Raw genomic sequence first — 144179 nt, 5'->3', positions numbered from 1 at the left:
CATTCAGCATTCTCTTGTTCTGTTCTATGGAAACCCTTTGTCTATGACCCAATACCTCTCCCCTAACTTCACCGGGCACTCTGTGGTATACCCTTCTATTAACTACATCTTCCTCTTGAACAACAATCTTTTTTGAAAAATTTAAAATCATTTTATTGGGGGCTTGTACAGTTCTTATCACAATTCATACATACATCCCTGTGTCAAGCACATTTGTTGCCATTATCATTCTCAAAACATTTTCTTTCTACTTGAGACCTTGGTATCAGCTCATTTTCCCCCCTATCTCTCTCGCCCTCTGTCCCTCATGAACCCTTGATAATTTATACATTTTTTGCATGTCTTACACTGACCAATGATTCTCTTTAGCCACTTTTCTGTTGTCTGTGCCCCTGGGAAGAGGGTTATATGTAGACTATTGTGATAGGTACCCCCTTTCTTCTCCTGCCCCTCCTGGTATCGCTAATCTCATTATTGGTCCTGAGGGGTTTTCTGTCCAGGATTCCCTGTTTCCAGTTCCCATCTGTATCAGTGTACATCCTGTGGTCTAGCCTGATTTGTGAGTGAGAATTGGGTCATGATAGTGGGGGTGAGGGAGAGCATTAAAAAACTAGAGGAAAATTGTATGTTTCATTGGTGTTACGCTGCACCCTGACTGGCTCGTCTCTTCCTTGTGACCCTTCTGCAAGGGGATGTCCAGCTATCTGCAAATGGGCTTTGGGTCTCCACTTCATTGAGCAACATTCTATCCAAGACCCTTTTGCACCCAAAGTCTTCTCAGATTGGACTGGTGCTTAAAACATGCTCAGGGAATACATCTCTTAAAATTCAATGACTGTCATCAAGTTGATTCTGAGTTATAGTGTCCCTATAGAACAAGGAGGAACTTCCCTTGGGGTTTCCAGGACTGTCACTCTTTACATGAATATGAAGTCTCATCTTTATCTCAAGGAGTGACTAGTGATTTTGAACTGCTCACTGTGAGATACAGAAGGATTTCTCCCCAGGTTGTCCTCCCATAATATATGCTGGACCTAAGAACACATGGTCATTGACTATAAACTCGGAGGTCACCTGCTTAGAGGTTATCTTCCTGAGGGTATCAGCCATCTAGAGCAATCAGATCCTATTGTCTATCCCACCCTAGGTGGGGCCCACTCCCTGCTAATAAGGATGGTGGAGTGTTCCCCAAAGGAGAGCCCAAAGACAAAGTCAAGCCAACTCAAGGAGGACCACGATTAGGCTGCCATCTTGAATCTAGAGAAGCCTGTAGTGGAGACAAATCCATCTTGTCACATGTGTACCCCTAGCGCTTCCCCCTCCTGTTGCATGTATGCCTATGGTACACCCCCTTCCTGTTATGATGAGGGGGCTTGCATGTCCCCCCAAAATGTATATAAACTGTGATTGGAAATATAATCTCTTTCACAGACCTGGCTGCTGAGATCATGGTCATCCCAGATGTGAGCATTTGAATTTCTTCTCTTGTCTTATATCTCTTTAATTTTACCCCTCAATTACACAAACACCCCTTGGACTCATTCAATTGTGGGGGCTGGTACCCCACAGCTCACCTTGAGGTTAGCAACCCAACTCATAATATTCAAGTCACCCCAAAGCTGGGAGTCACTGGAAGGAACCATTGGCACATTGGTTCACATTTTCTGACCTAATGTTCTACCTGAGTTTATTTCTCAACCGAGATGTCTGTCTAGAGAACCTTTGGAGAACAAGACTCACCAATCAGACCTCTGTCTATGAACAAAGGCAGTTTAGAGAGGAGAGGGATGGGAAAGAGTCAGAATGCTGGAATTCAAAAGGAATAAAGGACCAGGTGCCTTAATTCAGGGAGCATGTGGCAACTCGGTGTGCAGACCCCACACTGTTTCTTATCTGCACAGACATAAAAACCCTTTTCTTTCTTTTGCATGCAGTGTCCACTTGATTTCAATTGGTGAATAAAGTGGGACAAAGACTGTGTTCAGCTGGGTTGATTAGACAAACAAATCCAGAAACACTCATATGTATAAGACAGCTTTATATAAAAAGTAATTATTTATCGAAAAAACATCTCAGCCCAGTCCAAGTTCAAAAGTCCTATACTAGCCCATAAGTCCCTCTTCAGACTCAAGAAGCCATGTGAAATGATGCACAATGCAGGGAGATCACAGGCTGATAGGTGCAGCCAGCAGGAAGGTGAAGGTAGAGGGGTGGGTGGGTGGGAGGTTCCCAGGACCCTCCTTATGAGAAGGCCAAACCCACAAGGAGGCACCATCAGCCATGACAGGTTGAACATCATTACACTTTTTTGTATCTTCAAGTTGACATGAAATAATATAACTACCACAAGGACCCAAAGATTTGGGTGAAAACATTAACAACTATCTCTTGATCCATACAAGTTTCCACATGAACACGAGGAAGTGTTCTGAAATTCCCATTCTTCTCAATGTTGGCATAGCTTATAGGATCCAGAGGAGGGACACCACATCTCCTTCATCCAGATCCAAATGGATTGACCAAACACCCAAGGGCCTGTAAATATAGACAATGGGCATTTGCTGGTAGAGGCCTTGTACATATTTGAGACTCACTTTGAGTTCTGGCTGCTCAGAACCGTTTTCTTACCCTTGTCCTCGAAGTCCTAAACACTGGTTCCTTTGGGAAAACTAAGCTCAACAAGCAAATGACATCAGATGTGATTTTGTTTTGTAATTCAAGGAAGAACTATTTTACTTCAGTTGAATGGTGCTGGGGGAGGGGGAAATGATGACTGGGATAAGAACCAGACAAATAAATGGCAAACATGTCCGCTTGTCCTGGAGACTCACTTTGACTGAAGGACTTAGATATTTCTATGAAAGAAAAGACACCCACTCTCCACTCCAACAACACAGACCACATCTTCAACTTACTGAGCATGAGAGGTGGAGGTGGTTGTTAAGGAAGGGTCTTGAAATCCAGAGCGGAGCCTGGCTTCTGATTGCACATTGTAGGAGCTGGTGAGTGTAATCCCACACTTGGCCCTGTGTCCATATTTGTTAATTTTTTAAACATATGTTTAAAGCCTGTTTTTCCCACCATGGCCCCTTAATTCTAGTAAACCCCTGTCCAAAAACAAAGCCTCGGATGAGGAATGGGGGGAAGTTGGAAGACCCGGTAAGAGGTGGGAATCCCAAAGTTGACACAGTAGGTATCCACCTGTGAATCAAATCGTGGCCCCCAAACTATGAGCTGTCAATCATAACTTCTATACCTGCAGTCACAATGTCATTTGGGACTGAGTTTTGGGTATGTAATAAAGCAGTTGCAGTGTGTGTCTTAAGTCAATCTCCTTTGAGGCACATGAAAGCAGCCCCAGACTTAGGGCAAGGTACCATTAGGACAACTCACAAGTCTGTTCGGATCTAAGTTGAATACCTTTTTAAAAAAATTATTATTGCCCTTCATTATCAATAATTTTGTAAATGGAATCTTTGAACATCTGCATGTAAACATCTAAGAATAAGATTAAATTAGCTAAGGCAACATAAAATGTAGTACATATTACTAATGATAAAATACACAAAACTAGCAAACTGACAGTTCTAAATGTGGTTCCATCATAATTTGGGTATGTTCTAAATCAGGGACTGCCTATATATAAAGACTAAACAAGCCAAGGAGTAAACAGAGAGAGGTCAGGTCTCAGGAGGATCACCCAGGAGCTAAACTCAAAGGATATAAATACCTTCCTTCAGAACCACCGAAAGGTCTTCCTCTGAAGTGACACCCTGAATTCAGAATCTAGACTCCTAAATTATGAGAAACTAGACCATTTTTGACATTTCTGTGAAAGCAGCCTAGAAGACTAGTTAAGATAGGTGGGAATCAAACACCTCTTTGAAATGGAGCTGTTGTCTGCTTTCCTTGGGAAAATATCAGAATATGGAACAGTTAACATGCTTGACTCCTGGTCAAAAGACTGGTGATTCAAGTCCACCCAGAAGTACCTCAGAACCAAGAACAAAGGTGGCAATCTACCTCCCGCGGACCTGCCACAGAAAGCCCTGCAGAGCTGAGTTCTACTCTGACACATATGGGCACCAGCAGTTGGGACTGATTATAGGCCAATTAATTTTTGGTTTTAGCAGAATGATTCTGGTTTTAAAACTCAACATCGCATAAAAACAATGTCATTTTTTGCTACTTCATTTCTCTGGATCTCATTACACCACATATAAAAGAGGTTAAACTAACTCGAGATTTTCAACGTGTGCCCCAAGGTCCCTAGGATCTTTTCGTTCTTGAATGTTTGAAATGAACTTGGATGTCATGAAAGACTCCAAGTCCACTTCGGTTTTACTTTTCCTCCCTTCTTTTAGTCACTGAGACCAATATTTAGATCCGAGGAGTGAGAAATCTGGAGGGGCCAAGATAAGATGGTGATGAAGGTATGTTTCCTAGCCCGATGGGGGTGCCACCCTGCTCCCCGGTAACAAATTAGCAAGGCAATTTTTTTTAAGTGCTAACTTTAACGAAGGTATACAGCAGGGCTCGTGATTCCTACCCAATCGGCGGCGGGTAGGGCAAGAGTTAACACTAACAGGAGTCGCCAGATTTCAATTCCGTGTCGTCCCAAGATACCCGGATGGTCTCAGTGCGGGAGACAGCCGGCGGAGGCCCCGCCCCGGGGCGGCGCCCATGACGTCACCAGACCGCGCCAGCTAGTCGCGGGCAGCCCCGGTCGAGACAGCGCGGCGTCCCGCGGCCTGCTGGGGGCGCTGTGTCCCGCCGGGCGGCCCCGCGGAGCCGCCATCGCCGCCCTCCTCCCCAGGCCTACGTCTCCGCTCCCGGCGCCGCGCCGCCGCCATGGCCGACGTGGAAGACAGCGAGGAGCCCGGCGTCTTCTCCGCTCACTCCGGGGGCGCAGGCCCCAAGGCGGGGGCCGACAAGATGTTCTCCCTCAAGAAGTGGAACGCGGTGGCCATGTGGAGCTGGGACGTCGAGTGCGATACGTGCGCCATCTGCAGGGTCCAGGTGATGGGTAAGCGTTACCCCGAGGCTCGGGCCGCGCTGCGGCCTCCGCGGCCGCGCTCGGGGCGCCTGCGGGCCCGCAACCGCGGCACGAACCGTGCAGCCCGGTACCGCGCGGGGGTCGCGCTGCAGGGGCGCCGCCTTGGAGCCTGGGTTCCCCCCCCCCACTCCCGGGCGCCCCTGACAGTTTGGCCGGCCTCCCCGCGGCCGCGGGGTCGTTCAACTGGCGCCCCTCGGTCGGGCTCGTCTGTGGAGGGAGGTGGATGATTGACAAGTCCTTTCTGGCGGCGGCGTTGGCGTTTCGTGGCAGTGGAATTGTTTCCGACTCTGGGGGATCCTTGTGTACGGAAAGCAGACTTCTCCAGACGGCGTGACCTTTCGGAAACGGACCGCCCACCTTTAGGCTTGCATTAGACGACCAGGAAACCAGAAGTGGGTGACTTGCCGTGGGTGCCGCCGCGGCGCTCGGTGTCCCCAGCCCCGTCTGGAAAAGCAGAACCATAAAAGGGTCGGAGTAAAGGCCCCCCTTCAGCAGTGCCCACACCAAAGTGACTGTCCCTTCCCTGGAACTAGAGTTTGCGTCAGAAGGCACTCGTTTGGTTCGAAGGGAAGAAATGTAGCTCGAGGGTTTTTTAATTGAAGAGTGAAGTCCTGTTCAGGAGCTATGCTTTCACCGCACAGGAAGGAACTTTGGCCCCCTGCCCCCATCTTACGGTGCCAGGTCCTAGAGAAGACTACCCTGCGCAGCCAGGCCTTTGTGGAGATATGCTCTTACTTCTCTCTATGACGTTGAACCAAGTAGAACATTTCAGAACAGCTTAGTCCAGTAATGTGTCACAAGGTTTAAGAATCTAAAGCCACCTTGAAACAGGTATAACCACAAGGTGTCTTTTTAAATAGAGCATTCAAACTTACTGCGCTAGCATCTTAAATACCTCTGCAGGGTAAGTGAACAAGTCTGAGGTTTCTGTGGTTTGCAAACTCTGTGACTTGTCCTAAAAATGAGAGAATTGGTGAAAATAACGAAGAAAATTTCTTTCCCTTAAAAAATCTATATATTAATACATGGTATATTTAATACTGTACATAAAAAAAACGCTACAGCAAAATAAAAGGGAAATAACATAGTACTTCGTTTGCAGCACATGGAAATGTAAAGGTAGAAATAATTGTAAATGATTTCTTAGAAGCCCAGTGCTACCTGTGAGGTCAGTAGTTCAAAACCACCACAGGAGAAAGACAGGCTTTCTTAGACACCCACAGGAGCATTTCTACCCTGTCCTATAGAGTCCATACGAGTTGGAATCGACTCCACCCCAGTGGGTTTTTGGCTTGGTAGAAGCAAATCATGAAAATCAGCCAGCATCAGAATACTCACTGTATGCACTCTTGTTATTTATAAAGCTTGTTTCAGAGAATTTGCAGTGAGATTCAAAATGTTAGGTTTTACTTTTGAAGAACTTACTTTTGAGACATGAAGTCTTATTTCCCATGTTAGATTTCTATGTTACGCATTTGGTTTATTTGCTTGCAGCGCCTCTTCCCGATCCCGCTAGCCCCACCCCCCACCTTTCTTAAAACTAGAATCATAATTTCCAGTTTGAGTTACATTTTTAACTAATCCATTCAACTTAATGATCTCTTCTTTTGCAGGATAAGCTTGCTAACACTTTTACTCGACACGTTTCTTCATTAGTGTAAAAAGAATTTATCCCAAAACTATTTTCTCCAGAGGAAAAGAAATAATAAATAATAATAAAATGAAAATGGGGAAAACTAAAATAATCAAATTCTACATCATATACATTTTATGGGTCGATTTCCAGTTATTGAGATTATAAGTATGTTATAATTATAAGTATGTCGGTCAAAGGGGTTACAAATGGTTGAAGATCATTAACTTTGTCATATCAAATATTCTGAAGAATTAATGCTGCAGGTTTATAGGACTTATACTTTGGGTTAAGTAATGTGGACTAGCCCTTTGTATTTTATTTATGAGGAGTTAATGTCCACTTAGTGGACTGACCCAAAAGAAGAGTTTTATTAAAGATTTCCCAGTCCTTACCCTAGAGTCAGACTAAAAGATATTGTGGTTATTTTTTGTACACATTAGAAGTAGGCTACTGTAGATACTAGAAATATTAAAATTTTAAAAATAACCTGAAGCTTTGGACATTTTTATAGATTTGAGGGTTTGTTTGTTTTTTTATAACCTATGTAAACCAAAGCTATAAGTATAATTGGAGATTTTAGATTCTTCAACAAGAGTTTACTTAATCCTATTTCTGTACTATTTTGATTTTATATCAAATAACTAAATGATACATTGTTGACTTCTTGCTCCACAATTTGCTTGCCAGTCCTTTGTGCCTGGTCGCCCTCTCTGGTTCCCCTCCTCGGTTCTCCCAGGAGGAGAGGCTCTGCTCAGGGAGCAGATGCTGATGGGGAACAGGAGAAAGTTTGCTGGTGGCTATGTTCTAAAAAGGTGGAGTAACTTTCAAGGCTGTCCTTTGACGTAACTCCCTAACTTGTAAAAGAGGCAGTTTAATCCTGAAGTGTTCGCTTTATAGTTCTTCCATTTTTCAACCCCCGTGATAACATAGAACCCATCCAGCCAGAGCCGGATAGCATTTCTCCACTGTATCATAATCCTCCCGTGCTAGTTTGTTCTCTCCATTTGCTGGTGAGCTGACTGAGATCAGGGTCCAGAGCATGGTCATTTTGTTGCCCCAAAGCAGACTTCCCTTCTCTCACAGGGTCCATGGTTGGGATTTAGGGAGTGAGAGCACCCTAAGGAGGCAGAGATGGTTGGTTGGTAATGTGGTGCTTTCTTAGGGTTAGATCCTGTGGAGAGGAGCAAACAAATACCAGAGCATAGTCCATTGTAATAAGACAAGCCGGCTTTAACCCCACTCTGTCTGTTTTTACATAATTCTTTTTCTCCTGTCTATGTCAAAAAGTATCTTTTCTCTGTAGGTTTCAGCTTCCCTTTGATTCCTCTTCCAGATGATCTGAAATATACAACAGCACCCCTTTTTCAGTAAATTGCACCCCAGATTAAATTTCTTTTGGTGTTGCTTTTGAGAAAATACACAGCAAAACATAACAGCAATTCAGCAATTTCTGTATACAACTCAGCACATTGGTTATATTCTTTCCTGAACTGCCCCTCCCCCATCAACATAAGCTTACTGTCCCTGAAATTTCTTGTTTGTTTTTATTTTAATAAATCATTTTATTGGGGAGCTCTTATAACAATCCATACATCGATTTTTTTTTAATAATGCAAGATCTTTTACTACTTCTTTTTTGTTTGTTTTAACGTTTTATTAGGGGCTCATTCAACTCTTAATCACAGTCCATACATATGCATACATCAATTGTATAAAGCACATCTGTACATTCTTTGCCCTAATCATTTTCTTTTCTTTCTTTTTTTTTTCCTTTTCTTTTTTTACATTTTATTAGGGACTCATACAACTCTTATCACAATCCATACATATACATACATCAATTGTATAAAGCACATCCATACATTCCCCGCCCCAATCATTCTCAAAGCATTTGCTCTCCACTTAAGCCCTTTGCATCAGGTCCTCTCCCCCCCCCCCCCCCCCCCCCGTCCCTCCCCGCTCCCCCCTCCCTCATGTGCCCTTTATAATTTATACATCGTTATTTTGTCATGTCTTGCTCTATCTGAAATCTCCCTTCCCCCCCTTCTCTGCCGTCCCTCTCCCAGGGAGGAGGTCACATGTAGATCCCTGTAATCAGTTCCCCCTTTCCAACCCACTCACCCTACACTCTCCCAGCATCGTCCCTCACACCCTTGGTCCTGAAGGTATCATCCACCCTGGATTCCCTGTGCCTCCAGCCCTCATATGTACCAGTGTACAACCTCTGCCCTATCCAGCCCTGCAAGGTAGAATTCGGATCATGGTAGTTGGGGGGGAGGAAGCATCCAGGATCTGGGGGAAAGCTGTGTTCTTCATCGGTACTACCTCGCACCCTGACTGACCCATCTCCTCTCCTAAACCCCTCTATGAGGGGATCTCCAGTGGCCAACACTTGGGCCTTGGGTCTCCACTCTGCACTTCCCCCTTCATTCAATATGGTATATATATATATACACATATATATATACATATACACACACATATATATATATACATACACACACATATATCTTTTTTTTTTGCATGATGCCTTATACCTGGTCCCTTGGGCACCTCGTGATCGCACTGGCCAGTGTGCTTCTTCCATGTGGGCATTTTTGCTTCTGAGCTAGATGGCCGCTTGTTTATCTTCAAGCCTTTAAGACCCCAGACACTATCTCTTTTGATAGCCGGGCACCATCAGCTTTCTTCACCACATTTGCTTATGCACCCATTTGTCTTCAGCGTTCCTATCTTGCAGCCAATGATATGATGATTTTTTGTTCTTTGAATGCCTGATAACTGATCCCTTTGGGATCACTCGCTCACACAGGCTGGTGTGTTCTTCCATGTGGGCTTTGTTGCTTCTGAGCTAGATGGCCACTTGTTTATCTTCAAGCCTTTAAGACCCCAGTCACTATCTCTTTTGATAGCCGGGCACCATCAGCTTTCTTCACCACATTTACTTGTTCACCCACTTTGGCTTCAGCAGTTGTGTCGGGAGAGTGAGCATCATAGAGTACCAAATTAATAAACGAAAGTATTCATACCAATTTAATAAATGAAATTTAATAAACGAAAGTATTCATGCATTCATAAACGAAAGGGAGTGCTTGAGTAGAGGCCCAAGGTCCTTCCGCCACCTTAATACATCGATTTTTATCAAGCATATTTGTACATATGTTGCCATCATGTCCAAAACATTTTCTTTCTACTTGAGTCCTTGATATCATTTCCGCTTTTGTCCCCTCCCTCTTCCACTCTCATGAGCTCTTGGTAATTTATAAATTATTTTTATTTTCATATTTACACCATTGGCAGCCTCCCTTTACCATGTTTCTGTTTTTTTATCCCCCTGGGGTGGGGGAGGGGAGTTGTATGTAGATCATTGCCATGTGTTTCCCCTTTCTCACCTTCCCTCTATCTTCCTGGTATGGCTACTGTCAATATTGGTCCTGAGGAGTTTATCTGTCCCGGATTCCAGGTGTTTCCAGCTCTTATCTGTACCTGTGTACATGCTCTGATCTAGCCAGATTTGTAAGATAGAACTGGGGTCATGATAGTGAGGGAGGAAGCATTGAAGAACTAGAGGAATGTTGAGTGTTTGTTTCATTGGTGCTATACTGCACCCTGGCTGGCTCATCCCTTCCTTGTGACCATTCTGTCAGGGGATGTCCAATTTGTCTACTGATGGGGTTTGGATTTCCATTCTGACCCCCTTGTTCACTTTGAAATTGTTGGTTGTTTGGGATCTTCTGATGCCTGATCCTGGTTGACACCTCGTGATCACATGGGTCTGTGTGCTTCTTCCAGGTGGACTTTGTTGCTTCTCAGCTAGATGACTGCTTGTCTACCTTCAAGCCTTTAAGACCCCAGATGCTATATCTTTTGATAGCCGGCCACCATCAGTTTTCTTCACCATATTTGCTTATGTACCGTTTGTCTTCAGCGATCCTGTCGTGTCCCTAAAATTTCTATCAGATCTTATGAGTTGCTGTTGTTACTTTGATCCTCTGTCTGTCTACTAAATGCTATGGAATCACTCCCAGCTCATAGTGACCTTAGGATTTCTGAGACTACATTTTAACAGGAGCCAACAGCCTCATCTTTCTTCCAAGCAGCAGCTGGTGGGTTGTAGCTGCTGGCCCTGCAGTGCGCAGCCCTTCACTTACTGCATTGTACCACCAATCCTCCTTGCTGTTGCCCAACTAGTTCTTAAGAGAGCGTAGTGCTCAAGTCAGTTTTTAACTGTTTCAGCTTGGTGATTATTTGGTTTTAAGATTTCAGCGGATAAATTTGGTTTAAATTTTAAAGATGATCTCAGGGTAATAGTTTCAAGGGTTTATCCAGCGAACACCTCTCCCCTCCCCCCCTTGGCACCAGAAAGTCTGGAGTGTATGAAAATGTGAAATTCTGCCCATTTCTCTCCTTTTCATCTTCTATAGAATCTTTCGCTTGGGCACTATCTAGTTCCTTTAGGCTCATGGCAAAAGAGGCAGTTCATGGAGGCACATCCCAGATAGAATTTTGAAAAGGTCTAGTTTACTCCTTAGCTTCCCTTTCCTAGGAAATACTAGGAAACACTTGTCATTTTTAAGTAGATAACTTTGGGCTCAGGCTTATCTGTAAAGAAACCTTTTTCTTTAAAAGAAAACAAAGAGAGCTTTTATTAGATACTTAGGTATCTCTTACTCCATCTTCTCCAATTCTCACTGGTTTTGTCACCAAGGTGATATAGAAACACCTCCTGATGTGACCCCATGTCACAGGGCCTTGAGACTCCTTGAGCTTTCTAAGCAGCCCAGGACCACACAATGCTCTCTTCAGATCTGCATGTTCCTAAACCCATCCTCCCCTCTACACCACACAGCCTTTTCAGCAGTCTTGTTTATGCGACCCCCAGTGGTGACCAGCTGGAAGCATATAAAATAATTTACCTGTAGGAAACGTGTAAATGTTCTTGGGGGCGGGGAGTAGGGGGGGAAAGCAGGTTATTTTTTATGAATGGCTGAAGGAAGGAAACTTCTATTACCTCTGTCTGAGTGACTCGCTATGGGAGAGAGTGGGAAAAGTTTTCAATTTAACTGAAAAATTTTTAATTAAATTTGTATATAGGTTAATATAATCACATAGTTCACAAATAGTGAAAACTTAATTTCATTCTTTCCCAGATAAACTTTATTGGTTATTTCTTCATTATCCCCCATTTGGTTTTTTGTGTATGTGTTAGGAAATACACATGCACTCATATATGGCTTGTTTTAAAAGGATAGCTCGAAAACGAACTGTCCCAGTGGTTGATCAATGTGGAGATGCCCAGCAAGCTCCTCATAGGGGAGAGCACAGCATGTTTGTCTCTAGTGGTTGCATCCGGTGTCCAGGCATCTTTTCATCTGAGCTTGTCAAAATAGAGGGTCAGGCACGCTTGTGAAGCTGCTCCTGGTCATAAGTACTTAGTAAAGTGCCTGTACTCTGGTCCTCTTTAAATAGTTACACTCCGATGAGAAAGTGATAGCAAGAGCCTTTTATCTTCATCTCTAACCCTCCAGGCTTTTATTTGACTTTGAAGCATCTGGGTTTTTAAAATCTGGAGCATCACAATGAGAATTGCTGTTTGTTTACTTTTAGATGCCTGCCTTAGATGTCAAGCTGAAAACAAACAAGAGGACTGTGTTGGTATGTTGTAATTTCTTTCTCTTGCTTTTTTCAACTGAAGATTTCCTCTCAGTGGGGATGTTTGAATTTGCAATTCTAAGATTGACTTTATCAATACACAAAAGTAAACTGTAAAGCAATGATGCATTATGAATAGAAAATGTGTTGATTCTCAGCAAGCCTTAATGGACTAACACTGTAAGTCATATCATTGTCTGTAATGCAGATTTGAGTCTGTGGTCAAGCAAGGCTGCTGTAAGCATTTTGTTAATCGAAATAGAAGTAACTCTATTATGAAAAGTATAAGGGATTGGCCTCCATATCATTTGACTTGTGACTGTGCTACAGGTTCATATTCTTAGGCTTTTACTCTCCTGACACAATTCAGTTTCAGCATCCTCTTGTGGATATACTGTTTAATTTTTCAACCACGGTAGAGAAAATCTGAATCTCAAATATTTTATTTGGAACATGGTTTGTGGATAGAAATCTGTTTGATTTTCCTTGTAATCTGAGACTATAAAAGTTATCATAGCCTAATTAAATTATTCCAAGGTTCTTATGTCCTAGCCCTTGAGGTGATCTATTCTAAAGGTTTCCTTGGAATGAAAGGTCAGTTTTGTGTTCTCCTGGTTGACACTCTTGCTTCCTTAAACACTTAGAATGTTTTCCCCATTCTTCTTACCCCCTGCAGTCAACTTCATTAAGAAATATGTTGTTGTTGCTTCTCTTTTTTTCCCTATTTTATTTAATCTTGGTCCTTTCCATGTCGTTCAGTTGGTCGAGGAAGGGACAAAACCTAAGTTTGTGATTGAATTCCAGCTTGTGAGTGATTTCCCTGGGTTTTAAGGTTTGCTTTGATGCTGTTTGTTTGAGAAATATGAATTGGGGGATTTTAAGACACTGAGATCACGGTGAAGCCACTCTCTCTAGCCGCGTGGAAAATTCCGTGAAGGTTTGTGCCGCTGTGGATCACTTGGTTTACTGTCCTTAGAGCACATCCCAGGAGGTGCACTCCACCGGTCTAGCTACAGTGCCCTCCAGTGAGAGGGCAACATTCCAAACTCGCCCTATCTTGGTAAATAAAAGTCGGAAGGATATTTTCTACTAAGTTAAAATACAAAAGGTTTCCAGGGTCAGTGTATGACCAAGAAGGTCCCTAACTTGAGGAAGAGACAGCATGTGGCACTCTGTAGGAGTAAGGGTTGGTGGGGTGGGGGTGGTAGACTTCCACATTCACTGATTGTTGACCATGAACAGAAAGTCCCCAAGCCCAGTAACTTGTCATATGTCATGAATATAACTTGCACACAGGAGTTTCTATTTGTTGCTTTGTAAATAGAAGGAACTATTTTTACCAGCTAACCATTTAGTAGTTAAGTCTTTAGGAAGCTGATTGTTTATTCATAATAATAGAAAGTTACAGAGCTATTTTGGAGCTTAAGGCTGAATTCTAGTTGGAATATTTAACATTCAGAATTCTTTTTCTTTCAGTGGTCTGGGGAGAATGCAATCACTCCTTCCACAACTGTTGCATGTCCCTGTGGGTGAAACAGAACAACCGCTGTCCCCTCTGCCAGCAAGACTGGGTGGTCCAAAGAATCGGCAAATGAGAGTGGAGGAATGTGGTCTCAGTGCCCTGGTCTGAAGGCGTGGTGGACCTTGATATCAAGGCGCTGCTTAGCTGGAACTGGTTCCTGAAATAGGCTGGGACTCCTATGGCTCTCATTAAAGGCATGGTTTCACATTTTGTCAAGTTTCATTTTACAGAAAGTCTCTGCAGTTAAGAAGATAATTTATTAACTATGGTCTTTCCTACCTCGTGTTGTGCATCACACACACACTGCTTAGAAGTGTTTTGGAAAAGGAGAGAACTACCAATTGAGTGCCCTTTTCAATTTACCTGCTGCTACCCAAGAGACTGTGGAAGCAGTGTCGTTCAGAGGACAGTTGTTTGCATGCTTATAGGTGATCAGTTAAAAACGAATAATAGTAACAAAACGTGGTTTGAAATTCAACTCTTATCTTTCATTTTTGTTCCTGATATTTATTTTTTGTTTGCGGAGAGAAGGTAATAGTGAAATCTTTACTATAAAGGTAACTTTAAGTTGGACGTATACCAATGAACCCAGGGTAGATAAAATTTAACTTGCAGTTACATGGGATTTTGATCACCTTTTAGATGGTGATATTCGGTAACTCAGCAACGAATCTAGGAAAACCTAGACCCGAATTCACTTTCCTTTTAAACCTTTCAGTGGTTATAGGCATACATGTTTTCCAATTCTGGCCAGATTATGTTACAAGTTAACTGGGTTTTATGTGGAATGTCAATGAGGTGAAATGTTTACCACTGTACTATTGTTTCAGAAAGTGTATTCTATCATACGATGTTTTAATAAATGATCTAGTCTCACTTTATATGGATTTTCATTATGGCCATTTTATGTACAACCCTCAACTGAAGTTAATAAACTAATTTGTCAAATGAGTGTCTTCATTCAATAGAATTAAAAGTGTATTACCTAGAAACAAAAGCATAGGAAAATGCTTCAGTTGTTTTACTCTTTCACATTTAAAGACACTATTCATGCGTATAAGAGCTTTATGTACAAGAACAATTGAATAATGGGAAACCACTCCGGATCAAGTCCATAAGTCCAATGTTAGCCCATACCAGTCTATAATTTCCTCCTCAGACTCATGCAACACATGCTGAGTACAGGAGGATCACAGGACAGTGAGTGGAAAGTCTTGTGGATCCTGTGGTGGTGGAAGCATGTTAGCACTGGCGTGTGTCTGCACATGGGTGGCTTCTCTAGCTCCAAGATTTTGGCTGTCATCAGTATGGTTCCATGTGGCTTGTTTACAGGAATATCTCCCAGGGAATGAGTGTGTGTCTCACCTCCAGCGAGCTGTTTATCTCCTTAGTGCCTCCAAATGAAGTCATCAAGCTGCGACCTGATTGACAGGCTAAACACCCCCTCATTCTCACATTGACAACAGATTACGTAACCACCACACAGTTCATTCTTAAATCTCCAAAGAAAGCCCACTGTGGAGGTTCCTGTTAAATACTGTTAAATGTAAACCTTAAAATTTCACCATGCATCTCTGCAGAGTTCGAATTTGCCATTCTGAATACTTTTTCACTAAGGCAGCAGTTCTCAACCAGTGGGTTGTGACCCCTTTGGGGGTCAAATGACCTTTTCACAGGGGTCACCTGATTCATAATAGCAAAATTACAGGAAGTAGCAGCGAAAATAGTTTTATGCTTGAGGGGGTCACTACAACATGATGAACTGTCTTAAAGGGTTGAGGCATTAGGAAGGTTGAGAACCACTGATCTAAGGGATGTGAGCACATTAAAAGTTGAAAAGAATTAGAATTACATATGGTTTCATAGTGACAATTCTCTGAAATTTTAAAAATTGTATTTTGCAATTGTCTTTACTGGAAAAATGTATTGCAATATGCTTAACCATTTGGGTGTATTGTGCAGTGAACTGATTAGCAGCTTTTCATCTGGCCCTTATTAAAGGTTGTGTCCGTCAACTGAAGCAAGTACTTAACTGCAGTCAGGAGGAAGATAGGAAGTGCTGAGTTACTTGAATCAGATGACAGTATGGACATGAAATATGGCGGAGCCATTACAAGTTGACTTTCTTCACAGCCCCACTACCTCACAAAGCTCTTGATGTTACACATCAGTGAGGGTGGAAGAGGGGGTACAGGTGAAAGCAACACTGCTCCTGCCCCCCAGAGTGATACCAGCTCCTCTTGGTCATCTGAAAATTCAGTACATACCATTTTATCAGAAATCGCATGGCATGATATTTACTTGTGGCTTCCAAATCGAAAGTTGGGGCGTGGACAGTTTTTTATTCCATTTGGTCAAAGAGATGTAATTTACTGGTGTTTTGGGCAAAGAGCCCCTGTGGTGCTCTCTGGTAAGCTTTGGGCTGCTCCAGGCTGATGCTGCCACAAAAAATTGACAGCCCTGGAAGCCCAAGATTTGATAGCATTGAGTTGGCTTTGGAATGTATTGCAAGTAATTAGTTATATTTAGCAAATTTCCATCTTCTAAGTTACAGTTGTGTTATAGCCAACATAAAAAAATTAATCTAAACCTATCAGGTCCACTGCCTCTTTTTAATAGAAAAAATATGCACCTTTACTAGAGTTCAGAGATCGCTCTCCCATATAAATAACGTACATTGTAATGTATGTACAAGGGGGTAATTCCCCCCATCCCCAAATTGGAAAAGGGTCTGCCCAGAAGTAGCGCTCAAACCTCATTTTCGGTAATGGCTGATTTCAGAGAATAGTGTGCAGCTGTGAAATTTTGTTCGAACAGATGAAAATGACAGAATTCCTGCACTTGTGCTTGAGACCGACAGCGGGCCATTGGAGAGATGGAGGAGTTATCTGGACTATCTTGGAGCTCGGCTCAGCGAATTTTAAGAGTTGGGAATGAGAAGGGTGAACGTGAAATGACTTGAGTTCTGACTGACCTCATGGTGCTATTCCTATGACCCCAAAATCAAACATCAAGTCAGTGGAAGACGCCATCACCTCACCCCAAAAGCTCGTCATTTGGAATCGGAGATCAAGATGATGCTCATGTTTTTTTGATGTGAGGGAGAAAGTGCATTTGGAGTTTGCTCTACCAGGTCACACTGTCAATCAAGCTTTATATTTAGAGGCTCTGAAAAGATTGCTTAACAGTATGTGATACAAAAAGACCTGATTTGTGGCACACTACTGATTTTGCCGCCACGACAATGCTCTTGCTCACACAGCCATCTCAGTGTGCAAATTTTTGGCAAGAAACAGCATGCCTTTTTTGCTCAATGCACCTGACTCACTTGACCTCGCTTGTTTTTGTTTTCATGAATGAAGAGGGACATAAATGAACTGATTTGAAGACACAGAAGAGGTCAGAAACAAAAACGAGGGAGATGCTGTCAGCCATCCAAACAGATGAGTTTGGAAAATGTTTCCAAGAATGGAATCTCAGATATGACAAATGTATTAAGTGTAAGGGAGAGTACTTTGGAGGTGGTAAGGCTGTTTTGTAAAAACAAATACATAGCTTTGGGGGAGAAAGTCCAGGGTTTTTGGGTACCCCTCGTATATTTCAGTGTGATGTGCGTGCTTGGACTTCATTACATGATACAACAGTGAAGTAGGTTGATGCAATGACTCATGTATGGACAGCAGCAACTAGACAACTCGCAAATGAGCATTCCTACTGACAAAACCTCACTCCTGTCTCCAAATCGTGAACCACAGTAACGTCCCGAAGTCAATATTTGGTCTCTGACTGTTAGTTTCATATTTGAAAAAAAAAAGGTGAATGTAAAACCAAATGCATAGTATAGAACAAACTTTATTATGGTTAAAGAATACATGAATAAGCAGTTAGGTTATAGGCACAGATAAACATTTTCAACTACGGGAATTTGAAAGCCATGCAGGATGCCACACAAAGTTGCATCATGAAAAAAAAAAACAAAGTTGCATCATGTTGGGCTTTCTTGTATTGCAAGACTAACTTCCCTGAGCCAGGCTACTAAGCCAGCCCCGCTGTCTACACTTACACATTCCCAAGATAGCCCCTCAGGAGCAGGATTGGCTTCTCTGACTGCCTCTCTCTCCAAGAAACATCCTAAGACACTGAAGTGATTTCAGTATTTTAAGTGCTTCAGGTTCTTAACGATTGTGAGCCTGCACAGAAGAGCCCGTAGGCAAAACTCTTGCTGACCGCTAGGCTGTTCTTGGAGGTCTAGGCTGAATACCTTTAGCATGAGCCAAGTTGCACATACACTTGGCAAAGATGTCTAAGCCTAGTATAAGATCAGTCTTGCTTCTTTTTTTAAGTGTTTCTAGAAGTTGAACATACTTCTAAAGGCAAAAATGGAAGTAATTTGTTGCTTTTTCATTTATTTCCAAAGGCTCATTTTAGATATTGAACATTACATGCTCTGAACTGAAAATTAGGTTTTTCTTTTTGTAAAAGCAAAATCAAACTTGCTGTCAAGTTGATTGTCCTAGCAGCCCTATAGGACAGAGGACAGTTTCCCTGAAATGTGAAATCAAGGATGCTGTGGTTTAGGGGAAAGTTTACAAAGTTAATTGGTTTCTCACGGGGGGTCGAGACACAACTTGTTCCTGATGTTGGGTGCCATCCCCACAAAGTTTCAGCACTCCTGAGTCCTTGGGTTCCCCCTTTCCCTCCTCCCTGGTGTCTGGCCTGCCCCTGACTTGACACTGCTTTTGGGCAAATGTTGCCCTTTAGGACCCATGTAGTCGATTGTTGTGAGGACTATGTTCCTCGTGGATGTTATTGGTGGCTTTATAGGGCTAGCCTGTATGCCCAGGCTGGAAAGCTTTATGGAAGCATGTTGCCACCTCTCAGTGGACAGGGTCGGACGGCTGAACTTTTGATGGCCAGCTGAGCATATTTAATCTGCATGCTGCCAGGGCATCTTAGGGAAACACTTGTTTAAAAGAATAAAGAAAAATATTACTGGTTGGGGATAAAGGAAATTGGAATGAAAGTACAAACCAATGTACGGTATTTGAAATTATAAACTCTTATTCTGAGCATGAAATGTGTTAACACAGAAGTTCCTCTTGTGCCGTTTTACATCTTCATTCAATTCCTGCCATGATTAGGTTTTGTTCAGCAAGATGTGTCTTACAGGAAAAGTGTTCTAGTGAATAAGAGCCAAGACTGGAGACAGGGTCCTACCTAGGTTTGAGTCCCAGACCCACAATTTCACTTTAGGCAAGTTACTTACCCGTCCTGCCCTTCAGTTTCCTTGTATGGAGAATGTAGACAATACCTACCTCACTGCTACGTTTTCAACATTGAGGACTAAATAGACTAATCAAAAACGATTCTGACTCACAGTGACCCTACACGACGGAGTAGAACTGCCTCTGGATTTCTGAGACCGTGAGTCTTCGTGGGAGCAGAAGCCCGATCTCCTGTGGAGCGCTGATGGTTTACTGCCTGCCCACCACACCACGAGGGCTCCTGGCAGACTGCATGTTAAATTCCGGGAACGATGCGGCTGATGGTTTACTGCCTACCCACCACACCACGAGGGCTCCTGGCAGACTACATGTTAAATTCCGGGAACGATGCCAAATGTATGGAAAGTGCTACTGTCACTGTTTCATTTTAGGCAGTTTTGGCAGCTCCATTCATAGAAGGATTGTTTTCAAAATAATGTGTTTTCAGTTATGGGACAGCGTGCTCCTATATGTTTTCAATAAAAATTTTATAGGAAAAGTAATTGTTGTTGAAGTGTTTTGATGTCTTGTAGCACTGTGAGCTTTTGTGAAGAATGGGAACGAGGCTTTATTGGTGTGCCTGTTAACTTTTTTTCCTAATAAAGTCAGTCAACGTAATTCCTAAATTTTATATTAAAGGCAAACTGTGTAACCTGGGAGAAAGTGGAAGGAGTTATGATGAGGGGATGGCAATTATGCCATAAAATACAAACAAAAATATATAAACTGTTGAAAGAAAAAAGTAACTTGTCTGTAAACTTTTCACCCAAACATTCCCCCTATTCACACACAAAACAAAAGAAAAAAAGGTTTTTGAATATTGAGCACTTTTTTTTTGCATATTGCTGTTTTTAATACCCAAAGAAGAAGTCTTACAACCAATTGGTTCAGAACAATCTCCAAGTCCCCAAATGCCAGAGTAGAGAAGTGGACTAGCATATTAGCGACATCATCTGGTTGTTTGTTTGTTTTTTAACATTTTATTAGGGGCTCATACAACTCTTATCATAATCCATACATATACATACATCAATTGTACAAAGCACATCTGTACATTCCTTGCCCTAATCATTTTCGAAGCATTTGCTCTCCACTTGAGCCCTTTGCATCAGGTCCTCTTTTTCCCCCTCCCTCCCCACTCCCCAGAGCACTCTTTTTAATGTTAGTTTTTCCATTTGATAGAAATGTCCCAGGGGAATCTTGCACTTGCAAGCACAGGGGTGGATATTCTTGACCATTGAATTTGGAGAACTTAGAAACTCATCCTTTGGAACAAGACTCATGTTCCTTTTTCATCGACTTTTAGGGTAGGGTGAGTTTCATCATCACCCTGAATCTTTCTCTTGTCTATATGAGCTCATGGCAAAACTCGGCCTCCTTGTTCTAGGGCCGTGAGGGGCAGCTAACACTGGGCAAGCGGAGCACAATAGTAAGGTTGAGAGTTGGGAGTTAGAAGCTTGGCTTCCTCATGTACTAGCTCAAAATCCGTCATTTCCCGCTGTCCATTTCTTCAACTAATAGAGCAACAATACTCTCTACCCACCGAGCTGTTGGGAAGGTTAGTACTTGTATATATGTGCTCACTGCCAAAAACAGTACCTGAATGAAGCAGTCAGCATTACTACCCGTCACTATCACCACTGCTGCTCCCACAGCCTTGGTTATACACACGCTCCCTAGATAAGGGACATCTATTGTGGGCAGTGACACTTTCTATACGAATCTTGATGCTTATGGGCAGCTACAACCTGTAAAGAATTTCCAGCGTGTTTAGGACAGTAGCTTTTGACTGGCTTTGTTTGTTTACTTTGTTTTATTGTGAATTAGGTGAAAATGTACAGAGTGGATCTTAGCTTTATGTTCAACAATTCACACCCAATCTGATTCATTTCATTATTGCATCCCCCCAGTGTACCGTTGCTTAGCCCACTGGAGAAAATCTTCCTACGAAAAATGACTTGTACTTTATTTTATTTAACAATATGTGAGATGATGGTGCTCCACAGCATTTCTGGGAAGTGGGGGCATCTCTTGGATATTAATTGTCCACATTGCCTCCACTGTCCTTACTCTTCTCCTCCCACTGACAAATGAGTTAGCCAAAAAGTTTCTCATAAGGGAGACAACCCAAAGTACAATAATTTCTCCGCTGAGGGGTTCAAGAGTGGAGTCACTGGCCACACATGCTTATTTAAACTGAAACCTTTGTTTATTACAATAAAATGAATAATCCAGTCCCTTGGTCACTAACCCAAAAAAACTCAAACTCACTGCCATTGAGGTTATGCCAACTCATTGCCAGCCTATAAGACAAGGTAAAATTGCCACTGAATTTCTGAGACTGTAACTCATTATGGGAGTAGAAAGCCTCATCGTTTCCCTAGAAGGCAGCTGGTGGTTTTACACTGCTGACCTTGCAGCTAGCAGCCCAACATGTAACCACCAAGTCACCAGGGCTGCGTTTCAATTGCTCAGTAGTCACATGTGTACATGATTTCCATATTGCATATGGCAGAAAAGAACACTCCCATTACTGAAGAACAGTTCTGGGGGACAAGTGGTGTAACCCTCTCGCCGTGAGAATCTCAGGTATAATTTCAAGTGGTCTTCCATTGCCTTAACAAAATTATCTCAGAAACGATAATGTTACTAATTAAATCTCATTCTTGACAAGGAGAAAGAATGACACACTTTAAAGCCTTTAACTAGCTAGATGGACAAAAAGAAATGCAGGGATCCAAGTTATATGAAATACCTCAGTATAAAGAAGTATGAACACGGTTTCCCATTCTTTAAACTTTATGGAATCTCATATTTTAAAAATCACTTTGCCTGATGCCAAGGGCTTAAGTGGAGAGCAAATGCTTTGAAAATGATTAGGGCAGGGAATGTGCAGATGTGCTTTATGCAATTGATGTATGTATATGTATGGATTGTGATAAGAGTTGTATGAGCCCCTAATAAAATGCTTTTAAAAATCACTTTGGTATTTTAAACTATAAGTCTATTTATCTGCTTTTGTATCTCTAATGCATTTAAAACAGTGGTTCTCAACTAAGGGTGACCTTGCCCCAGAAAACGTTGACAGTTATTTGGAGATGTTTGAGGTTGTCCTAACTGGGGAGGTGGGTGCTGCTTGGATCTAGTGGGTGTGCTGTGAAACATCCTACAATGTCCAGGCCAACACCCCACCGAAGAGAAATGTTGGGCCCAAACTATTAAACAGTACTGAGGCTGGAAAACCCTGATGTATGGGAAATTTGTATACATTTTCGCAGTACTTTTGAGGAGTTAGAGTTCCCTATTCGAAACTTGCTATATGCCAAATTCTCTTCATGCAAATGATATTGTGATTATATATTAATGATGATGCTATTGTCATTATCCCTTTCTTAGAGCTAAATAAACGTAAGCACTGCACGACTGAACAATCTGCCTCAGGAGACATAGCTGAGGAGTGGAAGGCAGGGCATAAACCCAGGTAATCTGGGTCTAGAACTCTGTTCTTCACCACTAACTTCTCACTCCCTCAATAGAATCCCTTATCTGAATATATTTTAATGCCAAATTTCTTTCCTAAAGCTTATTCCTTATTCAAGCTTTTGATAGTGTAAATTGACATGCAGATTTCTTCTTTTATAGATCTATTCTAAAGCTATATATGTTGTATTTTCACCTCTTGGACCAACCATTTCATTGTGTTCTAAATAGTTTTATTGTTGTGTTCTAGTACACAGGGAAGGAGCCCTGGGGGTGTTATGGGCTAGGCACTGGTTCAAGCCCCCATCAGCTCTTCTGGAGAAAGATGAGACTGTCCCTGTGAAGATCTCGGACACTCTATATTAGGTCACTATAATCTGGACTAGCCTCGATGACATGGGTTTGGTTTTGGTTTAGGTTAGCAACCAAAGGGTCTTCAATGAGGTCACAGAAAAATGGAATGAAAATGTTATATTAACTTAAAAAAAAGAAGTATAGAAATACCTTAAGATATTTTCGGTCAGGTATTAATATTTTTAAACTTTCTTAGAATAATCTAGTTTTGTATACCTCTTTTATTATTCTTATTTAAGTATTAACTGCATAAATAAAACTTTATTTCTCAACATAAACTCCATTGAAGTCAAGATACTTTAATAAATAAATATAACAGCCATTTAGTCCATTTTTTTAAAGCAATTTATTGGGGCTCATACAATTCTTATCACAATTCATACATATACATACATCAATTGTATAAAGCACATCTGTACAGTCTTTGCCCTAATCATTTTTTTTCTCTTTTCTTTTTTTATATTTTATTAGGGACTCATACAACTCTTATCACCATCCATACATATACATACATCAATTGTATAAAGCACATCCATACATTCCCCGCCCCAATCATTCTCAAGGCATTTGCTCTCCACTTAAGCCCCTTGCATCAGGTCCTCTTTTTTTTTCCCCTCCTTCCCCTTTCCCCCCTCCCCCACGTGCCCCTGGTAATTTATACATCGTTATTTTGTTATATCTTGCCCTATCCGGAGTCTCCCATCCCCCCTTCTCTGCTGTCCCTCTCCCAGGGAAGAGGTCACATGTGGATCCTTGTAATCAGTTCCCCCTTTCCAACCCACTCACCCTCCACTCTCCCAGCATCGTCCCTCACACCCTTGGTCCTGAAGGTATCATCCACCCTGGATTCCCTGTACCTCCAGCCCTCATATGTACCAGTGTACAGCCTCTGTCCTATCCAGCCCTGCAAGGTAGAATTCGGATCATGGTAGTTGGGGGGAGGAAGTATCCAGGATCTGGGGGAAAGCTGTGTTCTTCATTGGTACTACCTCGCACCCTAATTAACCCATCTCCTCTCCTAAACCCCTCTATGAGGGGATCTCCAGTGGCCGACACTTGCGCCTTGGGTCTCCACTCTGCACTTCCCCCTTCATTTCATTTAGTCCATTCTTAAAGAAACAAGAGTCTTGAACTTTTAAACATTTCAAGGCAGTCTTTTTATGTTATTAACTAAAGAAAAATGGGTACCCTTCTAAGACTTTAAAATTGGGATACAAAAGGAAGTCAGAATGAATCACATCAGGACTGTAAAATGAGTGAGCGCCTCAGGATTTTCTGTAGAAACTCTCACAAAATGTCTCTGCTTTGATGAGACAAATGAGCAGGCTCATCGTCCAGGTGAAGCACTTTCTGATGAAGCTCTCCTGGACCTTTTTCTGCTGAAGCTTTGTCAAACTTTTTCAGAGCGCTCCCACAATAAGCAGATGCTATTGTTCTTTGGTCTTACAGAAGGTCAACAACAAAATGATCTGTTGCTGTTAGGGGCCATCGAGCTGGTACACCATAGCTGTGCTATGAACACAGCACTGCCTGGTCCCGCGCCAGCCTCACCATTGTTCCCAGGCTTGAGCCATCGCGGCAGCCACCGTGTCAGTCCATCTCAGTGAGGGCCTTCCTCTCTTTCACTGACCTCCCCCCTGCCAAACATGATGTCCCTCTGCAGGCACTGGTCTCTCCTGAAAACTGCACATCACAGGTTGTTCATAATCCGACCTCCAGTCCCGATACCACATTCTTCATGTAATTCTGCTTCTCTGATGATGTACTCAGCATACAGATGGAATAAGTATGGTGAGAGGATACAACCCTGATGCACACCTTGCCTGATTTTAAATCATTCAGTATACCCTTGCACTGTTTGCACAACTGCCTCTTGATTCATGTACAAGTTCCTCATGTGCACCATGAAATGTTCTGGAATGCACATTCTTCTCAAGGTTATCCATAGTTTATTGTGGTCCATGTAGTCAGATCTTTTTGCGATTCTCTGCCTTCAGTCCAGATCCATCTGACATCAGTAGTTCCATGCTCTTTTCTGAATCCAGCCTGAACCTCTGACAGCTCCCTGTCAATGTACTGCTGAAATTGTTGGGCTATCTTCAGCACAAAGTTACTTGCATGTGATATCAATAATATTGCTCTATAATTTGTGCATTCTGTTGAGTCATCTTTGGAATGGGAACAGCTATGGCTCTCTTCCAGTCAGTTGACCAAGTAGCTATCTATGATAGATAAGACTCTACCATCAATTAACAAGCAGGTTTTAAAAGGGATCCAAAGGCAGATAAAAAATAAACATAAATGGATTTGGGGGTTACACTAAATCCTAGCTCCAACTTAAAAACAATGCATTCTTACATCATGGTCCTGCTCAATACTGACCCTCAGGAAGGGAAGACAGAAGATAGGGGTGCTATAGCAAAATGTGGTGAAGAAATTAGATGGTAGCCAGCTATGAAATTAAGTAGGGTCTAGGGTCTTAAGGCTTGTTTCCAAACAAGCAGCCATCTAAGTGAGATGTCAACTAAGTCCACGTGAAAGAAGTGCACCAACGTCAGTCACCTAAGGATTGTAAATCATATCATCCGAAGTTGAAGGAGGGAATAGTATCCGAGCCTTAATTGTGAGAATTTGCAGAAGGCTATCGATGACAGTGGGAACCCAAGATACATTTGTGGGATCTACATAGGTAATATGAAGGGGTACCCAAACCCCCGGAATTCCCCATCTCCCCAAAGCTATGTATTTACAAAACAACCCTATTACCTTCAAAGTACTCTCCATTACACTTAGTACATGTGTCAAATCTGCTATTCTATTCTTTTTTTTTTTAATTTATTTTTTCTGCTATTCTATTCTTGAAAACATTTTTCAAATTCATCTGTTTGGAGGGCTGACAACACCTCCCTAGTTTTTTTCTTCACCTCCTCAACATCATCAAATCACTGCTATTTCAAGTCCCTCTTCATTCATGGAAACAAAAAGAAGGCACATGGAGCAAGGTCAGGTGAGTCAGGTGCATGGGGCAAGAGAGGTATGCTGTTTTTTGTCAAAAGTGGCGCACTGAGATGGCTGCATGAGCAAGTGCATTGTTGTGGTGGCAAACTAGCCCCCCATCTGCCACAAATCAGGTCTTTTTTTGTTTGTTGCACTGTTATGTCATCTTTTCAGAATCTCTAAATATAAACCTTGATTAACAGTCTGACCTGGTAGAATGAACTCCAAATGCACTATCCCCCTTCACATCAAAAAACATATGAGCATCATCTTGATCTTTGATTCCACTTGATGACCTTTTTTTGAGGGAGGTGATGATGGCGTCTTCCACTGGCTTGATTAATGTTTGGTTTCAGAATTGTAAGAATAACATCAAGTCTCCTCACAAGTAATGACCTTGGGGGAATTTCTGGGTCACTGTGGAGCTGTTCTTTCAAAGCAAGTCATGTTTCCACTCAATGCTCTTTTTCCTGATGAGTCAGAACCCGAGGCACACATTTCACAGTGACCCTTCTCATTCCCAAATCTACTGTTAAAATTTGCTGAACTGAGCCCCAAGGTAGTCCAGATAACTTCCCCAATCTTCAATGGCCCATAATCGGTCTTCAAGCACTAGTGCATCAATTTTGTCCACTTTTCGTCTGTTGGGTAAGTTGATGGACATCCAGCATGAGGCTTGTCATCAATCAACATTTCACCCTTTTAAAGTGAGAGAGACATTTGTATGCTTGAGTTTTCTCATAGCGCTGTCCTTGTAAGCTGTGTTCAGCATCACAACAGTTTCTCCAGCATTTTTCCCAAGCAGGAAAGAAAATTTCACAGTCACACCTGTTCTTTTAAATCAGTCATCACACACACAAAGAAAACAACCATTTGAGCAGAACTGCTTTTATGAAAATATTCACTGCCACCAGAGAACCTTTCCAAGCAAAGCCATTAGGTACACTGACCCAGAGCAAGTTGCTCGCCACTCACCTAGTGGGAAAAATGCATACTATGAGAGATCTGCTGAGCGGAACATTTTTCCACTGGGGGGAGGGGTACCCTTTGTAAGCCTCCAGTGATTTCCCTCTATTCATAACGGAGGGGTGAGAAGAAACCAGTTACTACACAGAGGGCACTGGAGAGATGACTATAGGAGATCAAAATGATAGACTTGACTTGAATGGTTAAAACCTTGTCGGTTGATCCCCCCTTTGTTGCACATTGAGTCTGATATGGTTTTTAACATTTTCTTGACTTTTTTGTATATATTGAGTGAGGTAGTTAGTTTATTGTGCCATCCTGGCCGATAAACACATGTGAGATTAATTGAAGGGCAGAGAGATAAATGGCTCAGCGAGCCTCGCCTTTCTTGTCTCTCCCTCTTTGATCATCAGATCAGTGTACAGGTGCCTTGCTTATTCTGTGGTTCAATTTGCAAGCTACAGTACCTGTGGGACACCTAACCTTTGGACTGTTGCTGTAATTTGAGGTTCCTTCAAGACCTGCTTCGCCACACAATTGGAATTTATGTCTCTTGATCTGGGGACTGACTGACTGTTGGTGACCTGACTGACTGTTGATGACCTGGTTGGCTGTTGGTGACCTGCCTTGCTGTTTGCTGCCTGTGCCGGGATTGCCTGATTCTCTGTACAGAGGACAACCTGGCGGCCCTCAAGACTCGAAGGACTGCCAGTGTCTCACAACTCTCTCACAGGAGTGTGTTGCACTGAGCCATTTGTACTGCTTTACAATTTAACTGTTCATTTCTTGTGTTATATATCTATCTATCTGTGTGTATGTGTGTATATATATTTATTAACAATGTGGTTTTGTCTCTTTAGAGAACCCTGTCTAACACATTGGGGTTTATCTCAGATGGGTTATGTCTTGGGGTCATGCTTGTGGATTTTCTTTTTCTGTTTTTCAGTATATGAAACTCAGAATTTGATGAACCTATTGGGACATCAAATAGAACAAGGGTATCTGTGGGGGTACAGTGGTGGTGGTGGGTGGATAAAAGGGAACTAATGTTGGGGCCTGCCCTGTTACCTACTAAGTGGTAATAGGGCACCACCCTACCCCCCAGAAGAATTCCCTTCAGAGGACAGCCCTGAAACTACAGCTCAAGAAGTGGGACTTGTCTGATCAGAGCACACAGGAGCTAATGAGGAGGGAAGGGATTAAAAAAATAGAGTGAAGCACATCCTGGCTCACCAAGCCCTGAGGACAATGTTTCTGCTCAGAGAAGCAATGAACAGAGAGGACCAGGGGCTGGCCTCACCACAGGACGCAGCGTTCCTCATTGACCCATAGCACCATGGGGACAACACTAGAGACACACAGCAGGAATTGTGCCCTCCCTGAGCCTACTATGCTGAAACCAACCACTGGGGGTGTGCAGCAGAGCAGCGGGGGGTGGGGGGGCGGGGAGCAGAGCAAGGAAGTCCCCAGGGATAGATGTGGGGCCAGGGCATGGCACTGCATAAGACTCAACTGGAAAGCAGTCGTAAAGGACAACAAATAGACCCTGAACTATTTATAGGGGTTTTGTTGTTGTAACTATTGTTTTAATTTCTGTTGTTGCTTCATTGTACTCGGTCTCCTGATGGTGCACATTAATCTCACTGCATGTCTACCTGGAAGGGATAGGCAGGATAAACAAGCTGGAAGAAAGAACAATGGAATGGCAGTTCCGGGGGCAGCAGGGGGTGGGAGTGGGGGATAGGAGAAGGGGAGCAGGGGGAAAGGAAGTGGGTGTTAACAAATCCAGGGACAACAAGTGGTCCAAAATCAGTGGCAACGAGGGTGTAGGAGTTCTGGCAGGGCTAGATCAAGGGCAATGTAACCGTGAGTAATTTCTGAAACCCAAATGAAAGCTGAACATGGTAGTGGGACAAGAGGAAAGAACTAGGAGGCAAAGGGCAGTTATAGAAATCTAAATACAGGCATATACAGATGTAAATATATTTATATACAATGAGGGAGAAATAGATCTATGTACATATATTTATAGATTTAGTATCAAGGAAACAGATGGACAGTGGGCCCCTACTCAAGTACTCCCTCAACACAAGAACACTTCGTTCTAACAATTCGGCAGTCTGAGATGCTTACCTTCCTGGCATGATCACTGAAGACAACTGGTGCACAAGCAAATGTGGTGAAGAAAGCTGATGGTGCCCTGCTATCAAAAGATATAGCATCTGAAGTCTTAAAAGCCGGAAGACAAACAAGCAGCCATCTAGCTGAGAAACAACAAAACCCACATGGAAGAAGCACACCAGCCTGTGAGATCACAAGGCATTGAAGGGATCAGGTATCAGGCATCAAAGACCAAAAAAAAAAATTTTTTAAATCATAGCATTGTGAATGAGGGGGAGTGCGGAGTGGGGAACCCAGGGCCCATCTGTGGGAAATTGGACATCCTCTTGCAGAAGGGCTGTGGGGAGGAATCCAGCAAATCAGGGTGCAGTGTAGCAATGATGAAAAATGTACAATTTTCCTCTGATTCTTTTTTTTTTCTTTTTTTAAATATGGAACGCTTCAAGAATTTGCATGTCATCCTTGCGCAGGGGCCATGCTAATCTTCTCTGTATCGTTCCAATTTTAGTATATGTGCTGCCGAAGCGAGCACTCCTCTGATTCTTTTCAAAAAATATTTTAATCATTTTATTAGGGGCTCATACAACTCTTATCAAAATCTATTCATACATCAATTGTGTAAAGCACATTTGTACATTCATTGCCCTCATCATTCTCAAAACATTTGCTCTCCACTTAAGCCCCTAACATCAGCTCCTCAATTTTTATCCTGCCTCCCTGCTACCCTCTCCCTCATGAACCCCAGATAATTTATAAATTATTATTTTGTCATATTTTGCACTGTCCAACATCTCCCTTCACTCCTTTCTGTTGTCCATCCCCCAGGGAGGAGGTTATATGCAGATCCTCGTAATTGGTTCCCCCTTTCCACCCCACCCTCCCTTCACCCTCCTGGCATCACCACTCTCACCACTGGTCCTAAAGGGATCATCCACCCTGGATCCCTATGTTTCCAGTTCCTATCTGTACCAGTGTGCATCCTCTGGTCTAGCCAAATTTGTAAGGTAGAATTAGGATCATGATAGTGGGTGGAGGGGGGAAGCATTTAGGAGCTAGAGGAAAGTTGTATGTTTCGTCTTTGCTACACTGCACACTGACTGGTTCATCTCATCCCTTCCATAAGGGAATGTACAGTTGCCTGCAGATGGGCTTTGGGTCTCCACTTCGCACTCCCCCTCATTCACAATGATATGATTTTTTGTTCTGATGATGCCTGATACCTGATCCCTTCGACACTTCGTGATCATACAGGCTGGTGTGCTTCTTCCATGTGGGTTTTGTTGCTTCTGAGCTAGATGACCGCTTGTTTACCTTCAAGCCTTCATAACAGCTGTTACAGAAGTGGGAAAATGGAGGGAAATAGCTAGCAAGTGATATGTTATAAAGCAACATTAAAAATAATAATAAGGTCTTTAGCACATGCCACACTGACACAAATATGGACAACCCTTCAACAAAATAATATGTCTCAAAATAATTTTTTATTAGAAAAGATACAGTGTTACATAGTTTATAAGACCAGTAAAATTTTTTTTAAATAATAAATAAAAAAAATTTTAAAAGACAAGTTCTAGATGTTTTCCCAAACTCTAGCTGTATGTAGAGGCTCCAGAGTAACTGTTCTTCACATTTTATGACTTTGAACTGATATAGCACACATAATACGAAAAGAATACTTTTACTATTGTCTTGAGAAATGAAACTGGTTTAAAAATATTTAAATCTAATACTCTAAATTTAATGACTTATTTTAGCCATTGGTATCTCAATATTTGTGTAACATGTTAGCTGCTTTATTGGAGAGCATAGTCAGTCAACAGAAAACAGCCTGTGGAGACCATACCCTAGCAAAAGTTGGAGAGTTTTTGCAGTCACATCCTGTTCGGTGTGGGGAAAAAAAAAAGAGTTGAAGAGTTAGATGTTAGTCAAAAGAATTGGGAAAAAATGCCATTACCAGCCCAACATGTAACCACCAGGACTCCCAGTTTCATGCTAGATGGTGGGAAATTAACACCCCTCCACACAAGAAAAATTAGGCTCCTTCCACTTCAGTGAACTTACTAGATGTTCACTGGTATGAGGCATGTTGAGATACACCTAGTAACAAGAAGAATGCATTATTGTATCTGCCCCACCCCCCAATGAAAAAGGAGGCATAATAAAGCACAATATATCTTTATACTGTTTATAAGAGACAGAGCTTAGGCCCAAAGACAGCAACAGAATGAAAGTAAAATGATAGAGAAGAGTATTCCTTGCTCTCCACACCTTTTGTTTTGTTTTCAATTCCCTCTGCCACTCTCTGACCTTTGAAAGGAGAATTTAGAGCGTTTTCATATAGAGTGCTGAAAGTGAAGGGTTTACTTCATTCCTTTTTCTTATTGGTGTCTGTGTGGGTGCGTCGTGTTTCTTCTTTTCCCCAATTTCCCATACTTTGCTTATTTTTTGTATTGAGTCTTTCTAATTTCCCCATTCTTCCTTTCTGGGTATATTTATCAGCGGTTTCCACAAATAAAGCATTTAGTGATGTACAATTCCACTAACCTAAAAAAGAAGAAAGAAAGAAAGAAAAGAAAAGAAAAAGGAGGCACAATGCCTGGTGGGTCTTTATGGATTTGGGAGACAATACATTGCTCATTTGGGTTTGCTACTGTGACCCATTAAGTGGTTTAAGAGCTGATACTTTTGAACGGGATCTAGAACAAGGCTCTTCAACAGGTTCCGACTGTTGTGCAAACTTCTCTGCCACTGTGGCCATGTGATCCAGCAGAGCCAATGCTGCGTGACGTATCAGTGGCAGACAGAGATGCTGATTGTAGTATTTGACAGTCCCCTGTTAGTGAATCACCATGAAGACTCTTAGAATTCTGGAGCAAAGTCCTCACATCCTATACACATGATTATTCTTCTTTGGACAAACAGCATTAGGCTTGTTTCTAGGCCTACATGTTCAGTAGGCCTAGGACCATTGGCCACCAAGTCACAATGCCACCTACATGAATTCAGTGTTGCCTAACTCGCAGAATCATACAGTTGGACTTAGCAGCACTCCATCGTTAAATGAAAATGACAGATAGAAGATTTGGCTCAAGGAGGACTTGAAGGCATGAGTAAATTGCATGAGGAAGTGGTCCACTCCTGTCACATTGCTTTCCCTCACCCACTTTGCACATATGGCCTATGATCAGTTCACCTAGAAAGGGTAGGAGATGGTTCTGCACACTATGTAGTCAACACTCCGAAGAAGACAGCAACCAAACTACAGCTCCTCTCTGGGATCGCCCTGAAAGACAAGGTGTTAGGTAGCCTAGCTTAGGGGCTGGGGTGTCCATTACGCATGCCCACAGGTCTGAGCTACCGGCACATGAAGGAGTGGCACATTGCGCATGCTCAGAGGTTCAGGTTTCCGGCGAGGAAGGGAAGGTACACTTGGATGGGTGCTGCACCTGGATTGGTCCACCTAGGCCAGGTGAATTCAATTCAGCCAATGGGGTCGACCAGGATCCTCCACCATGCCTCCCCACGGAATAATTGAAAAGGCAGGAGCCCGGAGCTGACCTCGTGACTTTCCAAGCAGCTTCTAGGAAGGCTGCACATTCATGAGGAGCCCTGCAGGTGCCTGTGTAAACCTGAGACTTCTTCTCACTCTCATAAAACTCACTTGGATCACAAACCAGGCTTTGGCGTGAATTCTTTCTCACATGGAGCCAAGGACCGAGGTATATCTCTACCTTGAGAGATCTAACAAATGTATGTGGGACCAGCCTTCCCATAACCGAATGGGTCTAAGGGGTAGTTGTGTAATTGAGGGGTAAATTAAAGAGACATCAGACAAGATAAAACATGCAAGGGCTCACCTCTCAGTCATGACTTCAGGATTCAGGACCAAGCAGAGAGAGCAAATAATGTAATCTCACACGTTTATATAATCTTGAGCAGTAAGCACAGTAAGCACATACATAACAGGAATGGGTTGTATACGAGGCACACGTAACATGGGGGGAACAAGCTAGTGGTGTACACGCAATAGGAATGGGTTATACTAGAGACATACATGTGACAGGAAGACACAAACATAGCAAGATGGAAGGGCTCTAGAGTCAGGATGGCAGCCTAACCTTGGTCGTCTGAGTTGGCTTGACTTTAGGTGTCTTTGAGTTCTTCTTATCAGAAGAGAGTGGGTCCTACTTAGGGTAGGACAGATAATAGGGTCTGATTGCCTTAGATGGCTGACAACCTTCAGGCAGATAACCTTCAAGCAGCTGACCTTCAAGTGTATATAGTAGCAACCATGTGCTTGCAAGTAGCACTTTAAATTTGGCATTATTATGGGAGGGGTGGGGGACATTGCGGAGAATAACTTTACTTAGGAGAATGTGAGTGGGACATATCTCCAACCCATGAACATGAAGGTTTCCTCCACAGAAGCCTTGGCCTCCCAGACTCCTTTACATATGAATGTTGAGTTTCCCTACATACACTCTCTTCCCAGTTGTGTTTCCCACCTATAGCAACCCTAGGCACAACCGAACAAAACATTGTCCAGTCCTGCATCATCCCCACAGTCACTCCCATTGTTGCAGCTACTGTGTCAATCCATCATGCCGAAGGCCTTTCTCTCTTTCGCTGCTCCACTACTTTTCCAAGCATGATGTCTTTCTCCAGGGACTGGTCTCTCCTGACAACTTGACCAAAATACATGAGTCCAAGTCGCACCACCTTTGCCTCTAATGAGCGCCCGAGCTATATGTGTTAGAGAAACAAGCTCATAGACATTCATATGTGCATAAGAAAGAGCTTTATATAAAGAGCATTTGAATATTGAGAAAGCATCCCAGTTCAGTCCAGATCAAGTCCATAAGTCTGATATTAGCCCACATGTCCGATACAATCCATAAATTCCTCTTCAGACTCATGAAACACATGCAATGATGCCGAATGCAGGAAGATCACAGGCCAGTACGTGGGAAGTCTTGCGGACCCAGTGGCGCTGTAGGCATCTCAGCACTGGCAAGGTCTCCAGGTGGTTCCTCCAGCTCAATGTCTCCCAGAGAATCAGCAGAGAGAGTGTCTCCGCCTCCAAGGAGGAATCCTCAGGAGAAGACCATGCCCACAGAGGCCTCATTGGCTACGACCTGATTGACATGCTAGACTCTACCCCATTCACTCTTAATCCTCTCAAATTGACACACAATTATATAACTGCCACACTGTATTTTGCCCAAGACAGGCTTATTTGTCCTTTTGGCAGTCCATGGTGCTTTAAGTCATCTTCAGCACCGCAATTCAAATGCATTAATTCTTTGGTCTTTCTTCTTCTTTGTCTAACTTTCACAAGCATATGATGCAATTGAAAATACCATGGATTGAGTCAGGCACACCTTAGTCCTTAAATTAACATTCTTGCTTTCCAACCCTCTAATGAGGTCTTGTGCAGTCAATTTACCCAGTGCTGTATAGTTTTTGATCTCTTGACTGGTGCTTCCATGAACATTGCTTGTGGATCCAAGCAAGGCAAAATTCTCCTACAATCTTTTCTCAATTTATTATGATTACTTATTGGTCCAGTTGTGAATATTTTGGTCTTTTTAATATTGAGTTGTAATCCATACTGAAGACTGCGATCCTTGATCTTCATCAGCAAGTGCTTCAGGTCTTCCTCACGTTCAGCAAGCAAGACTGTGCCATCTGCATATCTCATGTTGTTAATAAGCCTTCTTTCAGTCCCGATGCCACATTCTTCTTCGTCTAGGCTAACTTCTCTGATTATTTTCTCAGTATCCTGATTGGATACGTGTAGTGGGAAGATACACCCCTGATGTACACACCTTTCCTGATTTTAAACCATGCAGTATTCCCTTTCTTATTGTCTTCACATAACTGCTTGCCCATGCTACTTTCTAAGTAACTCAGGATTTACCTTGCTGTGCCCCACAGTGACTACAGTCACCAGCTTTGCTTATCTGGGTCAATGAAATTGCCTCCTAACTGTAGTTCTTGCTCCCAACCCATTCATCACACAACACCTAGTGGGATCTTTTTGAAATCCAAATATAAAGGTAGTATACAGTTGAGCACTCTTTGGCCTCCCAATGTTCTGAGGACAGAGACCTAGAATGGTGTCACGCAGGCTCGTTTTGTGCTAACTCAGTATCCCTCCTTCACTGTCACTCCAGTTTCACTGGCTCCTGCTTCCTTGGAGGCCGTCTGGCTCCAGGCTTTTCATTGGGCTGCTTCCCCTTCTGGGGAATCACAAAGCTAACTCCTTACTGGACCACGTTACACAAAAGTAACACCATCTTATTCATTTTATCCTCTTCACTAGACAGTAAATTCCATAAGAACAGAGACCATGTCTTCCTTAGCTCCTACTTTGACCACAGCCACAACAAATGCCAATCCCGTGGCCCCTGCTCTTCTTCAGTGTCAGGCCCTTTCACAGTGCCCTCGTGCTGAGCAAAGCAGAACATTCCCACCCTCACACTTGTGCTGTGCTTGAGCCCCAGCTGCAGCCTGTGTCACTCCATCTCACGGAAGGTATTTCTCTTGTTTAATGACATTCTGTTTACCAAGCATGGTGTCTTTCTCCAGGAACTCATCTTTCCTGATAATGAATACAAAGCAGGTTGAGGTGAAGTTTCACTCTCCTTGATTCTTCCTGCTGCGACCCTTTCATACAGTTCCTCATGTTGTGGTGACCGCCAACCATAACATTATTTTCCTTGCTACTTCATCACTGTAATTTTGCTACTGCTATGAATTGGGCGACCCCTGTGAAAGGGTCTTTCAACTCCCAAAGGGGTCGTGACTCACAGGTTGAGAACCACTGTTCTAAGGAGTATTCTGAGTGTACTTCTTCCAGGACAGATTTGTTTGTTCATTTGGCAGTTCGTGGTACCATCAATGTCTGTCTTCTCTTGCCAACACCATATTTCAAATGCACCCATTCTTCTGCACTTTTCCTTATTCATTGCTCAGGTTCCACAAGCCAATGAGTTGACTGAAAATCCGCATTGATGAAAATAAGGCTTCATGAACTGACAGGTTACCTACTGAAATGTATTAGCAAATGATGCAAGTTTGGAAGTACTCACTCATCTATTACAGGGAATTTGGGAAACAACTACCTGGCCAGCAGACTGGAAGAGATTCATACTCTAGCCCATTTTAAAGAAAGATGATCTAAGACAATGCAGAAATTATTGAATAATCTCATTAATACACACACAAATGTAAAATTTAGCTAAAGATAATTGAAAAATGATCACGCCAGGACACAGATTATGCAAGTGACAGAAATGCAAGTCAGATTCAAAACAGGAAATGCAACAAGGGAAATCCTTGCTGATATCAGTTGAACCTTGACTGAAAGCAGAGAGTAACAGAAAGACGTTTACCTCTGCTTTATTGGCTATGCAAAGGCATTCGACTGTGAGAATCATAACAAATTATCAATAACATTGTCATAAGAACTAATTTTTCTTAGGTCAGGGCTATAATTAAGTGTTAGCCTCAAACCCATTCGTGTATCTATAATTTATATATGTCTTTGGTTCATTTTAGGGACACCGTTATCATTTTACTATAGAGAAACATCCCCTAGGGCATAAGGTAGTGCCATTAATTGAGTCAGTGGTATAGAATTTAAAACATTGGTGAGCAAGGAAAATTGTAAAAGTGTAGGTTGACTTCAGACCACAATACATGAACCATTGACTTGAGCAGATTAGACTTTTAAGGAACTAGACACTATTTACACAAATAATGGGGGTTGTTGTCAGGGCAAAGCTTTCAATAACACTCATTAACAAAGGCCGAATCATGCCTACAAGATTAATACATGTCATGAGAAAGAAAGGAGGGCATTAAAATAGCAAATACCTGGAAGTTTCAGGCCACCGATCACTGGGCACCCTCAAAGCATGACATCTGAGACAAAGTCCAACAAGCACCCTTCCACAGCCTTGAGACAGCTGCTTCTACACTAGGGCATTTCAGCCTTCCGTCCAAGAGACTATGTCAGCTCCATAAACCTGCTTTACATGAGTTTGAGCTATTGAGGCCTTCTTGTGTGGCCTATGAAAGATGTTTGGCTCAAAAGGACAGTCTGCAGTCCCAGTAGTCGATAGTACATGGCCTATCCAAGACCTAGATAGATACTAGGTAAAAATGCTCAGTTAGGAACATAGAAGAGTCTATATTCTCCCCTGGGGTTCTATAGAAGTACTGTTAAGCATTTGTCCTCGATGGGAGGTTGCTTCTTCCAGTTTACCTGCCAACAGTAATGTAATCGCTTTTCTCTGAAACATACGTAAATGTCCCTCTGTCTGCATGTTGACTTGAGTTTCCAGTAAGGGTGGCTTACCACTCCTGAAGGTGTCTGTTGATTTGGGCTCAACTTAGCATAATATTATATGGCAGCAACTGAATGGTCTTCTCCCTCTTTCCCCATCCTGAAAAACTGACTCCAGCTGAGGTGAGCTCTCCTTTGTGGGAGTGCTTTTGAAGCCTGCCTTCTTTGGAGACTCGCAGAATATGTGTCCCTTTGTGACTGACGTACTTCACTCTGAGCAATGGTGTCCAGCTCCATCCAGGTCAGGAGGTGTTTCATGGTCTAATCACTGTTGTTGTTGTTAGGGATGCATAGGATTCCATTGTGTGTGTATACCAGAAGTTCTTTATCTATTGTTCCAATGATGGGCGTTTGAGCTATTGTCCTGCTTCTTGCTATTGCGAACAGTGCTGCCGTGAACATGGGAGAACATGTCTATTCATGTTCTGTCTTATTTCTTCGGGGTATATGTCCAGCTAATAACTGGGTTGTATGGTATTGCGATTCCCAGTTGTTTTAGGTAGGACCACATAGCTTTCCACAATGGTTGTACATATTTACAAGCTCACCAGTAGTGTACAAGAGTTCCCATCTCTGCACAACTAACTTCTCCAGCATTGGTTGCTTGCTGGTTTCTGTTGTTGTTGTTGTTGTTGTTTTAATTGGACTCTCATTGGGGGTGTAATATGCACTCACAGTTGTTTTGATTTGTATCTTCTGATCCATAGTGACAGTGAGCATTTCCTCAGGTGTTTGTTAGCCGTTTGAATGATGTCCTTTGTGAATTGTCTACTCAAGTCCTTTGACTATCTTTTAATTGGATTATTTGTTGTTCTAATTGAGATGTTGCAGAATTCTGCAGATTTTAGCAATGAGTCCCTTGTCCGTTATGTCATTGCTAAATATTTTTCTCAACCCATGGGTTCTTGTTTTATTGTTTTATGAAGTCTTTTAATGTGCATAATTATTTTATTTTTAATAGGTCCTACCCGTTTACTGTCTCCCGCTGTGTGTGCTTCCTTTATTGTGTTTGGTAGTCCACGTATGTTTGCAATAGGGGCCTTAGCACCCGGTTTATAGACATTTCTGATACACCTATCTCTACTGACACATGTCAAGTTCATGTGTTAAGGAAACCACATGTTTTCTTTTTAAAAACAACTTATTTTATTTGAAAACAACATAATCATACACTATTAACTTATATATGAAATGATATTTATGTTAAATTTATAATATTTAACATTCTATAAATAACATTTGAGATATTGGATTCAGTGTATCATAAATAAGGGTCAACTGGGTCAGTGAGTGTGGCAATCTCCACTGCGTTGCTTTTCTTTACATTTGATGCTTATTTTCTAAGAACTTTTTGATTACGTTTATGTTTATGACTGAGTAATCTTTTCATGAATGAAACCAATTTACTGGGACTAATACTCAATTTGAGTGTGCAGCAAATTGATGCATATCCATAGGGATAGGTGTATCACAAAGAATTTTGAGATAATAAGGCTTAGAATAAATAAATATGGATATATATTTGCCTCATTAAATAAATAAAAAGTCAGTATAAATGGTAGGAGGCAAATGATTTCTTTAATTTTTGTTGAGGAAATTGAATGCATCAAAATGACACATCTCATAACTTAGTGTTAAGTCCGTCTCAGCTTTCTCATTAATTATTTTTCTAGCTCTGGGGTTTTCATTTAGATCTCTAAATTATCTAGAGTTCCTTTTTGTGCATGGGGCAAGGTATGGGTCCAGTTTCATTTTTCCAATTTTTCCAGCACCATTTGTAGAAGAGGGTGTCTTTTTCCTATTTAATGTTTTTGGATCTTTGTCAAAGATCAGTTGCCTTTAGGTGGATGCTTTTATTTCTGGGTTTTCAAGGATCCTTTGTCTACTGTGGCTGTATAGTAGGTCTTGAGGCCAGGTAGTGTAAGGCCTCCTACTTTCTTCTTCTTTTTGAGAAGTTCTTTGTTTATCCTGGGCCTCTGCCCTCTCCATATGAAGTTGGTAACTAGGTTTTCCATTTCATTAATGAATGAAGTTGGGATTTGGATCAGAATTGCATTGTCTTTGTAGACTGTTTTAGGTTGCATCGACATTTGCACAGTATTAGTTCTTCCTATCTTTGAGCACAGACATACTACCTCTTGTGTAGGCATCTTTGGGTTTCTTGTAATCTTCTGTAGTTTTCTTGGTGCACATCTTTTGTTTCTTTGGTTAGACTTATTCCTAGGTATTTCCTCTTTTGTGTGGCTCTTGTAAATAGCACCGTTTTCTTGATGTATTTTTCTGAGCTCCCGTCACTGGTATATAAGAATCAGATTGATTTCTGCTTGTTAATCTTGTATCTTGGCACTTTACCAAATCACTCAATTGTTGCCAGCAGTCTTCAATGGGCTCCTTCTTGTATAGAATTATATTGTCTGCAAATAGCAAGAGCTGCATGCCCTTCTTTACCCAATTATATTCCCTTGATTTCTTTTTCTTTTCTAACAGTCTGGCTGAGACTTCCAGAATGATATCCAATAAGAGTGCTGACAAGGGGCACCCTCATCTCATTCCTGTTTTCAGGAAAACTGTTTTCAGTGTTTCCCTATTGAGTGTGATATTTGCCACTAGATTTTTGTATTTGGTCTTTATTATACTGGGGAATTTATCTTTATTCCTGTTTTATTGATTGTTTTGTTAGAAATGGGTGTTGGGAAATGTCAAATGCTTTTTCTGCATTTATTGATATGATCATGTGGCTTTTACTGATTATCTTATTATATAGATTATTTTTGGAATGTTGAAACATCCTTGCATCCCTGGTATGAATCCCACTTGGTCATGATGAATTACTTTTTTCATAGGTTGTTGGATTCTATTGCCCAGAATTTTGTTTTTGTACCTATGTTCACAAGAAATATTGATCTGTAGTTTTCTGTCTTTGTAGAGTCTGTCTGGGTTTGGTGACAGGATTATGCTGGCTTTATAGAATGAGTTTGGGAGTTTGCTGTTCCCTTCTATGTTCTGGCATAGTCTTTGTAGAACTGGTGAACAATTCCCTGAATACTTGGTAGAATTCCCCTGTGAAGTCATCTGGGCCTGGGCTTGTCTTGGTTGGAAGTTTCCTGATGACCTTCTCTAATTCTTCTTTGTTACATGTCTGTTTAGGTTTTCTCCATCCGTCTGTGTTAATCAAGGTAAGTGGTGTATTTCTAGGTATTTGTCCATTTCTTCTACATTATCAAGCCTGTTAGAGTATACTTTTTCATAGGATTATGCTATTATTCATTTTATTTTATTTGAATCTGTTGTGATCTCTCCCTTTTTGCCTCGAACTTTAGACATTTACATCTTCTCTCTCATTTTCTCTCTCTCTCTCTCTCATTTTCTTTAAGTGTGCCAACAATTTGTCAATTTTGTTAATCTTTAAAAAACCCTTTTCTTGTTGATATTTTCATTGTTTTTGTGTTTGTCAATTTGTTTATTTCCGCTCCAATCTTTATCATGCCTTTTCTTTTGTTGTTGGAGAGCTTATGTTGTTGCCCTTGTTCTGGTTGTTGAAGGTGTTGATATTGGATTTCTCTTTTTTTCATGTATAGTTGATTGCTCTACATTGTCCTCTGATAGCTGCTTCTTTTGCGGTTTCCCCAAGGTTTCGTGTGATGTTATCATTAGAATTTTTTTCAAGAATTACTTAATTTCATCTCTCATTTACTCTATTTCCTAGTCATTTTTAAGTAGTGTGTTTTTCAGTCTCCATGTTTTGTCATTGTGTTCCTGTTGTTTCTTGTTGATTTCCAGTTTTACAGCATTGTGATCTGAGCAAACGGATTGTAGGATCTCAGTGTTTCTGAATTTGTTCAGGCTTGCTTGCCTTGTGACCCATCATGTGATCTATCCTAGAATTAGAACTGTGTGTGCTGGACAAGAATGTATACTGCATGCTCTGTCTATGCCTAGGAGGTTGATCTGGTTGATTGTGTTGTTTAGCTCTTCTTTTTCTTTATTGAGTCTCTTTCCTGATAATGTCTTTCATTGATAATGGTGTATCGAAATTTCCTACGATTATTATCAAGCTGCTTATTTGTGTTTCCAACTCTGTGAGCATTTTATTGATATATTTTGAGGGTCTTTTATTGGGTATGTCTATGTTTATTAAGGGCATGTGTTCCAGTGTATTGTTTTTTTAATCGTTGTGTAGTGCCCTTTCTTATTTCTCATTAAGTTTTTCGCCTTGAAGTCTATTTTAAAGAGAGAGAACAGAAAGAGATTGGAGGTTAATGGCAGGAAAACAGGAGGGCCAGAAAAGACAAATGACCGAGGTGTGGATTGTGTACTGAAGTTCTCTTGCTATGGTAGCAGGAATAAGGGTGTATTGGAGAACTCAGAGGACAAAAAGAGCCCTGTTTGTGGGGAGGGGGTGAGGGGTGAGGTAATGTCCCAATCTACAGACCTTCTAGGTTTGTATGGGGAACAATGCATGTTTTCAGGAGCGTAAGGCTGAACCAAAGATGACACCAGAAGAGGTAACGGGAGAGAACTAGAAATAAATAAATGTATTATAACACAAATACAAAAACAACATTGAGACCACAAGAAGGGCTAAATGGTGCCCTGCTGACATTATCAACTACCCTGTAATAAAAATACAAAATTGAAGATAAATAAGAAAGAAAATCACCGTGGGGCTGGGAATTCCTGCCTCTTTGGTAGTGTTATTGTGGAAGGAGAGGCACATAGGTGGGGAGGGCACCAAAGAACAACAGAGGAAAGGAAGGGGGAAGAAATAGTGAAAAATTAAGCATGGGTACTGATTATATCTGCACAAAGCTCCCACCGGAGCCCTCAGAGGCCAGCAAAGGAAGAGGTTTGGTTGGCTAGGCTGTCTCAGGGACTGGGAAAATTGGCCGTGTGGGGGAGGAACGGAACTCACAGAAGCAGCTTGTGCCCACTGGTTAGTGGTTAAGAGTGGTGTCAGCAGGTGTTGCTGCTTTCCCATTTTAATAAATTTGGGTCTACTTAGCTTTGAAGTTGATTTTCTTGCCTAGTGGAATCTCTCCCTAGTTGCGGAGATCTTCCTGTGCTTGTGATCTGGTGGCCATATTCCTTGAGACTCCTAATTTTCAATACATTTTAAACAAACAAAATATCCTTAGTTACATGCAATTCTTTATTTATTTTGTTATGGTTTGGGGGAAGGCTTCCAGAGCAAAGTGGTTTCCGCTCAACAATGCATAGACTTTTTGTTTGGGGACACTGATTGCAATCCCACAATGCAACAGCACTCTTCCCCTTCCTCCCTGTGTTTCCTGTTTCCGTCGGTCCTTCTTTCCTATTGCTTCCTGTCTTCTGAGCTTGGTCCCTGGGCAAACACTGCTCTTTGGTTCTCACATGGTTGATTGTTCTAAGGAGGACATGCCTCCCTGGTATTATTGTTCACTTTATAAATCTATCTACTGCTTGATTGAACGTTGAGTCACAGTGGCCAGGCTACTTTCTAACCTGGGGGGTGTCTGAAGGACGTAGTCTTGAGGATTACACCAGTCTGTTTCAGACCAGTATGCCTGGTCTTTTTAATGATTTTTATTTCGGTTCCACATTTTTCTCCCACTCAATCCAGGACCTCCTAATTTGGTCCTTCCCAGGGCAGTTGATAATGGGAGCAGGGCACCATTTAGCCCATCTTCTGGTCTCCAGGCTGTGGACTCATGTTTATGTGACCCATTAGTCTATTAACCTGATTTCTCCCATCACTCTTCTTTATTTGGGCACAAAGAGACTAATCTTTGCATCTTAGATGGCTGGTCACAACTTTTAAGACCTCAGTCACTACTTACCAAAGTAGGATGTAGAACATTGTCTTTGGGAACTCTTATGCCAGTCGACCTTGGTGTTGTAGATTGTATTTTCTAAATCGAACATCCCTACCAAGAGAAGTGAATCAATAATATGCTATTTAATAATTGTTTCCCAACATTTTTCAATGCTCTTTGTTTTGTTTCAAATGTTGCATGGTATCAGACACTTTATAATTAGGGATACATATGCCATAAGTAGTATTTTAAACACGTGATGCTGACCTAATACAGAGCTTGGGCAAAGAACCTGCTTTTTCTTCTCCCTGGCCTACAAAATTAATCATAGAAAACTACTGTAGCATTTTCACTGTGTTCTACCGTCAGTGAATGCATTATTGAGGAATGAAGGGGACCTGCCTTGTATACTGAGCTTTCAGTTATAAATCCTGAGACTCTGAAATCTTATTTATGTGGTTTGTGCTGACTCTCGCCTGTTGCTATGGAGGCAATTTCCTTTCGCTTCAGCTGTCTACATCCGGAGAGCTTCATATTACCCACTCAAAATGCCTTTCAGTTCTACAGGAGCCTTGGTGGCTTAGTGTTTACACATTGGGCTGCTATCTGCAAGGCCAGCAGTTCAAAACCACAAGCTGCTCCTTGGGAGAAAGTTTGTTACAGTTTCAGCAACTCCCAGAGGTAGTTGCTCTGAACAGGAATTGACTCAATGACCATGAGTTTTGAGATTTTGCCTTTCTACATGATCTAGGTCTTTGGTTTTGTTGTCTATTTGTTTTGGGTGTTTTTAAAAAATTTTTTTATTCTACTCAGCAATGTGAGTGTGGATCTAGCTTCTCCTCCAAACCTTCCCAAAACTGCAGATTCTAGAGACTCCACCAACAACTACGATTTTGAAGACGGAAGAATATGACATATCCTTACAAGTGTCCTCTGCTGGGCCGCTCTACTCAGAGACTACCATCTCTCCTTTTCCTTCCTCCATGGACCTGCTTCTTCAGGAGCGCTCCAATGCTTCTGGCAGTCCCAAAGTGCAATTTCCTGATTCTTCAGAAAAGAGTGCGGTGAAGAAGGAAAGTAAGGGGCGGGGATAAACGCAAGATCAGAACTGTGTTCTCTCAGAGCTAGCTATACATACTCAAAGACAGACTTCAGAAACAGAAAGAGCTCAGCCTCCAGCAGATGCAAGAACTTTCTGAAGTTCGGAATCTTATCTATAAACAGCTTCTGACCAGAACCAAAGAATAAAATGTAAGAGGTGGCAGGAAACCTGCAACTGGTCAAAGACTAGTCATAATGTGACTCAGAAGGGCTCAGCAGAATACCTGACCCGCTGTGTTTAACCATACCCGGGATACCATCCCACAGGAGAGAGTCTCATGACCTGGAGCAGCCAGGCCTGGAACAACAGAGTTGGAATAGTCAGGCCTGGAGCATTCAGAACTGCAACAGCTTGGTGTGGAATAGCTGGACGTGCCTGGCGCACTGAAGCTTGGAATGACGAATCCTGGACAATCAGGCCTGGGACAACCTGTTAACGAATTGTGGAGGGGAACAACTGCTACACCAGCTCTAGCCAAGTTCTGCCAGTGAGTGACCTGAAGGCCATACAAACCACAGGTTTCTTTTTCAATGATTCTATGCGCACACAAGCTGAGAATGTGTGGATGTAGACATATAGCTCCACGTCCCTCTGGGCAGTGACTACATAACTGTCTTTTTGGTGGGACTTCTTATTTCAGAACTCTCTGCCCTGATGGCCTGGTGTCCCTTGTTCCTGTTGTATGTATTCGGGGGCGGGGGTGTGGAGGCTGTAGGGATGGTTGGCATTCAACCAAAAGTTCAATAATAATCTTCTGACAATTTACCTTGCTTGCTCCGGACAGGTGATAAAAGAGGTTCCTGACAATTAGTAAATATGGATACTACTACCTGGGATATCTTTAGGATCTAATCTCAAGAGTAGGAGCTAAAAATACAAGATATGTAATAAAGGATTATTTGTATTTTAGAGGATTGGAGTCTTCTTACTAAACAACCGAGGGTGGGAGGGATAAAGGGATAAAGAGGTCCACTGTTTCTTCTGCTCGGTTTTTACTATAAACCCGAGCTTGCTCTTTATTGGAATATTTGTATTTCATTGCCTTCTGGTAATAACAGTACCAGTATGACTGACTGACTTCCAGATATTGGTACAAACAAAAAGAAGGATATTCATTTTACCTTTGAATAATAAGTAAAAGTATTATTTTTCTTTCAAAATAAAGTGACATATCCTCCTTTCTCATGGCAGAGTATAGTCTTCATTTTATGATATCACATCAAATCATATCATTTCGTTGCAATGGTTTGGCTGCTGACTTCTCTTAGAGTCCAGCCTGATCTTCAATGGATCTGACCCTACTGTCTTCCAGCTTCCTTGAAGCCACAGAGAGCTCCAGGATTACATGGCACCCTGGGATAGCTGCTTCCATACTAGGTGGCACCACACAGAGGTGCCTTCTTTCACCTTGAGAAGGCCTTTCCAAACTCCAGTTCACATCACCAAATCCATCTGTGTTAGACAGGGTTCTCTAGAGAAACAAAACCAGGACACTAATAATTTTATATATAGTTAGATGGATAACATAAGAAATAGACAGTTAATTAATCTATAAAGCAGTACAAATGGCTCAGTGCTGCTCACTTCCGTGAGACAGCTAGTACATGGGCAGTCCTTCAAGCCTTGAGGGTCGCCGGGTAGTCCTCCTTGGAGCAATTCAGGCTATCCGGCCACAGACAGCAAACAGCAAGGCAGGTCACCAACAGTCAGCCAGATGCCAGGGTCCGACAGTCCCAGCTCAAGAGATGTACCTTCCAGCAGCATGGCAAAGCAGGTGTTGAAACAACCTCAAGTTGCAGCGACGCAGTCTACGGGTTAGGTGTCCCACATGCAGTATCACTTGTAAATGGAGGCACAGAACAAGCAAGGCAGTCGCACACTGGTCTGATAATCAAAGATCAAGAGAAAAGGCAAGGCTCACTGAGCTACTTATCTCTCCATCCTTCAACTAATCTCACATGTGTTCATTGGCCGTGTTGGCACAACAAACCTATCTGTCACAATGCACCACTTGCCAACTTGGTACCTGTATGCAATTCTTTAGCCATATATAATTTCCAGACATTAATGAAATCACCCTTACACTTAACATCAAACATCTATCATACATATAAATGAAAACACACTGAGTCCATTTGTGTCTGAACAAAGAAATGATATGCATTAAGTACATATAAAGAAAATATACTAACAATCACAAGCCTCACTTTTGCAACTGATAACATGGTTGTAACTGATTAGAACTACCTTCTTCTACTACCCATTCTGTATGACCTTTGCCCTCAGCAAGCACCTCAGCTGGCTGTGGTTTTTTGCCTGGTGGGGTGACCCAGACCTTCATTCCTGAGAGGTCTGGGTTATTATTCATCCTGTCAGGATTGGGTTGCTGTACTTTACCATTTACTTTAATCCCAGGGCATGGGAGCACTAAGGGTCGGCCTAGGGGATCTCCTGGATTCCAGACATATTCTTCTTTACCTCCATTATGTGACACCAGTCCAATTTCTCCTTGATAATCAGGATCAATCACACCACTTAGTACAGTGACACCCTTCCTGACCTGTTGATCCAAAGGCATGAGAAGCCCAAAGTGGCCAGGGGGCATTCTCAGCTGCCAGTTCAGTGGAATCCGTGCTGTGTTTCTAGGTGGGAGAGTTCCTTCCTTCGGGACCAGGACCTTCAGGCCTGAAGCACATGGGGTTGCTGGGACAGGAAGCAAAAATGCTGCAAGGGGATCACTAGGAGTAATAGTGAGTGGTGCCACTCCAGCTTCCACCCCTTGGTTCTTGGACTAATGAATTCTGGCTATTGGAGACAAAGCACCATATATTGGCCGCTGGTTTAGAGCGTACACAGCTTCCTGGAGAACATTGCCCCAGCCCTGCAAGTTGTTGCTACCTAATTGGCTCCATAATTGTGTCTTTAGGAGCCCAATTCCATCATTCTAGCAAGCCAACAGCTTCAGGGTGATGAGGAACATGATACGACCAGTGGATTCCATGGGAATGGGCCCATTGCCGTATTTGCTGTGAAGTGAGTTCCTTGATCTGAAGCAGTGCTATGTGGGATGCCGTGCCGGAGGATGAGGCATTCTGTAAGTCCACGAATGGTAGTTTTGGCAGAAGCATCGCGTGCAGGGAAGGCATATCCATATCCAGAGTAGGTGTCTATTCCAGTAAGAACAAAACGCTGTCCCCTCCATGATGGAAGTGGTCCTATGTAATTAACTTGCCTCCAAGTTGCTGGTTGATCTCCCTAAGGAATTGTCCCATATCTTGGACTTAATGTTGGTTTCTGCTGCTGGCAAATGGGGCACTCAGCAGTGGCAGTGGCGAAGTCAGCCTTGGTGAGCGGAAATCCATGTTGCTGTGCCCATGCATAACCTCCATCCCTGCCACCATGTCCACTTTGTTCATGTGCCCATTGGGCGATAACAGGGATGGCAGAGGAAAGAGGAGGACCAGTCTCCACAGAGCGTGTCATCTTATCCACCTGATTATTAAAGTCCTCCTCTTCAGAGGTAATCCTTTGGTGAGCATTCACGTGAGATACAATTACCTTTACTTTCTTGGCCCATTCAGAGAGGTTCATCCACATACCTCTTCCCACACCTCCTTGTCACCAATTTTCTCACCCTGTTCCTTCCAATTCCCTGACTATCCAGCCAAGTCATTAGGCACAGCCCATGAATCAGTATACAGTCTCACATCTGGCCATTTTCCCTTGCAGGTAAACTGAACAACCAGGTGCACTGCTCGAAGTTCTGCCCATTGGGAAGATTTCCCTTCACGACTGTCTTTAGGGAGATCCCAGAAAGGGGCTGTAGTGCTGCTGCTGTCCACTTACGAGTGGCACCTGCATATCGTGCAGAGCCAGCTATAAACCAAGCATGACTTTTCTGTTTTTCAGTTACATTATCACAAGGAACTCCCCAGGAGGCCATAGGTGTAGACTAGGAGAAAGAAGGTAATGTGACAGAACTGGAGACTGTGGGCATTTGGGCCACTTCTTCATGTGGCTTACTTGCACCTTCAGGTCCTGCTCTGGCCCCATCTCATATATACCACTTGTGTTTTACAATGGAGAGTTGCTGCGCACATCCAAGTTTATGACTCTGTGGTTCATACAATACCTAGTTCATGATGGGTAGTTCAGGCCTCATGGTGACTTGGTGGCCCATGGTGAGGCATTCAGTCTCCACCAAGGTCCAATAACAGGCCTACAGATGTTTTTCAAAGGAGGACTAATTGTCTGCAGAGGATGGCAGGACTTTATTCCAAAATCTCAACCGTCTACGTTGTGATTCACCAATGGGGTCTGTCAAAGACTCCACACTGCATTTCTGTCTACAACTGACACCACCATTGGCTCAGCTGGATCATATGGTCCCAGTGGCAAAGCAGCTTGCACAGCAGCCTGAACTTGTTGAAGAGCCTTTTTTGGTTCTTGACCCCACTCAAAACTGGAGGCTTTTCATGTCACTTGATAAATAGGCGGAAGTAGAACACCCTAGTGAGGGATATGTTGCCTCCAAAATCTGAAGAGGCCCACTCGGTGTTGTGCCTCCCGTTTAGTTGTCGATGCAGTAGCTTATCCTTCACTTTAGTAGGACTCCCTCGACATGCCCCACACCACTGAACCCCTAGAAATTTTATTGAGGTTGAGGGTGCTTGAATCTTTTCCAACTCATGGAAATTCTTATAGGACAGGGTAAAAGTGCCCGTGTGGGTTCCTGGGACAGCAATTCTGTATGGGAGTAGAAAACCTCATCTTGACCTCATAGAGCCACTTTTGGATCATTTCTTTGGGTCAGGCAAAAATTGGCGGTTAATTCTGTTAACAGTCCACTCAAGAATTGCACGTATTCTCTGTACAGGTAAAGAGATAGAGACGCAGGGCAGTTAGTTAAAGAGCTTGTGCAAGGGCACCCCAGCTGGCATGTGGGCGATCTGAGCCTCTGATCTCACCAGCAGTGCTGGAGGAAGTGCTAATAACAGTTGGCACACACCTCCAACCCAAACCTTCTGGTAATTTCCCCCAATTGACTCGGAGTAACTAACTGCATCCAGGAGCTGGCTATACTTCTCAGCCAAGGACTCAAGTTGTTCTTTACTTGCACTTATTCAACTGGAGAAACCCAAGACTATAATGTTAACAATCTCATAAAGCAGTCTATTTTAAGTAGACCGCTCCATCTTTCCAGGTGCATAGAACTTAAAAAACAATGATCATTTGTTTAAAATTGCCAGAAGGGAACATACTGTCACTTTATAACTTCTAAAGTATTATTTAAGGAGAAAACTGAGGCTATCTACTCCCATAAAAAGTTACAGTCTCAGAAACCTACAGGGGCAGTTCTACCCTGCCCCGTGAGGTCCCTATGAGTCAGTATCCACTAGATGGCTGTGAGTAAGTGAAAGTATTATTTAAATTCTATTCTCATCACCAGGTCAATTTCGAATTAATGGGAGACTGAGTTCTTGTACCCATATTGTCTGTATTATCATCGAATGAACAAAATAAACAAAGAAACAAGTATCCTTTGCTTTGTTTTGTGACAGAGTTGCATAAAGAAAGATTAAATTAAATCTGTACTGTGTAATAAGGTGGCCATGGCTGCTGAAACTACTGAGCACTTGAAATGGGAGGAGTCTGATAGGTATAGATTGTAAGCATGTGTCAGTCTGGGTGCACTAGAGAAACAAAGTCATAGACACTCATGTGTATAAGAAAGAGCTTTATAGAAAGAGTAATTGCATATTAAAAAAAATCCCAGTCCAGTGCAGATCAAGCCCATAAGTCTGATACCCACCCATATGTCCAACACCAGTCTGTAAAGGCCAGTGGATCCAGTGGTGGTGGCAGCATCTCAACAGTAGTGTGGGTCTCTATGTGGCTTCTCCAACTCTTGGGCTCTGGTTCCATCAGCGTAGCTCCATGTATCTTGCCAGCAGGAAGACAAAGTCAAGAGTGCAGATCTGGCCTCCAGCGAGTTATTTATCTCCATAGCACCTCCAAATAGGGCATTAAGCTGAGACCTGATTGACAGGCTAACCTCCACTCCTTCACTCTTAATAGTCTCAAGTTGACGCTAGATTATATAACTACCACAGTATAATATACAAACAAGATAGTTTACATATGGGGTAGTTACAGAATCTTATGTCATCTTGATAAATAAGTGCAGGGGTGGAGTCTAGCCTCTCGATCAGGTCACAACCTGGTGCTGCCTCCTTGTGGACAGGACCTTCTCATGAGGATTCTGGATAGTTCCTCTCTATCTCTGGAGGTGGGCCACAACTCTGTTTCATGTTCCTTCTGTAGAGACACTTGCAGATCCTCACCAGCGCTGAGATGCTTCCGCCACCTCTGGGTCCACAAGACGTGTCACCCACCAGCCTGAGATCTTTCTGCATTTGACATCATTGCATGTGCTGCGTGAGTCTGAAGAAGAATCTATGGACTAGTGTCAGACATATGGGCTAATATCAGACTTATGGACTTGATCTGCACTGGGCTGGGAGGTTTTCTCAGTATGCAATTGCTCCATGACAATTGCTCTTTATTATACACATATAAGTCTCTAGAAATTTGTTTCTCTAGTCAACCGGGCCGAACACAGCATATAAACTGTTATTGTTAGGTGCTACGGAGCCAGTTCCAAGACATAGCATCACTACTTAGACAGAACAAAACACCTCCTGGGCCCACACCACCCTCATAATTGTTCTTAGTTGGAGACCATTTGTCAGCCCCTGCGGCAACCCATCTTGTCAAGGATCTTCCTCCTTTTTGATGTCCTTCTACTTTCCCAAGCCTGATGCGCTGCTCCAGAGACGAGTCTCTCCTGATAACATGTCCAGAGGATGTGAAACCAAGTCTTGCCACCCTCGCCTGTAAGGAGTTTTCTGGCTACATTTCCTCCGAGAGAGCTTTGTTTGTCCCTGTGACCGTCGGTAAGTTTTGTCCTGTACCGGTGCCATTGTTTGTACGGACCGATTCTTCTTCTGCTTTCCTTATTCAATGCCCAACTTTCAAATGCATACCTGTATGAAGCAATTGAAAATGCCGTGACTTGGCCCAAGCACACCTTCATCCTCAAAATAACAGCCTTGCTTTTCAACACTTTAAAGCAGATTTGAGCAGATTTACCCAATGCAATGTGTCGTGTGATCTCTTGATCGCTGCTCCTATGAGCATTGGTTGTGGATCCAAGCCAAGATGACATTTCTGACCACTTCAATCTTTTCTTTATCTTGTTGCCCAGAGTATTTTAAAAAGTATAAAAATATCCCATCAGTACTTTTCACATTGATTACATATTGAAATAAAAACAGTTAAATGAAATATACTGCTAAAATTAATGCCACTTGTTTTTTTTAGACCTCTTTAATGTGGCTGTTCCCAAACCAAAGTCAAACTTAACTGCCATTGTATGAGCCCCTAATAAAATGTTTTTTTAAAAAAACTTAACTGCCATCAGTCAATTCCAACACGTGGCAACCGTAGGCAAGGGAGAACTGCTCCTATGAGTTTTCTGGGCTCTGACTCTTTAAAGGAGGAAAAACCCCACCTTTCTCCCAGGGAGCAGCTGGTGGCTTTGAACAGCCTTGCTTGAGAATGGAAGCCCAATGTGGAACCGCTGAACCACCATGGCTCCTACTGTGGCCATTAGAAATTTATAAATGACATGTGTGGCTTCCATATTTTTAGTGGACAGTGTTGAGCTAATGAATTACCAAGGGGTAAATAGAAGGAAGTCTTAGTGGGAGTGGAATTAAATCAACCCTAACCCCTATATACAAGGAGCTCTGGTGGCAGAGTTTTAGGACCCCCTAGTTGTGCAGTGGGTACATGTTGGACTGCTAACGGCAAGGTCAGCTGTTTGAAATCACCAGTAGCTCAAGAGAAATCGGGGTCGTCTCTACTCCTGAAAAGAGTTCCAGTCTCACAGGAGTGGCTCTCTGGGCAATTTCGCCCTGTCCTTTAAGGTCACCGTGAGTCAACAGCAACTGGATGGCAGTGAGTTTGGTTTGGTGGCACAGCTGGCTGGGCATTGGGTCACCAGTTGCACAGGTTGGCAGCTAAGCCAGGCAGTCTGCTCCAGTAAAGCGCTCCAGGCCCTGAAACCAGGAGTGCTCCTCTGCCCTGCAAGGTTGCCCAGTTGGAATCCACTCAATGGCAGCGGTTGTTGTTTTTATTTCGGGGGTGAGAGTGAGGGCGTGGTGGTGTTAGCAACTGTACTTCATCAGTAAAAAAGCATTCCTTTTTATTTGTTCAGCGATAAGACTATAGAGGCATGTGATGTCAATTCCGTTGTTTCTCAAAGCTTTCCCTGTTTAGATGGTCACTGCATTCTCAAGAGGCAAAGGCATTTCCCTCTCAGGAAAGACCCTCTGACTGGTGTGTCCCTGCACAGAAATGGGGACCTGGAGGTGCCTCCCGTGCAGATCGCTGTCTCTGCAACCGGCTGGTCATTTGCAGCACAGCGTGCAGAGCCAAAGGGCGCCCACGAGTTCCTTACATAATTCTTGGTAGGCCAAGTGTGGGTCCGCTCTGGGGACTGGCCGGTGCTCTGACAGGCCGGGCAAGGCGCTCATCACGATGTCTTCCCAGCGTGCGCTCCTCGTTGTTTGCAAAAAGACCGACCCGTTTCTTCCGTTCGCTTTTTCCTTCCCCTCCCCCTACTTCTTTTCTTCTTCTTCCTCATCACACATTCTGGCATAGTACTGAATGACTTTGTTTTAAGCTGCTTTAGTCTTTGTGGAAAAAAAAAAAAGCCTGAGTATTCTTTCCCGGCGGGACACAAGTTGTTATTTTTGGAACAGAGTGCTTAGCTTGATCTCTGTCTAAACCGATTTCTGCTTTCTGCGAAGCTGTGGTCTGAGACGGTTCCGTGTCCCCCCACCCCACCCCCCACCACCACCCGGACAGAGCTGTGCCGCTTGAGAGGCAGGGGGCAGAGATATTGGGGGGAGGGGGACAGGCCTTACGCTTCACTACTCTCCTGACCATTCCCATAGATTCCCGTGTCCCACCTGCCAGTGTGCCCTGGCGCAGTAGCAGCCTGCCTTCCCTCACTGTCATGGAAAATTCTTGCCCTGTTTGGATCCCAGACTCTCCAGGACAATTCCCTTCTATTTCAGGAATATGGCTTTTTCTGCTTACGCCACTTCATGGTATGACCCCAAGGTGGCCCCATTTTCTATTGAATCCAAGGCCTTTAGATCACACACTTTGTTTCAAGTTGCAAGCAGCTTGGTGGGAGAGCCACAGGACACCCTGAGGGTCCCAGCTTGAGCCCCTGGATCCTCTGGCAGTGTGTCCCCAGACTGGAGGTTCGGAGCACCCCTCTGTAAGCGCTGTGGTCTGGCTGCTAGCCACAAGGAAGAAACCCTCCCCAACTTCTCGCAGCTCGCCTTCCAGACCTGTTGTTAGTCCCAAGGACGTGCACAGCTTTCTCGCTTCTTGATGCAGGGAATAAAAGTGGCAATAGTCACACCCTGCTGCCAGCACCCAAACAATAACAACACTTTGCTATTTCATTCCTTGGGAAACTGGTGGACCTTTGTGGGTTCAGGAGACCGGCTGTATGGACACAAGCCCCCAGGGCAAAGGGGCTGCCTGGGACACAGGAGAGCCGGGCCAGCCTCACTCTGGCTGTGCCTCCGAGGATGGGAGCGTGCCCTGGAACGTGTCTTCCCCCGGCTAGCTAGACTTAGTCAGCTAAAGCTTCTTACAGGAGAAACCTCTCTCGATCCCTCTGGCACCTTCCATCCAGACCCACCTGCAGGCCAGAAAGAACCCTCATGGCAAATAGCTTGGACGTTATTTCAGCCTTACAACCCAAACTAGCTCACTAGATATGACCAAGTCGCAGCCCAAGAAGCCTGGCACCCTCCCTACACATCCCCCCGGGAGCAAACTTATCTGGCAGAACCATGGTCCACATGGGGGTGGGGAGGGGCTTGGACAATCTAATCACCAACACAGCCTACCTGCAGGCCCAAAAAAGCCCAGAAGGAGACAGCTGGGAGCTGCAGCAGAGCCTGCGGAGCCTGGTACTGCCCAGCCCGCAGAGGTGCGCTGAGCTCTGCCAGGCCCTCACCCCAGACTTCCACAGCCTGTGTGAGCAGCAACCCACCCGCCGGTGCCTCTCCCGGGATTTCCTCGCCACCGTGGCCTTCTACCAGGAGGCCGCAGCCTTCCTTGAGGAGGTGCAGACCTGGGAGTTGGCTGAGAAGGACCCCTCCAAGAGCAGCCCCCTGCACAGACTAGTGGCCACTTGTGCAGATGGCCAGTCACACCTGTTGCCCAGCCCAATGCGAGCCACCAAGTGTCCAGCAGCCACCACCAAGGAAGAGCAAGAGGCGCTGGGGGCCAGGGCCAAGGGTGCAGCCAGTGCATTCTTGCAGGACCGGCCTTTCCGGGATTTCCCGGCCAGCCCTTTCTACAACAAGTTCCTGCAGTGGAAACTCTTTGAGAGGCAGCCGGTATCAGACAATGCTTCCCCGAGTTCTGGGTGCTGGGGAGGTGGCTTTGGGGAGGTAAGTGTCTGCAGGATAACCCAACTGGAAGGTGTAGTATAACAGCCTAATAATTATTGGCTCGTTTGTGCTCCATCTCCAGGGAATTCCTCACTCAAAAACTCACTGCCATCAAGTCAATGCCAACTCCCGAAGGAGCGCACAGGGCAGAGCAGAGTGGCCTCCTGGGAGTTTCTGAAAGTAGAAATGTGTAGAAGCTTTATCTTTCTCCTTCAGTGCGACTGGTGCTTCAAGCTGCTGACCTTGCGGTCACCCTCGCCTCCTCCACTGCCATCCACCCTCCCTTTCTGTCTGTCTGTCTCTCTCCACTAAGGGATGTGCCATCCAAGCGAGAAACACTGGTAAGATGTATGCCTGTAAGAACGGGACAAGAAGCAACTGAAGAAGGAAAATGGGTGAGAAGATGGCTCTGTCAGAAAAGGAAATCTTGGAGAGGGTCACCAGTCCTTTCGTCGTGTCCCTGGCCTATGCCTGCGAGAGCAAGTCCACCTCTGCCTGGTCCTGAACGGAGGTGACCTTCAGTTCCACATGTATAAGGTGCCTGAGCGGGGCCTGGCCATGGGCCGTGTGGTCTTCTCTTCAGCCCAGATGGTCTGCGGGGTGCTGCACCTCCACTCCCTGGGCAGTCTCTACCAAGACCTAAGGCCTGAGCACATGCTTCTGGACGACCTGGGCATCTGCAGGCTCTCTGATCTGGGGCTGGCCGTGCAGGTGCAGGATGGCAAGCCCATCACGCAGAAGGTGAGTGGCTATCCACCTGGCCCGGGGCGCGGGGGGTGGGGGGGCATCAGACTCAAGGAGGAGGGGAGAGGGCTGTTCAGTTTCTGAGTCAAGGGAACCCGGGCTTATTTCCTCTCAGTCCCTTTGCCCTAAAGCTTTTAGGTTGGCAGTGGTGTGAGATGATTAGCTGAATTGGTTATTTGGGAGCTACTTTGCTCTCCTCTGGTGGGGGTGGGAAGGAGGAGGTTTCTTTGTGAACTAGAGACTCTCTGGGCCTGTGCGGTGAAGTGAGAAGAACTCTGAATTCAGGGTCAGGGTGTCAGTGTGTTGCCACCATCAACTACCTCTGTGGTGCCTCATTCCTGGGTCTGTAGAGTCTCGGGTTCCTCTTCTGGAAAAGAAAATAACATTCTAGGATCCACAGAGGTAAACTTTAATAAGAAAACAAAAGAAGGCGTCCGTAGCTCCTTTCCCCTTAACTCTTAGCACATCACAAGCCAAAGAGTCCTTTCTTGTTAGGTTCAGAATGAAAAGATGTCTTATATTGGATGAAAGTAAAATTTTAAATGAAAATACATAAAAGGTGTTGAACTGATGCTTACTTGGACCCATATTGTTCAAAGTAGCTTGTGGAGGATTCTTTCACTATTATTTTTAAAAGGTACTATAATCTGATAATTATGAACAACACATCTCTAGAATTCTGACCAGCCGTTATCACAAAGTTGTTTCTATACAGGAAGATAGGAGAGTCCCCTGAAGATAAGGGCACTCCAGTCAGGTTCTTTATTTTCATTTAAAATGTAACCCTTGCTGAGCTTTTCAGCTTACAAAGCAGAGGAAATCATCGGGCCAGGGAGGGAGAAAAATCATGGCAGTGATTGTAAGTGGCTGTGTGGGGGGTCTGTCAGGGTGCTGAGACCCTGCCGAGGCACGGGTGCCCACCCAAACATGTCAGGATGTTTTCTCTGGGTAACAGAGGAGGGTTTGTTTTGCTTTGCTCTGTTTTGCATGACAATGACATGATGCCTTTTGCATTTTTATTCATAAAAGGAATCCTGCAATAATTGGGAAGCTGGGTAGAGATCAGGGAACCTAGCCAGGTGGCCAGTACAATGACCCAGGCAGAGATGATGGGGGCCTGATGATGGCAGTGGGACAGCAGAGGTGGAAATAAATTGGGCCTGTTGGAGAGAAAGCGCCCAGGGCTTTGGGACCAGGCAGATATTGGGGGGAAGAGGGAGAAGTGTCTCTAGCTCCAGGGGCCAGAAGGAGAGCCCAAATCATGGGAAAGATGTTGAGTCGCATGGCAATGTGCGTTGTAAGTGCAGCGGCCATGGAGCCAGCCAGCCAAGATGGGCATTTGGATCTCCAGGGCTGGTGCTGCAGAGAAAGGTCTGGGCTTGTGTCTCAGTTACCATGTGCTTCTGTTATAGAAATCACACAAGTGGGGGGTTTTAAGAAACAGAATTTTATTTTTCACAGTTCAGGGAGCTGAAGGTCTGAATTCAGAGTGGTGGTTCTAGGGTTTTTTCTGAAGGAAGACTCTGGGAACGGTTTCTTTTTAGCTTCTATTTCGCTTCTTTTTCATCCTGGTTCCTTGAGGAACCCATGTAACATGGTGCCTCTGCATGTTGCTAGTACAATCTACCCTTTTTATAGCTCAAAAGAATTTGACTTAGGAGACACCCTTCACAAACACTGCCTCATTAACTTAAGTGAGAACAGCTATTCCTAAGTGGGATTATAACCACAATTATCTGACTCACTCACTGCTATCGAGTCAAGGCTGACTGTTAGAGACCCCTGTGCAGCTCTGAGACTGTAACTGTTCACAGTAGTAGAAAGCCCGGTCTTTCTCCTGTGGAGCTGCTGGTGGTTTTGAACTACCGACCATGCAGATCGCAGCCCAACAAGTAACCACTACACCCCTGGGGCTCCACAAACCACAAGTAGAGGGGTTTGGGTTTACAACACAGATTTCATGGGGTCACAATTTAATCCGTAATCGCCAGATGCTGGGGCTTTGGAGTCGTGGCTTGGGGATCAGCAGGCACTAGTGAGTCACTTGGAAGCAGTAGGACAAGTCTAGGAAGAGGAACCTCAACAAGGAGGAGGTGAGGAAGGAGGCCATGAGGAGACTGAATAAGTGGGTAGGAGTGGTATAGTCACAGGGCCTGCGTCTGTTCAGGCTTAATTTCAGCAGCATATCAGAGAAAACCCCCAGACAGTAGATTACACAAGCTAAGGGGTTGCTTTCGGATGTAATAAGTACTATGGAGGTAGGCAGTTGCTGTTAGAAGTTCCTCAGCTGCAGGATAACGGGTCAGCATCTGTGGTTTTAATCTTTCCCTTATGTTCCATCGTGTCCACGTTCGAAGAAGAAAGGAGAAAGGATTAAATGGGCATGCAGCCCAGTGGCTGACTGAGGCGGACACTGGTCTAAGGAGCATTCCTGGCAGTGCCATGCGATGACTTCCACCTATGAAGTGGGCTTCAGAAGCTCATGGGAGATCTTTTCGTTCAATTTATCCACAAACTTTTTGAAGCCCCCTTTGTATTTCACTTCCTCTCTGCAGAAGAAATTGAGAAATGGCATTATCCATCCACATCTCACTCCCACTCCCTGCTGGGCATGAAGATCCTCCTTAGTCAGGAAGAGGAAAAGCGGGGTCGTGAGCAGAGAGCAGTGCCTTCTCCAGAGGAGAGAGAATTTCAAGGAGGAAAGCAGGGTCAGCAGTGTTGAATGCGACAAAGGCCACGCAGCCTTGGTATTTGGCAATTAGGAAATCCTGGTGTCCTCGCGGCCACTGAGTTGAGTCTGACTTGGAGCAATCCTCTGAACAGGGTAGACTGCTCTTTGGGTTTCTGAGACTACATCTTTACAGGAGTAGACAGCCCCATCTTTCTCCCGATGAGTGACTGACGGGTTTGCAGCTGGTGGGTTTGAACCGCAGACTTTGGGGTTAGTAGCACACTAGGGCTCCTTAGTAAGGGTCATTTGCAAAGATTGACGAGCTCTAAGCCCAGTCTGCCGGGATTGGGTGGAGGTGAAAATAGAGTGAGGCTAGGCATGGAGGGAAGCTGGTAAACAGGAATGAAGAGAGGGCCACACAAGAGGAGAATCCAGGAGTCTGAGGTGAGGAGAGTCTAGCACATTTAGGTGCTAAGAAGGAGCTGCTGTTCTGGGAATGGAAGAGGATGGGTGATGGAGGAGAATTCAGGGAGAGGAGGTGGAGGAGATGCAACAGTTAAGCAATGCTTTCTCCTAAATTGGAAGGGAAGAGAAACACACAGGGGAGGAGAGAGATGTGTTTGCCTTCTTTGGGATCTAGCTGTGGAAGCAAGAATATCATGAGTCCATGTCTGTGTATGCACAGAAATATTAAGGAAATTCACCACGATCTTAATCCATGTGTATTTCTACTTTATGTTTAAAAGAAAGTTTAAAAGCTTTAAAATGGGTCAAAGGGGAGATCAAATTATTAGGTATTTTGTTTTGACCTAGCTGCATCTGCCATAATTGACTTTACAATGCTGTCTGTCTGGTACCAGGGCTTGTCACATCCCTCAACTGTGATCAGAGGGTATTCACCAGAGGCTTCATCCATGTGTGGATTTTGGGCTTACTGTCATCCGTAGCCTTCTGCAAACCAGGTGTTCACAATTCAAGCTTTGCTACCATTCTCTCCTTTAGATTTGAATTATATTATTTCCAGTCCTTGTATCACTCAAGCTGTTGTGCTTCTCCATGCAGACTTAGTTGACACTTCACTTACGTGGTTGCTTGCTTGAAAACAAGCCTCTAAGATTCCAGATACTATTCTTTCTGATAGCTGGGCACCATCTAGAGTCTTCAGAACACTTTACTATAGTAGGGATCTCTTCATGAGGTCGAATGTCAAGCAGGACCATATTATAAGAACTGATTGCTCTTAGATTGTTGCTAGAAGTAACTGCAAGCCAAAAATTCATTCATGCATATGGTCATAGATGTCATTCATTCATGCATATATTCATAGATGTCATTCATTCATGCATATGTCCATAGATATCATTCATTCATGCATATGTTCATAGATGTCATTCATTTATGTCTCTGGTTCACCTAAGAAACATCACTATTATTTCATGCTGGAGAGTGTTATCAATCATCCCACAGAGCATCACTTCCACTGCCATCCAGTCAGTGCTGTCTCATAATCATTTTTAAGGACAGTGATTGAGTGGTTCCTATATCCACTTTTCCAGATCTGCAGGAAACCTTCTATGTCTCCACTCTAACAATGCCTTACGAGAGATTTCTACCCAGAGACCCCTGACTTTTATTTATTTATTTAGAGACCTCTGGCTCTGTTGCCAGTTCTGAGTTCCTCTCTGTCCTGTGAAATAAAACCTCAAGGCTTTAAACCACATGCCCCATACAAGATGTTTTATGCCCCAGTGCCTAGGCCTACTGCTAAAACACCACGAGGAGAGATGGAAAAAGAGACAGACCACAATTAGAAGCCGTCAGAGAAACACAGAGAAAGTGGATCTTCTTGTCACTATTCACCCCTCACCATTATTGGGTGCAACCTCTCCCTACCCCATAGTTTCTACTAACTGCAGCAACTCCATGTGTAATTGGGCCCTTAATGAACTTTGAAGGCCATTATATTCACATTTTACACAAGAAAAGGAAAAAGAACATATGTACAGGACTTCAAGGTACTATAGGTATCAGAGACTTACTCAACGTCCTGGCAAAGATGGGAAAGGAGTATCACCTTCATCACAAAGGTTGATATCTGCATTGCCTCTGCAATCCCTCCAGACAAGTGGAGACACACTGTTCAAGATTTGAAACTTTCCTTTAGTGACTTACTGGGTCTCTAGGACGTAGGATGGCTTTCTGCTGCATGTAACAGAACATCAGATTCTTTTCTTTTTTTAAGAAACATGGTTTCATTGTGTCTCATTTTCTTTTTAAAAATAATTTTATTGGGGACTCTTACAGTTCTTATCACAATCCATATATACATTGAATGTGTCAAGCACATTTGTACATATGTTGCCATCATCATTTTCAAAACATTTACTTTCTATTCGAGCCTTTGATGTCAGTTCATTTTCCTACTCCTCCACACTCCCTCCCTCATGAACCCTTGCTAATTTATTTAAAATTTTTTCATGTCTTACACTGACTACTGTCTCCCATCACCCACATTTCTGTTATCCATCCCCCTGGATGGATTAGATGGAGATCATTGTAATCCGTTTCCTCTATCTCCCCCCACCTTCCCCTTATCTTCTTGGTATCACTGCTCTCATTAGTGGTCCTGAGGGGGTTTCTGTCCTGGATTCCCTGTGTTTCCAGCTCTTATCTGTACCAGTGTACATGCTCTGGTCTAGCCAGATTTGTAAGGTAGAATTGGGGTACTGATAGTGGTGGGGAGGGCGGGGAAGCGAAATAACTAGAGGAAAGTTGTATGTTTCATTGGTGCTATACTGCACACTGATTGGCTCATCTCCTCCTTGTGACCCTTCTGTAAGGGGCTATCCAATTGCCTACAGATGGACTTTGGGTCTTCACTCTGTACTTCCCCCCATTCACATTGATATGATTTTTTTGTTCTGGGTCTTTGATGCCTGATACCCGATCCCATCAATACCTCGTGATCACACTGGTTGGTGTGCTTCTTCCATGTGGGCTTGGTTGCTTCTCAGCTTATTTATCTTCAAGCCTTTAAGGCCCCAAATACTTTATCTTTTGATAGCCTGGCAGCATAACCTTTCTTCACCACATTTGCTTATGCACCCATTTTTTCTTCAGTGATCCTGTCGGGAAGATGAGCATCGCAGAATGCCAGATTATTACAACAAAGTATTCTTGCATTAAGGGAGTGCTTGAGTAGAGCCCCAATGTCTGTCGGCTGCCTTAATACTTAACATATAAATATATGTACATAGGTCTATTTGCCTATTGTTTTTGCCTATTGTAACATAAACATATATATAAACATAAGCATATTTACATGTCATCTCTATATTTAGACCTCTATAAATGTCCGTTGCCTCCTAGCTCTTTCCTCTATTTCCTTTTACTTTCCTCTTGTCGCTCTATCATATTTGGCCTTCATTCAGGTTTCAGTAATTCCTTTTGACTACATGGCCCTTGATCAAGCCCCACCAGGCATCCTATGTCCTCCTTGCCATTGATTTTAGATCACTTGTTGTTCCTTTGTCCCTGGGTTTGTGGACAACCCCCCCCCCCCGTTCCTTTCCCTGGCCTCCCCTCTCCTGTGTCCCCCAGAACTGTTAGTCCCATTGTTTTCTTGTCTGGATTGTTTATCCTGCCTATCATATCTAGATAAACATGCAGAGACAATAATAAGCTTAATAACAAGACAAAGCAAAACAACAACAACAAAAACAGTCACAATGACAAAAAAAGAAAAGCCTATAAATAGTTCCAGGTCCTTTTGTTGACCTTTAGGAGTGCTTTCCTGTCTCATCTGATGGGGTGCCACACCCTGGACCCAAAGTCTATTTTTGATATTCCCGGGGACTTCATTGCTTTGCTCCCTTTACTGCTCTGTTGCACACCCTTAGCGTTTCTCCCCGATGTGGTGGGGTCAGATCAGGCACAATTCCGGCACTGTGTCTCCAGTGTTGTTCCCCATAGCACAATGGGTCAGTGAGGAACATCGTGTCTCGGGGTAGGCCTGGCCCTATGATCCTCTCTGTGCATTGGCTACTCTGAGCAAGAAGATCATCCTCGGGGCTTGATGGGCCAGGAAGTGTTCCATTCTCTCTCCTTCCCTCTTCATTTGCTGCTGTGTGCTCTGATCAGACATGTCCTTCTCTCTGAGCTGAAGCTTCAGTGCCGTCCCCTGAAGTGCATTCTTCTGGGTAGGGAGGGCGGGGGGTGTCCACATAGTTGGGATTGGGGCTGGCCTGCAGACCTCTCTATTGGTTCAAATTCTGATATGGGTTAGACTGTTCAACAATTTCAGGGCCAATATCTCTATAAACCTGTGATTTTTCCCCCCCTCTTTGTCACCAGTTTGGTGTTACAACTTCAAAATCAAGTATACAGTTCAGGATGGAAGAAACGGGGAGAAGGGGAAACTTCAGCAGACCTTTGTTTACATTTCCTTGTCGAGGACATGTCACATGTTCATCTCTAGCTGCAAAGGAGGCCGAAACTGTAGTCTTCAATTTTCCAGCCCTTTTGGGGGAAGAAGAAAAATGTGTGATCACATGTTGAGTGAGCTGACACTGTCAGCTAGGGAAGCCTAGGGAAATATATTGACAATAATTAAGAAATCAATCTGATTCCATTTCTTAACTCGGGCATTAAACTAGAGAATAATCATTATGGTGTTATGATAGGGGGTGCTTCTAAGATGATCCCCCAATGACTCTCACTCTTGCATAATCTCTTCCCACTGGGTGTGAAAACAACCTATGAAAATGAGGAGTTATCACACAGTGATTATATTGTGCTATCAGACAAAAGAGATTTTGGAGCTATAAATAATACTGCTAATAATTTGACCTGAGTTAATCAAAAGAGATATCATCCAGGTGGGCCTGACTTAATGACAGGAGCCTTTTGTGTCTGGATATGTTGTTGCCATTAGGTGCCAGCAAATCATTTCTGACCCCCAGCGCCCCCTGCACTACGGAGGAACTCCCAGCACCCCCTGCACTACTGCCTTCTGAGCCGTCCTCACAGTTGTCTTATGTTTGAGTTCGTCTTTCCAGCCACTGTCAAAACCCCTCCCCCACGGCCTTCCTCTTTTCCTCTGCCTCTCTACTTTCCCAAGCATGATGTCCTTCTTAAGGACTGGTCTCTCCTCACAACATGTCCAAGTACATGCTACCAAGCCTCACCATCCTTGCCTCCAAGGAGCATTCTGGCTGTACTTGTTTTTTCTGGGATTGAATGTCTTTATTAAACAAATGAGCGCATGGCAGCAATCTCTTTGGGAGGGCTGGAGAACGAGGTGAAAGGTTAATTGATTTCATGGTCTCAGGTGGCTGAAGAACTGGTCCTAGGGCCCGTGGACCCACAGGAGCGCACTACTCAAACAAGAAACACCAAATTCTTTGCCTTACAAAAGGTAGGGTCAAAAATGCTACAAATTACCTTAATAGTACAATTGCATCATAAATTTTGAAGCCTGACTTTCCTTGGCTAGATTCCCCACTCACAGTTTGGAGAACAGTTGTGGAATGAGTAGGCTTGAAGGAGCGCTATTTTTCAGAGAGGGAGCACGCTTTGCTCTTTCGAAAATGATTCCATGCTTTTCTCTATTTTCCTTTTCTATGATGGATTATATCAGATTTTTATTACATGTTTATCAAACCCCAATGTAGCTGAGTAAAAGAATATAAGAATGTGGAGGATCAGAAAAGCAAGTCTTTAACCACCTTGGTGTTTAAGAAATCCTACTGTTTAGTAGCAGATATCTCAAATTACAATTCCCAAGGCTGGGAGTTTATTATGAACCCCTTCCTTGTGTGCTGACTGGAACGGTGTCCTTGGAAGATTTGAACACTCCTGAGGTTGATTAAAATGGAGTGAAAAATCAGTCTTCCATTTTGCACTGATTCCCCCCCACCTCCCAAATCAGGCTTACTTTCGGGAGTGACTATGGGGGTGGGGTGGGAGGAAAGCAATCCCTGTGACCCTGCACGCCACTGCCACTGCTTCAGTGTTCACTGTGTGGTGTGAAGGCCTCTGAGATAAACAGAGAAGGAAGATAAATAGATGGATGAATCAATACATAAATACAATTCTGGCAGATTCATTAGCACCACCTCATCACAATGGAGGGTAGAGAGCAAGATGAAAATGGGAAAGGAGCGGGCTGGGAGGGCTAGAAGGGAAGACAATGAGGAGGAGAAGGTGGTAGGAGAGCGGAGTCTTGCCCTTAAGAGCGAGGCCATCTCAAAGGATTACATGCTGGCGATGGGCGCTCTCCAGAAGTTGAAGGTGCTGTACTCAAGGAGGGCATCGCCCTCCGGAGTTTTCTCTCGCTCTGCTCTGGCTGCTATCCGGTCGCCTTGCCATCACTGGGGCTCTCGATCTCACAGGTGGCCTTTCAGCTCCAACAGATACAGTACTGGGATGGGTATCCACCAGAAGAGAAGGGAACGCTACTGGCTACGCACAGGCTTCCTCGCAGCTGCCTGATGTCAATTAACGTGAGGGCCTGCAGCTGGGGCTCCGGGATCAGCTCTGGGCTGGAGGAAAAGGAGGCTGTTGGGCTTCGACGGCTGTGTCTTCTCACGCTCTCTCTTCAAGGACTGAGTCTGCCTGCTCCTGGCTGGACTTCTTACAAGATAGATTTGTTTGGGTTTTGGCAGTCCATGGCGCTTTCAATGTTCTTCGTCAGCATCATAATTCAAATGTGTTAATACGTCGGCGGTCTTCCTTGTTCGGTGTTGAACTTTCACTCGCACACGAGGCAGTGGGAACCGGCATGGCTGGGAGAAGGCGCACTTTAGACCTCAAAGTGCCATCCTCCTCTTCAATCCTTTGAAGAGGACGTGTGCAGCAGATTTACCCAATGTAGTGTGTCGTTTGATCTTTTGACTGCTTCTTCCATGAGCATTGATTGCGGATCCAAGCAAGATGAAATCTTTGTCATGATGCTATCCTGTGGTCCAGATGGGAGGACTTGGGTCTTCTTTACATAGAGTTGTCACCTACACTGAAAGCTTTAATCCTTGATCTTCATCAGCAAGTGCTTCAAGTCCTCCTCACTTTCAGCAAGCAAGGTTGTAGCCTCTGCATATTGCAGCCTCTTAATAGCCTTCTTCCAGACCTGAAGTTCCATTCTGCTTCATATGATCTTCATATATACTTCAAATATGATTTGCTCAACATATAGATTAATATGATGGAAGGCTACAGCCCTGACACACACATGATTGTAAACCATGCGGTATTCACTTGATCTTCTTCTTGATCCATGTACGAGTTTCACATGAGCACAGGAAAGTGTTCTAGAACTCCTATTCTTCTCAAAGTCACCCCTAGTCTGTTTGTCATGATCCACACAGTCAAAGACCTTTGCATAATCGATACAAATACAAGTAAACATCTCTCTGATAGTCTCTGCTTTCATCTGAGAACCATCTGACCTCAGTAATGAGATCCTTAAAGCTGTTGGTAGAATTCTTGAATTTCTTCATCACTAGCTTTAGTGGTTGGTGCATAAATTTGAATAATCATTGAATGGACTGTTTATCCTTGTATGAGGTTACATATAATCTTATCATAAAGAGCATCGATCTTCAGAATAGATCTGGAAGCATCCTTTTTGACCTGCAATGCAATGTCATTCCTCTTGAGTGTATCATTTCAAGCATAATCAATAAAATGATTTTCTGATTTGATTATAAATGTCTAATAACGGTCCATTTTAGTCCATCAATTCCTAGGATATCAATCTTTGCCCATTCCATTTAATTTTGATGACTTCAAATTTTCTGAGAATCATACTTCATACATTCCAAGTTCTGATTATTCATAGATTCTTGCAGCTGTTTCTTCTCATTTGAGTGAAGCCCTGTCAGCAAATTAAGGTCCCAAAGACGTCACTCCCACAGGCTTTTGGCCATTCTTTTACTTCCTTATGGTCGATTCTACTTTGAGAAGGCAACTCCTCTTTAGCCACACTTGGAGTGCCTTCTGACCTGAGTGGATCATCTTCGGGCACAATTTCTACCAATGTTCTGCTTCTGTTCATTAGACCTTCAGCATCTGACAATATTTTGATGCTATCCACAGGGTTTTCAGCAGCTAATTCCTCTGAAATGGTCAGCCTATTCCTTCTTCATAATCTGATCTTAGTCTGGAAGCTCTGCTGAAACCTGGTCGCTTTGGGTGACCCTGGTGGCATTTGAAATCCCAATGACAGAACTTCCAGCATCACAGCAACACACAAGTCACCGCAGTACGACAAACTGACCGACATGTAGTGGCTTTCTGGGTATAGAAGTGAGAAACTGGGAAGCCAGGAATTCCAAACATGAGAAGGCATATACACACCACTGCTGGCTTCAGAGACCGACACGATCACATGGCAAGGAACAGCAGTGGCTCCTAGGACATGAGAGCAGATCCTGGCTGACAGCCATCCAGGAAATAGGGACCTTAGTCCAACTACAAAGCCTTTAATTCTGCTACAACCAAGTGAGCTTGCAAGAGTCTCCCAAGTTCTAGATGAGAACGGAAGCCAGCTGACATCTTGATTTCAGCCTCATGCACTCCTGAGCGGCTCACGCAGGGATTCGGTGTGCGGGAGTTCAGCATACAGAGTGATGAGCTCACAAATGTGTGCTGTTTTAGGCCGCTGCATTTGAGATAATGTGTTACAAAGTAATAGAAAACTAATACAAATGGTTAGTAAAGGAATGAACCAAAGGCGAGCTCTTTCTAGAAAAAATAATCAAAATGAACGGAGCCAACATAAAGGTTGTAGACATAGAGGAACAATGTTTCCTCTTGGACAGAGATGAGAACGCCGAGCATCTATTATAATAGAGCTGGAGGGCGCCCTTCCATTAATAATCCGCACTTGCTTCCTCCAAGTGCTCAGCCCTCCCTGGGCTCCTGGCATCGATACAGGCCCTCTCCCGGTGTTCGAGGGACTCTGGGTACTGTTCTTTGGACATTTCTCTATAGGTAGTAAGGAGCCTTAGAAAGTCTTTGTTGTAGTTTTTATTGCTTTCTTCTTCAACCCAGTTAGTCCATCGACCCTTCCCATCCCTGGTAACCATCAAAAAAGGTTTCTTTTAGTATGAAAGTGTTTTCTTGATTTTTCTAACAGTGGTTTCCTATAATAATTGCCCTTTTGTGATTCACTGATTTCGCTCAATGTAGAAGGGTTTTCAACAGGAAAGTGGCATGGCCAAAGTGATTCTTCAGGAAGATGACTGTTGCTCTATAGGAGATGAACGGAAGAAGGAAGGAAGGAGCCTAGCAAGCAGCTGCTGCCATGATCCAGGCATGCAGGAATGAGGCCCAGAGCTCTGAGCAGTCCTATGTCCAGAGCTCATTCCCTCTGGCTTCTCACCGGGGCACCCACAAGACTCAGATCTTCTCTGAACCACGGTTCTCCTCTGCAGTGGGGAGGAGGAGGCCAGCATCACAGTTAGAATCTGGGGATCCCCTGACAGCTGGTCCCTGAGGGAAGAAAGGAGCAGGAAGGCTCTGCCTGGCCTAGAGAAAAATGGAGACAAACACAGGCAGAGGGAAATAGATTTTAAAAAGTTATTTTATTAGGGGCTCATACAACTTTATCACAATCCACACATGCATCAATTGTGTCAAGCATACCTGTACATGTTGCCATCATCATTCTCAAAATACCTGCTTTCTACTTGAGCCCTTGGTATCAGCTCCTCATTTTCCCCTCCCTCCTCACTCCCCTCTCCCTCATGCAATCTTATCAGGAAGATAAGGACACAATGATCTGATTTTTTGTTCTTTGATGGCTGATAACTGATCCCTTTGGCACCTCATGATCACACAGGCTGGTGTGCTTCTTCCATGTGGGCTTTGTTGCTTCTGAACTAGATGGTCGCTTGTTTTCCTTCAAGCCTTTAAGATCCCAGATGCTATATCTTTTGATAGCCACGCACTATCAGCTTTCTTCACCACATTTGCTTATGCACCCGCTTGGTCTTCAGTGGTTGTGTCGGGAAGGTGAGCATCATAGAATACCAATTTAATAGAAGAAAGTATTCTTGCACTGAGGGAGTACTTGAGTGGAGGCCCAATGTCAACCTACTACCATAATACTAAACCTATAAATATATGCACATAGATCTATTTCCCCATCCTCATATATAGATATATTCGCATATGTACATGCCTTTATTTAGCCCTCTATAAATGCCCTTTGCCTCCTAGCTCTTTCCTCTATTTCCTTTGACTTTCCTCTTGTCCCACTATCATGCTCAGTCTTAATTTGGGTTTCAGTAATTCCTCTTGCTTACATTACCCTTGATCACTCCCTAACAGGCCTCCTATGCCCTCCTCACCACTGATTTGGATCACTTGTTGTTCCTTTGTCCCTGGGTTTGTTATCACCACTTCCTTTCCCCCCACCTCCCCTTCTCCCATGTCCCCTGGAACTGTCGGTCCCATTGTTTTCTCCTCCAGATTGTTCATCATTGTTCATTCATTCATTTAGACAGACCTGTGGAGATAGTACCATGCACAAAAACAGACCGAGCAAAACTAAGCAATAATATACAACAAAACAACAACAAAAACAAACCAATGACACCAAAAAAACCCCCAAAACACAGCAAGAAAGAAAAGCTTGTAGTTAGTTCAAGGATTGTTTGTTGGCCTTTAGGAAGGTTTCCCAGTCCAGTCTGTTGGGTCACAATGCCCTGGCCCCAAAGTCCACCTTCAGCATTCCCTGGGGACCTCGCTGCTCCATTCCTTTGCTCTTCTGTTGCACCCCCTTAGTGTTTTGCCTCAGTGTGGAGGGATCAGACCGGGTACAATTCCCACACTGTCTCCAGTATTGTCCCCTGTAGGGGTATGGGTCAGTGAAGGGCGTCATGTCTCATAGTGGGGCTGGCCATGTGGTCCTCTCTGTGGATTGGCTGCTCTAATTCGGGTCATCGTCCCCAAGGCCTTGTGGGTGAGGATGTGCTCCACTCTTTCCTCCTCCTCCTTCATCTGCTCCTGTGTGCTCTGATCAGTTAGGGACAGAGATGTTTTGGAGCCCTCTCCTACAGGGCAGGAGCTCTGGGTTTTGTCCCAGCTTTACCTCTGATTCTTGTCAGCCCTGTGTCATATCAGGCATCCATACTGTCTAAGGATTTGACTCTACAACATATTTTTGACTTATTTGAAGGAAAAAGCTCATTATAAATTCAATAAAATGACATATGGACTAAGTTATCATGATTTACTGGACTATCAGTCAGGGTTCTTATGGGACAGAAGTAACATAATTAGTTTCAGAGTCCTGTACACCGATATTCACTGCAATGCTAACCACAATAGGCAAAGGGTGGAATCAACTTAAATTCCCATTAACAGATGACTGGATAGTCAAAATGTGGACCATATATATAGTATAATACTACTTGGCAGGATAAATGAAGTTTTAATACATGCTACCATATAGATGGAGCTTGCTGAGTGAATAAATCAAGCACAGAGGGACAAATATTGAATAATTTTAGTTATATGAAAAAGGACAAGAAAAGGCAAGTGTAGAGAGCAAAGCTTATCAGTGGTTTCTTGGGGTGGATGGGAGGGGAGAAACAGAGAGGCTAAACGTGCCAGAAATATCGCAAAATATCGCATTAGTTAAAGGCAGGTTTGTACAGCCAACTATTTTTATTACTGCTATTTTAATTACAAATTAAAAAATTGATTTGGCCAAAGTTCTGTTTGGAGACTTAGGGACACAGGTTAATGGAGTACTACAGTTAATTGGCCTAAGAATGTGTTTAGTGCTTTGGTTTTACCTCCTAGTTTATTGCCTTGTGACTGGGGACGTAAAAGTTTGCAAGTGGCTTTCAAAAGAGAGCAGTTGGTGTCTGGCTGGAGCAACAGAAAAGAGTCAGGAATAAAAGGAAGAGATGGAATGTGGCTAATTGCCCCATGAACAACTACCTCTTTTACCATGAGAGCAGAACAGGATGGTGCCTGGCTATCATTTGTAAACATTTCCTAACCTTCTGACATTTGTCTTTGGGTCAATGATGTCCTCTTGAACTTAAATGATTAATTATTATTAACACAGGAATGAGTTCAACACAAGACTTGGACCATAGTCATGGGGGCCCCACCAGTTATCAGACCAGTAAGCTTGGCCTCTTCATGAGTTTGAGTTCCACAGTTTTCTTCCCCTTCATCCAGGATCATCTAATGTGATTCGTGGCAGAGCAGTTGGTGGTGGTAGCAGGGCACCATCTAGTTCTTCTAGTCTCAGGGTTGTGAAGAGTGATCTTTGTGTGGTTCATTTGTCCATCAGACTAATTTTTTCCATGTGCTTTTCAATTTTTATCACCAATCCTTACTCCAGACTGAGGGAGACCAGTGGTTGAACCTAAGATGGCTGCTCATGAACTTATTATTATTATTAAATACTTATATTGGGGGCTCTTCATCTCTTATCACAATCCATACATTAATCTATGTGTCAAGCACATTTGCACATATGCTGCCATCATCATTTTCAAAGCATTCTCTTCCCCCTTGAGCCCCTGATATCAGATACCCATTTCTTCCCCTTCCCTCCCCCACCCACCCTTCCTCACAAACCCTTCCTCACAAACCCTTGATTAGTTATAGATTATTATTTTCATATCTTACATCATCCTCCATAGCCCCTCACCCACTTTTCTGTTGTTCATGCCCCTGGCAGGGGGTTATAGATTGATCTTTGTGATTGATTCTCCCTTTCTCCCCGACCCTCCCCTAATCTGCCTGGTATCTCTACTCTCATGGTTGGCCCTGAGGGGTTTATCTGTCCTGAATTTCCTGGGTTGAGGGCTCTTCTCTGTAGCAGTGTCTAGTCTGATTTCCAAGGTAGAATTGAGGTCATGATAGTGGGGGGAAGGAGCACCAAAGAATTAGAAAGTGGTGTGTTTCATCGGTGCGATACTGCACCCTGACTGGCTCATCTCTTCCCTGTGGCCCCTCTGTGAGGAGATGTCCAATTGTCTACAGATGGGCATTGGGTCTTCACTCCATGCTCCCTGACCCCCGTTCACCTTGGGTATGATTTGTTCTGGGTCTTAGATGCCTGATCCCTGATCCCATTGACACCTCATGATCACACAGGCTGGTGTGCTTCTTCCATGTGGGCTTTGTTGCTTCTCAGCTAGATAGTTTGTTTATCTTCAAGCCTTTAAGACCCCAGACTCGACCCCAATAAAATGATCTTTTAACACACACACACACACACACACACACACACACACACACAGAAAAAGACCCCAGACTCTATATCTTTTGCTAGCCAGGCACCATCAGCTTTCTTCACCAGATTTGCTTATGCAACCATTTTGTCTTCAGTGATCATGTTGGGAAGGTGAGCATCACAGAATGCTGGATTATTACAATAAAGTGTTCTTGTGTTGAGGGAGTACTTGAGTCGAGGCCCAATGTTCATTTGCAACCTTGATTCTTAACATACAGATATGAGTACATAGTTCTATTTGCTGCTCTTGAACTTTTAAGTCATGTCCCCGGTAGCTACTCACCAAAGTAAGGTGTAGAACATTGTCTTTGTGAATTATGTCCAGTTGGCCTTAGTGTCTCCTGGAACTAAGGTCCTGATCTTGTCTATCCAAGCATCAATTCACAGATCACCACCACTGCAGGATTGTGTATACAATAATATTTGCCTCTTTTGCATTTAACTCTGGAAACCCTGTGGGTTTCCTCAGCTGTGAATATTTATGGGAGTGGAAAGCCTTGTCTTTCTCCCACAAAGTAGTTGGTGGGTTTGAACTGATGACTTTGCAGTTAACAGCCCAAGTCATAACCCACTATACCTCCATTCTCCAGGTATTAAAAAAAAAAGGGAACCAGGGAAACATATCCCTCTCTTTATAAAAACCCAGGAGGTAGAAAAGACCAAGTACATCAACAATGGAGTATGATCAGATTTATCTAATCCTGGTTACATAAGAAGGACATCCAGACTGACATGGAAGTAAGGAAAGCCTTTCAGAATAAAATGATGACCAAGCTGGGACTTAAACGTTAGAAGCAGGGCAGATGAAGAGGAAGGAGAAGCGTGGATTTAGCAAAGGGATCGGCATAAGTCAGTTTTCAACTGGTGATGGTTTTGTCTCCCAGGGACATTTGGCAAGACTTTTGGTTGTCATGACCAGGGACATGCTACTGGCAACTAGTGGGCAAAGGGCAGGAGTACTGCTACACATCCTACACCCATCCATTGGGCCTGCTTGCAATGTCCTTAGTACTGAGGCTGAGAAAGCCGAGCTTAGGTAAAGGCCTGGTAAGAGAGGGGTGCACACTCACAGAGCAAAGTGGCTCTGCAGTTGCCTGGAGCATGGAGTCTTGAGTGGGAGGTGTGACAAAGGATATAGCTAAAGATCCTAGCAGAGGTCTAGGATGGAAGATCCTGAGGAATCAGACAAGGGCATTTAAGCTCACGATCAGGGCCACAGGAAAACCAGTGAAGGCTTTCAAGCAGAAAAGTGGAAGGATGGTCCAGAAAAGGAGTTGGAATAAGAGTGAAGGGAGCAGGGAGAAGCAGGGCATTTGGACCCTAGGGTAGGGGCAGCACATTGTTCAGTGGAGTTGTGGGAGAAAGGGGAGAGAGCACCAGGAGGCTTGGAAGATGGGAGAGGAGGAAGCTGTCATGGGAGATGATGCAGTCCAGGAACCAAACGTTGTCACATCATTTAATATGGTTCCATTACATGTCTGAAGCTCAGAGCATCCATTCAGAGCATCTTAAGCTGATGAAATATGATCCTCAGGATAGCAAAATGGACAGATGAGCCACTGAGGATGGCTGTTGTGGACAGCTGCCCAGGCTGGGCGCTCCCAAGGCTGCCGCCACACCCTGCCATTTGGAGCTGGCACAGAAACTAAACCTAGGCTGCCTGTAAAGCCTTGCACATGGCCATGGCAAGCCAGGCTTCTCCCTGTGCATGAAAAGGATTAAGAAACAATGTACATAAATGCCTTAGCAAAAGGCCACTTGGAAGGCCCTCAATAAACGTCTGCTATGATTAGTCTATAGGAAGCCTAGCACCAGACCTTCAGTTCCTTAGTCTCAGTTTCTCCTAGCTCCTCGAGTGCTCCTTGGTGGCTGTGCTTTATTCTCCAAGAGGCATTAAAAGCCAGCAGCCCCCGCCCCACCCCCTGCAAGGCAGTGGACTAGGGAGCAGCCCTTTCCTGGCAGCACCTGGCAGGCACACCCAGTTGCTTTGTTTCCATGCAGCCGCACCCTCACCCCGCCCCTCTGTCAAAGTTTCACTTGTGATTCTTGCTGTGCGCATCTTCAAGACCCCGTGGCTTCACGGCTCCGCCAGCTGTGGGGTAGCGGCACCGAAAAATGAAAGCGCCAAAGACCACGCTTGCCGGAAGGAATCTTACAATCAAACTCTGACAATGACTAGATCGTTGCAGTGGGGTTTTCTTTCTGTGGAGCTGGCCAGGAGGACCTGGAGGAACTGTGGCCTGGTAATCAGATGCTTACTGTGGGGAAGGGGCGCCGGGAGCAATTTCCGAATGCTACCCACACAGTCCCATCTCCAGATGAACAGCCATTGAGACAGGAGGCAGTGGGAGCAGAAAAACTCGCCCCACCTAGCCAGGCCTTTTCTTCTAGTGTCTGGGAATCTCATTGCCTGGTGTCCCCCTTAGGGCTACTCCTGGACTTACGCTCCTCCTCCCCTGCCTTCCCGGCCACCCCCACCCTTTGCCTCGGGTGATCTGTACTTGAGGAAGATCTTTGGACCGAACGAGGATCATAGAAACTGCGCAGTGGACCCACTTAAATGGCGCCCAGAGCACGTGCCATCTTCGCCATGCCTTAGATTCGCCTGCCCGCCGTGAACGCCTCCCCCACAGCAGGCGGGCAAAACTGCCACTGGTCTGGTGCTGTTGGCAGGCTGCAACATGCTGCCCACAGGAGAGACACTCAACCTGTCTTGTGGCTTTCGCCCCCAGCGCTGTTCGTTCTCTGAGAATCTCTGAGGAGCGAGGTGTGAGTTTCAACGCGATGGAGTCCCTGGCCGGGGTCGACAGCTCCTAATTGGGAGTGCCAGAGCCTTTTACCCCCACGGTGCAGCTGCAGACCACGAGCAGGGCCCCCTCCTTTTGCACCCCTTGTGGCAGCTCCCTTCCCCAGGGTGTCAGAGAGCGCGGGAGGCCGGTCGCTGGTGGGCCGCCCCTCCCCAGCCAGGAAGCCCTGGCAGGGGCAGATCAGGTGCCAGGCGGGCAGCGACAAGTAGGCCCGGGTGGCCGCGGGCCCAGCACCCGGGCGGAGCCTGGGCGCTCGGTCCCCCGAGTGAGCCTGAGGCCGCATTCCTCCGAGGTCTGCAAAGGCCGCCGCTAAAAGGCGCAGAGGAGGGGCTGGGAACGAGAACAAAGCGGCCAGGCCCCCCTCGGAGGAGCGAGCCCCAGGAAACAGCCGAGAGCGCTAAGCTCAGCGTGTTTTCCTCCTCTGCTCAACAGTTCTGCTGCCACGGCAAACAAAAGATGCACATTCTGATTCCCTCTTCTGTTTGGATTGTGCCGTCCGCTGGGCTGGATCGCGTTCGTTCGTGAGGAGCTGCGGAGGGGCCGCGGGGGGGTGGGAGGCTGGCGGGGAGCGGGGCCGAGGCTCCGCCCGCCACAGGGAAAAGCAGAGCTGGGTCCTGCTGCCTCCACCCGCGGGGCTGCCAAGCCAACCCGCCCGGTCGGCGCGCCACGGGCATGTAGTTTCAAGATAGCTTTTTAAATGTCAGGGTCAGCGTCTCAGACAGACTGGGAACCGAGGGTTGTGTGTGTCTACGGGTTTGACCTTGAGGCACACGTTTTCACGCATGTGTGAAACTCATAAACTGTGACTTGTGTGCTCCGTCCCCTTCCCCGCCCAGGGCACAGCCCACTGCGGTCCAGACGGCCCATTGGGACTACTCAGAGGGCAGATCCCATCCAGCCTGGGCCCTGCCACTCAAGTCCCCGTCCTAGGGAGAGCGACAGGAGCTATAGGCTCCTTGGAAGGCAGTGTCTGATGGCCAGAGCCTTAAATAGAAGGGTGTCTGCCCAGACTGACCCTGATCCTAATCCCATGCAGGGTGCCCACCTGGGTCACAGTCTGCACAACTGCAGGTGGCCCTGATGGGACTAGGCACTCCTTGTGCCATCTGTGGTAGATGGACCACTTGTTGGGGGGGAGGGGGTGCACCACTGTGGCCCTCTGATGCTTACTATGGTGCGAGGCTGGAGCATCTTTGCTTTCTTTGCGCAGAGCTGACTGTGCGGGACCACCGCAGAGCATGATAAAACCAAAGGCAAAACACAGCAAAGAAGGGGATAAAAAGCAAACCACACACAGCCCACTAAGAGCTCTGTTGTCATGGACACGTGAGTCATCACCTCAGCCCTGGTCATGGAGATTTGAGTTACAGAGACTCCAAGAGACATCGTGAAGGCTCAGCCGGCTGTTGGGAGTTAAAGAGAGCAGGAGCTGAGAGAGGTCGGCGTGGTTGGATCCCTGCCCCATGCTGCTTGGCGCAAGCTCTCCCCTCCCACCCTGATCTGAGGAGGCAGTTCACAAGTAGAAGACAAATGGCATAAAGGGCAGGCAATTAATTTTTTCAGCTGGAGGCTGCAGTGGAATGTGGGTACTTAGACTCTGGCGGGAGCCTGTGGGCCCTTTCTTCTCAGTGAAACACCCCCTCTCTGCGTGGAGGTGAAGCCCTTCAAAATTCTATTGCTGGTCTTTTGTTTGTAGAGCCTAGAGGTAAATGTAGGCTATTCTGCAAATGTGCCCTTCTCACTAAACCAGGAGCCTGAGACGCTGTGAAGACTCGGCTCCACTTCTTAGTTTCTTTCTTCCCTGTAGAGGGAGCAGGCAGTCCCAGAGCACAAGACAGGCTTGGCTTTCCACCTTCCAGAAGCTTTTGTGCTGCAGCCCAGCCAGCTCAATGAGCAGAGGTGCAAAGCAAAGAAAGGAGGGGCCAGTAGGAAAGAGAGAACATCTTAACTAAGAGTGGACTAAGACCAGGGGAGGCAGTACTTGACAGGGAGGAAGAGGAAGAAGGGGACTTTGTGGGAAGGAAGGAAGGAAATGCTGAAAGGAGCTTGCAGGGGTTTTAAAAATAAAAAGCCACTTAACCTACCTCCACTTAAAAAAATGCCCAAACCAAAACCCACTGCCGTGGAGTCGTTCTGACTCATAGCAAGCCAATAACTCGCCGCCATCGAGGCGATTGGACTCACAGTGGCCTTCCAAGGACAGAAGAGCACTGCCCGGGAGTTTTTGAGACTGTAACTCCGCGGAGTAGACTGTCTCCAGCAAAGGCTGCTAAGTGGTTTCAAACTGCAAACCTTGTTGTTAGCAACCCAGTGCTAACCACCAGGGAAACCCTATTACTTTGCTTGCTGCCATTGAGTCAATACTGACTCACAGCGCCCTCCCACCCACCGCGGGTTTCCAAGACTATCTTGACAGCAGTAGAAAGCCCACTCTTTCTCTCGAGTTGCTACTGGTGGTTTCGAACTGCCCAGCCAATGCGTAACCACAACACCACCAGGGCTCCTCAGGGAAACCCTCTACAGCAAGGTAAGACTGCTCCTGATGGCAGCATACTACAGGGACAGGCAGCCCCAGTTTCTCCCACAGAGCTGGTGAGTTTGAACTACCAACCGTGCATTTAGCAGCCCAGTGCTAAGCCATGTACCACCACAGAGATAGGAAAATGTAATGCTTACAAGTGCAGGCAAAATGGAAAAAGTCCACGTCTGTGTATAAGCCTGGGTGGGGCAACCTTGGGTTGAGATTTGACTTGATGTGGTTCATAGTTTTCAAATCTGTAAACTCGAGAGAAAATTAGTAGTATCTCATGGGGTTTTTAAAGAGATTACATGGGAGATTCAAATAAATTATTTGAGAAAGTAGCTGGCATATAATAAGCAATCAATAAAAATGGCCCATTATTTCCTCATAGCATGTGTTTCACAATCCACATTTGACAAGGCATATTATCTTTTTTGTTTGTTTTATAAATGAAAGAAACTGGATAAGAAATTCAGCAAATAACCAATAACACAGATTCAAATATGAAATGAGCCTTTAAAAATATATCTGACATGATTAATGAGGTATAACAAATAAAAACCGTAAGAGTAAGGGGAGGAAATATTAAAGAACTAGAGGATAGTTATATATTTCACCAGTGCTGTACCACACCTGGATTTTTCATCCCTCTGTGAGGTCCTTCAGAGAGGGACTGTCCAATTATTTTACAGGTGGGCTTTGGGTCTCCACTATACCCCTCCCCCTTAACATCGATTTGATTGCTTATTTTTTAACTTCTTTTTTTAAATTATTTTATTGGGGGCTCGTACAACTCTTATCACAATCCATCCATCCATTGTGTCAAGCACATTTGTACATATGGTGCCATCATCATTTTCAAAACACTTGCTTTCTACTTGAGCCCTTGGTATCAGCTCCTCACTTTTTCCCCTTCCTCCCATCCCCCCCCCCATGAAACCTTGATAATTTATAAATTATTATTATTTTGTCATATCTGGCACCATCCAACATCTCCTCTCACCCGTCCTCTGTCCGTCTCGTCCCCCAGAGAGGAGGTTATATGTAGATCCTTGTAGTCAGTTTCCCCCTTCTACCCGACTTTCCCTCCACCCTCCCAGTACCGCCACTCTCACCGCTGGTCCTGAAGGGTTCGTCTGTCCTGGATTCCCTGTGTTTCCAGTTCCTGTCTGTACCAGTGCACATCCTCTGGTCTAGCCAGATTTGTAAGGTAGAATTGGGATCCTGATAGTGAGGGGGAGGACACATTCAAGAACTAAAGGAAAATTGTATGTTTCATCATTGCTACACTGCACCCTGACTGGCAAGGGGATGTCCAATTTCCCATAGATGGGCCCTGGGTCCCCACTCCGCACTCCGCATCATTCACAATGCTTTGATTTTTTTTTAACTTCTGATACCTCTTCCTATCAACACCTCATGATCACACGACGGGTGTGCTTCCACTATGTGGACTTTGTTGCTTTCCTGCTGGAGGGCTGCTTGTTTAACTACAAGCCTTTAAGACCCCAGATGCTGTATCTTTTAATAGCTGGGCACCATTTAAGTTCCTTTCGGTACATGGAAGCCAAGATAGATAACCCTTCAGGAACAGTAACAGAAGGAACGGTTCTGGAGGAATGGGGAGTGGTGAGGGAGAGGAGGGGATAGAGAGCCAATAGCACTGGTGACTGTATAACGCCACAACAGAATTGTATGTGAATAGGTATATTGGATAGTGTAAGATATCGGGGGAAACTGTTATAGGGAAAATAATAATAATAAGGGTTCCTGGGGGGCAAGGTGGGGGAGGGAGGGGGATAAAAGGGAGCTGATATGACGGAGTTCCAGAAGAAAGAAAGTGCTTTGAAACTGACTGTGGCAGCAATTGTACAACACTGCTTGATGAGATTGAATTATGGTTGTTATGATATCTGTAAGAGTTCCCAATAAAATGATTTTTTAAATTTTAAAATAATAAATAAAAGATTTTGAAAAGACATCTAATTTAGTAATGATTATAAATGACAAATGGCATTTAATTATACATTTTAATTTAAGTTATGTGCATTAAAATAAAAAACTAGTCTCTACTAAATTTTACAAAACATCATAAAATTAAAAGTAATTCATTACAAAACCTTAGTAAAAAATGTAATAATTTTTAATGTAATAATTTTAAGCAAAGGATTTTTAATTTTTGCATATAACAAAAACTAATAGAAATAAAAACAAAACATGGTTAATAACTAATGTAATTTCTAAGAAATACAGCTTCATTTAATAAGAATAACATGTGCTATAATAATACAAAATAATTATAAAACTGAAGTGAAAAATAAATTTAAAACATACTGTCCATTTTTATGTTACATTTTCCTGAGCAATTGATGTTTATCAAACATGCTGATTTATGAATTTTAATTCATATTAGTACTCACTTGTGAAATTTGCTGGCTGGAAGGACAACACACACACACACACACACACACACACGCTCACAAGAAATGTCCTTGAGTCGAACTTAGCAATTACCATTGTCTAAACGCCAGTTAGATGTTGTGCATCGACTATAGTTGAGGCATGTGAACAGCTCTGTTATCAGACAGAGAACATTGTAAAAGCTATTATGGCAGATGCAAATAGGTTAAAATGCAATATCTTATCATTTAATCTCCCTTGTAAGTTGTTTTAGTTAAAAAAAAAAAACAAGTGAAGGGGGAATACTCATGAATGAAGCCTCTGGTGAGTCCTCTGGGACCATAGACCAGGAAATGAGTAGCTTGGGCTGTCACAGAGAATGTCACAAAGTGGATTACTGCAGGTGCAGGTAGATTGAAATGGAACACCTTATCATTTGATCTCCTTTTTGATCCATTTAAAATTTGTTCTAGTTTTAGTATCTTCTGCTTTCTTTTCAATTTTTCTGTTGTGCTTTGTTATCATTGTTAAGCTTTTGTTTTTATATATTTTCTGTATATGAAATCCAAGATAGGTAAATATACAGAGATAGTACCTGGATTAATGGTTTCTTGGGATTATGACAGGGGAGCGGGGGCAGGAAGTGGGGAGCTAATGAGTACAGGAAAAAAGAATATGCTTAAATTGATTGTGGTGATGATTGTACAACTCTTCTTAATGTGACTAAAGTACTGAACTGTATGATAGGTGAATTATATGTCAATAAAACTTAAAGAAAAAGAAGAGAGAAAATGCAAAGGAGATGATTAAAAGACATTATATAAGAATAGCTTCTTGACCTTTTGCTTAAGATCAAGGGTAAAAGAAATTACATGAAAAAATATTCCAAGACTAACAACCCATGGCTTCTGAATTGAGCCCAGCCAAAAGTCAGCTCACACCAAAGGATATCATTGAGAAACGTAATCGTATTGGGCCACAAGTCTTATGCACCTCCCTACATTTCCTTAATTGATTCCTTCCTCTCTCTTCAGTGGTGCCCCCTGGGCACCTCATTAAGTCTAAGGTGCCCTTCCACTTTGGGAATTGAATGAAACACCGTACTGTGGATGTGAGATCTCTCTTCTGAGCAGCTGCCATAGATCTGAATGACACACCTAGAAACACAGGCAAAGCAGCTGTTTGAACAATGGCAATCAGAGCTGAGAGGAAACTAGGAAGATAGATCCGCTTTCATTAGGCTCTGGTTCTTCCTTGTGATCTTTATCTCGCTTCCCCCAAATGTCCCTTGTGTCCCATGAACCAAGAGCCAACCTCATAATGTCCTACATCACAGAATACCAGGTATTAAAACAAAGAGTTCTTGCATTGAGGGAGGGCTTGAGTAGAAGCCCAATGTTCCTCTGCTCCTTAATAGTTAACATATAAATATATATGCCCAGACTTATATCCCTATAGTTATATATTAATACATTTATATATATTCATGCCTATATTTGTACCTTTATAAATGTCTTTTGCCTCCTAGTTCTTTCCTCTATTTCTTCTACTTTCCTCCTGTCCCACTGTCATGTTGGATCTTCATTCAACTCTCCATAGTCCCTCTCGACTACATTGAACTTGATCAGACCCCACCAGGCATTCTACGCCCTCCTCGTCATCAATTTTAGATCTCTTGTTGTTCTCTTGTATGTACCTGTGTTTGGTGAATCCTCCCTCCCTTCCCCCCCACCCGAACCTACTCCACCCCCATCTCCTCCTTTCCCATGCCCCTGTCCCCCACCCCTTGCTGCTTGGTCCATTTGTTTTCTCCTCAGGATTGTTTATCCTGCCTATCTTATATAGGTTGATGTAGTAGTAGCACTAGTAGTACTAGTAGTAGTAGTAGTAGTAGTAGTAGTAGTAGTAGTAGAAGAAGAAGAAGAAGAAGAAGAAGAAGAAAAGTCTATAAATAGCTCAAGGCCTGTCTGCTGACCCTTATGAATGTTTTCTGATTGGGTGTGAAGAGGTACCAAGCTCTGCCCCCAAGTCAAAAGTCTATTTTCAGAATTCCTTGAAAGCTTCTTTGCTTTGCCCCGCTTTCCTGCTCTGTTGTGCTCCCTTCGTGTTTCACCTGGCTTACCCCTATTTTCCTTCAACATTCTATTTAAAATTTTTTCAAAGTTACAACTAAATTGGAAGAATTTCACAGAAAGTGTCTACATACCCATAACCTATATACCTATTAATTTTTAATAGCTTTATTAGGGTATAATGTTAAGATAATAAAATTCATCCACTTTAAGTGTACAGTAGAATAGTTTTCATGTATTCACAGAGTTGTATAAATTTCACCACCGTCTAATTTTAGAGAGCGCCATCACTCCACAGGGAACTCTGCGGCCCGTAGCAGCCCCTCTGTAGTCCCCATCTCATAATGCTGCTGTGGTTTGTTGGTTCCATCCAGTCCGTTCTGACTCCGCAATTCTAGGCCCAACACAGGGAACATTATCAGATCCGGTATAATCCTCATCGTTGGTGTTCTGTTGGAGCGCATTTCTGCAGGCACCGTGCCAATCCGTATTGTTGAGGGTCACCCTCTCCACCCTACCGAGACTTGGTAATCTACTTTCTGTCCTACGAATTGGTCTTCTCAAATTTCATACAATAAAAAAACGTCATACAATACATGGAATCATGCTGTATACGGTCTTAAGGGGGTTGCTGGATTCCCTGAGTGCAATGCTTTCAAGGTTCATCCTGTTGTGGTGTGTGTCAGTACTTCATTCTTTGGTGTCATTGAACAATAGTCCATCATATACCATTAGCAGTTTACTAGATTCATATCTGTGATATATCTGTCCACCTACTGACCCCTCTCTCGAGCCATTAATCTATTTTGTATCTTTTATGTAATTCCAGGTCAAGTTACTTCTTTGTTCCCCTAACTCTCACCATCCTATGTTTATAAACCTAAAAGTTCACACAACATGGTCCTTTTAAATGTACAGAAGGTTGTCAGGTGGAGCGTTTTAGCTTTCTGGCCTTTAGAAAAGAGGAGGCAAGCAGTAAGTAAGGGGCCTGGAAATGGGTCTTGCCTCCTTGGCATACAGTTTCTTAATTTCATCCATATCTCACCTGCAGCCTCCTCTCCACCACTGCATGCCATCGATCCTATAGACTCACTCAGCTCTCACTGCCACCAAGTTGATCCTGACTCATAGCAAGTGACCCTATGGGACAGAACAGAGCTGCCTCCTGTGAGTTTCCAGGACTGTAACTCTTTACAGGACTAGAAAGTCTAGTCTTTCTCAAATCCTATACTACAGCGATGCCAAATTCCTCTTAGCTCCACAAACACCCCACAATTTTCTTTAATCCACCTCTTATTACCTAGACAGACTGCTTTTTGTGGTAGACCCTTCTCTCATGAGTCAGCTCTTTAGTGAAGTACACACACACACATGCAGACACCACCTCCTCGTGCTTGTTCCACACTCCCATGATATCTTTTGCCCTCCGTTGTTGGATTAACGTTGGACCTTCCCATCTCTACCAGTCTCGAAATCCTAGTCTTTTTATTCCTAGAATTCACTACTTGGTGAGAGTTCAAGAAGTGTTTGTTGGAGAGAGAATGGAGATGTTCCTGTATTTACTGTTGTTGGTCTAGCAAATGCTTTGTCATTGTCCACCGAGTGTGAGACACAGCGCAGGTCCCTGGGCTCGGGCTAGGAGATGAGTAAGACTTCTGGAAGCCGGACGGAAGGCTCATTTAACTAGTCAAAGGCAGCTGCCCTTATCATGCTCCTCTAATGTTCTCTACTCTCCTCCTACCCAAATGGGACCAAATTGATAACAGCAAAAGATTAGCCAGCAACCTCAGGGAGAAGGAGACTTTATGTTAGTAGAGAGGAGCAATTCAGAAAAGGAGGGTCAAAATGGACTGGATTTGAGTTATGTTTTTGCTATATCTTCCCAGAAACAACAGAAGGATTTTTTTGTTTAGGGAAAATATAAAACTAGGCAGGATGCCAGGACAGCACGACTGTCCTGGGCAAATGGGAACATGGGGTCTTGCAAACTACCCCCGGGTTCCGTGTGAACAGTAGTGGCATGCTGACGCATGCCCAGTCTGGCAGACCCTGCTCACTTCCAGGATTTTCTTGTGCAGGTCAGGTACTCTTCATCAGTGCTTGACCTCCATTTTGTTTCTCCACTGTAGTTATCAGTTATAAGACATTATAGACACTGCATACATAAAAATATGGCCTGAAGCAAAAAAGTAAACATGGAAAAATCATTTAATCAAGAGCTGAAATACTTTACTTTCCAACCTTTTTAAAAAATTGAGGTGACACTCTCTCACTCACTCACTCACTCAATCACTCACTCTCACTCACTCTCTCACTAACTCACTCACTCACCCTTCCACTAACTCTCTCTCTCTCTCTCTCTCTCTCTCTCTCTCTCGACTAGAAAATGGCACCTGGTCCCTCAAAAACAACTCAATGCAAACAGCCATCACCCCCAATAACCTCAATGAAAAAACAGGAGAAACAAAAGACAAAGGCAGAAGATGTGCTGAACATAGCAACATACATAGAAGAAGCAGACATTGAGATGCCATACAAAGAGACTCTCAGAATGCTGCTTGGAGTCATGCAGGATATGAGGGAAACAATACAGAAAAAGGATGAAACGATAGAGGAGATAAAAGCCATACACCAAAGGGAAATACAAGAGCTTAGGGAGGAAATAACGAAAAACAATAGCAAAATCATGTTCCTTGAGAATCGACTGGAGGAATCAGAGAACCGCATCAGTGTCTTGGAGGACAGCCAAGCAGACTTTAATAAACGTGAACAAAAATCTAATAAGAGCATCAGGGAAGCCGAAGAAAACCTAAGAGCTATGTCTGATGCTATGAAGCGGAACAACATTAGAATTATTGGCCTACCGGAGGAAGACACAACAAAGAAGTAATCTGCAACAATAGTGAGAGAATTCTTGGAGGAAAACTTCCCCAGCCTAATGAATGACAACCAAGCAACCATCCAGGAGGCTGAAAGAACACCAGCACGACGGGACCCCAAGAAGAAATCACCAAGGCACATAATAGTTAAACTATCCAACTTTGAGGAAAAGGAGAAAATCTATCTCTCTCTCTCACTCACTCACTCACTCACTCACTCACTCACTCACTCACTCACCCACCCATTAACTCCCTCAACTCACTCTCACTCACTCACCCTCCCACTAACTCTCTCACTCACTCACTCACTCTCACTAACTCACTCACTAACCATCCCACTAACTCACTAACTCACTCACTCACTCACTCACTCACTCTCTTACTCACTCACTCACTCTCACTCTCTCACTCACTCACCCTCCCACTAACTCTCTTACTCACTGTCTCACTAACTCACTCACTCTCTCTCTCTCTCTCACTCACTCACTCTCTCACTCACTCTCACTCACTAAAAAAAAAAAAAGAGAGAGAGGTGAAAACCACCTAGCATAAAAGTGACTATTCCCAGGTATACCATTCAGTGACTCACATTTAGTGCACCCACCATGTCACACAGCCACCACCTCCACCGTGTCCCAAACATTTTCATGACTCAGGAAGGACTCCCAGGCCCTGTCAGCTGCCATTCCTCACTGCCTTCTCCTAAGCACCTGCCAACCTCTGATCTGCTTTCTGTCTCTGTGAATTCACCTGTTCTAGGCAGTTTATGTAAATGGAATTATTTGACACGTCTTCTTTCATAATGTTTTTAAGGGTCGTTCCTCTTGTAGGAAGGATTAATACTTTGCTACTTCCTTTGGCTGGCTAATATTGCATTGTGTGTGTGTACCACATCTCGTCTATCTATTCATCAGTTGATAGCCATTTGAGTTGTTTCCACCGTATAGTAATTATGCATCATGCTGTTTTGAACTTCTGTTTGAATAACTGGTTTCAGTTCTTTGGGGCATAAACCCTGGAGTGAGTAGAACAGCTCTACTATATGGTAATTCTACGTTCAACGTATTGCGCGGTGGCCAGTCTGTTTTGCAGGGTGGCTACACTATCGTTCACACCTACCACCATGTCTGAGGCTTCCAATTCCTCCACATTCCCAACAGAGCTTGCCATTTTTCTTCTCTCCTTTAAAAAGAATACCCATCCTAGTGGTTGTAGAGTTGTATCTAATTGAGATTTTTCATTGTGATTTTCACTCTAATATCCATGATGGCTAATGATGGCAAGAAAGGCCTGGTAATTGATTCTGAAAGCCCCTGATACAGATGTGCTGTGAAACCCGTGGGGTTGCCATGAGTCCGAATCCACTCCGGCAGCAGCAGGTCTCTAATAAAGAATGATGCTGAGCCCCTTTTCGCATATTTCCCAGCCCTTCTTATATCTTCTGTAGATAAACATCTATTCAAGTCCTTTGCCTCATCTTTCTCCTTCAGAGTGGCTGTTGGTTTCAAACTGGTCACTTTCTGGTTAGCAGCCCAATTTGTAACCCACTACACCACCAGGACTCCTTATGTTCTCAACAGCTATAACATAAAACAAATTATACAAATCAAATGAAGAAGTTATACTCTGAAACTGATTGCCATAAATTGGAATAAACTTAATAGGAACTGATTTTTTATTATCATCAATTTAGGGTGTTTAAAAATACTTACTAACATTTTTATTGCTAAGGTTGTGCATTATACTTTTACCAAAAGAGATTTTACTTCCTGTGAAAACAATGTAAACATATACTTTATACCTTTCTACTGTGGAGCAGCTGGTGGGTTTGAACTGCTGATCTGGTGGTTAGCAGCTCAATATATAACCCACTAGGCCACCAGAGCTCCTACAAGAGATGTTCTCTCTATTAAACATTTGTTGAGCCAATGAAAATATTAAAATCAAGTGCATTTAGTTCTCTGTTAGCTATGACTAGAAAACAGAAGAAGAGCTTTAAGGAGTCTTAGAGACATCATTTTGAACTTTTTTCTTAAAGGTGAGGTGCCAAGGGGTCAGGAACTTTCCCATTTCAATACCAACTACAGTTATATACCTTTTATAATGTCCTCCCAGCCAATTCCCCTTTACGTCTCATTGGCTAGATTGTGTTATGTGGTCTCCTCTGGCCTCAACAGAAATCAGGGAATATCACAGCGGTTATGACTCCAAATCAACTTATGATTCACTTAACAGGGAAGAAGGGAGCAGATACTGGTATCGATGTTTGTGTTCTCCTGTGCGGTCAAGTCCGTTCCAACTCATAGACCTAATATGCAGCAGAAGGAAACACTTTGTGGTCTTGTGCTTCACTCAGGCATTGCTGCTTGGGTCCGTGGGTGCAACGACTGTGCCAGCCCAGCTTGTTGACACTCTTCCTCTTTTTTGCCGACTCTCTAAGCATGATGTCTTTCCCAAGGACTGTTCCCTCCTGATAACATGTCCAAAGTATGTGACATAAAGCTTGCTATGCCCAGTTTTGTGTTTTTTGCTTTCTTTTTGGAGGGGGTGGGGTGCTACAGGCTGGAACCAATGGTTACATGGCTCCAGGAATTCTTTTTTTTTCAAATGTTTATTAGGGGCTCATACAACTCCTATCACAATCCATACATACATCAACTGTGTAAAGCACATTTGCACATTCGTTGCCCTCATCATTCTCAAAACATTTGCTCTCCACTTAAGCCCCTGGCATCAGGTCCTCTTTTTCCCCTCCCTTCCCACTCTCCCTTCCCTCATGAACCCTTGATAATTTATAAATTATTATTTTGTCATATCTTGCTCTGTCCCATGTCTCCCTTCTCCCACTTTTCTGTTGTATATCCCCCAGGGAGGAGGTCTCACGTAATCCTTGAAATACATTCCTCCTTTCCAACCCACCCTCCCTATGCCCTCCCAGTATTGCCACTCACACCACTGGTCCTGAGGGGATCATCCACCCTGGCTTCCCTGTGTTTCCATTTCCCATCTGTACCAGTGTACATCCTCTGGTCTAGTCAGACTTGCAAGGGAGGATTCAGATCATGACTGGGGGGGGGAGGGGGGAAGAAACATTTAGGAACTAGAGGAAAATTGTACTTTTCATCATTGCTACATCACACCCTGACTGTCCCGTCTCCTCCCCAAGACCCTTCTGTGAGGGGATGTCCAGTGGCCTACAAATGGGCTTTGGGTCTCCACTCCGCACTCCCCACTCATTCACAATGCTATGATTTTTTGTTCTGATGATGCCTGATACCTGATCCCTTGAAACCTTGTGATCTCACAGGCTGGTGTGCTTCTTCCATGTGGGCTTTGTTGCTTCTGAGCTAGATGGCCGTTTGTTTACCATCAAGCCTTTAAGACCCCAGACACCATATCTTTTGATAGCCAGGTACCATCAGCTTTCTTTGCCACATTTGCTTATGCACCCATTTGTCTTCAGCAGTCCTATCAGGGAGGTGAGCACAAAATGATATGATTTTCTTGTTCTTTGATGCCTGATGCCTGATAACTTTGGTGCCTTCAGCACCTCATGGTCACACAGGCTTGTGTGCTTCTTCCATGTGGGCTTTATTGCTTCTGAGCTAGATGGCCGCTTGTTTACCTTCAAGCCTTTAATACCCCAGACACTATCTCTTTTGATAGCCGGGCACTATCAGCTTTCTTCACCACATTTAGTTGTTCACCCACTTTGTCTTTAGCGGTTGTGTCAGGAAGGTGAGCATCATAGAATGCCAATTTAATAGAAGAAAGTTTTCTTGCTTTGAGAGAGTACTTGAGGGGAGGTCCAGTGTCCCTCTGCTACCTTAACACTAACCTTATAAATATATGCACATAGATCTATTTCCCCATCCTCATGTATAAATATATTTGCATATGTACATGCTTTTATCTAGACCTCTATAAATGCCCTCTGCCTCTCAGCTCTTTCCTCTATTTCCTTTGATTTCCTTCCTGTCTCACTCTCATGCTCAGTCCCCACCAGGGTTTCAGCAATTCCTCTTAGTTACATTACCCTCGATCATGCCCAAGAAGGCCTCCCACACCCTCCTCACCACCAATTTGGATCGCTTGTTGTTCCCTTGTCCCTGGGTTTATTGACACCACTACCTTTCCCCCCACCTCCCCGTCTCCCATGTCCCCACGGAACTGTCGGTCCCGTTGGTTTCTCCTCCAATTGCTCATCCAGCCTATCTTATTTATACAGACCTGTGGAGATAATAACATGCACAAAAACAAGACAGAGCACAACCAAGCAACAGTATACAACAAAACAACAACAAACCAATGACAAAAACCAAACAAAACACAACAAGAAAGAAAAGCTTGTAGTTAGTTCAAGGATTGTTTGTTGGCTTTTCCAGTTCAGCCTGTTGGGGCACCATGCCCTGGCCCCAAAGTCCACTTTCAGCATTCCTATCCTGTAGACTGGTTTGCAATGGGATGTAGTATTTATGAAATGATTGTTGGGAGGACACCATTCAAAGATTACAAGGAAAAGATCAACAAAGAGGAACTAAAACAAAAAAACCTGAAAGAGGAGGTCAAATTTTATCATGATAACTTCACAGAGGAAGCAAAGGATATGTGACCATATAGCCAAGTAGGTTACTCTTGTCAGCGTTATCCCCAGAATGATGGAGGGGAATGTTTTGGATTCAAGGCAACCCCATATAATTACATATTATTATTATCATTCTATCATTAAATTATTTGGGTAAGCATTTCCAACACTTTCAAATGCTGTGCACAGAAGATATATTTTAATGTGAAAAATGGAATATAAACATAGCATGTGTGAGAAAGAGAAAAGAAAGGCTGTCATTCACACTAATCGCATAGTTCTCATTTATAGTCATCACCACTCACGGGCAGAATTCAATATTACAGCGACTATTTTGAGGAAAACTTACAAAGCATCCATAGACTTAGGCTGCTTTTGAAGAAGAAAATGTGGTGCTTGGGAACAGTAATGAAATGAGCTTTTCATGATATATCCTTTTGTCTTTTGAACTTTGAACCATGTGAATAAATTATGCACTAAAAAATAAAATTAGAAGTGAGAACTGAACATCCCCTTTCAGAAGGGCCACAGGGAGGAGACTAGTCAGTCAGGGTGCAGGGTATCAACAACAATGAAACATACAGCTTTCCTCTCGTTCTTAAATGCTTCCTCCCGCCAACTATCATGATCCCAATTCTACCTTACCAATCTGGCTCATTAGCCTTTACTCCTTTAGACTCGAGCTAGAGGTGTGCCTGTCAGTAGCAGTGTCACATCTTACTTCTCAACCTTGGATTCATTCACCTCTGCAGTCAAAAGCCTGTCATCAGACCTGCTGGTATTGGACTCCTCAGTCCCTACAGTTTCACATGTCAGAAGAAGTCGAGTCTAGCCTGGCATATGACCCTACAGCTCAAAACTTGTCTCTCCCTCCATCTATGTGAGCCATGTCCTTGCTCTAAATCTTATACACGTATAATCTCCATTGGTTTTGCTTCTCTAAAGAACTTAGCCAAATGCAGGCCATCAAAGCTGGTGAGTAGTGATCTAAAAAGCAATTCTTCCCATCTGAAATAAAAGAGTGAAAAAAGTCAAAGATTCAAATAAGCAATTAGTCCAAAGGACCAACGGCCCACATGATCCACTGTCTCCCCTAAACTTAACTAGGTGGAATCACTACTATTCATGTTGATGAGAACCACAATAGGAGTCCCCAATAAGAATGGGTAAACATGTAGCACAAAATTCAAATTAAAAGGAAAAGCAAAAAAAAAAGACCAGACTTACTGGTATGGAAGAAAGCAGAAGATCCTCTGAGACGATTGACTTCATCAACCTTCTAACCTGAAACTCAAGACACTCCTGGAGGCCACCTTTCAGCCAAATAATAAGGTCTGTAAAGCGAACAACTTCCATAAGGAATGTGCTCCTTAGAGCAGTCAAAAGAAACCAAAGGCAACATTTGCCCCAAACTACAGATGAGACAACACAGAGGGACAGGGAAACAGGATGGATGGAAGCACGGAGCCCAGGAAGGAAACAGGAAAAGTGCTGATACATTGTGGGGGTGGCAGCCAATGTTGGGAAACATTTTGTGTATGAATGGTTTATTGGCACACTAAGTTGCTAAGTAACCGTTCATCTAAAGCACAGTAAAACACTAAAGAGAAAAGAATGAAATGAAATATTGAGCTGAAGTCTTAGCGCTGTCAGGTACAAAGGGGAAATAAAAAGCACCTAAACTGGCAAAAAGGTATCATTCTTTAATGAGATGGAACAATTAATCACCCATGGAAAGGAAAGAAGCACAGATTAAGCACGGCACTACTAAAGAAGGAGGACACAGTGGGCGACCTCTCATTTCCCGATTACAAAACATACGACACAGTCAGAGCAGGCAAAACAGTGACAGATACATAGACCAATGGGACAAAACCGAGGACCTAGAAAGAATCCATCCCCTATAGGCAGCTGATCTTTGACAATGGGGCCGAAATCATCGACTAGGAGTGAAATGGTCTCTTTCACAAATGGTCCTGGGAAAATGGAATTTCCATTTGTAGAAGAATGAAATAGGACAACACCACATACAAAATTGAGCTCAAGATGGATCAAAGGCCTAACTGTAAAACCTAAAATTTCAGAGATCACCAAGGAATAAATAGGGACAAACTTAGGAGCCCTAATACATGGCATAAATGCATTACTGAACATAATGAAAAACACACAAACATATAGGTGACTACAGGTGACTAAAACCTCCTAAAATATAGGTGACTAAAGCCTCCTAAAAATTAGACACTTATTTGCATTAAAAAAATCTACAAGAAGAGAACCCACAGGCTGAATTTTTTTCAGTGCATACCAAACAAGAGACTAATCTCCACAATTTATAGAAAACTTCACCATCTCAAGAAGAAAAAGACAAATAATCCAATTTCAAAATGGGCAGAGAACATGAATAGACACTTCACCGAAGAAGATATTCAGACAGTCAACAAACATATGAAGAAAGGGCAAATATTGTATGAGACCATTATTATAAAATGTTAGGAAAGCATTTTACAGATACATTCCTTGACAGCTACCAGAGGTAGAAAGGAAGAGAGGGTGGATTACTAAGTAGAGGGCAGGTACATATGAACTTGGGTGAAGGAAAAAGCAATATGCAGTACAGTTGGGAAGAACAAGTGGTGGCAGGAGAAGATGCTGGAAGGAATACAAGATTAAAGGCAACAGAGGTTAATACTGTTAGAGACACAATCCTGCAATAATGATGTTCTAAAAATACCATTTTAGATATGTATAAATAGTATAAATAAACATGCAGGCTGAAGGTATGTGGTAGCGCGGATGGGAGTATGCCCATGAATATATATTGTTCTGATGGGGGATATACCCACATGACTATTTGCCTATGCTGCGAATACATCTATGAATGTGGTAGACAGGGGACAATGTTATGAAAACTTCATAGACACAATGAAACTCCTTGAGGGAATGAACTGCTGGGACTTGGGGCTCAAAAGCGCAGGGGACATGCAGGTCCATGGGTATGATAGAATCCAGGACCAAAATCTCAGGGGAGACGCAGGTCCATGGGTGTGATAGAATCCACAAAGACAGTGCTCCACATCCTAGTGTGGTGAATAACAACTACAGTCTGTAAAACTTGTAAGCAGCCATATGAAATGCAGTGACGGGCCTCTCCCCACTGTAGCAAAGAAGAATGAAGAAAGTGGAAGACATGGAAAAAACTAGTTCAGTGGACTAATGGACCAAGTTAACCTCAGCTTCTATGACCCTGAGACCAGAAGAACTAGATGGTGCCCAGTCACCACTAACAACTGCTCGGAAAGGGATATTAGAAGGTAATATGGAACAAAACTGAAAATCATAAAAGAAACCAAACTTAATGTTGGATAGAGATTGGTGGAACCCTTAAGACTAAGTCACCCTTCAATTATGAAAATGAATTAACCCCCAAGGCTCAACTTTCAGCCAAACAATAAATAGTTCTGTAAGAGGGACAGCAACAGGAAGGAGATGTACGTACCTTAGAACCATCAACCATTTATGATCAAAATGGCAGTATTTACCCAAAGACAAACTTCAGAAGGGTTAAGAAAGAAAGAGAAATGGGAAATACAGGGAGGATGTGAAATAAGTGATGTTACATTGTGGGGATAGCAATCAATTACATGAAATATATATAAATATATGAATTGTTCAATGAAAAACCGAGTTGCTTTAAAACAAGATCTGCTGGTCTGTGTACAACTCTTTTTTGATATGATTGAACTATTGAATGTTTGATATGTGGATTATGTGCCAATGAAACTGTTTAAAGAACAACAAAGATCTACTGCCTTACAGGTGGCAGTCTAACTTACCCTCCAAGATGGCATTAATCAGTACTTCATTTCTTTTTTTTGAAAACAATATGCTATTGTATAGATGCACAACATTTTATTTATCTAGGAATAACTTAGTGTACATTTTAATTGGTTGTTTCCCTTTTGGGGGTATTATAAAGAATAAACCTATGAATATTTGTGTTCAAGTTTTTATTTGGACATGTTTCCACTTCTCCTGGGAATATACCTAGTATGACAGTTAAGGGGTCAGGAGTCTCAATGGCTTGACAGTGAAAACCTAGTAACTCCCACATAATAAGATCTCCTCCAGGATGCGACCTGCTTCCAACCTAAGTGGATAGGGTGGTAAGATTGCTTGCTTTGTGCTGGGTCTAGACTCTGGCTCAATAACTTCTGGTTCTTTGGACTTGAGCCAGGGGCCTCATGTACTGTCTACCAATCCTAGGAGTCATCAGCAGCCTGCCATCTTACCTGCCAACCTTGGATTCATTTGCCTCTGCAGTGAGAAGTTTGTTGTCTGACCGGCTGACCTTGAATTCATCAGCCCCTATAGCTACATGGGTCAGGAGAAGCCTTCAGCCAGACATCTGACCCCAGGACTTAAAACTTGCCCATCTTTACAACTTGAGAGCATTTCTTTGAGAGAAAACAGCTCTCTCTCTCTCCTCTGACCCCCTCTCTCTAAATATTTGTATATGTCCCCTAACACACACACACACACACACACACACAAACAAAACGAGTCCTAGTGGTGCTGTTGGGTAAGTGTTAGACTACTAACTATAAGGTTGGCAATTCAAACCCACGAGATGCTCCTTGGGAAAAAGATGAGGCTGTCGGGTCCTGTAGCTTTCTATCCTCAAAAACCCCACCTGGTGTTGCAACGAGTCAGAATTGGCTTGGTAGCAGTGGATGTATTTTGGTTTGGGTTTATATACATATACAAGTACATATAAAAATCCACCACTTTTGCTTAGCTCACCTAGGGCTGCAGTTGCTTGGTCACATTATATTTAACATTTTGTGAAATAAATTACCCTTCAATTTTTCCCAAGCATTTACCAATGGAGACTCTAAAATAAGCCTGTGGTCACTCAAAATATTTGAGTAGTCTCAAAGGAATTAAGCTTTCTTAGTTTTTACCTGATATTTTGAAATAACAAAATAAATTTTTAATTAATTTTTTATTTCTCTCAAAAAATGACAGGAAGTCAAAATGCATATTTTAAAATTCTATCTTTATAGGAAAATAAAATACAAGAACTGATTTTCCTATGTAGTGTCCCAACTTTGTTTTATTATAAGGTCAGGATAAGCTATTTTATGATAACAAGAAAATCTCAAAGTCCCAGTAAAAATAAAACAAGTTTGCTTGATTTGACACAAAGTCGATATGAATTCAGTAGTTCTCCAGAATAGTTGCCTCCGTGCTACGTTGGAAGCGTGACTTCTGGTCATTGTTGCAAGAGAATCACATGGCATTTTGAAGTCACGGAGAGGCGCAGGTGGGTTGGTGGTCAGCTGCTAACCCGAAGGTCGGCAGTTTGAGCTAACCCAGTGGGATCTTGGATGAAGGGCCTCGTGGTCGTTTTCTTTAAAAATCTGCCATAGGAAACCCTGTGGGACCCAGCTCTACTCGGATTCACAGGGGCTGTTAGGAGTCAAAAAGTATTCAAAGACAATTGGTATGAGACATTTTACAGCCGCTGTGGGGAAGGAGCTCCCCTACTCAATTTGGCTTGTAGTTCGTTGCTCAGAACTCATCTGGGCCCTCCCTAACTGAGGACATTGGTCAGTGCTATCTTCTGTGGGTCCCGAAAGAAAGGAGAACAAGAAGTGTTGTGACCACTGACATTCTCTCCTGTCCTGCTTCTCAATTCCACGCGTGTCAGAGAAGACATGGACAGTGGCGGTCAGTGGGAAGCAGACGGCCTCTTTTGACGACTTTCCTGAAAAATGCCACCCACTTGGATTCCTCAATTCACATATGTTTGATTGCAAATGTATCTCAATACTTTTTATTATTACTGCCATTCTAACACACACACACACACACACAGGCAACAAAACGTTTGGCATTTCAACGATTTTCATACAAATGGCTCTGTGGTACTGGGTACGTTCATTGTGAGATCCAGTCATCACCCTTACCCATTTCCAAGGGCTTTCTTTACCCTTTAACTCAATACTTGGTAAGCGTGCTTTAGATTAATAAAATGAAACACTGACAAACTTCTCCAGGAAAAAATGTCACCTTAAAGCACCAGCTAATTGCCTGAAGCCGCATCATCAATCAGAGCCTTTTTATAAAGCATCCGTTGGTATGACTGTTTTGAATAAAACTGTTTACAGCATGAGAGAAGAGGCATATAAAAAACAGCTGTTCAGCGAAAGAGAAAACCTTCCAACATTTTCATCCCAACTCTTTGTATTGCTTTCTAAAAGTCGTTGAAGAAAGATACTGTTTGATAAAGGCCCCGCATGCCTCCAGAACCTAGACAGATGCCCAGAGAGCGCATCGCCCAGCCAAGGGCCAAACGACCCCTGCCTGGGGCCTTTGCCTGCAATCTAGTGGATTTTAAAATCTCTTTTTCTTTTGCCATCAACAGTGAGGATCTCGTTCTTTGCATTTATGAGTCTGTGAGCTAGTTTTGCAAAGAACCCAGAAGCTTTCCCGAGCAACTCATGGGGTCAGCTTTGAGTGTTTTCCAATAGGCTGAAAGGTGGAGACCTCTTAAAATTTTTGCAACTTTTATTTTGCCAATATGTCTTTTCAAAACATCTATGTAGCAAAACACTAACAAATACACACTGTTCTTGGCCAACCAAATCCACAGTTTGGGCTTCGTGCCTGGGTGTTGGATGCTATTGCGTCAGTGTCCACTTATGTACAACAGAATGAAACAGTGCCCAGTTCGATGCCAGCCTCACCATTATTGTCCTGTCTGACTCACTGTTGCAGCCACTGTATCAATCAATCGATCCCACTGAGGGCTTTCCTCTTTCTCAGCTGACCTACTTTCCCAGGAACTGCTGTCCCTTCATAACATGTTCAAAGTACATGCGATGCAGGAGCTTCTAAGGAGCATGTGGCTGTACTTCCTCTACAGAAGATTGGTTTGTGCTTCTGGAAGTCCTTGGTGTTTTCGGTATTATTGGCCAGCACCACAATTCAAATGCATTAATTCTGCAATCTCTGCCACTTATTGTCCAATTTTCATATGCACGAGGCGATTGGAAATATATGTCCAGAGTCAAGTGCGCCTCAATCCTCAAAGTGACATCCTTGCTCTTCACACTTTGAGTCTTGTGCAACAGATTCGCCCAATGGAACACCTCATTTGATCTCTGGACTGCTGCTTCCATGAGCATTGGTTGTATTTCTAAGCAAGATGAAATCCTAGTCAATTTCAATCTTTTCTCTATTTACCTTGATGCTGTCTATTGATCCCTATGCTGTGAGAATTTGGGCTTCCATTACATTGAGTTTTAAATCATACTGAAAGCTACCATCCTTGACCTTCATTAGCAAGCGATTCAAGTTCTCTAGGCTTTGAACTAGCAAGGTGATGTCATCTGCGTATCGCAATCCTGATGACATCTCCCTCATGGAGTCCAGCTTCTAATGCTCTTTGCTTCACATCCTGAATAAGTATTGAAAAGATACAGTACTGACGCAGAGCTTTGCTAACTTTAAACAATGTAGTAATCCCGTATTCTATTCAAACTACTCCTTCTTGGTCCATACACAGGTGGCACAATCAAGTGTTCTGGAACTCTCCCTCTTCCCAATGTTTTCTATAATGTATTATGATCTGCACAGTTGAATGACTTTGCAGTCAATAAAACACAAGTAAACATCTTTCTGGTACCCTGCTTTCGGACAAGATCTGACGTCCACAAGGATATCCCGTGTGCCACATCATCTTCTGACTCTGACTTGAATTTCTAGCAGTCCCTGTTACTGTACTCTTGCAACTGTTGTTGGATGATCTTCAGCAACATTTTATTTGCATGTGATATTAAAGATCTTGTCCTATAATTTATTCCTTGTAGTCTATTCTTAGTCTTTTCTTAATCTGGAAGTTCCACTGAGAGCTTTTTGGCTTGGGTGATCCTAGTGGTATTTGAAATACCAGCGACATAGCTTCCAGCACCATAACAACAGGCAAGCGACCAAAAGGTGACAAACTGACAGACAAGTGGTGGCGGGTGTGGGTAGGTAGCAGCTTTTCTTTATTGTCTTACCTCATTTACTAAGTGCTGCTACAACAGAAACAGTTTTTTAACAACAGAAATGTGTTTTCTCACAGTTAGAGACTAGAAGTTACATTTAGGACATCTGTCAGCTCTGAGCAAAGGTTCTTGTCTCTTCGATATCTGCTCCTCAGTTCCTTGGTGCTTTCCAGGTGGCATCGATCTTCCCCCATTTGCCTTTGTTGACTGTGTGCCTAAACTACAACTTTTATATCTCAAAAATGATTGGCTTAAAGTGTCCTGGTTATGCACTCAGCTTGTAAAGGAAATGTTAGTGGTTTGAATCTACCATCTGCTCCCTAAGAGCAAGAGGAGGCAGTGGGCTCCCATAAGTTACAGCCTCAGAGTGGCCATTGCGTCCTATAGAGCTGTTAGGCGTTGGAGTTGGGCTTGATGCCAGTGGATTTGATTCTTTGTTTTCAATATATTATCAACCAAATCTCAAGAGGAAAAAAGATGAGAGAGAAAAAAACCTACGGAATAAAGGAGACTTATAAGACTGAAGGGGGAAAAGATTGGCTTGCAACACAATCTACCCTGATATAGTGTCAATAACATAAAAAGAAAACCTTATTCTCAGTTAAGAAAATATCCACAGGTATGAGGAGCTGATGCCAGGGGCTTAGGTGGAGAGCAAATGTTTTGAGAATGATGAGGGCAATGAACGTACAAATGTGCTTTACACAATTGATGTATGTATGGATTGTGATAAGAGTTGTATGAGCCCCTAATAAAACTATTTAAAATATATCCACAGGTATAAGGTTTGGCCTTCACAACCTGTACTTGAGGGAGGAGTACACATTTCAATCCACAACCTTGGGAAATATAAGAGAACCCATTCTGCATGGGGTCCAATGATACAGTCTCTGCTTATGCTCTGAAATGGATTCTATTCTAGAAAGTGGGAGAAGTCTTCCTGCAGCTTCCCATTGGATCATTATAAAAGATGCTGCCTCTATAACTAGCTTTTTCTATTTGTCCCAAAGTGTACTGCATGATAACAGGCCAAAAGCATCCGTCACAGAGCTGCCAGGGAAGGTCTGATGGCAGAGCATACTAATTCTAGTTATGGAATTGTGATGAGAGTTACTAATGCAAACGATCATGGTAATCAGACAGGAATAGGAGGTTGAGAAAGCTGACCTTTGCTTGTTAGTATCAGTCACCACAGGCGTGCATTGACCGAAACGCTAAGGCATGGCCCTGCCCTGTCAGGAAGACCAGCTGGGGGTATAAGGAATATGAAGAAAACCTCCCAGAGGTTTGTGATTCCCTTCTCTTTTGTACCCAACTGCAAAAAGGCTACAGTTGGCCATCTCTATGCCAAGATCATCGGTGCCTGGTTTGCTTAAGATGCTACTCGAGAATTACATATCCTGACGTCAAAAAATCACCTGGCACTTCTGAGGGTGTCAAGTCCCTGGGTGAATGCCATCCACTCACGTTAAAACTGCTTAGAGGAAGTGGTACGGAATCTTGGGATAGGCTCCCTGGGCTGGGCTGTAGAAGATTCAGTTTTGGTTCACCACCTGTGCGTCTCATGTCAATGGAAGCTGGTTTGTGGCCAAAATGCTGTGTAGGCCTCAGTGGAGTGTTCAAATGAAGATGGACCAGGTAAAAAGACCTGGCAATCTGCCTGTTAAATGCCACTGACTAGATGTCCGTTTATAGCGACTCTGTGTGTCTGAGTAGAACTTCCCCTAGAAGGGTTCTCTTAACTGTCATCGTGATGGAGGCAGATCACCAGCTATTTTCTGCTAGGAAATCACCAGGTGCTTGTGAGCTGCCAACCTCTTGGTCAGCAGCTAAGAACTTAACGTTTCTGCCACCAGGGCTCCATTATTGTCAACTTGGAAGTGATTCTATCTCTGTCCTTAAACTGCCGCATTTGAGACCTGAGGCTTCCGGCAAGATGGAGACCAAGCCAGACGTACTACACAGACCCTCCCTACAACAAAGATGCAAGAGAACAAATGAAACAGATCTGCATGATACTCCTGGAACCCTGAATCAGTGGAAAGGATCGAGAAGTGGACTGAATGAGCCAAAAGGAGGCAGGTGTATGAATGGCCATGCTACCTGACACAGCAGTACCATCTTGAACTTTGGGGGACAGCATTCCGACAGTGGACCTGACTTTCACAAAAGTGTACCTGTAGCTGGTGCCAGCCTCCTGTTAATCAGAAATGTGGCCCTCATCTACCTTCACCCACCCCATGGCCTATGACCCTCCTACCACGGCATAGCCCCTTCTTTGCCTGAGTTAGAGCCTCCAACCAAGCACAGAGCACGGGGTGTCCCATGCCCTGAGTCTCCAAGCTCATGAACCTCATCAGAGAACCTCATCACGAACCACATCCCATATCAGATCAACAGAGCACACCATGCCGGGTCCCTGGCCACACCTGGAAGGGCAAGACCTCTTTCCATAACCAACCACCCTGTCCTCAGCTGCCCTGGGTGCCTGAAAGAATTCTTTTTGAGAACAAGCACCCTGACTTCAGCCACCACCCAAGGGGGCACTAACTATTTCTGGAATAGGTGCTCTGGCCCCAGACAATACACAGGCCTATGGTAACTTCACCTGGGGCTGAGGGTCCCACCCTTCCCTATTTCTATTCAACTTGTGAGCTCCTTGGCTGGCAGAGGGGGCTAATCCATACTGGGTGCCCTGCCCCCAGGATTTTCTCTTTTCTTTTATGAATGTTTCTCTTTTTTCTATTCTTTTCCTCCCCATTGTTTCCTTGTTTCTAAGCTTTGCACTGTCTCTCTTCTCTTCGCTTTCTCAATACTCTTCTCTTTTCTCTTTTTTCTTCCCCAAGCCCTAGTGTTATTTATTGTACTTTTTTATTTCTCTTCCCCATTTTACTTTTTCTTTCTTCTCAATTAACACATTACTTTTTCTTGCTATTGTTTGCTTGCTTTCCCTGCTTGGATTTCTTTTTCTCTACTATTTTCTCCTTTGCTGCTGTTTGGTTTAGTTTTCCTTTTTTTTCGTGTTCCACTGGGCAGGAAACAACAATGCCCACTTGACCCAACCACAGCTGTACTTTCTGAAGCCCCGTTGCTGGGGGAGGGCCACTACCTGCTGCTGTACCACTTGATCGTCAGTAGAAAGCAGCCAACACCCGTTGAACCTGTGCTCCACTGTGCTAGAGGAGCAACAGACCGAGGATTGGGCGCAGACTCACATTCTCTAGCACATCCAGCAGGAGATGAGTGATCAGAAAACAACACCACAATATCTTGGAGACAAAAGACCATTTCAGTTCACATGAAGAAGCAAATCAGAATGATTCAAACAAGTGACCAAAACACAAAGCCAGAAGACTTACCTCAGGAAGAAATTGCAATGGAAACCAACTGGTAAGGGATTTAAAAGTATGGCATTTAGACTTCAACAGATTGAGAGAAAGATAAATGAAAGCAAGGAAAACACAGGGAGGAAAAACTTTAGGAAAATTAATAACACAATAAACCAACAAAATAAATGAAAATGTAACAACTAACAAAAACTAGAAATCCAGAAGACGAATACTAAGATTTCAGAAATAGGTGAGGCGTTGGAAAGGCAAAGGAGTAGAATTGAATGAATGGAATGCTGATTGATGAACGTGAATGCTAATCTCTCAATCCAAATTTGTGGAACAGTCGACAAACGAAGAATGAAGCATCAAAGAAAGCCTAAGAACAAGCCTAAGATTTTTGTGGCACAAAAATCAAGAGAAATAACTCTCATGTAGCCAGAATTCCAGAGTATATGAAGAGACCAAAAGGAGCACAGAAAAAAATTGTTGAAGAATTGCTAGAAGAAAACTTTCCAACATCACGGCAGATATGCATTCCTGAAACTGAAAGACTCCAAATTAGAAAGACCCTACAAAAGAAAATTACCAGAGCAAATCACAATCATACTTTCTAAAACAAAGACAAGGAAAGAATCCAGAGAGAAGTTTGGGGGGAAATGAAAGTTGCCTCCGAAGAAGAACCAATGAGACTGAGCTCTGATTTCTCCATTGAAACCACATGGCCAAGAAGGTGATGGCATGAGATATCTGAAAGCAAGAGAAAAACAAAAACAAGCAAAAAGCATATACCCAGCAAAATTGTTTCTCAAATACAGCAGTAGAATTAGAACATTTCCAGATACACAGAAATACTACAAAGGACCAACAACGGCAGACAATAACCTGAGATTTACATACATGACACCACCACCTAGAAGTCCATCCAAATATAAATTCACTGCCATTGAGTGAATTTCAAATCATAGGAACCCTATACATGACTTCTGAGGCTGTAAATCCTTATGGAGGCAGATAGCCTCAACTTGGGAAGCAGCTGGAGGTCTGAACCACCAACTTTGTAGTTGGCCGTCCACAGTAAACACGTACTTTACAGTGCCACCAGGACTCTTTAATCAGATGGAGAAGTAACCAAAGTCAGAGAAACCTACAAAACAGAAAATAGGGAACTACAGATATCAATTTGTAATAGAGACAATGACTGAAAAAGTAGATGAAATAGTGTAGTTATAGAACTGCCAAATGAAACAGAATTCACGTAGGTTTGAAGAACCTGGGTGAAGGTAAGAGAATTATACACCAAGAGGAAGTTAGCCAAGAATGATGGAGGCAAGGGATGACATTAGCAGGAATTCAAGTATTAAAAGGAACAGAGGCAAATAGTGTTACATACACAATCCTGCAATACCAGTACTCTAAGAATAGATTTGGAGGGGGGGTGAGAGTAAATATATATTTATTTGACAGAGGATATTGTACCCATGACTGTATCCATCAATGTGGTGGAGCTACAGGGGCCAAAGCTATAAAAGCTTGGACATAACCAAGCCCCTTGGGGGGCTTAGTCACTGAGGCTGGGGGCTTTCAACCATAGTCTTGGGGAAGACCATGGTCAATTGCTATTACATAATCCAGAAAGTCTATATCCTAGTTTGGTTAGTAGTGGTTGGGTACTTAAATTCTTACAAGCAGCCATCTACAACAGGAGGACTAAGCTTGATGAAAATTAAAGATACGTCATAACAGCTAGTCCAATGGACTCATGGACCATACAAACATCAGCTTCTCAACCCGGATGCCAGAACTAGAAGATGCTCGGCTATCGCTACCAACTCCTCTGAAAGAGATTGCACTACAAGGTCCTGGATAGAGTGGGAGAAGAAGGTGGAACAAAACTCAGAATCCTAAAGAAGACCAGACTTGCTGTTTGACAGAAACTAGTGAGACTCCTGAGACTATTAGCCTTCATCACTCATCCAAGCTGGGACTGAACCTACCTCTGTGGCTCAATTTTCTGCCCAATAGCAAAAAATCCTTTCAACGAAATACTACTATTGATTTGTGCACACTGTAAAATAATTGATCGTTTGGGATCAAGGAGGCAGAATTTACTCAAGGATAAAGTTCATAAGGTTTAGGAATTAAGTGGGAATGGAGACAGGAAACACAAGAAGGGGTAGAGAGGGAGATATTATGCTCAGAATATTACAATGAATGAGGTAAAATAGAATGAATACAATGAATGGTAGAATAAGATAGAATAGAATGAAAACTGATGATCTGCTCTGTTATCTTTCACCCAATTTACAATAAAAAGTTTGTTTATGAAAAAGCTATTAAAGAAAAGCTCTCTGGTATCTTAAAAATGTGAATTATATTCTGTCAACTATACCTCGATAAATTTGACTTAAGAGTTCATCTCACGAGCGTCAATTTATCTCAGTAACTTTCCGTCAAGGTGCTTACTGTGAACAGCATGAGCCACACAGGCAGGGAGGAGGTCTGACAGATGGTAGACCTAGACTTTCTCTGTTTCCAGTTGTTGGAGACTGGGCGGCTTTTAGAAGAAAAGCAACACTACTACACCTCCTCAGGCAGCTCTCCAACCCTGCTTTCTCTGCCTAGTTGTGTTGTAATGGAAAATCCCAAGACGTTTGGAATGAACCTTTCTCGAAAGGACTATGGCCTAACTGACAAATGGATGAGCATTATATGCCCCGAATAGTTTCCTTCCATAATAAAATTTGATCACAAATTTCACTTTGAAAATTTAACCTATTTTCACAGGTTTCCTCAGATTTAGGAATGCAGAAGAACATAAAGAAATTTAAAATGCAGATATTAGAGAGTTGAAAAAGTGGCAGTCAGTGGGAGGATGGAGTAGACGATGCTTATGGTGGGAAATGTTGAGTGGCAGGCTGAGTGGAGGAAGGACCATGTAATCAGAACTTCATCTTCAGATACTTGCAAATTGAACGGATCCCAGATTCAAGTGTGGTTCTATGAGCAAGTGATTATGTGGATAGAAGATGGTATCAAAAGTTTTGATGAATATTGACCCTTAGGTTGGATCTGCAGGAAAGAGTCATTCTTATACAAAGTCAAGAAAACAACCAGGGCAGATCAGTAAAAGGGGCATTATTCTACTACAAAGTGCATCCAACTAGAAATGATCATTAAAGTGAGATGTTTAAGTCAATGATGCCCCACCGGCCCCCTTTATAAGTGTCCTTCATTATGAATATAGTGCTAAAGCATGCTCGTATTGTGTTCATTACCTTTATGTTCTTACCAAACCATAATAAATGGCCTCTGAGGATTATTTTTTTATAAAAAACAAAACACAGCCATTAGAGACAGATGAAACTTGTCTCAATTTTTTCATCTTCAAAGTGAAATCTCCGCAGTGGTACATAATTCATACAGTTGTGGTGGTGGTAAAGTATAGCAATGTAAATTAAAAAGCATAATTTTTGTGTTAACAGAAATAAATCCCTGAAAATAACATAGTTCACAAAGACAGAGTTGTGATCTACTTTGGTGAGGTCTTAAAAGTTCACGAGCAGCCAAGAAGGTGCAACAATTTGTCTCCCAGTTTGAAGAAAAGAAAGGGGATGAAAATGGCAAGTCATGGTACCAAGGGCTCAAATAGAAAGCAAATGTTTAGAAAATAATGACAGCAACATATGAACAAATAGGCTTCATACAACTGATATATGGATTGTTATAGGAGCTGTCAGAGGCCCCAATAAAATGATCTTTAAAACAGAAAGAAAATGGACAGTCATATGGAAACAATTAGTCCACTGGACTAATGAACCCCATGGACAACAGTCTTCATGATCCCGAGACCAGAAGAACTACATGGTGCCCAAATGCTGTGAAAAGGGTCCCACTAGAAGTCCTGGGTAAATTGGGAGACAATGTGGAAGAAAACACAAAATCATAAAGAAACCAGGCTCACTGGTCAGATAGAGACTTGAGGAACCTCCAAAATGATGGTCCTTACTCACCCTTCAGACTGAAGTCACCCTTATGTCAGAATAATCAACTGTTGAAGATCAAAGGGTGATACTTACTCAGGACAAAGTTCAGAAAGTTGGGAAAGAAGGAAGAGTGGAAGCAGTAAGCACAGGGGTGAAGTAAGATAAGTGATGCTACATTGGGTTACTGTTGTTAGCATTGTAATGTTCCACACTAGCCAACCTACTGGGGAGCCTCCTCCAGTTATTACCTGACATGGTGGAGCAGGAGTCCCTGAAGTCAATGTGGGAAGAAAGCCCTCAACCTTTTCCCTGAACACTCTGAGATTTGAAATATAAAATGTAAAAGGAAAGACCATAATAAAAAACCCAACCCACTGTTGTTGAGTCGAATCCAACTCATGGTAGCCCTATAGGACAAGGTGACCCTATAGGACATGGGGAACCTACAGGACAAGGTGACCCTACAGACATGGTGACCCTGTAGGACAAGGTAACCCTACAGGACATGGTTACCCTACAGGACAAAGTGGGCTATTCCACAGGGTTTCTGAGATGATACCTTTTTATAAAACAATTTATTAGGGGCTCATACAACTCTTATCACAGTCCATACATATACATACATCAATTGTATAAAGCACATCCATACATTCCCTGCCCCAATCATTCTCAAAGCATTTGCTCTCCACTTAAGCCCTTTGCATCAGGGCCTCTTTTTTTTCCCCCTCCCTCCCCGCTCCCCCCTCCCTCATGTGCCCTTGGTAATTTATACATCGTTATTTTGTCATATCTTGCCCTATCTGGAGTCTCCCCCCCCCCTTCTCTGCTGTCCCTCTCCCAGGGAGGAGGTCACACGTGGATCCTTGTAATCAGTTCTCCCTTTCCAACCTACTCACCCTCCACTCTCCCAGCATCGCCCCTCACACCCTTGGTCCTGTAGGTATCATCCACCCTGGATTCCCTGTGCCTCCAGCCCTCATATGTACCAGTGTACAACCTCTGCCCTATCCAGCCCTGCAAGGTAGAATTCGGATCATGGTAGTTGGGGGGAGGAAGCATCCAGGATCTGGGGGAAAGCTGTGTTCTTCATTGGTACTACCTCACACCCTGATAGACCCATCTCCTCTCCTAAACCCCTCTTCTATGAGGGGATCTCCATTGGCCGACACTTGGGCCTTGGGTCTCCACTCTGCACTTCCCCCTTCATTCAATATGGCATATATATACATATATATATACATACACACACATACATATATACACACATATATCTTTTTTTTTTTTTGCATGATGCCTTATACCTGGTCCCTTTGGCACCTCGTGATCGCACTGGCTGGTGTGCTTCTTCCATGTGGGCTTTTTTGCTTCTGAGCTAGATGGCCACTTGTTCACCTTCAAGCCTTTAAGTCCCCAGACACTATCTCTTTTGATAGCCGGGCACCATCAGCTTTCTTCACCACATTTGCTTATGCACCCATTTGCTGAGACGATACATTTTGACCAGAGCAAACAGCTTCTTCTTTCTCCTGAGTAGTGACTGATGGATTTAAACCCTTGAATTTACAGTTAGCAGCCCAATGTTTAACCCACAGCATCACTGGGGCTCCTTAGGAAAGAACATGCATGTGCGTTTCTACTAAGATTGCTTCGTGATAGAAATTGACCTCTTCTGAAAGGAAGGCATTATTTGCCCAGGCCAGAAAATATAACCACATAAAAGAAAAATTATTTTGAATCTGCCACAAAACAATAACCTTTGTATTTCTTTAAAGTCTAGATTTAAGAGGAACCAAAAGAAGTGTAGCAGGTGGCTCCCAAAAACTAAAAAAAAAACCAAACAAACCAACCCCCAAACCCACTGTCATTGAGTTGATGCTAAGTCATCGCGACCCCATAGAACAGGGTAGAATTGTCCCTGTAGGTTTCTGAGACTAACTCTCCATGGGAGTAGAAGCCTCCTCTTCCTCCTGAGGAGCAGCTGGTGGCTTCAAACTGCTGACTCCTAAAATAAACCCAAACCATCTCTACCTTCTTCATGCAAATGTGTAATCACATTGCCTCAAGTGTAAACTGGATTTACAACTAGCTGTTAACAATAGAATATGGCAGAAGTGATAAAATGTCACTTCTAAGATTAGGTTATTAAAAACATTGACTTCTCTCTTATACTCTCTCTTGTTCTCTGTCTATCTGTCTCTTTGTCTTGGATGATTTGCCCTAGAGATAATCAGCTGCTATGTCATAAAACAGCCCTGTGACAAGGGGTGGAGACCTACCAATAACCATGTGAGTGAGTTTGGAAGCAGATTCCTCTAATCCCAGTCTAACCTTCAGATAAAACCACAACCTTTGTCAAGAATTTGAATGCAGCCTCATGAACCAGAGACACCCCATTAAGGCACATCCAAATTCCTAGCCACCCCCAAACTGTGAGATAAATAATAATTTGTTCTAACCGACTAAATGTGGGGGTAATTTGTTGTGCTCTAGTAGATAATAAATACAAGAAGTTAGACAGTTGGGACACATTTTTCTCTGTAATCCAAGGCAGATGCTGGAGTAATTCCTAGCATGGGAAAAGAGAACTTAATAAGAATAAAGATAGACTTGAGGGCTAAATATATGTTCATTCATACTACGGTAGATTCCTATCTATCTATCTATCTATCTATCTATCTATCTATCTATCTATCTATCTATCTATCACAGAAGGTCCAGTTCCATGAAATTTTCCTGCTAAGCCTTGTGGCTCTGAAATCAGAGCAGGAACACAAAATAAAACATACGTCAACTCCTTGGCTCTTTAAAAGTTATACTTAGTGTGCAGGTTGTCTGCAAATAATCAAAATGCTACTGTCTGCGTATGGGAAAGCTCTGGGTGATGTTCGGTCATTCCTTTTAAAATTGTTTTATATGCCATTGCATGAACTAAATGTATAGTAAAAGTATGCTGCGTACTTTGTATTCATGGACCGTATCCTGGTGCATTAGCTGTGTCTCAGGCTGCCTATCTTCTCCCTTCACAGAGAAAAGTCTGATGATCCCAGGAAACACTCTTTCTGTAAAACTATCAACTTTCCTCGCTGGAAGCCAGCCTTGTTGAACCCCCATTTGTGCCAGACCCGTCTGTGGTGTATGCCAAAGATGTCGCTGACGTTGAAGATTTTTCTGAGATCCAGGGAGTGGAATTTGATGAGAAAGATAAGAAGTTCTTTCAAAAATGTGCAACAGGTGCTGTCTCCATACCGTGGCAGGAAGAAATAATAGAAATGGGACGGTTTGATGAACTCAGTGACCCCAACAGGCCCACAGGTTGTGGGGAGTGTAATTCATCCAAGTCTGGAGTGTGTTTGTTATTGTAAACTGTACTCTCTCCCCGGACGTTCCAAATACTTGAGAAATCTGATGAATGAAGCAGCCAATCAGGAAAACTGCTTCCATCAGAATAGTTCAGAGCAGGCGAGCTCACCACTAGGACACGTTTTCTCTTTTCCTTCGGCCTTTTTTATGCGTCCAGGTAGCATCTTGGTTTGCACTGAGGCCTGGGGAAAGGGCCCCTGAGGTTTGTTTGGGGAAGCTAAAAGCGTGATCGCGCCACCATCGCATCCCTGCGAATTACACAAAGTCCTAGGAACAGAGTGGAACTTTGTGGTGTACTCAGAAAATGAGCATTTGCAATTCTTAGTAAATAATCATTTTAGTTTTTCTTTGATTATATCTTTTCTTCCCTTCATCTCCCAGCCTGTTTCTGGTTCTTTACTTAAAAAGAGATGTTTGATGCTGTAAATAACTGCTGTTGATGTACATCTCATAAAGAAGTGAATAGAAATATTTTGATATTTTAGATTATAGAATAACTTTCTGATTCACTGAGAGGCCTATTTTTTTAAATAACAATTCTTGTAATGTTAAATTACTTTCAATGTAAAGCTCCATGAGGTGAATAAAAAAATGCTCTGCAGTTAAAGTCCTTTGCATGATATGTTACAAACTGCCTCCACCCAGAATCCTATGTGCTAATTGTCCCCAGGCTTCGGTGTACATTAGGGCTCTGCAGCATCTGGGTTACTTTGTGCTGCATAACAACAACAACAAACACCAGCACCACCAGTGAATCACTGTAACGAACAGGAATGTGTTTCTCATCGTTCCTGAAGCGACAAGTCCAAATTCAGGGCATCAGCAAAACAGGCTCTTCTCCCTGTCTATCAGCTGGAAAGGAAAACACATGCTTCTTTCAGCTTCTGCAACCCCAGTTCCTTGGCTAGTTATAAATAATAGCTTCACATCTGTGTTTCTCCCAAGCATATTGCTGTGTCCACTCGGCCTGTTTTCATAAGATGCCACTCAGAAGGGAGTACACTCTACTCAGGTTCATTAGCATAACAAGAAAATATGCATTTCACAGGTCCAGGGACTGGAACTTTAATATATCTTTGGGGGGGGCGGACACAATTCAATCCATGACACCTAAAGATCGTTAAAAAATAATCACACCTGCCTTCCATGCCCAGACATTCTGATTTCATTAGTATGGAATGTGGCATGGGTATTTAGAGTTTTAAAGGTTACCCAGTTGATTCTAAATACAGTAGAGTTCGGGAGATACTGCCATATATTTGTATGCTATTACATATTAAAAAACAAGACAAAACAAAGAAAAACACCTCACTACCATCAAGTCGATGCGAAATCATAGTGATGCTATAAGACAGGATAGAAGTGCCCTGCGAGTTTCCAAGACTGTAACTCTTTACAAGAGTAGAAAGTCCTCATAGCTTTATACAGTAGCTTTTCAACATTAAAACAAAACATCTATTTATTATCAATTGCACAATCAGAACCAAACTCACCGCTATTGAATCAACTCTGGCTCATAGAGACCTCATAGGACAGAGTCGAACTGTCCCTTGTGTTTCTGAGACTTCCATGTCATTAGAGCAGCAGAAACCTCTTCTTTCTCTCAGGGAGCAGCTAATGGGCTGGAACTGCTGACCTTGTGGTTAGCAGCACAATGCATAACCTATTACACCACCAGGACAGTGTAAGCGTAAGTGAAGACAAATGTGTATCAATCTTATAGACTGGCTGGTCCTCATAAAGCTTAGTTTCTCACACAGCTCATAGAACAACAGTTCTCAACCTGTGGGTTGTGACCCCTTTGGGAATCAAACGACCCTTTCACAGGGGTCCCCCAATTAATAACAGTAGTAAAATTATAGTTATGAAGTAGCAATGAAAATAATTTTATGGTTAGGTGTCACCACGATATGAGGAACTATATTAAAGGGTTGCAGTATTAGGAAGGTTGAGAATCACTGTCTTAGAAAGTAAATCTCTTGGATAGACTTGAAGGTAAACAAGTGGCCATCTAACTCAGAAGCAACAAAGCCCACATGGAAGAAGCACACCAGCCTGTGCGATCACGAGGTGTTGAAGGGATGAGGTATCAGGCCTCATCACAACAAAAATTCATATCACTGTGAATGATGGAGGGGGGGGTGCAGAGTGGAGAACCCAAAGCCCATTTGTAGGCCACTGGACATCCCCCTTACAGAAGGGTGACAGGGAGGAGATGAGCCAGTCAGGGTGTGATGCAGCAACAATGAAACATACAACTTTCCTCTAGTTCCCAAATGCTTCCCCCCCCCTTCCCCCACCACCATCATGATCCCAATTCTACCTTACAAATCTGGCTAGACCAGAGTATGTACACTGGTACAGATAGGAACTGGAAACCAAGGAATCCAGGGCAGATGATCCCTTCAGGACCAGTGGTGTGAGTGGCGATACTGGGAGCGTGGAGGGAGAGTGAGTTGGAAAGGGGGAACCGATTACAAGGATCTACACATAACCTCCTCCCTGGGGGATGGACAACAGTAAAGTGGGTGAAGGGAGACGTCAGATAGGGCAAGATATGACAAAATAATTATTTATAAATTATCAAGGGTTCATGAGGGCGGGGGAGCAGGGAGGGAGGGGAAAATGAGAAGCTGATGCCAGGGGCTTAGGTGGAGAGCAAACGTTTTGAAACTGATGAGGGCAATGAATGTACAAATTTGCTATACACAATTGATGTATGAATGGATTGTGATAAGAGTTGTATGAGCCCCTGATAAAATGATAAAAAATAAAAGTAAAATTTTAAAAACCACAATTGTTAGGCATAGAATATTGTTGTTTTGTTCACTTAAAGAATATTGAGTTTAAATGAGGCTGGCACATACTGAATTGTCTGCATTTTAGTTTTATCCTATTAGGCAAAAATATGATTTTATTATGGTCTTTTTAAAAAGAATTATATATGGCTAAAGAGTTGTGTAAAGATGTCAAGTTGACAAGAGGTGGTCTGTGGTAGTTACACAATTTAATGTCAACTTGATAAATAAGAATAAAGGGGTGGAGTCTAGCCTGTCAATCAGGTCACAACATTGTGTTCCCTCCTTGTGGACGTGGCCTTCTCATGAGGATTCTGAGACTTCCTTTCTTCCTCCCTGGGGATGGGACACACTCTCTCTCTGCCACACATTCCTGTTGACAAACCCCATGGAGCCACGCTGAGAGTAGTCATTGGACCCACAGGACTTTTCCACCCACCAGCTTGTTATCTTCCTGAATTCGGCATGTTGTATGTGCTGTATGAGTCTGAAGAGGAATTCATGGATCATATTGGACTTATGGGCTTATATCAAACTTGGGAATTTGATCTAGACTGGGCTGGGATGTTTTATTGATGCATAATTACTTATTGGTATAAGTTCTTTCTTACATATAGTGTCAATGAATTTGTTTCTCTAGTCAACTCATTCTAGCACAGTCCATGATTTCAAGTGACTGCCCAGCTAGAATGCTGTAGAATTAGCACTTCTCACTAGCATAATTGAAGTGAGATGTCAAGATTGCAAAAAATATTTTCAACACAAATATAAACCTGGGAGATGTCATTCACACACACACAAGCACATATGACATCAATGTGCCAAAGGAAATCTTTTTTGTTCCAGTTATGAGAAGTCTAGCTGAAGTCATTTTTAAAAGTTTTGTCTCTTGAGCAAGAGACTCAAGAGTTGCAAAAACACTGATCAGGAAACTGGTTAACTAGAACTCAGTTAACAGTAATCTTCAACCACAAGACAATCTTAGTACAAAGGAGCCCTCTCAAAATTCAGTCCTGAGCACCTTCCATTCTCAGCATGTTCCTGGATGTTCTAAACCCAGGCCTGGATACACTATAGAACCCTGAATCAACAAATCAGGATACATGTATGTTGACCAGCTTCTTATTCCTAAAGGAAGGAAATAGATCAAATGTGGGGAAAATTACATCCATAATGGTATGGTGGGTGTTGGGCTTCTAGCCAAAATGTGGTGAAAATCATAGTTTAAGGGACAGTAAATTATTTTACTGTGGTTCCTCTAGCCAAAGTCTCTAGCTTCCACCAAACGGCTTTTCCCTGCATAAATATAATAAGGAAGGTGGGGAAAGATACTGAGTTGACAAGGGAACAACATGGGACCCAAAATGAGGGGGGAGTGAGGGGGGAGTGGCAGGCATGGTGGGGAATGATCAAGGGTAAGGTTGCTTAGAGAAGAGGTATAGCTGTAGCCCAGGTGGGGACGGAGCTTGGTAGTAGGGCAGGAGGAAGGTAAAGGGAGATGGAGGAGGGAGCTGGGAGTCGGGGGGCATTTATGGAGGTCTAGACAAAGACATGTACATGCAAATATATAGCTGAGGATGGGGAAATAGATCTGTGTGTCTATATTTATAGGTTTAGTATTGGGATGGCGGAGGGACCTTGGGCCTCTACTCAAGCACTCTCTCAATGCATGAACACTTTCTTTTATTAAATTGGAACTCTACGATGCTCATCCTCCCGACACAACTGCTGAAGCCAAAGCGGGTGAACAAGTAAATGTGGTGAAGAAAGCTGATGGTGCCCGGCTATCAAGGGAGATAGTGTCTGGGGTCTTAAAGGCTTGAGGATGGACAGGAGGCCATCTAGCTCAGAAGTAACAAAGTCCACATGGAAGAACACACCAGCCTGTGTGATCGTGTGGTCCCGAAGGGATTGGTTACCAGGCATCAAAGAAAAAAAATCATATCATTGGCTGCACACCTCCATGATACGATCGCTGAAGACAAACGGGTACATGGGCAAGTGTGGCAAAGAAAGCTGATGGTGCCCGGCTATCGAAAGAGATGGTGTCTGAGGTCTTAAAGGCCTGAAGGTGAACAGGTGGCCATCTAGCTCAGAAGCAATAAAGCCCATGTGGAGGAAGCACACCAGCCTGTGCGATCACAAGGTGCCAAAGGGACCAGGTATAAGGCATCATGCAAAAAAAAAAAAAAAGAATATATATATATGTGTGTGTGTGTGTGTGTATATATATATACATATACATATATATATACACCATAGTGAATGAAGGAGGAAGTGCAGAGTGGAGACCCAGGACCCATTTGTCGGCCACTGGAGATCCCCTCATAGAGGGATTTAGGAGAGGAGATGGGTCAGTCAGGGTGCGATATAGTACCGATGAAGAACACAGCTTTCCCCCAGATCCTGGATGCTTCCTCCCCCCAACTACCATGATCCGAATTCTACCTTGCAGGGCTGGATAGGGCAGAGGTTGTACACTGGTGCATATGGGAGCTGGAGGCACAGGGAATCCAGGGTGGATGATACCTTCAGGACCAGGGGTGTGAGGGACGATGCTGGGAGAGTGTAGGGTGAGTGGGTTGGAAAGGGGGAACTGATTACAAGGATCCACATGTGACTTCCTCCCTGGGAGAGGGATGGCAGAGAAGGGAGGGGAAGGGAGACTCCGGATAGGGCAAGATATGACAAAATAACAATGTATAAATTATCAAGGGCTCATGAGGGAGGGGGGAGCGGGGAGGGAGGGGAAAAAAAGAGGACCTGATGCAAAGGGCTTAAGTGGAGAGCAAATGCTTTGAAAATGATTAGGGCAAAGAATGTATGGATGTGCTTTATACAATTGATGTATGTATGGATTGTGATAAGAGTTGTATGAGCCCCTAATAAAATGTTAAAAAAGATATGAAAATAAAAATTTATAAATAAAAAAAGATACTGAGTAATTATGAACAGGATTCCATAGAATGCCATCCTGCTGCATATAAAATGAGCCCTCTGAGAAGCAGAAAGAGGGGTCTCATTTCTAGCAAGAGCCAGGAGTGGAGTGCATACTTTGGACCTACACAGTTAAACCCCCTCCTGGATTCTGAAGACAGCCATACCATCAGAGGATCCGTAGCAGGACCAGGAGCGAGACCATGACACAGAGTGATGCGTGTTTCAACCCACAGAACAAGTTAAGCTGAGTGTTTTGAGACAGGACGCCCGCTTGTGAGGTGGGGTACCTCTGCACAGTGTACTGGTGAAGCTAGGCTTGCTGACCCATGGAAGCAGAGACTTCCACCTGAGGCTCGCTGGATTGGGTGAACTGGGTCCCTAACCCATGGAGCTTGAGTGAGAGGAATACCTCTGGGTTGAGACTTACAGCTGAGTGGTATGTCCCTTGGGTCATTTTTTAGCAGCCCTGAAAGAGCTTTGTAACATGTTCTGACCCTGACTGTATCCTGAGCTTTTCTCGCTTACAACCTGTCAACTTCCTGAATAAGTCCTTTAATAATGAACATTGGCTGTGAGTTTGTAGCCATTCCATGGATATAACCTTGAGATATAAGTAGAGAATACTAATGAAGACAACACAATAGTAATTTTTTAGTAAAAGTGTATCTAACGCAAAAAATGAACAGTTAATAGAAATAAAATTAACTAGAGAATTCTAATAATAAATATTCTATGATTCGATTAGATGAATGTTAAGAATTTAAAAATTATGTCTTATTTAAAAAAAGGCCATCAGTCCCAATCTTACAGAAAACATGTAATTAAGAGAGAGAAAGAAGCCCTAGATGTAATGGGTGTAAAGAGTTACAGTCTGGAAAACCTATAGAGTCGGAATTGACTGGATGAGAGTGAGTTTGTTGACATACATACATACATACATACAATGAACAGTTATAAGCCAATACATATTTGAAATGGACAAATTCTTAAAAAGACAAAGTACCAAAACTAACTCCAGATAAAATAGACATACATCAATGAAGAAACTGAATTAATTATCAAAAACTACTCAAAATAAAAGTCCAGACCCAGATAGTGTGACCAATGAATTCTACCAAACATTTGAAGAAAACTTAGTACCACTTTTTCACAGACTTCCAAAAATAGAAGAAGAGGGAACATTTACCAACTTATTTGATGGAGGCCAATATTACCTTAATAACAAAATCATACCATGATGTCAAAACAGAATCTAGAGATCAATATCTCTTATGGATATAAACAGGAAAATTCTAAACAAAATGCTAGTATATCAAATCCAACAAATACAAAGAATTATACACACTGAGCAAATGAGATTTATTTTTTAATGAAAGACTGCTTCAGCATCCAAATAGTAACCAGTATTGCACATATTAACTAGTAATATTGTAAATGCAGCCTAGCGATAGAATTAAAAACCAATAACACACGATCATCCCAACAACACCAAAAAAGCATCTGATAAAGTCCAACACCATATCATGATACAAACATTCAACACTAGAAATAGAAGGGAACTTCTTCAACCTGAAAAATGACATCTTCAAAAAACCCACAACTAACATCATAATTTGTGGTGAAAGACTGGCTGCTTTCCCACTAAGATCAAAAACAAGACAAGGAGGTCCACTCCTGCCACTTGTATTTACCCTTTTTTGGGAGGTAATTAGGAAAGAAAAAGAAATAAAAGGCACTCAAATTGGAAAAGGAGTAAAAAGAGCTCATGAGGTGGGGAAGCAGGGAGGGAGGGGAAAAAAGAGGACTTGATGCCAAGGGCTTAAGTGGAGAGCAAATGCTTTGAAAATGATGAGGGCAAAGAATGTACAGATGTGCTTTATACAATTGATGTATGTATGGATTGTGATAAGAGTTGTATGAGCCCCTAATAAAATGTTTTTTTTAAGAGCTTTGTTTGAGGATGACATGATCTTTTATATAGAAAACACTAAGGAATCCACTAAAACAATTAAAACTAGAGATTTAGAGTGGGTGACTGGGAACGCAAGCGTAGTTTTAGAGGGCTTAATTTTGCCAAGCCTTGGAGCCCGAGAGACCGGCGTTCTTTCTAACAGGGGGGCGGCGGCTCCCTGAGTACCGGGACAGACAGGTCTAATTTCCAGCTGTTGCAAAGCATTTTATAAAGACTGGAAACCTTCACAACACGTTTTCGTGGCTTCTTTTAAAAGTGCCCAATTATGAGGGGCGTGCGTGATAGGAGCTGAGGCGGCAGCGGCGGGAACAGGGGCGTGCTTTCCCGGGGTATTGTACGGCGGTGGCCGGCCAGAGAATCCCGATAAGGGAGGCCAATCAGGGTTATGATAACGCGCCGCCGCTTCTTCTAAATCATCCCAATTAATTTCTGGGTCGGCGTTTCGTAGCGGATTTTGCGGGGCTGGAGTTTGTAAGGGCGCCTGCAAGGGCGCTTGAGGGTTATTAGAAGGAGGGTGATTTTTATGTTCAGCAAGGGACGGGTAAAGTAATTTTGGAGGAGTTATCTCTGTCTCGGAAACAATGGAAAGGGAATCCTGTTCTCCGGGTTTTTCTGGGGAAGGAACAGAAGGTGGAGGTGACAAACAAACAGACAGAGCTCGGGAGAAAGGTTTACTGCTCTTATATCCAGTTTTTAAATAATCATGCGACTGGGACACAACCTTAGAAATATCAAGGTGATAATGGTGGATTTGCAAAATTTCCCGTATCAAAGACCAGAGATTATAGGCATCAACAGGCACTTTAGAAGGCCCAAAAGAACGATAATAATCTTGTAAACAATCCCCTACCCATAACCAACGTTTTTCGTGGATAGTTCCTTCCTGGGGAACCAAGGACACACATCTTCCAGCAAAAGAAAAACTTTACTAAATCTATCTTTTTAACCCGAGTCCCACGTGTCTTAAGAGATGCTTTTAGTTCCTCAATGAATTGCTCGTGTGCGGACAATGTTTGTCCCATGATGTGATGCGCTGCTTTGCTTACCTTACGAGTGTCGATATCGCAGTCGGGTTTGCCTGCGTTGACCTCAATGCGAGTCATTTTCTGCGGCTCCGGCAGGGAGTGGGAGGGAACCGCAGCGGACTCAAACAAAAAAACAAACAAACAAAAAAACAATTAAAACTAGTAAATTAGTTTAATTAGTAAGGCTTCAGGATATAACATCAATATTCAAAATATATAAAAATCAAGTGTACTTTAAACACTAGCAAATCTGAAAATAAAATTAAGCAAACAATTCCACTCAAAATGGCACCAAAAAGAATCAAACACCAATAAATGTAACAAAAGAAGCACAAACTGTAGACTCTAAAAACTATAAAAATGTAGCTAAAGAAATTAAAGATCTGAATAAATGCAAACGCATCCCATGTTCAAGGTCAGGAGACTGACCCTTGTGAGGGTGGCAATACTCTGCTGTGATGTGCAGCTGCAATACAGTCCCCTTTTGGGTAGCATTTAACAAGTTGGTTCTGAAATTCATATGAAACTGCATAATGCATAGAATAGTCCAAACAATCCTGAAAAAGAAGAACATGTCGGAGGACACACTCCAGTTTCAGAGTTTCCTACAAAGCAATGGTAATCAAAACAATGTGGTACCAGCACAAAGACAGACACATTGACTGTGATAGTTAATGATATGTAGCAACTGAACTAGGCTGTGATTCTCAGTGGTTTGGCAGACACTGTGTAATTACCTTCTAGTCTGCAATATGATGTGAACAGCTACTAAGTTGAAAAGGGCATTTCCCTGAAAGTTTGGCCTGAGCCCAGTAGACAAATGGATGTTCTTGCAAAGTTTGCTCTCTCTCGACCTGCACTCTTCTCATCTGATCTTCTTGGGGCACGAGCCTGAAGAAATCTCTGGCTGCAGACTTGGGATCTGTCAGCCCTTGCAACCATGTGAACCAACAGAAGTTATCGACCTGTTGCCTGATCCATGGATTGGGGGCTGGCATGCCGCATAATTGCATGAACCGTTTCTTCACAATGGAAAGAGTAACTTTCTTAAAGTGAAAAAAGGATGGTTGCATAAGAATTTATTTTAGAAGGATCAGTACAAAACTGACTTCTGTGAGGCATATGTTAAAGATGTCAATATTTTCAGATTACTGTGCCACTTCATCAACTATTTCTCTCCTACTCAGCATTCTCCTTCCCGTGTTTGGGATCCATAATTCACTGGAACATTTCACAGAACTTGCAAATGATCAAAGAAAAATTCATGTGGTTGTGGAGGCTCTCAGGTTCCAAGTTCATTAGCATCAGGCTAGAGGCTTCTCCTGTCTCTCATGGTTGCAGGGGATGATGAATCCCAATCAGTAATTCAGACTACAGGCTGCTAGCTGCCAAGCATGCAGTGGCTGGCAAATCAGTCAGATGGTAGGCCGCTCACTCAAGTGAGCAGGGGTTCAATGATGAGCCAGATGCAACATCCAGAGCAACGCAAAGAACTTTGCTAGAATATTTGTATATATTGGATCAAGACCATATCCTCAAGGAAACTCACCTTATTCCGTAAGCAAGGCAGTGCAGGGGTGTGAATGGTGGTGACCAGGTAATGATGATGGTTTGAGTGATTCAAGATACCACCCTAATCTCATGTTATCAACATAACCGGAAATCCATTTCCCAACTGGCTCCATAACTATAGAGAAAGAAGCATATCACAAAATAGAGGATAATCACATCATTATATAACTGCCTAATTATATAACTGCCAAACCACTAAAAATCATGGCCCAGTTAAGCTGTCATAGAAACCTAACCATCGGGAGCTGCGGCTGCCAGCAACATGTTCAAGATAATTCAGAGATCAGTGGGACCTGCCAGCCTGGGTCTGCTCACATTTAAAGTCTACGCCGCACCGAAGAAGGACTTTCCCACCAAAACTTCTTTCAAGGTCGATGAGCTGTCACTCTACTCAGTTCCAGAAGATCAATCTAACTATGTGGAGGAGCCAAGGACTGCCCTTGAAGAAAACATTGCAGAGTTCTGACACTCCTGTGAGCCATATCTCAATTGGTGTCAGGAAAAGGACTTCGACGTCAAGCCCAAGGCACAAGATTTTGTTCAATGGGGGATAGATACCTATGATTATCTCCAAAATGCACCTCCTGGATTTTTCCCAAGACTTGGCGTCATTGGTTTTTCTGGCATTGTTGGACTCCTCCTTGCTAGAGGTTCCAAACTAAAGAAGTTGATATATCCACCTGGCTTCATGGGAATCGCTGCCATCAGTTTAGCTCAGGCTGGCGGGGAAGTCTTATATGACTGAAGTTTGCAAGGATACATAGCCGCAGAAAATTTGTGGAAGAACTTTCAAAAGCCAGGAAATGTGAAGACTCCACCAGGAAATAAGTTGACTGCCCCTTGATCTGACCATTTTAAACAGTTATAGGTAAGCTTTGGAAACTCCATCTGGTAATCAGTATTTCTACAGAAACAAGTGACGAAGTCAGTATTGAACGTAGCAAATTGGCAGTCTTCAGGAAAAACTCCACTGCACCTTTCTTTATCTGGGGTGGTGTCATATGATATGCGGACTAATCTGGAATTCTTTCACCTAGAGATAATGTCCACGCCTTAGGACTCCTTGTTCTCATGTTGCTAGTTATGCACATAATAAAATTCCAGGTTCAAAGAAAGAAAGAGACCTAACCATCACAGGTCTTACACAACTTTATTTGCATTAGCAGGAAGTTGCTCACCCCCTAGGTAGTCCACGGACACCTTCTTGCACAGTTCTACCCAATCACTGGGTGAGGCTCACATAGATTATGGCTAGAAGTGCCGTATGAGTAATTCACTGCACCTAATGCTTCACTGGTTTGGGGCCTCCAAAGAACACAGACTACATTTACCAATGAAAAAGAAATAAAATTCCAGAAATGAGCCATACATTTATGCTCAGTTAATTATTGACAAGGGTACTAAGACGATTTAATGAGGAAAGACTAGTCCTTTCTATAAATAGCACTGTGTGGCAGTTACATCATCAGTCAACTTGCGAAGGGGTGGCATCTAGCCTGTCAATCAGGTCACAACCAGTGAGGCCTCTGTGTGGGCCTAGCCTTCTCCTGAGGATCCTGGGAACTCCTGTCTTCCTCCCTGGAGGTGGGACACATACCCTCTCTGCTTTGTATTCCTGCTGAGGAGCCACATGGAGCTTTAGTGATGGAGCCAGACCCCTGGAACTGGAGGAGTCAGGTGGAGACGCATGCCAGGGCTGAGCTGCTACCACCACCACTAGATCCAAAAGACTTTCCGCCCACTGGTTAGTGATCTTGTGCATTCAGCCTCATTGCACATGTTGTGTGAGTCTAAAGAGGAATTTATAGATTGGTGTTGGATTTATGGGCCAATCTCACACTTATGGACTTGATCTGGACTGGGCTGGGATGTTTTCTTAATTTATAATTACTCTTTGTTATAAAGCTCTTTCTTGACAAAATAATAATAATATATGAATGATGAAGGGTTCATAAGGTAAGGGGGGTGGGGAGGGAGGGGAAAATGAGCAGCAGATATTAAGGGCTCAAGTAGAAGGCAAATGTTTTGAGAATGATGATGGTAACAAATGTATATATGTTCTTGACACAATGGATGTATGACTGAATTGTGATAAGAATTGTACAAGCCCCCAATAAAATGCTTAAAAATAATAATTAATAAAGCTCTTTCTTATTCACATATGAGTGTCTATGAATTTGTTGTTCTAGTCCACCCAGACTAACACATGCTGGGACAACTGAATAGCAAAAGAATGGAGTTGAGCTATTACGTCACACATAATAAGTTAATGCAAAATAGAACAAAGACCTAAGTGTGAAGGCTAAAATACAATAAGCTTAAAATATAGGAATAACTATTCATTGCCTTGAATTTGACATAGAACTCTGAGGTATGATAGCTTAAGTAAGAGCAGAAAAATAACTAGCTATAAAGAAACTGGCCTTCATCAAACTTAGAAAATACGAAGCGGAGACAGAGTGAGACAGCAAGCAGTAGCACACATCAGAGGGACTCTGGAGAAATCAGCACAGGAGAGTCACTGAGAGGGATAGTCTACCCTTCCAGGCCACAGGAGTAGCAGTATAAAGATAAGCAGATATGCATTTACTAAAATTAAAAGAGCAGTAAAGTCTGTTGATAAGACACACCTCTGCCGACAGCCCCCCATTAGCTCTCGCCTGATGGCAAACGTGGTGGAGCCAAAGGTGATAGTTCTGGTCCGCAGCAAATAAAAGTATGATAGCTCTGACTCTCCACCAGGGCAAGAGCTCGGCCCCAGCCCTAACTTCTCAACAGCAGGCTGTGCTACCCACAGCCTGCCAAGCTGCGTGGGATATGTTTACGTGGCAACCTGGCTCAGGCAAAAGCAGTAAACACAAGCCCAACTTGACATAGTCCTGATCTGAAGACACCCAAAAAGGCCCAAAAGGCTCTCCAAAACATGAACATTCAAAGGCATTTTTAATTACCTTTATTTAACTTTTCTGGTAGCATCCAACACACACCTGGTCCATTGGCGGAAAATTAATGTAACAATAAACTGCCCTTTGAGGAAGCTTCTTTTCTCTCCTGTACTCTAGTTAGGAGGGAGGCAGGCAAAATCCCATACCTCCACCCGACTGGGTGACCCCTATCATTAGAAAGAACAGGTGTAAATGGTAAATAGATCCACTCTTCACACGAGCCAGGTGCCTCCAGCCCCAATTGACAAAGCTAACCCAGCTTCCCTGAGGGACAGCTTACTCAAACGCCCCCCCACCCTTTCCTCTTTCTTTTTTATCTCTCCTTAAACTGCTCTGGGCTGCAGTTAATACACACCTGCTTCATTAACAAAGTACTGATATAAATCAATTAGAAACTACAGCCCAGGCAAGCAGTTTGGGTTTGAAGCAGGGACTAGAAGCCTAGAGGCCCAGAGTCCAGTCATGGAGCATATCCCTAGCTATCCACCAAGCTGTCCAGGGGACACCATCCCCTGGTCATAATCTCAACCCTCTCACATAAGCTATGTGCCCTATGAGTAGGGCATTGCTTTTTTTCTCCCCCTAGCTGGGTGGTAGGTATAGACCGCATTTCCCCCAGCCCCACTCGGTCAGCCGCACCATCCGAAAGAAGAAATCCCCCTCTAACCTGATCTAGCAGAGGGCTATTCTCTCAAGATAATCAACTTAAACCATAAGAATACAAGACCTACAGTCATATCAAACACCAAAATAATCCCCCCCTAGCCATAATCTCAACCCTACTCCAACACCCTACAAGATCATAAGGTAGTAAATATCATACTACTGCACTGTCTCCAACTGCTTAAAAGACCTCTGTAAACAAAGTCCTGTTTCCCCGACCCCAGGAAAATGAGTGGGACCCAGAGGCTCTTTTTTGCTGGTTCTGTTGTTGCTCTGTGTTCTATCACTCCTACACTTCCCACTCTTTAAAAAAAGTTGAGCACTATTCTTATAATTCATACTAAATCAGGACTTCCCCATTTATAGATATGCATAAGGATACACACACACACACACACACACACACGCTGTTTTACTCTCAATTTAATTTATTTTCTCATCCCTTAACACACCATCAACCCACAACAGAGACAAAGCTCCTGGGAAAAGCTTAGAGCCAAAAATATATACATTAACAGCTGGCTTAAAGCTTACTTCAGTATTATTTTTCCTAGTCTTACCTTAAAAATGTTTGCCTCTGACCCTTTCCTTTCATGGCTCTCTCTCAAATCTAATTATATAAAGTTTTATTTCGCAGTACTATTGACCTACCTTTTAGTTTTTCTTTTCTTCTCGTAAAACCCCTTCTTCCCTTCACAGCCTCATAAAACCAGTAACTGACAATATTCTTCATTTAAAAAATATTTTCTATCAAATATTGTAACCTATTATTCCATCATTTAAAACAGTCATTTAAAAAACTCTGACTTCCCTTATTTTAATATACCAAATAACACTACCCTATCCCCCCCTTTTTTTCTCTTCTTATTTTGCCTATTGCCCCTTCCATTCTCCCTCAGCTAACACACTCAGATCGCTCCCCTAACACCTAATCTAATACTCCCCACCAGACGCTTAACACAAACTGTCCAGCACCCCTCTACTGAACCACCTAGCAGAGTTAACCACACGCACATAACACCACCATCCTAAAACCCTAACACAAAAAACAAGAAAAACAACCAACCAAATACCAGCCAGACTTAAGTGTATTGAAATGGAAGACTCTATGGGTTTACCAGAAAAAGAATTTAAAAGAAGTATTGCAGTCATACAACACTTGAAGGAAGAGTCTGAGAGAAATCGTGAAACAATAGAAAGCTTGTAACCTCACTACATGCTGTAGAACAGCAGTTCTCTACCTGTGGGTCACCACCCCTTTGGGGTCAAATGACCCTTTCATAAGGGTCGCCCGATTCATAACAGCAGCAAAATTACAGCAATGAAAATAATGTTATGGTTGGGGGGTCACCACAACATGAGGAACTGTATGAAAGGGTTGCGACATTAGGCAGGTTGAGAACCACTACTGCAAAAGTAAAAACTCCAAAAACAAACACAAAATCAAACACTAAAATAGTAGAATTAAATAATACTATAAAGGAAAAGTATGGTGCTCTAAAAGAACAGGGAAACAGAAATGGAGAGATGGGAACCTGAATTAGGTAGCTAGAAGACAAACCTATCGATCCCAACCTAAAAGAACAAATAATGAAGAATGCAAAAGAGACCAAGAAAAGCATGAGAAAAATGTGGGACACCATCAAGAGAAACAGTCTATGTAGTATAGGGATTCCAGAAGAGTAAGAAGCAAAAAACAAAAAAATCACACAGAGAACAGTCCAAGAGCTCCTGCAAGAACACTTTCCTCAGGTCTAAAAGAGAAGAGATAACTATTCAAGAAGCCAAAAGAACCCCAGCCAAGAGCGATCTCAAAAGGGAAACTCCAGCATATTGTAGTCAAGATGTCCAACAGCAATAACACGGAAAAAATTCTAAGAGCAACCAGAGAAGAAAGACCAATGACATATAAAGTGGCAACAATTAGAATAACTTAGGCTTCTCAGCAGAAACCATGCAGGCAATAAGACAATGGAGTGATGTAAACACAGTACTGGAGGAAAAAACTGTCAACCTAGACTCCTGTACCCAGGAAAAATTATCACTCAAATATGGTGGAGAAATAAAAGTATCCCAAACATGGATAAACTAAAAGAATGCACAAAAACAAGACCACGACTACAAAAATAAAAAATACTGAATGATATACTATGGCCAAAATACCAACAGCAATAACACACAAACCTGAAATCAATGTACAAGACAATCCCTCACAGAAACCAACACACACAGAGCAATACCCAAAGTAAGGAAATAGCACAAGAACAAAGAAACTGAACACAAAACACACAACACACATATATAAAGCACAAAATGACTGTTACAAATACACACATATCAATAATTACACTGAACGTTAATGGTTTAAATCAGTGGTTCTTAACTGTGGGTCGAACGACCCTTTCCTAGGGGTTGCCCGATGCATAACAGTAGCAAAATAACAGTTATGAAGTAGCAATGAAAACAATTTTATGGTTGGGGGTTCACCACAACATGAGGAACTGTATTCAAGGGTTGCCGTATTAGGAAGATTGAGAACCACTGGTCTAAATGCACCAGTAGAAACACAGAGAGTAGCAGAATGGATAAGAAAACAAAATCCATCAATATGCTGCCTACAAGAAACACGCCTCACAAACAAAGACAGGAGCAGACTAAAAATCAGAGGCTGGACAGAATATACCAAGCAAAAGCAATCAAATAAAAAAAGCGGTAGTAATATTAATCTCCCAGAAGACAGACTTCAAGGCAAATAATGAAATAAGAACATTACATAAATGGAACAATAGCCCAGTAAGCTATAACTTTAATGAACATATATGCACCCAATGAAAGACTGTTGAAGTACATCAATCAAATCCTCACAGAATTGAAAGAAGATACAAACATGGCGTCAATAATAGCAGGAGACTTCAATCCACCACACTCAAGGAAAGACAGAATGTCCAGAAAAAACTCAATAAAGACACAAAAAAGCTCACTAACACAATCAACAAAAACGACCTTATAGATATGTACAGAATGCTCCAGCCAACAAAACAACAGCATAAGTTTCCAACACACCTGAAACATTCTCAAGAATAGAACACATACTAGACCCCAAGGAAACTCAAAAACATCAAGATCCTACAATCAATCTTCTCATACCACAAAGCTATAAAATTAGAAATCAACACTAAAACAAGCAGAAACATAAAGATAAGCTCATGGAGATTGAACAACATAATACGAAAAAATGACAGGGCAATAAAGCAAATAAAGGATGAAATTTTTAAATTCCTTGAGATAAAAGAAAATGATAATATAACGTATCAAAACTTATGGGACACAGTGAAAGCAGTTATCAGAGACCAATTTATACCTATTAACACACACATGGAAAAAAAGAAGAGAAATCTAAAATCAACACCCTAAAATAGCACCTCTAAGAACTGGAACAAGGACAATATAGTCCCTTCAACAAAGAAAGGAAAGAAATCATAAGGATCAAAGCAGAAATAAATTAGATGGAAAACAAACCATGAAAAAGAAGTGAAACTCTCTCTATTTGCAGATGATATGATCCTATATGTAGAAAATCCAAAGTATCCACAAAAATCCTGCTGGAAACAATTGAGAAATTCAACAAGGTAGCAGAATATAACATTGATAATAAAATATCAGTCAGATTCCTGTATGCCAGCAAAGAAGACAAAGAGAAATCGATATCATTCACAATAACCACACAAAAGACGAAATATTTAGGAATAAACTTAACTAAAGAAACAGAAGAACTATACAGAGAAAACTACAGAACACTACTGCAAGACACTAAAAATGACCTACACGAATGGAAGAATATCCCATGTTCATTAATAAGCAGACCTAATATTGTGAAAAATGACCATACTACCTAAAACAATCTACAGATACAATGCAATACCAATTTAAATCCCAAATTTTTTTAAAGAAATGGAAACCTAATTACTAATTTCATATGGGCAGGCAAAAGACCCAGAATAAGCAAATAACTTCTTAAAAAGGAGAACCAAGTAAGAGACCTGGCACTGACCTAAAAACTCACTACATAGCCACAGTAGTCAAAACAGGCTGGTAGTGGTCCAATGAGAGATACATGGACCAATGGATCAGAACAGAAAACCCAGACATAGAGACACCAGTCTACAGGCAATTAATCTTTGACAAAGGACCTGGAAATATCCCATGGGAGAAGACAGCCTCTTCAACAAATGGTGCTAGACAAACTGGATTTCCATATGCAGAAGAATGAAGCAAGACCCATATCTTTCCCCATGCACAAAACAAACTCAAGACAGATTAAAGACCTAAATCTAAACCCCAAAGCTCTCTGAATCATCAAGGAGAAGACTGGAGCAAACTTAAGGGCTCCATTTCAAGGCATAGATAGACTATAATGGAGAAGGCATGCAGAGCAGAAGACAAGATAGATGACTGGGACATGCTGAAATTACGTCACTTCTGCACGTCTAAAGACTTCATCAGGAGAGTGAAATCAGAGCCCACAGATTGGGGGAAAAAATTTTTTTTTTTACCAATGACACATCGAGCAAAGGGCTAATTACCAAAATGTATAGAACCCTACAAACGCTCAATAAGAAAATAGCAAGTGACCCAATTAAGAAATGGGTAAAAGACAGACAGTTCACCAAAAATGAAGTACAAGTGGCTAACAAACATATGAAAACAATGCTCATGATCACTAGCCATCAGGGAGATGCAAGTTAAAAGCACAATGAGATACCACTTTACACCACAATGCTAGCCCCAATTTAAAAAAATACAAAAAACAACAAATGCTGGAGCAGACGTGGAGAGATTGGAACGCATGTATATGGTTGGTGTACATGTAAATACATATAGCCACTGTTGGAAATGATATGGCGACACTTAAAACAACTGGGAATTGAAATCCCATATGATCCATTAATGCCATTAATAGGCATAGCTATACCCCAAAGAAATAAGAGACACAACATGAGTGAAGGTATGCTCTTCCATGTTCATAGCAGCAAAGTTCACAATAGCAAGAAACTGGAAAGAGCCCCAAAACTCACCAGTAGAATGGATAAAGAAACTATGGTACATCCACACAACGGAATACTATGCATCCCTGAAAAGTGATGGAAGCCTGAAGCCCCACATGATGTGGAAGGATCTGGAAACCACTGTGCTGAGTGAAGTAAGTCAATCACAAAAACTAAAGTATTGTCTGAGTCCACTACAATGAGAAGAAACACCAATTAAACAAATCTTGGGAACCAATACCTGAACAAAAGGGGAGAAGTCTACGTACAGGTCATGAATCATACATCACCTCCCTTTTGCGTACTCCACAAGAGCCAACTTCAAAGAGGAGACATCACATTCTCTGTGATCACACTCTCAGGAGGGGGCGAATGGGAGATGACCATCCACTTGAGGCTATACAATATCAAGACAAGGCCGAGGCTAATAAAGGGGGCCCATAAAAGTGAACGGAAATCCTTGCCAGAAAACAACACTAAGAGCAGGGAAGGGAGCATCCACATTTTGGCATAGATGCTGAAGTTTCTGTTGGTGAGTGTGATGGGTGATAGGGGAGAAGTAACCTCACACCAGGAAAGGGTACTAAACAAACACTCTAGGGATTCTCAGGGAACAATAGACCAGATTTTATGTTCCTACATAGATTTTACGAATATGTTTCTACTTCTATATTTTTCTTCTTTTTTTTTTGGCGGGGGGGGGGCGGTGGTTAGGTTTACCAGTTTGTAAAGCACAGAAGGTTTGGATGCACAGAGATAATGACTGATGCAAGGATTTGTAGGAGATGTGGGGCGGCAATCAGGGGAGATGGGGAGAGGGAGGGCATTGCGGGAGCAAACACTAAAGGTTGTAGGGGGAGGGAGCATTAGAATTGAATGTAATTACACAGCTCATTTTAAATATGATTTAATCATGGGGGGGAATGTTCTGAAATTATGGTAATGATTATACAATTTTCTTGAGATGATTGAATTGTATGATATGGATTATGTACCAACAAAGCTGAAAAAGAAAATACAAAGACATCCCATAGAATGGGAAAAGAAATTCTGTAATCATATGTCTAATTAGAGACTTGTGTTTAGGATATTAAAAAAAACTCTTATAACTCAATTTTTTAAATCTAATTTTTAAAATGGCATCTTATCTGAATAGACATTTATCCAAAGAAAATAAACATACAAAGGGCCAATAAGCACATGAAACAAAACTAGGCAATGTTGTTGTTATTGTTGTTGTTGCTGCTGCTGTTGTTGTTGTCAGGTGCTGTGGAGTCAGTTCCAACCCATAGCAACCTTATGTGTGACAGAATGAAACACTGTCGAGACATTATTTAAATGTTTTGATGTCATCTAGAAGGTCTTTGGTGGCTAATTTCTCTGGAGTGGACTGCCTATTCCTTCTTCTTAGATTGTTCTTAGTTTGGAAGCTTCGTTGAAACCTGTTCACTCTGGGAGACGCTGCTGGCATTTGAGAGAAATCCTGGTGGGGTAGTGATTACCACTGAGCTATTCAATGAAAGAAGGACAATGCTTTCTACTCCCATAAACAGTTACAGCCTCAGAAACCCACAGGGCAGTTCTACCTGCCCCATAGGGTCGTTATGAGTCGGAAGTGACTTGATGGCAGTGAGGTTTGGGGGCTGTGTTCCCTCCCCATCAAGTAACACACAAACCACCAAAGTACTCTGGTTACAGACAAACAGTAGGGACATTATGAGTTATAAAAAAATTTTTTTTAAATAAAAAATCCAGAGGGAGTCAAGATGACATCCAGGTAGAATCACCGTCTCAGCACTCCTGTTGCTAGAGCAGGAAACTCAGAGATAGGCATGGGGACAATGGAGCAAAGGTTCTGGAGGCACAGGGGGAGGAGGAGGCAGGGGAAGGGAGCGGTAAGCAAACAACGCCTTAGACAGGGGAACAATGAGGGAATGAAAATCAACCAGGAGGACATAGAGATCCTGGGAGTGTTGGAGCAACAGCAATCTAGCTGAGAGGAATGACTAAGAGGCAGAAGAAGGGCAAGTGTGAAGGTGGGAAAGGAGGAAGACAAAGATCTAGGAAGCAAAGCTATGGATAGAAGCATAAACATAGGTGTGCACTTATGTAAACATATTAATTCATAAAAATAGAGGTATTGGCCAATATACATATATTTACATGGCAATACATTGAGGAAGTAGACAGACTGTGGGCCTCTGATTAAGCCCTGCCTCAAAGCAAGAACACTTTGTTCTAACAATCTGGCATTCTGCTGTGATGCTCACCCTCCCAGCACGATCACTGAAGACAAAATGGATGCACAGGCAAATGTGGTGAAAGTTAATGGTGTCCAGTTATCAAAAGAGATAACATCTGAGGTCTTAAAAGTTTGAAGTTAAACAAGTGACCATCTAGCAGAAAAGCAATAAGCCCACATGGATGAAGCACACCAGGTAACAGGCATCAGAAGACCGAAAACAAACAAACATATTGTTGAGAACAAGGGGGGTTGGAGCAGAGCCCCAAACCCATCTGTAGACAGTGGGACATCTCCTCACAGAGGGGTCACAGAGAAGGGATCAGTCAACCATAGCGTAGTAAAGCACCGATAAAACACATATTCCTCTGGTTCCTTGAGGCTTTCACACACACACACACACACACACACACACACCCCACTATCATGACCCTAGTGCTGACTTTCACTGCAGGTTAGACCAGGTCATGTGCACAGGTACAGATAAGAGATAAGAGCTCATGACACATGGAATCCAGGAACAGGAAAGGGAATAGCCATACCAGAAACACAGGGGGGAAAGGTGGTGTAAGATATGAAAATAATAATAATTTGTAATTTATCAAGGAGTCACCAGGAGGGTGGAGGGGGAGAGAAGGAAAAAAGAGGAGCTGATATCAAGGGCTCAATAGAAAGTAAATGTCTGGAAAAGAATGATGGCAACATATGTACAATTATGCTTGATACAAATGATGTATGGATTGTTAGTAAGAGCTCCCAATAAAATGATCTTTTAATAGAAAAATTTTAAACATACTGTTGAGAACGAGGGGGTTGGAGCAGAGACCCATCTGTAGACAATGGGACATCCCCTCACAGAAGGGTCACAAGGAAGGGATGAATGGTTTCTTAGGGCTTAGATTGTAAATAGTGATAACTATAGAGTACACGGTCTTTTTTAAATGATAAATATGATAGTCAAAAAGAACTAGTCAATAGTCCATCATCTCAGGAAGTAGCAGATGAGCAAGAACCAGTGGTCCTTAAGGAAGAAGTCTAAACTGCACTGAAGGTGTTATACAAAAATAAAGCTCGGGGAATTGATGGAATACCAACTGAAATGCTTCAACAAGCTGATGAAGCACAGGAAGCAGCCTCTCATCTATGCCAGGAAATACAGACGACAACTACTTGGCCAACTGACAGAAAGAGATCCATATTTGTACCCAATCCAAAGAAAAGTGATCCAACAGAGTGCTCAAATTATAGAAGAATATCATTAATATCACATGCAAGTTAAATTTTGCTGAAGATCATCCAACAATGGTTACAGCAGTACATTGACAAAAAGCTGCCAGAGGTTTAGCCCGAATTCAGAAGAGAATGTGCAAAAGGAATATCATTGTTGATATCAGATTGATCTCGACTGAAAGCAGAGAATGCCAGAAAGAGGTTTACTTGTGCTTTATTAACTATGCAAAGGCATTCGACTGTGTGGATCCTAACAATCCATGGACGACCTTGAGAAGAACACGAATTTCAGAACACTTCATTGTGCTGACAGAGAACTGGTACATAGATCAAGAAGAAGAGTCATGTGAGTAGATAAAAGATTACTACATGGTTTAAAATCAGAAAAAGTGTGCTTCAGAGTTGTCTCTTCTCACTATACTTATTCAGTCAGTATGCTGAGCAAATCATCACAGAAGCTAGATTCTAGGAGGAAGAATGCAGCATCAGGATTGGAGGAAGGTTTGTTAATAACCTGAGATATGAAGATGCTACACCCTTGCTTGCTGAAAGTGAGGACTTGACGCGCTTGCTGATGAAGATCTAGGGTTGCGGCCTTTGCTATGCATTGCCGTTCTATGTAGAGAAAACAAAACTCCTCGCAACTGGGCCAGTGGGTAGCATCATGATAAACGGAGAAAAGCTTGAAGCTGTTAATGGGTTCATCTTGCTTGCAGCCACAATCAGTGATCGTGAAAGTAACAGCAAAGAGGTCAAATGACGCATTGCTCTGCCCATTTGCTGCATATGACCTTTTTAAAGTGTGGAAAAGCAAGGAGGTTACTGTGAGGACTTAGGTGCACCTGGCCCAAGCCTTGGGTTTTCAATGGTCTCATATGCATGTGAAAGTCAGACAGTGCACAAGGAAGACTGAATAAGGATCCATGAGTTTGAATTATGCTGCTGGTGAAGATTCTTGAAAGTTCCAAAAGAATCAACAAATCCCTCTTGGAAGAAGTGCAACCAGAATGTTCCTTAGAGGCAAAGATGGTGAGATTCTCGCCCACATACTTTGCTTATGTTGTCATGAGAGACCAGTCCCTGCAGAAAGTCGTCATGTTTGGTAAAGTAGAGGGCCAATGAAACAGAAGAAAGCCCTTAGGGAGTGTGGCATTTACATAATTTCATGTCAACTTGAAGATGTAAAAGTGTAGGTCACAGCTTGATGATGCCTCCTTGTGGGTAGGACTTCTTAAGGTGGGTCCTGGGCACCTCCCTCCCCCTCTCTCTCTGCTGTCACCTTGCTGTGCGAGCCACCCTGAGACCTGCGCTAACCTGTGATGCTTCCACCGCCATTGGATCCACAAGACTTTTCGCCCATCGACATGTGATCTTCCTGCATTCTGCATCTTTGCATGTGGCCGAGTGAGTCTGAAGAGGACTCGTGGACTACTATCAGACTTGAGTTGTACTAGGCTGGGATGCTTTATTGATGCACAAGTCCTTCTTTATGTAAAATTCATATATATAATTTTTCTGGATTCGTTTCCCTAGACAACCCGGACTAATGCGGGAAGATGGACTGCTATAGTAGCTGTAACAATGGACTCGGGCACAGCAACAATCGTGAGGATGGTGCAGACCATGTTGTGCGTAGGGGCGCTATGAGTCAGAAGAGAATCAATGGCACCTCACAACAACAACAAAACGTTCAAAAATGTATTGTGATGATACATTCTAAACTGTAATGTATTCACACACATCTCTAAATACACTAAAAAGCATTGCATTGAACGCACTGAGTAAATTGTATAGTATATTAGTTACATCTCAATAAAGCCATTTCACTATAAAAAAAACCTACTTTCTTGTGTGCAAAGCTTCCTCAAAGTGTACATCTGCTTTAGCTAAACTTTAGCTACAGATGTGTTTCATTTCTTAGTTTAACTCAGAAAAAAACTATTGGAATTATCCAGGGCTCCAGGGGATAGTAAAGGAGCCGGGTTGTGTCAGGGTTAAGCCCTCGACGACTAGCCTGCGACGACTAAGTTGGCAGTTCGAACCCAGCAGCAGCTCCACAAATGAAATTATCTGGATAGCACAGCAATGGCAGCAACAAGGCGTCACCGAGAAAGACCATTTGCATACCCAAAGAAAGAAAAATCTAAGTTTGAATAAAAGACTAAAACAAATTGAGATGGCAGGGTCTCAGGCACCTTGCAGATCTCATTGCCATCATTATGCCAGATGGGGCACCTCACAGACAAGGTCAGAGTGAAGTGGGCTCCCCGGGACACCAGCAGGACAAGGTGGGGAATGCGCCTGATGGGCAACAAGTTTAAATGAGGGAGGAAAATAAAGTAAATGCAAAGATCCGCACTGGCCGTGGGTAGGATTCTATTTAAAGCTTAAATAAGATACCATCCTCTACCTTGTCATGGGAAGCAAGTGAATTTTGCAGAGATGAATGTTTTGACTTGCTTATTTTAAAGTTAAAATGAGTGTGTTTCTATAGTAAAGTTCTATAAAGAGAATAAAACATCAGTGGAAACAAAGATGTCAATGAGCTAAATATTTAGACAAAGAAGAACCAGGAAGAAGTCATTTTTATTCTTCCAGCTGTAAGGGATTATTCTAATGCTTGACAGAGGAGACAAATTTGATAAACTGCTTAAAGGGCTTAAACACAGCCCTGAAAAAGCAGAGGATATGGGTGAGATTTTTGGGTTTTGTTTTTCAGGAAGAGGATGTTGTTGTTGTTTTTAAGATTGCATGACACAAAGCATTAGAAACTCATTCTCAATCATTTTTTACTTACAATGTGTTCTTTTATTATAAATGATAGAGTGGACTTCCTTAGTCATTGCTTTCATTTCCTATTGTAGCAAATTAACACATACGCTGTGGCATAAAACACACACCCACAGGTCAGAAATGAGCCTCACTGAGCTCGAGTTCATGATCAGCAGAACTGTGTTCCTTCTAAAGGCTTCAAGTTAGAGTCTATGTTCTTGGCTTCTCCAGCTCTGGGTGCGAAAGAGCCTTGGTGTGTGGCCCCTTCCATTGTCCTGGCCAACAAAAGCCAGTTGAATCTTTTCCATGTTGGATCACTCTAATGCTGACTCTTCTGCCTCTGTCTTCACATTTAAAGGATCCTTGAACACTGTCATCTTAAATCTCTGCCATTCAGGGTTCAAGATCTTGAAATAATTGTCATGCTTGAGCCCATTGTTACCATTACCATGTCAAATCCAAGTTGTATTGACTCTACTCTTCTGGTAACACGTCCAAAGTCAACGAGATAATGTCTCACCATCAGGACACGTCTAAGGAGCATTCTGGCTGTACTTCCTCTGCGTCAGATTAAGTTGTTCTTTTGGCAGTCCATGGTACTTTCAGTATTCTTTACTGTGCTAGGTATATCCGTTCTCAATTTTTTATCTCAACTATGAAACTTAAGATATTTCAAGCAAATGAAGGGAGCTGGAGTGGAGACCCAAAGCCCATCTGTAGACAATTGGATACTCCCCACAGAAGGGTTATAATGAAGGGATGATCCAACCAAGGTGCAGTATAGCACCAGTGAATCACACATAGTTCCACTAATTCCTGAATGTTTCCTCCCCTCCACTACTATGACCCACTTCTAACCTACCAATCTGGCTAGACCAGAGAACACACATTAGTACAGATAAGAGGTCTTGACATATGGAATTCAGGGAAGATAAATCCCTCAGGAACAGTAGTGGGAGTAGTGATATCATGAGGGTAGGGGGGTGGTCAGGAAGGGGTAAGGGTGAGAAAGGGGGAACCCATCATAAGATTGTATATATAGCCTCCCCCGAAGGGGATGAATAGCAGAAATATGGGTGAAGGGAGACAATAGATAGGGTAAGATACAAAATAATAATGACAATGTATAACTGAACAAGGATTCACGAGGGTCAGAGGGTGGGGGAAAGAGGAGCTTATACCAAGGACTCAAGTATAAAATGTTTTGGAAATGATGGCAACATGTACAAATATGTTTGATACAATTGATGTATGAAATGTTGTGGGGTTCTTTGTTTTGTTTTGTTTTGATGTATGGAATGGTATAAGACCTGTAAGAGTCCCCCAATAAAATGACTTTTTTAAAAAGTGAAACTTAAGCTGGTTCTCTTTTGGGTGGCTAGGCATGTATGTGAAATAAAGCAATATTTTAACTCTTGCTTCCTAGAGCTTGGGAGAGGCATGTCTTGTAAAACTTATGAGAGGCTACTGGGTCAAATTTTTAATATAAGTATACTTAATGTATCATTAGGGCAGTTTAATAATTAGACTTAGCTTACATTAATTGTTTGGACAGTAAAACTTGATGAAAACTCATTAGTCAAAATTCAAAGGGATACCCCCAAAAAACTGATTTTTCCCCCCACAAAGCTATGTATTTAATTTTTTAAAACAAAACAAACTCACCTTCAAAGTACTCTCCATTACACTTAATACATTTGTCAAATCTAAGATTCCGTTCTTGGAAACATTTTTCAAACTTGGATGGCTGACAGCACCTCCCTCGTTGTTGTCTTTTTCTTCACCTCCCTACGTAGTCAAATAGCTGCCCTTTCATGTCCCTCTTCATTCTCAAAAACAAAAAGAAGTCACATGGAGTGAGGCTAAGTGAGTAAGGTGTGTGAGGAGAGAGGCATGTAGTATTATGGGTTTGGGGTTTTCTGTGTGTGTGTGTGTCTTTGGTTTTGGGTTTGTTTGGGGGTTTTTTTTGCCAAAACTGGAGCACTGAGATGGTTGTGTGAGTAGGTCCCTTGTCATGGTAGCAAAACCAGTCCCCGTCTGCCATAAATCAGGTCTTTTTTGTCACATACTGTTATTCAATCTTTTCAGAATCTCTCAATAGAAAGCTTGATTAACAGTCTGACTTGGCTGAACAAACTCCAAATGCAAATGCACTATAAGTCGACATTTTCATCTGTTCGGGGAGTTGATGGAAATCCAGAATGAGTTTTGTCATCAGTCGATATTTCATTTAAATGAGAAAACAATTCATACACTTGAGTTTTTCCCATAGTGCTGTTCTTGTAAGCTGTGTTCAATAGTTTCTAAGGCATTTTTCCTGAGCAGGAAACAAAATTCACAGCTGCATGCAGTTCTCTTAAATTGGCCTTCACACACAAAAAAAATTGAGATCTGAGCAAAACTGCTTTTATGAAAAAAATTCACTGTGACAGAGAGGATCTTCCCAGGCAGTGCCACTGTGTGCTATGAAAATTCGGCCCAGTGGAGTTTTCTTCCATTCTGGGGGGTTACCCCCTCATATATAGTGTTTATTTCTTAGGTGGTTGTCTAAGAAATAAGACACAATGAATACAAAGGGAAAAATAGATAAAATAATATTTACCTGAAGAATGTATCATACTAGCCATGTTTTTAATAGACTTGTTGAATTTTCTTGGCTCATTCAGAAAGGAAATCACTGCAGTTATTTAAATCTAGTTACTTTCAATAAATGTCATGCATATTTAGGATGGGGAAGATTTGAGGCTGAGGGTTTTTTAGATTAGAAGTGCATTTTCTTGCTATGTGCCGGCAAGTCTTTATATCTCTCTAGGTAAAGATCAATTTTATATTTTCCTACTTTCTCCTAAACTTTCAGCATTGAACATATCTTAAAAATCAGGAAAGTGTATATTTTCTAAAGCAAAGAGGAATTGACCATAACTAGACCTGAGTATGTGTGTGGCAGTTACATAATCTCCTGTCAACTTGCAAAGGTGTGGGGTCTAGCCTGTCAATTGGGTCATAGGCAATGAGGCCTCAGTATGGGCATGGCCTTTTCCTGAGCATTCTGGGAACTCTGGTCTTCCCCCCTGGAGCCAGGACACAATCTCTTTCCCTGCGAGACATTCCTGTCGAGGAGCCACATGGAGCTTTACTGATGGAGCCAGCGCCCTGGAGCTGGAGGAGCCATGTGGAGACCCATGCCAATGATGTTTCCACCACCACTGGATCCACAAGACTTTCCATCCACTGGCCTGTGATCTTCCTGCATTCGGCGTCATTGCATGTGTTGTGTGAGTCTAAAAGAGGAATTTATAAACTGGTATTGGGCATATGGGTTAATATCGGACTTAATGACTTAATCTGGGCTAGGATGTTTTCTTAATATATAATAACTCTTTGATATAAAGTTATTTCTTATACACATATGAGTATCTATGAATTTTGTTTCTCTAGTCCACCTGGACTAACACATATGTGGCACATATTTAAGCCAATTCTGGCAGTAGCTAGCCCCAAGGAGCACCCCTCTCCAAAGAGTATATTAGAAGGGTCTTAGGCATTCCAGCGTGACCCAAACCACTATTAGTCCAAAGTCTGATGATCCAAATCCACCCAGATGTGCCTCAAAGGACAGGCTTGATGATCTTTGTGGGATCCAGCCCAACATCTGAATGGATCCTAAGAGGGAGGTTGTGTGATTGAGGGGGAAGTTAAAGGGACATGAGACAAGGCATGCAAGGGCTCACCTCTGCCATGGCACCAGGAGCCAGGTCCAAGCAGAGAGAAACCATAATGTATCCTCTCACGAGCTTATAAAATCTCAGGCCTGCAAGCCACGGTAAGCACATATGTAATAGAAAGGGTTGTGTGTTACTCTAGGTTGACTAGAGAAACAAATTCATAGACACTCATATGTGTATAAGAAAGAGTTTTATATGTAAGAGCAGTTGAATATTGAGAAAACATGCCAGACCAGTCCAGATCAAGTCCATAAGTCCTACATTAGCCCATATGTCTGATATCAATCTGTAAATTCCTCTTTATGTTCACAAAAACACATGCAATGATGCTGAATGCAGGAAGATCGCAGTCAGTGGGTGGAAAGTTTTGTGGATCCAGTGGTGATGTACGCATCTCAGCACTGGTGTGGGTCTATAAGTGGCTCCTCCAGCCCCAGGACTCTAGCATAGCTCCATGTGTCTTGTCAACAAGAATCTCTCAGGGAGTGAGTGTTCAACCTCCAGTAAAATTTTATCTCCTTAGCACCTCCAAATGAGGTCATCAAGCTGTGACCTGATGGACAGGCTAAACTCCACCCCTTCACTCTTAAGTCTCAAGTTGACAACAGATCATGTAACTACCACAGGTTGTTAAAGGCATACACATAACATGAAGGAGATCAGCTAGAGGGATACATGTGACAGGAAGCTACATAACACACAAGATAGACGGTCTCTAGAGTCAAGATGGCAGCCTAACTTGGTCCTCTCTGAGCTGGCTTGACCTTAGGTATCTTGGAGCTCTTCTCCAGGGGAACAATATATGATCCTTATCAGAAGGGAGTGGGCCCTACTTAGGATGGGACAAACAATTGGGTTTGATTGCTTTGATGACAGATAACCTTTAGGCAGATAGTCTTCAAGCAGTTTACCTTCAAGAGTATATAGTACAGCAGTTCTCAACCTCTGGGTCACAACCCCTGGGGCTCAAACGACCTTTTCACAGGGGTCGCCTAAAGCCCATCTGCAAACCCATATTTCAGATGGTCCTAGGAACCGAGACACAGCTCCTCTATCCATCTCTAGGTGGGTCCACCCACATGCAGATACGCCCACATACAAGTACCCAGCATGAAAACTGTTACCCATGCTACACCCTGCTTCAAGACAAAATTTCATTTATTTGTAATTAGAAATAAATATTTCACAACATGTAACTACATATTGGTTTTGTGATTAATCTTGTAAGAATGAAAATACATCCTGCATATTAGATATTTGCATGACGATTCATAACAGTCGCAAAATTACAGTAAGGAAATTTACAGTTAACAGTAGCAAAATTACAGTAAGGAAGTAGCAACGAAAATAATGTTATGGTTGGGGGTCACCACAACATGAGGAACTGTATGAAAGGGTTGAGGCATTAGGGAGGTTGAGGACCACTGATATAATAGCAGCTATGTGTTTGCAAGTTTTAATGCCTTAAAATTGGCATTGTTATGGGGGGACATCATGGGGAATAACTTTTACTTAGAATAATGTGACTGGAATGAATCTCCAACTTACAAACATGAAGGTCCCCCTTCACAGGGGCCCACCCTCCCACACTCCTTAGCGCCAAGAGTTTGTCTGCATACACTCTTCCTAGTCCTGGTTCCCACAGGTCTTCCTCTGACAAGCCTGGAAAGACAGCCTTGGAACCCCTACGGAGCCCTTCTACCTTGCATGCATGAGGTCACCGTTACAAACAATAGAAAAACCACAACTACCTTAAGTGGATAACTTTACAGAATAAAAGCTTATTGACCTACTGTTTGGGAGACTAGGCTTCCAATACCCAGGTCTCACCTGTGTTCATCTTTTCTGTGAGTCTCTCTCCTAGTTTCTGTTATTTGTTGGCAATTCTTGACTCCTTCGTAGATAGTGTTCTCCCATTAGTTATGCCTCACTCCCACCCCCCACCCCACCAACCCTGTGTCTCTCTGTGTATATTCTGCTTTTTTGTCAGTCTACTGAGAAGTGATTAGGTTTGAGACACAACCTTACTCTGGTATGATCAGGGTTCAATTCACATTTTTTCAAGGGAATCCTGTCATGCCTTATCATTAAACTGACTTGATACTCTGATTCTCTAGGGGCTTCTTTACAAATGGTAGCTATCCATACTTCCTGGTGGCATTGGGTGGCTAACCAGCAGTTGGGTTTGGTTTGGGTGTAGACATAAAAAGTAACCACCTTCTCCCACTTCTCCAGCAAGTTTTCTGTCTCTTTTATCCTTTATTTCAATATTTCTTTACTGCACCTAAATTTTTTGGCTTGTGGCATTTTACAATTTTTCATGAATGGGTTCAATAAAAACCTTTATGTGTTCACTTATATTTCTTTATGACAGTAATGATTTTACCTCTTTTCCAAAAAGCAGAAAGTTACAATTTTATCAAGGAATCTGAAGCATAATTTTTGAAATTCTGGTTCCCTAAACAAAATTTCTCAGCAAGAATGCTCTCTCCTCTGTTCTCTTATGAAACACACAGCAGAAAACAATTCTTTCTTTAAAAAAAATAATTATTTTATTGGGGGCTCTTACCGCCTTTATAACAATCAATTGTATCAAGCACATTTGTACGTATGTTGCCATCATCATTTTCAAAAAATTTTCTCTCTACTTGAGCCCTTGATATTAGCTCCTCTTTTTCCCCCTCCCTCTCCTACCCTCCCATCCTCTTGACCTTATTTCAGAGACTAACTCTTAAACAGAGGCTGGGTCAGGAGTTTGCAGTTAGTGTTTCTCCAAGACTCTGATTAAAGTGGAATCCGAAGGTCTTGAAAATGGTTACTATACTGAGCAGCTAACTGAAATGTTTGCCCAGAAGAGGCCTAGAGAACTATTTACACACAGTCAACAAATGGAAGCTTCATGGAGCACAGGTCTACTCTGACACACCTGGGGAGCATGAGCTGGAATCAATTTAAGACAAACTGGTTGGGCTGAGGTGTATGGAGTCAATTGACTATTATATGAATATGTCATTTTAATTCAACTCACCCAGCCCTGCCTCTCCCATTTGCACTTCCAGCTGTCCTGCACATTTCTACCATGCCCACAGCCCAAGAGAAGCTATAGGGCAGATGAAAGCAGGGAGAGGCAAGAACCAAAGGAACCAAGAAAGACTATGGAAGCTCACAGGCCAGTTGGGCCAGAGCAAATGTGAATGCCAGAGGTACCGCCAGAGGCAGGAACTGGTGCAGAGCCTATGTAGCAACTACTCCATTCTTGGGGTTACCAGATTAAATGCAGGATACCTAGTTAAATTGGAATTTCAGATCAACGATGATTGATTGGTTAACTGCTGGATATAAGTGTAAGACTACAGAGTCACTGTACCAAAAAGAACTAGTCAACGTTCAATCATTTCAGAAGATAGCATATATGCAAGAACCAATGGTACTGAAAGAAGAAACCTAAGCTGCACTGAAAGCATTAGTCCAAACCAAGGTTCCAGGAATTGATGAAACACCAACTGAAATGTTTCCACAAGCTGATGAAGCACTGGAAGGATTCACTATGCCAGGAAGTCTGGAAGGCACCTACTTGGCCAACTGACAGGAAGAGATGCATATTTGTACCCATTCCAAAGAAAGGTCACCTAACAGAGTGTTTAAATTGTACAACAATGATACAATTAATATCACATGCAAGTAAAATTTTACTGAAGATCTCCCAACAAATGTTGCAGCCGTGTATTGACAGGGAGCTACCAGAAGTTCAGACCAGATGCAGAAAAGAATGTGGAACAAAGGATATTATTGCTGATGTCAGATGGATCTGGCTGAAAGTAGAGAATAGCAGAAAGATGTTTACCTATGCTTCATTGACTATGTATAGACATGCAACTATGTGAATCATAACTACAAGAGCAGTGAATTACCGTATACACTCATGTATAAGCCTAGTTTTTCGGTACAAAAAATGTGCTGAAAAACTGGGGTTTGGCTTATTAACGGGTCAGTGGTACCCCAGCGAGGTGTAACATCTTGCTGGGGCCCCCCAGGTAATGGGATGAGCGCCGGTTATCTCACGGCTGATTTTCGTTCTCCTCTGTTCATTCAAAGCCCCGCTGACACTGCAGGGCTTTGAATGTTTGTTTACTCACATCTAACCAATCAGAGACGTCCTATGACATGAATGGTTCCAATTCACAGAAGCACCCGTAGTGATTCACTTATGCCTGCAGCTGAACTGGAAAGGATGTGTCTGTGGCTGCGCTCCTCCACTCCCCTCTGGTCTCTGTGTTAATTCACATCCAGCATCCCCCACCCAAATGGACTCTGCCCCCCTCCTGGCTAACATGTCGCGGGGTGGGGTGGGGGAGGGAGGACATTACCATGAAAGTTCTTTTTCAAAGTCTTTTTTTTTTATCCTATTAGAAATGGATACTCTTGAACCAAAACAAAAACGCTGATCATGTGAGGCTGGTTTCAAAATGAAGGTTGTGTCAAGAGCAGAAGAGAGCAATAACAGTATTGCAAGTAGGGAATTCTGTGTTGACAAAAAGCAAGTGAGGGAGTGGCGGAAAATGAAGACTGACTTGGAACAGATTCCAAAAGCTAAGAAAGCTCGTCATGGTTTAACGTCTTTTAATGGGGCTCTAGAGAGTGAATTGCATAAATGGGTTATGGAGTGTCATCAAAATGGTTACTATGTAACACACATGAGAATCCACATACGTACTCTACAAATGACTAAGGATGACAAATATAAAGCACCAGGCATTGAAAAATTTGCTGCGTCAGCAGGGTGGTGTACCCGCTTCATGAATAGGTTTGGCCTACTATGTTTGAGACAAAGAACAAAGATTTCCCAGAAATTTCCACAAGACCTTGAAGAAAAAATTATGTCATTCCAGTCATCTATTATAATTACGACCTGACAGATATTGGGAATATGGATGAAACTGCCATTTCTTTTGATCTTCCAAGCAACAGAACTGTGGCAAGTATAGGAGAAAAAAACATTTTTCTCAAAACCACAGGAAATGAAAAAAAAAAAACACTTTACAGTTGTTCTGGCATGTTTGGTTAATGGAACTAAGCTGCGTCCTGTCATTATTTTTAAAAGAAAGACCTTGCCTAAAAAGATCAATTTCCTACCAAGAATTACTGTGCATGCACATGTTAAAGGTTGGATGGATGAAGACGGAACGAAACAATGGCTGAAAGAAATTTGGAACGACCAGGAGCAGCCTTAAAGAAAAAGCCATCGTTACTTGTTTGGGATATGTTCAGAGGCCACCTATCGGATGACATTAAAAAAAAAATTGGCAAAATCTAGTAAAGTTACTTTAGCCATTATTCCAGGTGGGCTTACATCTGTACTGCAGCCTCTGGGTGTATCTTAGAATAAACCTTTTAAAGACTGTGGGCGAAGGATGTGGCATGAATGGATGTCATCTGGTCAAGCCCGACTAACAAAAGGAGGAAATCTCATGAAGCCTGACATAGAGTTAATAGCAAAGTGGGTTCTAGATGCATGGGAAGACATTCCAGAAGACATGGTGTGACGTGCCTTTCAGAAATGTAGTATTAGTAATGCTATGGATGGCAGTGAAGACTGCGCTTTGTATGAAAATCACAGCAGTGATGGTGAGGACAGCGTCTATGATGACCTCACACCAGCTGAAGCTCTGCATTGGGATACGGATGATGATGAGGAACCCAGTTTTGAAGGGTTTTAACTCTTTACATTTTAGCTTGGTTGCTGATTGAGCTCAGGGAATAGTACTCTTAAGGTATCATTGTTGATACCTTATTGTTTTTGTTGACCCTATTTTCCACTTACTGTGCTGGTTTACTAATGTTAAATGACTTGTCCTTTTATTTATGTTTTTATTTAAAATGAATATTTAAATACATTACCCCACTGATGTCTCAATTTTTAGTACTTTTATTTTCATTTGTTTTGATTATTGAAACTTACCAACCAATAGCTTCTGCATTTTCCACCCTAGGCTTATACTCAAGTCGATCAGTTTTTCTGGTTTCCCAGGTAATAATTATGTACCTCGGCTTATACTCGGGTCAGCTTGTATTCGAGAATATACAGTATTTAATCAGGCTCTCTCACCAAACAACCTTTCCCTGCATGGATCTGGTAAGAAAGTAGGTGGGTAATTTAGTGTAGCATTCCCTGGAGTGCCATCTTGCTGCTTATAAAATGCACCCTTTGAGAAGTGGAAGGGGAGATCTCATTACCAGCAAGAGCCAGTAGTGGAGAGTATTCCCTGGCCCTGGATTCTTGCACAGAGAACCTCCTGGATCCAGGTGACAGCTAAACCATCAGAAGAGCAGTCGCAAAACCAGAAGCCAAAGCATGAACAGAGTGATGCACTTTCCAACCCATGAAGCAAGTTGAAATGAATGCTTTTGTTCAGGAGGGGGCTTGCAGAGTGGGTAGCCTCTAGACACTGAATTTTGGGAGTTGGACTTACTGAAGCACAGAAGTGATGATAAGTGCCTTTGGATTGAGGCTTCAGCAGAGTGGCATCCCCTTTGGACATCAGCTAACCTGCAGCAGAGTGGTATGCACCTTAGGCATTTATTAGAAGACCTAAAAATTTGTAACATGTCCTGGTAAACAAGTTTCAACTTGTTAACTTCCTTAATAAACTCTTAAATCATTAATTTTGTCTGTGAGTTTCTGTGTAGCCATTGAAATGGATATTTGAACACAGAGAGAACAGAGAAGTAAAATAGGGAACATTAATTAAATCAACTCAATAACAAACTATGGATAATTGAGAAGAATGGGAATTCCAGAACATTTAATTGTGCTCATGCAGAACTTGGGTTAAGAGGCAGTTGTGCAAATAGAACAAAGGAATATTGCATTATTTAAAATCAAGAAAGGTGTGCTTCGGGGTTGTATCCTCTCACCATATTTATTCATTCTGGATGCTGAGCAAATCATCAGAGAAGCTGGATAATCTGAAGAAGAATGTGGCATCAGGATTGGAGGAGACTCATTAACAACATATGCAGATGGCACAACCTTGCTTGGTGAAAGAGAGGAGTTAAAGTACTTGCTGATGAAGGTCAAGAATTGCAGGCTTCACTATATATTACACCTCAATGTAAAGAAGACCAGAATACTCGCAACTGCACCAGTAGGTGACATCATGATAAACGGAGAAAAAATTGAAATTGCCAACTATTTCATTTCGCTTAGATCCACAGTCAACGCTTATGGAAGCAGCAGCCAAGGGCTCAACCTGTGCAGTACACTGGGTAACTATGCTGCGCAAGATCTCCTTGAAGTGTGGAAAAGCAAGCCACTCACTTTGCGGAGTAGGTGAGCCTGATCCAAGTCAGGTTGTTTCCAATGGCCTTACATGTGAAAGTTGGATCTTGAATAAGGAAGACTGAAGAAGAATTTATGCATTTGAACTATGGTCTTGGCAAAGAATATTGAAAATATCATAGACTTCCAAAACAAATCTGTCTCAGAAAAAGTACAAGAATGCTCCTTAAAGACAAGATTGGCGAGACTTTATTTGAATGTTTTCAGAGGAGAGATCAGTCCCTAGAGATGGGCATCATGCTTGATGAAGTGGATGGCCAGCAAAAAGGAGGAAAGTCCTCAACAAGATCGATGGACACAGTAGCTGCACCACGGGATCAGGCATAGGAACAATTGTGAAGATGGCGCAGTGTTTCATTCTGTTGTACAGAGTCGCTTTGAGTCGGAACCAACTGGA

The 144179-nt window shown here is 42.8% G+C and overlaps 2 protein-coding genes, 1 non-coding gene and 1 pseudogene across 5 annotated transcripts; 3 read left to right on the top strand and 1 right to left on the bottom strand.

The window, feature by feature from the left end:
* Positions 1-4722: 4722 nt before the first annotated feature.
* Positions 4723-14808, top strand: RNF7 (ring finger protein 7). 3 transcript variants are annotated; one of them, XM_075546821.1, is made up of 3 exons: positions 4723-5019; positions 12300-12347; positions 13821-14808. In XM_075546821.1, exons 1-3 carry the CDS (start codon positions 4852-4854, stop codon positions 13875-13877), a joined length of 273 nt encoding a protein of 90 aa, XP_075402936.1. In that variant the 5' UTR covers positions 4723-4851; the 3' UTR covers positions 13878-14808. The 3 variants fall into 3 exon arrangements, with proteins under 3 accessions (XP_075402936.1, XP_075402935.1, XP_075402934.1); XM_075546819.1 differs by having other exon boundaries at positions 4742-5026; XM_075546820.1 differs by lacking the exon at positions 12300-12347 and having other exon boundaries at positions 4724-5026.
* Positions 14809-29473: 14665 nt separating this feature from the next.
* Positions 29474-29580, bottom strand: LOC142447457 (U6 spliceosomal RNA). The gene has a single exon (XR_012784157.1). It is a non-coding gene; the product is annotated as a U6 spliceosomal RNA (small nuclear RNA).
* A 24656-nt stretch (positions 29581-54236) lies between these two features.
* Positions 54237-107516, top strand: GRK7 (G protein-coupled receptor kinase 7). Its single transcript, XM_075547854.1, is given in 7 exon segments — positions 54237-54842; positions 55156-55324; positions 55327-55583; positions 86762-86809; positions 88633-88808; positions 107181-107236; positions 107239-107516. Coding segments are annotated over 7 exon segments (1590 nt in total).
* A 10558-nt stretch (positions 107517-118074) lies between these two features.
* Positions 118075-118919, top strand: LOC142447133 (MICOS complex subunit MIC26 pseudogene; annotated as a pseudogene).
* Positions 118920-144179: the final 25260 nt, after the last annotated feature.

This window comes from Tenrec ecaudatus, chromosome 4 (assembly GCF_050624435.1).
Source record: "Tenrec ecaudatus isolate mTenEca1 chromosome 4, mTenEca1.hap1, whole genome shotgun sequence".
In the NCBI taxonomy this organism is placed as follows: Eukaryota; Metazoa; Chordata; class Mammalia; order Afrosoricida; family Tenrecidae; genus Tenrec; species Tenrec ecaudatus.
Note: the sequence above shows the minus strand (reverse complement) of the source record. Positions and strands in the feature narration are given on the sequence as shown.

What these genes read in the sequence shown, in the direction of transcription:
- RNF7 (XM_075546819.1), top strand. Translation starts at nt 4,852, where the DNA reads ATGGCCGACGTGGAAGACAGCGAGGAGCCCGGCGTCTTCTCCGCTCAC. An exon ending in CTGCAGGGTCCAGGTGATGG is followed by an intron (nt 5,027 to 12,299) that starts GTAAGCGTTACC and finishes GTTTACTTTTAG; the next exon opens with ATGCCTGCCTTAGATGTCAA. An exon ending in CAAACAAGAGGACTGTGTTG is followed by an intron (nt 12,348 to 13,820) that starts GTATGTTGTAAT and finishes TTTTTCTTTCAG; the next exon opens with TGGTCTGGGGAGAATGCAAT.